We start from the raw sequence: 137,268 nt of genomic DNA, 5'->3' as shown, positions 1-137,268 counted from the left end.
TGGAATGGAAAACTACAAACCTCAACAACAAAATACTAGTCTTTTCACATCTTTTGAATCATTGCTTCCACCCACAAGGTGCAAAACCTACAACAATAATAAGAGTAAAATAAAATAATAGATGTAAATGCTTCAGGACAGTTACCAGAACGACCTTAATGCTCAAAGTACAACAAAAAGCCCTGAATATTTCAACCTTTTTCAGCAGAGAGAAACATGATCTGCACCTGAACATGTTTGTGATAGCTTATGTGTGGTACCAGCCCTGAAATGCAGCAGTAATCCATTCAAGATGAATCCCTGCTGCATACTGAGATACCACAGACACCATAAGAATAAAATATAGCGGATGGACAGGTGCAATCAGACCAGAGAAAATGTTCAAGAAAAACTAGGTGTTCCGGTCGCTGGTGGCTGTGTGTTTGGAACTGTGATGGATTACATCTGGCTGAAGACTAAGCTCCAGATCCCACCTGGTGCTCATCAGGAGTCATTAGCCTGGAGCTCCAGACCTCCTCCCAGCCCTGGTCCTCCACACGTCCCGACCCACCGGATTGGTCCACCACCACAACTCCTCCTCCCAGAAGACCCCAGCAATCACCACACATGAGTATATCTACAACCAAACAGTGGTGTGCGATACTGCAAGATTTGGTGTCCATCTGATACCAAGTAAACAGAGGGCCACTATCACCAATACCGATGCTCCAGACTAACTTTTTCAGTAGTTGGTAGGTGTAGAACAAAGGTTGCTTACTGGGTCTAAGAATCAGACTAATTCCTGGGTAGATTTTCCGTGGGTCAGACGAGGCAGAATCTGGGCTGCCGATGAAATCACAAAGTGAGGGATAACCTCCTTTAACAATGTTCATTTACGACAGTTTGGTCGATATTTGTGCAACACTTCCTTCAGTGAAATAGGAAATGCTCTTTTAAGATGCATTTTTACATTCAATTTTTTGCAGAGTTACTTTTGCAATGATGAAAACTAAAAAAATTCCCCCCAAATACCAACACTGGTATCGATATCATTGATATTTGGATCGATCCACCCACCTCTGCAACCAAAAACTCTCTGTCTTGGCGGCTGGTTTGATGGAACCAGTTCGCCCTGGTCCCTCTTTGTGATTTGTGTGTATTCCTGTGTGGTCCGTCGGTTCTGTCGCCACTGAGGGGCGACTACGTACATTTAGAGCTTCTGTTGGTGGCTGCTAATTCGGTGTGGAGACTGTGGCTCCTGTTACCAGTCCAGCAACTTCTGTGAGAAGCTATTCATAACTTCAGTATATTGTGTAGTAAATGTGTGTGTTCAGAGGTGCCAGTTTTGTTTAGTTAGTTCTGTGCACTATTCACTTATTAGTTAGTTTTATTTGTGCTGGGTGTTGCTACTGTGTTTTAGCTAAGGAGTTTAGTAGTTCTGTTTGTGTTTAGATAGTTTACACACCCTGTTAGCCTTCCTTTGGTTTTATTTGGTTCTTTGACTCAGCAACACCCACCAGCCCTCTTTTCTTTGTATTAATTTGCTACTGAGCAATAACTGGCTTTACCAAACCAGTAACATCTGGTGATTTTTGTTACATCCATCTGACCGTAGAGGTTGGATCATAACATTGGGATATTTTCTTCTCAGAGAGGAAACTGTGTTTGTGTTTATAGTGGCGAATTTTAAAGAAAACAAAGATTATCATAAATTAAACGCACCTGTGGGACTGCTTCCTGCACACACACAGAAGGAACGACGGATCGCTCATACCAATGTATGATTAATCCCACCTTATTGATGTGTCCTATAATGAGCTTTTTCAATCTCCCAACCTCCCCAGGGGCAAGACTAGCATCAGCTAATTAATGAGCACACAAGGGGGAATTTAGGTCACAAGCAGGGGGCTGAGAGATGAAAATGAGAGGGGAATAAGTGGCACCCGCTGCGATCGATGCATCACAGGGAAGAAAGCGGAGGCCCGAAAAATGGGGCGAATGCGTAAAGGCTTCCTGGAAATTAGTCTTTTTTTGACAGGAAAGACAAGGTTGTCAGTGAACAAGAAGAGTCGCAGCGCTGGTGTGTTGGCAGACACTGACCCCATCTACTGACAGGCAGCAGGACGTTTGAGGAACCATTTATGGAGAAATGAGGGGAAGGTGAGACGAAGGGAAGTTGCTGACCTCAAACAGACGAACGGTTTGATTTATAGAAGGTCAAACATCCACATTCGGTATTTCTTTCCTTCTCCATCCATACAGCCCTGCTGCTCTTTATTCCTCCTCTCTCTGGTTTCCATCTCATTCTTCTTCTCCTGCCCAAAGGGTTTCAGGAAAATGGGGACAAAAAGGACTTAAACAGGTAAGTGGGTCACACTTTCTGTTGCTGTAGTAAAGCACTTCTGTGACGTGTGAATACAGAAATAGACAGAATGGTTCCCCACATCCACTAAAGTGTATTTCCACCAGGGTTGGACGATGTAGGGGGAAATATTTAATTCCAATTTCTTTGACAGGTTTTTTTTACAGTCATGGAAAAAAATATTAGACCACCCTTGTTTCCCTCAATTTCTTGTTGATTTTAATGTCTGATACAACTAAAGGTATATTTGTTTGAACAAATATAAAGAGAACAAAAAAAATAACTCATAAGAGTTTCATTTCAGAGCTGATATCTAAACATTTTTCATGGTTTTCTTGATAATTACCAAAGTCACTTCAGTTCTTCCATCAGTAGCTATGGCATTGTTCTGCCAGAAACAACTTTTAGGATTCCATGTTTTCTTTTCTGTCTGTTTTAGTCACATGATCCACACAGGAGTTAGTACTGATTCATAACCATTGTTTCTGATGACTGCAGTCATGCATCTTGGATGTTCTCCACCAGCTTCTGACATTGTTCTGCTGTCACAGCAGCCCATTCCTGTTACACAAATTCTAACTAATATGCTTTGTTTTTGGGCTTGTGGTTCTCCATTTTACATTTGATGATTTCTCACAGGTTTTCAGTTGGATTTAGATCTGGTGATTGAGCAGACCAAGGCATGGTTCCACTGTTCTGCTTCTCCATCCAGGCTTTAACTGACCTTGCTGGGTGGTAAGGGTCATTGTCTTGTTGGAAAATCCAGTCATTGGAGGCAGGAAAGAGTTTCCAGCTGATGGAAGAAGACTGTTTTCTAGAGTAGCCCCAAACATGACCTGGTTCATTTGCAGCTGAAGCATGTCAGATAGGACATAAAGTATGATGGAATCAGCTGCATTTTTTGTCGTGTTCATCGTATTCTTCAGGTAATGTACCTTTAGTTGTACAAGGCATTAAAATGAACAAGAAATTGGAGAAAACAAGGGTGGGCTAATAATTTTTTCCATGACTGTATGTTGAGCTACACATTTTGAAGAAAGCCTAAGAGAGTGATAAAAATTTTAGACATTTCCTTCTTCTTTTTTCCTCATTTCTTTAAAATGATCTTTCTTTTCCCTCTTTGCTCCACTTCCTCCCATCTTCCAACTAAATCTTTTCTCCTGTTTCTACTTCACCTTTAGCTGATGTCCTCTGAGGTCCCCTAGGTGTAATTTATTCCCATCCGTTCCACATAAACGACCCTTCCATCATCCTCATCCGTCTATGTGAGTCACTGAAACATGGACCTGCTGCACAGACACATTACAACACATGGACTGTCACTAATGAAGACAGTTGGTTCTCCAGTCTCCATACTGTGTTTTAGGGCTAAACAATTAGAGGGGAACATCTGATGGGATTTTTTCCTGACGTATTGTGATTTTATTTGCAGTACAAGTCAAACATAAGTCCAGCATTCACTGTCTTGTAGATGTTTTACTTTTAGACATTCCATCGATGACAGTCGGCATTTACAACATAAACCTGGTGGATAGAACTTAAATGAAAACCTAAGGAAGGCCGAATGAAGGTTTTAGTACATTTTGGTTTGCTTTTTACTTTATGTATTTTTAAATACTAGCAGTATTTCCTCAAGTATATTCTTTTAACTCGCCCTGCTTTGTTGTATTAATGCTAGTTATGTTGGGGCTTGTTTTGTATTTTTGTTCTGTTAAAGGGCCAATCTGTAATTGGTAATTGCTAATTATAATTAGCAATCAAAACAAGCAAAGAACTAGGCAGTTTTAAAAAATAAAGGATAAGTTATAAGTTATGAAATAAAATCAAAAAAGTGACAGAATTAAAAAACTAGAGAGACCTCATCACACCAAAGAACCAGGCTGCTAAAAGTAAAATAAAACAAGGGAGAACATCTAAAATAAACAGGACATAATACAGAATAAAACACCAAAACTAAATAAAGCTAAAAGTAAACTTCTCATAAAAGCAAGTCTGTAAGAGTGAGTTTTCAGAAGTGATTTAAAGGAAGTTACCAACTCTACAAGCCAAATAATTTCAATTAATATGGTTTGATTCTTTTTTGTTTGTTTGTTTATTAATAATTTGCAAATGTGCAGATGCTAATGTGATAAAGGAAGATAAAGAAAATTACTGGCTACACATCATCGTGTCAGTATCATCACTGCATTTGGGTCAAAGCAGCATTTGTATTTTTGAGTGAAATTTGGTTATTTTCAGGTCAAATTTTCAATTATTTTGGCTCATGACTTTTTTCTGTTCTTTAATACTAAGTGGATAAACTAAGATAGAAAAATGTTTACTATACCAGCTAACCATCAGTATCTCTACATCATTCTCGCATTTCAAAGCACTGATGAGCCTCTACAGCCTCTCAGAGCCACAAGCATGACTGCAGAATCTTAGCCTAATTCACACTTTATAGACTAAACAATTACTCCACAAAAAGAAAAAACTAATCAGTACATTAATGACAAGTTGCCCACCAAAGAATGCTCCATACACAAAAAGACAGTGATTTCATTACTGATCTCCATCAGTTAATTGCAACCAATTTGATTTTCTTTGTGCCCCACTGCAGCCAGTCAGTTATCAGTCTGATGCAGGGAATCATTAGGAGGCTCACAGGGATCCATAAATCCTTTGCAATCACCAGTTAACAACTACATACAAGATAGATTTCTCTACATGCTGCTCCCTAATTTCTTTAATTTCACGTGGCAACATATTTGCCTGAAAATGCAACTGACCTGAGGAGAAGCACTTTTCATGCATTCGCAGGTCTAAATAATGCAGAATTGGGAACGAGAAAGCTGAGAAACCGATGCAGTCGTAGCAAAAACTGCCTGGCTAAGCTCTTGGATGTGGATTCCAGCTGGACTGCGAAAGCACAGGGAGCATTTCTGCCTGATTTGGAGCCGAGGCCTCGCAGGTGAAATCATTTTGCCGCAGTCACTTCTCCTCACTACCCTCCGCTTCACAGCTCTGTCAGCCTGCAGCTGCCACTTGTGTAAACCTTTCCCTCTCAATATGTCTCTGCCATCCATAACATCAGACCTGTGCTTTGTTCCGGGGAGAGAAGCAGCAGCCGACACGCTCCCTTCACAGAGGAAAGCTCTCGATAGATGTCATTCTCCAAACTGCAGCACCGACACTTTAAAATCATGGAGTCATTTCCTGGACTGTCTGTGTGGATAATACTTTGCTGCACGTTGCCTGCCTTCCATGTGTTTGATGCAAGAATATTTTTTATTTGTGTGCCGTTTGATGTAGTTGTGACACAGAAACACTGTTAGAGGCCACATTTATTAGGAGGAGTTATTTATATACCGTACTGTGTGAAAGCTTTAGGCAATCTACATGCTAAGATTCTTATCCATCATGCAGTCACATTAGCAAACACGCTGGGCCACTATATTATTGCAGGACTTTTTGTATCATAGTTGACATTTTGCTGTTTTCAGACCTAAAATAAACATGGCCACCTATAACCAAACACCACATGGCATTTTTACAGAAAGATTCTTTTAAATATTATATAGACATGCGATAAATCCACACTTGACTCACACACTACTTTATACTAAATAACAAAGAAAACCTCGGAGTCACAGGAGACACAGATACAATTTGTTATTTTGTGTTATAAAATAACACCAATGACCACAGAAAAACACAAAATGACTCAATGAGACACAAAATTATCATAAAAAGAGACAAAACAACCACAAACAGAGTGATAATGACCACAGAGAGACACAGACTGACAAAGAAACACAAAATGACGAAAAAAAACCTCAAAAAGGCACACAATGACCACAGAAAACACAAAATTACTCAATGAGACACATGATTATCATATAAATATGCAAAATGACAAGAGACACACAAAATAGCGGCAAAAAATTGCAAAATGACCACAAAAACACCGGATTACCACAAACAGATTGAAAATGGCCACAAAAATGCATAAAATGACCACAAAAAGACCTAAAATACCCACAAAACGGACTGAAAATGACCCCAAAAAATGAGCAGGTCATGTGATCTGGAATTAACACACTTCCTTGAGAGGTGTTTTTGTAATGGGGAACTTAGTTGATTTTTACTAACTTTTTGAAAATATTTACAAGAATTTTCTTGCCAAATTTGGGAGATTTTTTTTTTTTAAATAACACTTTTAAGGGAAACTTTTCAGGAATTATTGGATTTTTCTTCCTGAAGGTTTTGGGGAATTTTTTGGCTGAATTTTTGAATTGTTTTCAGATAAGGAAACGATATTTCTTGGTGCCCGTAAATGAAGACAACAGGAGGGTTAATTTGTTATCAAAATATTGCTGCAGGTTATATTTCTGTCAATCAGATGATCAGTTATTTGGCTCTCCAGCAAAAACTGCCATGTGTGAGAGATGTAAAATCCCTGCAGGGCTGTACAGGATGAAGCGATAAGAGGAAAATGAGATTGTCTATTGTAGCAGCACAGACCAAATGCTGCTGCTGCTTCTGGAGTCCAGGTCTGTTTACCTGCTTTTCTATGTGGACACACAGAGGGCATGATTAATATTTTACTCAGCTCTCAGCCGTAAATAAGATGCTTAAACATTTACAGTAAATACGACTGTGCTTGTAGACATTACCAGCCGTCTGCCTACGTGACCGTGTACACAACAGAATCATTGTATAGAGTACGGTATACCAACCACTTCACCTCCCGCCTTCTCATCACTGCAGAAAAACTGCTGAAGCACTTAAACACACCCCCAAACACTCACATGTCGTCAACTACCTGATTCCCCGATGACAAAATGCAGAAATATGTGTGAAATTTGCAGCCCACCTATAAGCATTTCACTGCTGTGAGTGAGAGAATATTTCTCAAGTGCTTCTGTCTCATAGGAAATTAGATCATTTGCAACCAAGGAAGCAATATGCACATTTCTGTAGCTCGCAGGTTTGTGCAGTGGCTATGATCACAGGCAAAGAAGAGCGTTTGAAGGAACAAACGCACTGCCTGTGGGGAAATTTAAATAACAATGACTGAACAAAGATAGTCAAAAAATAAACAGGAGTCAAAACCACAACAGAAGCACTTCTTTTATTTACAGACTTCCTTTCAGCTGGTTTATCTAAATTCACTGGTGACATGCACCGAACAACACAGGCTCTTAATCTAAGGCACTGAAGCCTACACTGTTTCTGTCATTGCCTGAAGTTCAATACCACAGACTTGATTAAGAATCTCCGTCACTACAGATAAATGTCCTCCCGCCAGGCAATTCAAATTGAGGATTCACTTCAGTTCAATTGCAAACATAGAAAGTAAGTTGGTGCTAACATCAAAAAACTGTATATTAATGCACCAAAACATCAAAAACCTGGATATTAATGCACCAAAACATCCAAAACCTGGAAATGAATGCACCAAAACATCAAAATCCTGGATATCAATGCACTAAAACATCCAAAAAAGCTGCATAATAACGCACCAAAACATCAAAAAACTGCATATTGATGCACCAAAACATCTAAAACCTGGATATGAATGCACTAAAACATCCAAAACCTGGATATCAATGCAGCAAAACATGCAAATATTGGATATTAATGCACCAAAGCATCTAAAACCTGGGTATTAATATGTAATAGGTCAAATATTATTCTTTATTTGTGCAAAAATGCGTCATTGTTTGTTAATGTGTCCAAATTTCTGCATTCAAAAAAGACACTTTACTTCATTGATACTGTCTGCTAACCTGTCCCACTAGTGTCCAAGAAAAAATACGACTGAAAAAAGGTTATTTTGTGGATTTTTCTGGACACATCAAGACTGAAATTCTGCCATTATTAGGCAGTGAAATCCACAAAAGAGAAGTAGGAATGCACTGATCCAATATGAGATAACAGCATGTAGGGAGCTAACAACAAAGGGTGTTTCACATTTGTTACACCACTGAGTTCTACGTGTGATATCTGTAAAGCTAGAGCTGAGAATGGCGGATGTACACTACAATGTTTGGGGTCACCCAGACAATTTCACGTTGTTCCATGTCTGTACCCCTATGGAGATATTCCATTAAAAATCAGCCGTTTCCAGCTAGAATAGTCATTTATCACATTAACAATGTCTACACTGGATTTATGATTCATTTAATGTTATCTTCATTGAAAAAAAAAGCTTTTCTTTCAAGAATAAGGACATTTCTAAGTGACCCCAAACTTTTGAATGGTGGTGTACGTCTGCAAAATAGAACAAAACCAACTGAATGTGAACTGTGCCAAAAAAACACAAGTGCAACCAAACAAAAAAAGCTGATGATCCCGAGCAGCAGGTGACTTTGACATTTGCATTGGAAATATGCAAGAAAATTCACCGTGATAAAGCAAAAGTGACAAAAATACAGAAAAGGTTCACGGTCCTGATTGAATTCAACCGCCCATCTCAACGTCTAATATCTGCCGTCACAGAGACTTCTTTGCCTGAACTCTACAAGAAAATCTGCACACATTTATCAGATGATGCACCTGTGAAGAGCGACAACAGATATCTGGAGTTCTGACGTACATATTTTACAGATTCTTCACCAAGTTGCTGGAGCATGATAATTTATTCCTGTGATAATAAATAAGCATTCAGTGTGAATTTACAAAGTCAGCAGCAAAATACAAAGTTTAAGCAGTTTATTAATTTAATATTTGTACTGGTTTGGTAGGGGCACTCTCACCAGTGCAAAAAGTTGATTAATTGTTCATCATCATGTCTCTAACTGCACTTTCAAAACTAGCACTGGAAAAATGACAAGATGGACAGTAAACCTGAGACATTAACATTGCTAGCTGAAAATAAAATAACTTTCTCATCTGGTGTATGAGTCTGCAAAACCCCAGTAAGTCCAAGAATACAGCTACAGATTTTCGTGTGGGATTGCGGGTCCTGTGTGTTTTGTGCCATCTCATATGTTAGCAGACAAACAGCATCGGAGGTCAGGAGGAAAACAAAGATGGAGTCACAGCTGCCGGGTGATCCAGCAGAAGGTCTGAGCAGAGCCGCCGCTTCTCTCAGCTCGCTGCCGCTCTAATAACAGCTGCTGATTGGGAACACGAGGTGAGAGTACCTCACTGTCCAAACACGTCAGCAGGGTTTGCAGCCGCTAAAAGAAGTTTCCTCCCGACAGAAACATAGCCCCGGGTTTTGAATATTGGCAGTTCAAGAGTGATACTCCCAGGTATAGAACTTGCTAGAGCATAAAAAGAGGAAATGCAGAATACAGTGACTTGAATAATGTATTTTTACACCAGGCTGTATTTCTGAGTTGGTTTTTAGTAAAATGAAAGATATATTTAAAAGGAGATCTGATGACTAGTGTAGTTGCTCACGGCTGTAGAGGTGGAAATGCACTTTAGCCTCATGTCCAGCTTGGATGGGCGACTACAAGCTTTAAAGTGGTGTTATGTACTTTTACTGGTGCTATTTTTAACACATTTTCTGTACTGAAGGCAAAGCAAAACCATAAACAGATCTCCAGGTCATAACTTGACAACGTCTAAGTCTCTAATTCATCCAGCATTTAAAATAAACCAACGGAAATATGGGGAGGTTTCCTAAAGTTGCCAACATAGCACCTATTTATGAAAACAGTATATAAAGAAAGAATATAAAACCTAAGAATCTATTGAAATAGAGATACAAGGAAACAGATGATTGTGAATTTAACAAGTGGGTCAATATATAATTGAGGGACTTTTGAAGTTAATGGGTTATATCTTGCATACATTTTCATTAAAAGTACATAAACTAATGTTTTCATGTTCATTATGATCATGTCTTTACAAAATCCATAATTATTTATTATGGAAACAATCACTTATTAATAAAAAAATGACTGGATATCACTAAAATGTCAACTAAATATACGCAATTATATATTGACACCTCACTTAAGGTAGAGAAATGTGTTAAATTTGGATGAGAGGTGTAAAGTTATTGATGCAAATTGATGGTGTTTGAAAAGAAGTAGTAGCTCACTGGTGCAGAAACAGCTCCTCATGAAGCTCAACTAGATCAAATCAGCAGGAAAACCAAGCAGCTTCTCACAACAAAACATTTTCCATTCATTTTTATAGTTTCACTTCTTTAAGTTGAACTTTTGCACTTGGAAATTGCAGCTTAGATACAGACGGATTATTGGCCTGGCTGATTATCATGGCTGATAGTTGGTATTTTTCCCATTATCTGTGTTTTTTATTGACCGATTATTAGTAAATTAAATGTGCAACTTCAGGTGTGATGCAGCCTGGTCTCTCTGTGGTTTCAGAAATGTCTCTCAAGCAGAAACTAAATAAGAAACACAAGCTATTGCCACCAACTAGGCAATTAGGATAAGTCAGGCTGACCTGAAACAGAGTCTGGAAAACAATAATGATTTAAGATCTGAACCTTAGTAGGCAATAAAAGTGATAAAACAGTGAGAGATTAAGAAAATAGCTAAGAACAACAAATGTAACTGCAGGAGACAAACTGATTAATCTCAGTCGATCCCATGTAAACAGAGGAAAGTGTCCTGATTGTCTCTCCTGTTTCTATTTTACATATTCAGTTATAGTCACCCTTATTAACGAAGAAGCCTAATTATGAATGATAGGTTGACATGCATTAACATTAAACTTATTATTAAGCATCCCTTTGTGGTATTTTGTGTCATTTTAGTCTTTTTGTGTTATTTTAGCATTGTTTTATGTTATTTTTGTGTCTTATTGTGTTACTTTAGCATCCATTTATTATGAATGTTATGAATGACAGGTTCTCTGCTATTACATGCTGTTAAAACATTACACACAACGCATATCGACTCCAAATATCGGACTTTCTTGACTTCCAGTAAACCCCACATCGATCAATCCCTACTACCGAGGATAAAAACACGAATGCAGACTTCTAGGTGATGATATGAACTTTCAGATGGGTCTTTCTGCATCTTTATTGTTCTCCAAAATTTTGTAGTTTGTGGTTCCAACAAGTATGGCTGAATTACTCCAATATTATATATTGTAGGTGAGTTACATCTAAGTCATTTTAAGACAAAAAAGGAAATAATTTCGCATAAAAAAATTGGAAATATGTAACTTTGACACAGAAAGACTAATTTTTAGGGGTGAAATCAACACCTAGAGAGGAACTTTGATCCATGTGTACTCACACTGTGCTTACTATGTTTCAGTGTTAATGAGTCCGGCTACACTGTCCTCCTCTTTAAAACTGGAGTGTGTATCAGTGTCAGGGTCTAAGCCAACCTGTCAGCATCAGGGTTTGCCATAGCTCAAACACCCAGCATCCCAACAACCCGCTCATTTATCACTTTCCTCTTTCTGTCTTCACTCACTTGTCCGTTGAGTTCTGCCTCGGATAGACAGCGACCATGAGCTCCCTCCATCTTTCATTTCCCGCTGGATTTCTCCTCACCTTTCATTGGTCCATCACTCCTTTCCCACCAGCTCCTCCCTTTTTTTATTATATCCATCTCTCACTAATCAGGCCTTCCTCTCTTTTTTACTTTCACTGCAGGAAATCCCCGCGTCCCACAGTAAATCGTCTCTCTCTCATTGTTTGCCAACTCGCAGAGGTCTCAGGCTTTTTGGCTCGGCTGCCCTCGGAGGCATTAGGCCACAGTGAGTGAGAAACCCAGGCAGAAACAAATGACCTTTTCTCGGCCAAGCAGCGAGAAAGAGCACCAGAGCTGGGAAGCAAAGGGGTTTAATCAGATCAATGTGCCCTTTGTCATCTGGCTGTCTGCCCTGTCAGTCTGCGTATCTGTCTACCTGTTTGCTGGCTGCCCAAAAAATCTATTTTCTGTTTGCCGACCTGTCAACCGCCTTTCTGCCCATCATTCAATTTGCTTGATCGGCTTTACTTATGAAACCGCAAGTGTCATAGCAGCATCTTTTCTACCTTAAATGATCTTATCAACCAACATATGGCGCTGTGCAAATGTTTTAGACTCTTTAAATCCTTAGATGTGGGGAGACATTGATCCCAAGAAAGAAGAAAAGGTGGCCTCACTGAATATCGATGAGATTTAGGTTTTTCTCTGTTTACTGGACTTTGTATGAAGCATCTGCAGCCACGCTAGCAGCTTTAAAATCAGGTGGAACGAGCTACATGCTAATTAAGACCTTAAACTTTTGCCTTGAGTTTCTCATTTGGCCGTCACCATGTTGGTGTTTTTGAAGCCGGTGGAGTGTAGGGTGGCTCTAAATGTGAACTAGAGGAGACTTGTTAATGACAGGGTAGCCGGTGTTCTAGCTAAATGTTTGTTTAACCCTCCTGCTGTCCTCATTTACAGGCAACAAAAAATATTGTTTCCTTGTCTGAAAAAAATCCCAAAATTCAGCAAAAAAAATTCCCCAAATTTCTGAAAATTTGCAAAACCTTCAGGAAGAAAATTCCAATTATTCCTTAAAAGATTCCCTAAAAGGTTTTAGTTTTAAAAAAAATCCCCCAAATTTGGCAAGAAAATTTGTGTAAATATTTTCAAAAAATGAGTAAAAATCTTCCAAAAAAATCCTAAAAATATCTAAAGTGATTACATATATATCAGTAAAACTTCTAATATTTTCTTTAAGAACATTCATATAAAAATCATTCATAACAGATCTGTTGCTTTAGTTTAAATGCACTTCTCAGAATTACCAGAATGTGAACGCTGACTTCATATTTTATCTATTAGAAATAAATCTAATTATATAAGAAATGTGTTTCTGGCTGCCAAAAGGGCTGCAGAGTCAAACAGCACAACCGCTGCACGTTTTTGTTTTTTTTTTTTTTTTTGTGTGTGTTGACTGTTTCTCCATATTTTTCTGTATCTCTGCCTGTCAGCTGTTCTGTGTCATTTCAAATTCCTTCATATGTGCTCATCTCCCCAGCTGTCTCTCCCTCTGCCTGCCTGCTAGTGGCTGTGAAGGAGGGGAGGCTGCAGCTCAGGACAGACAGATGCTGTCTGGCACTCTGGCTTCACATTCAGCTTCATCATGATGTCCCTGAGCTGCCGTAAATCACCGCAGCCTGCCTGCAAAGGACACGTTGCTCCGGATGCTTCTGCTACGCACCAACAGAGTTCACAGAGTGAGAGGGCAGCAGGTTTGAGAATGTGAGGGGGATTTCTGCTCTCGTTCGATGTGTGGTTTTTCAGTTTTACAACCTTGGCTTTCCTTCTGCTTCTCTTCCAAATACGTGCTGGAAGTGAACGCATTCTGCAAGGGCACATTTGTCTGCGTAAACAGAGACAAACGGGCCTTCATAATTCATCATTCAGCCTCCAGGAGGACGGCCAACACTGACCGAGTCGCTCATTCATCTGCAGTGTGACACCGCTGTAGTGGAGCTCCATTCACTCCGAGCAAAGCTTAAACATTCCCAGTGGATGCTGCCTGAGGTCTTACTCAAATCTGTTTGCACTATAAAACCTGCTAACTCTGCAGGACTTACAGCAGGGTGAGCTCCACCGGGGCGGATAGTGGATGTGAAAGCAGCGAATAAGGCGGTCATGCTGTTGTAATCGTAAATATTGACCAAATAATAAGCCAGTTTATGGTGCCTTAGATTGTTCTCAGTTTTATACGATGCACATACACATCCAGAACATTACAGTCCTGTCAAAGGTTTACGATTTCCTTTCTTTATAGCTTTGTGAAGTACCTTCTTGAGGCATGCAGCTTCTTTTGTTAAAAATTAGGGTTGCATTTAGTAAGAAGCAGCCAAGTCACAGTTTTTTCCCCCCACAAAAAACATAGTTTGGCACTCTCAAATGTCAGATATTCAAGGTTCCCCTTCAAAGGATGGTTTTCCAAATTAAACTTAATTCCCAAAAATTAAAGCTTACGAATAAAAATAAAACTAAATTTAACTGTGGTGGCTTATCTGGCAAATTTCAAGCCTCTGTGAAGTGAATCTCATTCAGAACCTGCATGAAATGCAGCTGCCCAGAAGGTGTGAAAAATCTAGAGCTGAAATGATTAGTTTTTTATTTGTTTAGTCATTTGTCAACAATTTCAGTAATGAATAAAGTCACTCATCAAGCAAAAATAGAACATTTGCTGGTTCCAGCTGCTCAAATGTGAGTATTTGTGGCTTTTCTTTAGCATAAATGATGGTCAAAAAGAAAAAAACAACAACCAGAAAGCCATTTTAGTAGAACTTTATAATATTAATGATGGAAATACTAGTTAGAGGCAGCTTTAAGACACATACTTCAGCACCCCATAAATGAGTTATCGGCATGTAAGTGCAACAACACCTGTCAGTTCACCGAGTTAGCTCAGACTAAAATATCTTACTGTACAATTTAATCCAGACATCTGCGGACTGTATTATAAAAGGGGGTCCATCTCTGAAGACATGTTTAAGAATAAAAGGACAAGTCATGAAACATTTCTATTAGCTATTCATTGCCTATTGTTTGCAAATGATTGATATGTCTGTAGGGATGGCAACGCCAGAAGGTCAGTGTAATGTGCTATACTTCATTTTTCAGAGGCAACATTTCAGTTTCATGTGGAATATTTCATCACTTATTAGGTCAGTATTATTGAAGGCATTACTTTTTACTTTTCTGTTCTGGTCTCATCATAATCAGAAATACTTAACTGATGCCAGAGGGGAAATTGTTTACATTACAGTCGCTCCCATTCTAAGTCTTAGAAATATAAAGAGTACAAAAATATATAAAAACGTAAGTAGAAAAAGTATTAGCATAAAATGTAAAATGTGCATTTTCTAGGAAAATAAATGTAAGTCTACAATGTATTAAATAGTGCATTATTGCATATTGTTGAGTGTTTGCACTGAAACATGAGTGCAATCTGACTGTTTACTTGTTTTATTTCCATTAATGTATCCTACCTACATATTATTGGTACTTTACTACCATAACAATTTCCTTCAAGTTTAGTTAAATTTTAGTTTGTCCTATCCAACCACTAAATCCTAAATAAATGCCACATATTGGATGGAATGTTGGGAGAAATTCGTGTTCCCCAGAGAATGAATCCTTAAGACTTCGTTGATCGTCTGACTCGAACCTTTTGTTTCAACTTGAGGTAAACAGTGAAATCTATTTACAACTTGGAAATATCTCTACCACTGCTGGATGGGTTATCGAGAAACAGTCAGTCGCTACCCCAAGAAGATGATTCATCACTTTACAGGTCATCTTACTTTTCATTTGGCGCCATCATCAGGTTAAATTAATTTAAGATTATAATTAGTAAGACTGGCTTCATTTTCCTGCCTTTTGTGTCTGAAGGCAGTCTGAGTCAGCACAGAGATGACAGACTAACACATCAGTCCTACCTGTTCCTACAGATGAGACGCCAACCGCTGCATCTTTTTTTTAGTATTTTCCACATTACCACCCCACATTTCAGCACTTTTATCTTCCTCCCTCCATCCCCTCCATCCTCATCTCACACCCTCTCCTTCCTTACGGCAGCTCCGTCTCCTTTACCTCTCGACTGAATCAAACGACTGTTCCTTTAGCCAACCGGGGAGCGCAGGAATCTATTAGGCTCCATAGTGGAAATATGTCACCTGGGAACCGATGTTACGAGCGATTTAGTGGGGAGGGAAGTATGGAGAGCAGGAAGAATGGAAGAGAGGAGGTGTGCTGCAGCACCAAGGTGAGACAAGGTGGGGATAGGCATGGGTGTCACGTAGGAAGAAGGCCTTCCCACTTCTATCTCTTTTATTCACACCTCTCTCTCTCACACACACACACACACACACACACACACACACACACACACACACACACACACACACACACACACACACACACACACACACACACACACACACACACACACACACACACACACACACACACACACACACACACACACACACACACACACACACACACACTCCTCGGGTGAATCTTAAGGGGCCGACACGAATGCCATTATTCTCAGAGGTGATTCTGGACCAGTAATGAGATTGGAGGACTGCCCTGTTAGACTTAGATCACCCTTTACAAGGCCATAAATCCGCCTGCTGTACACCGCAGTCGGCAGACTTACATGAAAACTCATCTGCCGCCATGCATGAAAAAGAGCGACTGGCATTTACAATTTACTTCGACTTCATTTTTTCGTTTTGTACTCGATGATTACATGTGATCTACAGCTAGCCAATCCATCATTTGGTGTAGAGGAGAAAAAGGCCTGGCAACACTTTGAACAACAACTAAAATACTATTTGATTAAGATACGTTTCTATTTTGTGAATGTCCGCTGTAGACAGTTCCCATTTTGCAGATTTCTTTCACACAGAGGTAATAAAATTTTAACTAAAACTATGCTGAACACAAGTTTTAATTTTGACAAAGTTTTCCAGAAGGTCTTTTGGGTTAATATAACATTAGCAGTCTGAGCCTTTTCTTCCCTTAAATGTTCATTTGTAATTGATTTACAACAATTATTTCATCATGACTCGACTGGTTCACTTTGGGCTCCGTAGGGAAAAGTGTGTGCCATGTCTCTTGTTCAATACGCTGCGAGTGAAAGCAATTACTTCTAGCATAACCTCTCTTTCAAGGGATTTGGGGCATAACATAGTGAAAGGAGTCATTTACAGTACATTAGATATCAATTTTTCCAATAAATGTATTGTTCATTTGCTTTCTTTAACAGTTTTTACCTTTAAAAAGGTCCTAAAACAATTTATTTTCAATCAGCGTCCATCAGCAGTGAGGTTGTACATTTACAGTTTTCTGCCAAACAGATAAAAAGTTGGCTTGCTTCATCTTTTCACAGCTCTTACATGCTGGCAGACGTACAGCGAGACAAGGTGATGAAAAATGTGTTACATTGGTTTTATATGTGTGGTGTTTTGTTTAAATTATCTCCAGTTGAGACAAGCAGTCACTGTACTGTTCAGGTTTTGGATTTGGTCTCTTGAGTTCTTGGATTCCTCAAGAAACAAAGAAGAACTCGAGAGACATTGTGAGAAAGACCCTCAGTGGGATTTTTATCGATCGGGTAATAAGTGAAGTCAACTGCAGATTGAGGAAGGAACTGGGAGGTTATAGGGAAGGGGCTGGCGGACAACAGAGCAGGTCTTCATCCTGCAGAGCATCATCAAATGGGTCAATGAGTGGCAAGCAGTGTGATGCCTGAGCTTAATAGGTTTCAAAAAGGCTTTTGACTCCATCCACTGTGAAAACCAGCGGGAGATTACAGAGTCTTGGGTTGGGAAAATGGTGAAAACATGGTGGTGGTGAAGACTTTGGGTGTGCAGCATTAGGCTGAGGAGAAATATACAAGCAGTTGGACTTAAAAAAATGAAATCAAGCAAAGATGCAATGTGTCAGGATGTTGAAAAAAGTTGACCATGACAAGAATGGTATAAGATGGAATCCTTTGTTGTGGATGATGTAGAAAATGACAACTGGATGAAGACAGGTGGGACTCAAGATCAACTGGGAATAGATAAAAGTGATGAGGATTAATGCAACAAAAGATGAAGATTAGTGGACAAATCACTGGAGATGAGTTCTGTGGAAGCCACAGTTGGTATGAAGGACCTGAAGAACAGACTGAAAAGCATCTATTTGTCTTACAGCTGGAGCTCCAACAGCATCTCAAGAAGAACAAAAGCTGAGACTGTATGAAATGCTGGTGGAGCTGGTCCAGACATGCGAGTTTCCACGATAGATTCCTACAAAGAATCCTCCAAATTCAAATACAAGACCAAGTTGGTGCTGAAGCCGCTGAGGGGGAAGGTGAAGCGTTGTAGTGTTGGATTACTGCAGCACAGCAATAACCTGGTTGGCGAGAGGAAAAAGAAAAAGAGGAAGAACTGCCTGGAGGCAAACAGCTGGGAACGAAAGAGCTGCAAATCATGGAAGGAGGTGTAGATTATAGCAGCTGACCGGGAAATGATCTGTGAAGGCCTTTATGTGCCGCGAGGCGTGAAGCAGATAGAAAACGTGATGTCTTACACTTCCATACAATGTTTGAATCCAAATCTAGTGAGAGCTATTCAGTGTTGAGAAAAAATATAAACTGTAGCTTATCTTCTCATGCCTATTTAATGTTGTAGAGGACCTAAGTTGACTAATTAATCTCATTTAAACAAGCTAATAAAAAGTTCAACAGTGCATACAGTCAGACACTTAGTCATGAAACTGTTGCTGCTTCTACCTGTTACAGGACGGTTTTACCAGCTCTGTCAGTTTCTGAGATGATCTGTCTCCTCACACCCTCAGCTCCTCCTATTTTAATTACATCTTCCTGCATTTGCTGTGCTGAACTCTTTGGAGTGCTAAAGTCAGCAGGGAGCTCCAATAAGAGCAGAGATGATAATCACTTTTGCATAAATTGTATTAAGTCTAATGATGTAAGCATCTCAATTAGAACTGTGTGAAAAGAGACAATGAACCTTTTACATACTGCACATGTTCAGCAGATGCAATGCTAGTTACATCACTAAGAGTGCAAATCTCACAAACTAAATAGTGATCATTTATCAAATATGGCATATATATGTTCAGTGTTGTATCAATTTTGTCCCTTTCAACCAATGCTAAATAAGTAATTCTGTAATTATCCTAAAATTACAGTCCTTGAACTATTTATGAAAGTAATTTGGTCGGGAAACTTGACCAAACCTAACCCTTAATTGTGTTGTTTTATTTAAATGACATTATTCTACATGTTTCATTTAAAACAACCATTCAAAAATAAAGTGTTCAGTCCAACCAGTAACACCTGAATTGCAGCCTTTAATCCTCTGAAGTCCAAAATCGCTCTGTGGGTTTGAAACATATGGGTTTTTTTGTTTTTGTTTTTTTAAATTACACCTTTCATCTCAGCCAGAATCAGTAAAACTGAAAGACTCATCAGACTTTCCGACAGTCTTTGAATAATTTGTCAAGAATGAAAGAAACATTCAGGAAACTTAACCAAATCTGAGCTCAAAATGACTTACAATTTGCAAAATTCTACATATTTCATGAGAAAAAAAATTGAAAAAAAACCCAAAACTGCTTGCTCAAACCAGTTTCTCTAAAAATATACAGAATTCTGCACTCAGGGCAACTGAACAGTCTTGACGCATGCCAAAATGCAGCTTAACTGGGCTGAACTGCAGGCTGTGTTTACACAGACCAGATAGCAGACAACAAAAAAAGTGACATCTGGTATCTTTCTCTTTAAAAAAAATTTTAAAAAGCCAAAAATAAAGTGTTTCCTCTAACTAGATCAGCAAAACTGAAAAGTCATGGCTGATCAAAAGTCACATGAGAAAAATTCAGGAACTTTTAAGACTGAACTGTGTTGATTAGCAGGCTGTGTTTACACACAGCAGATAGGAGGCAAGTATGGATACAAATTAAAATTGTAAGTAGTAAAATATTGCTAACACGTGTAGAAAAAAGTGATTTGAATTTTTTGTTTTCAATTCTGGCAAAATAAATAATCACAGAAATGTCACTTTTGTGTTTTCTGTTTTACAATTCGTGGCATTATATGTTTGTTACACTGCACCAAAGACATGTTGGAGTTCTTCCTACTTCTAGCCATATTTGTGCTGTTTCCATAAAGGGTCAGGACTTTCTATTACAGTGAAAACTGAGGAGGACTGTGTGGAGGACTTGGTGACATGGTTCAGGTCAAACCAGCTGCAGCCGAACACCTCCAAAAGACAGCATCACATCTATTTTGTCCCAATTCAACCACTGAGAAATAAGTAATTCTGCCTCATGAGCAAAGCTTGTCGCTGGTCAAACTCGAGCATTATGCTTAAAGAATCACCCACACGTTCACACATGAAACATTTTTCTGTTCCAACTCTGTTTATGTGTGTGGATTCACAAGCTGTCGGAGAGCAGCATAGAGGAAGATGCAACCATTTGACCTTCCGGCTGAGGGAGCTTCGGCCCGGCTCTCCTCTGCCTCGCTGTCAGAGAGGAAGGCTGCTTTTGTTCAGGAGCGCACAGATCACAGAGCTGACAGTAATCGCTGCCTTTGTAGAGCAAAGGGCCATCTCATCACTATCAACACCGCTCAGAGCTGCAGCATGGAGCACTTGCCCCACTGCTGAAGCAACTCACTGTACGCACAAGGGAGGAAATCTATGTATGCAGCTAGCGTTGACTCGCTGGCACCCACAACTTCCCTCAAATGCTTCAAAAAATTAAAGTTCTTCCTTTTTTTTTCCACTGGAATGGAAGATAATTGGCGTAAAACTCTTGGTCCCGATAATGGGTCCAAGTGTTTGATGTGGAGGCCAGAGGAGTAGGAGATGAAACAGCGAGTGAAGAACTGAGGGAAACTGAGCCAAGCAAATGACTTTTTTTTCCTCCATTGTGTCATTCTCCGTGTGGTGATCTCCTTCGCCCTGCAGATGAATTAAGACATTTAATTCTCCACATCATCTACGGGATTCCACCTCTCATTTACCACAGCTGCTTGAATGCCAAAGGGCCGTGGGTGGACGTACGTGACCGCGGGATTCCCGTTAACCGAGGAGAATGACAATTACCGCCCTGCCACCTTTGCCCGGTAGGGAAAGAAACAGACGTGGAGCGATGGCGGTGGATGACTCACGAGGACGGAAACCACAGCTTAGTGGTCTAATGAATCTCATGTCCACTGGGCTGGTGGTAAATAATGAGAGCTGCCCTGCATCTCTGGGGAGGAAGTGGAGGAGGGCACCGAGTGTGACGCAGGTTCAGACACGGTACACATGTGAGCACCGGACATGGACATCCCCCCTTTTGTCGAGGACTGTTATGTTCTCTATCTCTCTTTGTCTAACATCTTATTTCATTAGTCGATTTCATTTCCCCCCGGCCTACTCTACCTCTGTCTATTAAATTCTTGTCTCCCATCTGCCCACTTACTGTCCTCTATTTTGAAGTCTCTGTTCCCTTTCTGGTTTCTCCTTGGGCTCATTTAGGGTCAGCCATCTTTTTCCAAGACTGTGCCAAACGCTCTGTCTAGGTCATTCCCGACATTAGTATTCATGGCGGTCATTTAGCTCAGGAGTTCTCCTCCCAGTCCTGGAAAGTGTCTGGTTTCAGCACCATGTAGTGTGGCACAACCTGTTTTCTGACTTCAGCACCACGGACAGAGAAAATAATCCTCTATTTGGGATTTTTACTGTCTTGTTGCAGTTTGGGTGAGCTTTGATTATATTTCAGTCACTGATTGACTCTCTGAGATATGGTGACATTGTAACATTGCTACATGGCACAAATGGAAGGGGTTCAATATATAATTGCAGGACTTTTTAATGACATAGTTGACAGGTATCATAGTTGACATTTTTCCTGTTTTCAGGTCTAAAATCAACATGGCTGCCTATAACCAAACACCACACGGCATTTTTACAGAAAGATTCTTCTAAATATTATATATACAATTGAGTAAAATTGAAATTGAAAGTTATTTCTAAAGATATTGTAGTAAACCTGTTGACTACTTTCTATTAAATAAGTCAGAAAGCCTTGGAGTCTGGCCAGTCTTTTCTTCAGGAGGAAATGACATCATGTGGAGCAGGTCATGTGATCTGGAATTAACACACTTCCTTGAGAGGTGTTTTTGTAATGGGGAACTTAGTGGAAAGTGATTTCTGGGACACAGATACAATTTGTTATTTTCCATATAAAATTTGATATATTGCCAAAAAAGAAATATCTGTCATGGTTATCTGAACTTGATAAAAAGAACACAAAACAGTTTTTGATTAAGCTCGTTTTGTTATTGTCTAGGTAATTAGAAGGTGGTTGTTAAATTCAGACGATTATTTAGTTGGCATTTTAGTGATATCCAGTCATTTTTTATTAATAAATGATTGTTTCCATAATAAATAATTATGGAATTTGTAAAGACATGATCATAATGAACATAAAAAGCATTAACTTTTTACTTTTAATAAAAATGTATGCAAGATATATCCCATGGACTTCAAAAGTCCCTCAATTGTATATTGATCCAAGGATACCAGGGATAGACCGATTATCAGCCTGGCCAATTATCCTGGCCAATATTTGAAATTTTCTCAATTATCAGTATTGTTATTTTTATTGGCTGATTATTTGTAAATGAAATGCTCTACTTCAGGTCTGCTTCAGCATTCCTGTCTCTGTCTGTCGTCACTCTGTGGTCTCTTAAATGTCTCTCAAGCAGAAACTGCAAAAACTGAACCAGAAACAAGTTGTTGCCACAAATCAGGAGATTAGCTTCTCTCACAGTGGCTAAAGCTATGCTAACGGCTAGTGGCTAAGTTAGAAGGAAGTCAGCTTACTGTGAAACAGAATCTGGAAAATAATACTCAATAATACTTTAGGATGTGGACCTTAGTGGGCCATAAAAGTGATAAAACAGTGAAAGACTAAGAAAACAGAAGAACAGCAGATGTAACTGCAGGAGACAAACTGATCAAACCACATAAACCACATAAACATAGGAGTGTGTCCTAATTTAATCACTCCTGTTTCTATTTTACATGTTCAGTTATAGTCACCCTTATTATAGAAGAAGTCTGGTTATGAATGAGAGGTTCCTTGCCATCACATGCTGTTAAACCATTACTCAAAATGCACATCGGCTCCAAGTATCCAGCATCGTCCTGTCTTTATCACCAATAACTACTCCTTTGAGTATTGTGTAGTTTCTCAAAAGATTAAATGAAAGTAAAGAGGTCTGGTGACACCACTTTTAACAGCAAACAGAGCAAAGCCACAAAGAGGCCAAATCCTCCAGCACAGGTGCACGAGTCAAACCAAAGTCAGCCATTAAGTATCTAAAAAGAGACAGCCTCACATCGGGCAAACAGATAAACTCTGTCAACAAAGATGGACAGCAGTCAGTGAGGATAAGCTGGGTGATATTTTTCTTATTGTCAGTGAATTCCATGAAGACAAAACAAACCTAATATTGATTCCTCAGTCTGTGCAGCCAATTCCTCTGGCGATCCTTCATTCTTATCTGAAATGATTTAAAGCACATCAGTGAGAGGCACACTTGTACTGACTGACATGTTCCTGCATGAGGGTGCTCTAGTTAATTTTGAGTCAATCCAATGTAATCCATGTTGTAACTATACAGCTTACTCACACCTGTGAGAATCTAGTTTTGGGATCGTTTCAGTGCCTTCAGCATCATCCAGCCTCTTAAACTGAGAGAAAAACATGACGGTGGACTCACATCTGATGGCCTGTATCATGGACCACCCCACAGAAAGACAACGGTATGACAGGCCGAGGGAATTTACTTAAATGTGATGGAACATTACAACATGAGACACCATCAGAAGCTTCACACAAGGAGGTCGGCGTGAGTTTGTAAAACCACTGACACACAGTCAGATGTGAAATGTACAAACCACAGTGCATGCCTGAATCATATAGTACACCATGATAAACGGACAGGCATAAACAACACCTGGAAGTTTCAATTTGCTTGAATTTTATAAACTGGAAAGATCAAAAACCTCCATTTTCTAACTTTTGGTTGAAAGATCTAATGTCCTTCATTCATTTAGAGAAAATCAAGTTCAGTATTAGAGGTTGTTCAGACAATTTTAGAAAGACTTGGGGCCCTTTCTGTCCTTAGTCAATACTATGTCATCTTTGGAACATTATATATTTGACAGTTTCATAGAGCAGGATGTTAATAGGTTATACAGACCAACTTGGAACACACTGTAATCCTTTTTGATACTAAGGTTTACATATTATCAGTATGATTTATTTGTTGTGTTTTCACTGGTTTGACTTTGTTGTAGAGGCAGCATTAGTGAGAGATGCGGTTGGACAGTCTGGTGAGAAGATCTGGTTCTGTGTTTGGCACAGAGCTGGATTCCCTTATGTTAGTGGTACAGAGGAGGACCTGTGGTTGATTGCAAACATCACCTGCCATCCTATAAACAGCACATTCACTAAGCAGGCGAGTCTGTTCAGCGGCAGACTGCAGCTCAACAGACAGACTGAAGAAGTCTTTGGTCCCTGAGGCTGGACGGAGATTCAACAACTTCCAGCGATGACGGACGGAAACTGACCGAATGCTCTCCTGCAATCTGTCACTAGACTGCTGGTCTGTCAGTTCCTGGCTATGTTAGTGTGAAAGTAGAAACAATTTTAAGCTCTTAGCTTATCATTTATTTATACGTGAATCGTGTTATTCTTCTATTACTGATCAGTTGTGTTTATGTTTAGTCATTTTCAGAAAAACTGAACCCTTTTGTGTTCGGTGTTACAGGTGGACTTCAGCTTATAGTCATGTATCTGTTGTACAACAAGAGGGAAATAGAGAACTTAGGTTCTGTCAGGTTTAGAGTTTAAAGCTAGAGAGGCTCCTCGATCAGCTTAGAATAATTATCCTGGGTCCACCAAGACATAAATGGAAAATGTAAAAGAAAATAACAGTTTGTATGCAAACTGTTGTTTTCTTTTGCATTTTCCATTGAAATTGTTCATTAAACAACAAAAAGGAGTGATATTCTGTGTAATATTTGCTTATGTTTTAAAAACCTTCTTAACTGTATCTTTATATCTCTTAACATTAGTATTTTGTGTGTGATGGTGCTTAGAAATATTTTCAGTTTTCATCTCATCTTCAGTAAACATCACCTTTACACAGCAATCTACTATTTGGTTTAAATTCTGTAATTTGTTGGATTTGTTATTGTTGGATCAACTGAGAAACCCTCATCAGTGTTTTAAATGAGCACAACAGCTGACTCTAATGGTCTCGAATTCATCATGTAATCTAAACCATGTCATCCGTTATTTGTTTTAGCAACAAAACTCTTTGAACTACCTGTAAGCTGGTGGGTTTTAAAACAAAAACTAAAATTTTGCATTTTGATTTCAATATTTAGGTGTATTCATTTTTGATTCATAGCTTTAATAAGTTCAAGCACAGTTTTCCTCTGTTATTACTTTCCATTTCCTTATAAAGACTTGGATAATATTTCAATAAATGTTTAGTGAGTTTTGGTTCTTCAGTGTAGTAGGCAAAGCTTTGCCCCGTTATTTTAAAGATTATGGCTCACTTCTTTGAAGTTAATGGTGTTTTTGTCTTATAGAAAGAAGAGTTATGTTCTGTTTCTTTGTCAGTGTTTCCCTCTCCTGTATCCTCAGACATCCTTTGCAGACTTTCTGCACTCTATGCAGTAATTCATGGAACCTGTTCCCATCATGAAATGCATGGTTGCAATATAAAAATCTAACCGGCTGATTTAGTCTTTGAGGTTGCAAACATCATTTGATGGTGTTGATTTACATCATAATGTTAGTAATTGCATCAACTTACTATTGTGTGTAATTTAAACTCAAATGTCTGCATTTAGTTGATTTAAAGCTAAATTCAGGTTGAGTTAAGTTAATAAAACTGCCTTAATAGCGAAATTTTTGAGTTCAGGATTTGACTGGAGCAACATATATTTTTTAAAATTTGCTAACCTAACAACTTCCATTCATTATTAAGGTAATTTAGATGAATTAGAATTAAAAATCCTTCTGAAACCATTGAAAGGTTTGTTGGAAAAACAAGCATTTTTTATGGAAGTTTATGAATAATTAACTTAAAAACTCGTGTTTATGTTCATAAAAATACTTTAGATTGTAGCAGAAAAACTAGTTTTGCTAACTCACTGTTAGCAAAATTTGTTGAACATAATATTATTAGAGATTATCATAACCACAAAAAAATGTATTTATTTCTTTTGTTATTGAGAACAAACATTTATTTGCATTTATTTAATTTTGGTTTCTTGTCCAGGTCCATGATATTATGTCTCCATGTATCGCCGCTTTCACTTAATCCCATAATACAGTAGGTGTTAATTCTCCACTGTGATTGTTCTGGACGTAGCTTTCAAAAGCCTGTTAAATTAAATCCTTGAACGGGGAACGATTTAATCTCACGTTAGCCCTCTTTCTACTTCCAAATCTATTGTTTATATTTTGAAACATAGTCTGCCTAAATTGCCCATTTCCTGTCTGTTATGATATCCTATGTGACTTTTTTATCAACATCTTCACCAGGAATAAATGGATTTGGATCTGAGTGCTGAAGACAGTGTAAAACCTAAATTTTTTGAAAAAAATAAAACATTAACAGCCCTATCCTTTCAAACTGAGATATTAGAGATTTAGTATGCAGCCACCTTCTTAGCAGTGTTTGAAATGAGTTTAAGTTTCCATCCTTTTCATGAAGCATTTACTTTTTTTTTATTCACCTCATGAAAACAGACTAAAAATCTAACATTCACATTCAAATAAACAGTATCCCTCCTCCGCCTGATGATTAATATAAAGTAATTTTCAACTGTTATTGTCATTGTAAATTGATCAATTTGTCAAATGCTGCATTAACATAATTCACAATTAGTTATTTAGACAGACCACAGGCTCGTTTAACCTGCAGCTGGCGGCTTGTCTGTTTTGTTTAACACACAATATGAGGCGGCAAAGTACAAATTTGGGTTCTCGCTACAGTCACGGAGCTCGATAGGGATCTGCTCGTATGGCAGCTTATAGCATGCAAAGCCTGCCTGCCTGTGAAACGGTTCTTTATCAGCTGTGTGCCACTGTAATGTATTCACACACGCTTCTTAGGGCGAGACTGATGTGGTGGCGAGTTGGTGAGCGTATGCAGAGGGGGATAAATGTCTCTTGGCTGACCTTGTTTGGTAGTTTATTTGTCACCGGCTCCGTTGGCTCTGACATGCTGCGGCGAGTGCAGAGGAGCAGAAAAAACGGCTGGAAAGAGATTCACTGTACTTGACAAAATGTGCTGCTCAGATTTTTCCAGAAATATGGGAATGATGAATGGCGATCACTGACTTGGTTGGGACGACCTGTGTTTTCTGAAGTTGCAGTAACCGGATATGCTTTCATTTTGTGATGCTACAGTATTTTGACAGTCAATTTAAACTTAAGCCTCTCAGTGTCCCTGTTACCACCTGGTTAAAACTGACACACACACATGCACACACAAACATACACTCAACACACTTTCTCTCTCTCCTTGGCTGTGGATTGCACTATCCATCATCTGCCCGAGAAAATCTCTCCTCCTCCACCAGCACACTTCATTCTGTACCTCGCTTTTTGTCACTTTACTGCTGCCATCCATCTCCCTTCACTCCTCCCTGCTGCGTCAGGTGAGCAGCGTCCTCACTGACACTGAGCAGCTTTTTGAAATTATCCGGCACACTGTAATAATGGAAAGTAATAGCAGTGAAACATCATTTTCCCTCTTTATTTGCTCTCCAAGCGTTCCTCTTTACTTTTCATCCCATCACTATCTTTATTTGCCCTCAGCCTGCCTGCCTCGAGAGACACCGTTTAAATCCTCACGAAGGGAGATATAAAGTTTGTTTAACAAAAACGCTACTAAGCACCGTGGGCCAGATTTATGCACAAGTCGGTAGTCTATTTGCTGAGAGGGTTTGAAAGGCATCTGTTTTGTTTTTTTAATACATTCAAGAGCTGCAAGCTGCACCATAAACTGAGTGGTAGCAGTGCTAATGAGGAACTAGCAGAGCAATCATTCACTAACTTCCATTTCCTCTCCTCAGTAGTTTACTGGTTATTCTTTAAATAGGACAAACAGTCTACAGCCATACTAGCAGCACTTATTTACTGTGGTGCTTTGAGCTAAATGCTAACATCAGCATGCCAACATGCTTACAATAAGAATATGAACATGCTGCTGTTTAGCAGGTGTAACATTGTGTTATTTAGATCATTTTAGATTAGCATGCTGTCATATTAACAGTCATGACTAGCACTGGTTTATGTCCAAATATCTACAAAGTATTTGAGCTGATGATTGTGCTAGATGAAAAATTAAATTGTCACAGTTACTGAATGCCCTTTTGTGTGAAACATGAATTCCAGCACCAAATTCACAGCAATCAATCCAAGATATTTCATCTAAAATTAAATGTCAACCTCAAGGTGCAAGAGGAAAGGTCAGGAGATCACCTAAGTCATTAGGTCCTGGTAATCATTCTGGGTAATTGGAGATTTTGATCTACTGGTGGAGCAAGATGAGAAGTCACAGAATGAACAAAATCCTCACCATTCATCATGTGGTGGCCATCCATCCATCCATCCATCCATCCATCCAGGCAACAGGCTAAGCAGGTCCCTTCTAGACACCCATCTACCCAACAACATTTTCCAGTTTTTCCTGGGGGACTTCATGATGTTCCCAGGCCAGATGAGACATATAATCCCACCAGTGAGTTCTGTGTCTACCCTGGGGTCTCCTCTCAGTTGGATGTTACTGGAAATCCTCCACAGGAAATCCGTCCTCATCCTATCTAGAGGGTTGAGCCAAGCTACCCTACAGAGAAAGCTCAGTTTGGCTGCTTTGATCTCCAACCTCATTGTTTCAGTCACTGTCCAGGCCTCATGACCATAGGTAATGCTTGGAAGGTACATCAACTGGTAAATCAAGACCTTTCCTGCTAAGATCTCTCTTTACCGCGGCAGTCCAGTTGCAGTACTGTTGACAGAGTGGTTTGTGATCCTTAAGTTGAATGGTCCTAGGGGAGGGACCAGACTCAGGGTGATTCACATACCTCAATGAATCTATACTCAAAAAGTGGCAGAACCTCGCCCAGGATAAGCGAGACCAGGGCCTCCTTCTGGAACCAGAACCAGGAAGTTGTCTGTGTGCATTTGGTGGCTGAGCCCTAATGCATGTGAGGGTATTAATCAACACTGTTTACCTCATGTTGGCACAAGAGGAAGAAAACAGAATCATTCAGCTGTCTGTTTAAAAAAAAAAAAAAAAACAGACAGCTGAAAAATTAAAGGAAGACTTTGACCACTAGAGTGAGTGGATCTTGTGACTCCGTTAAGCTGTGGGGGACATTTTCCTGGCATGGTTTGGGTCCACTTGTCCCCTTCAAGGGAAGGATCACAGCAAACCAATACTGTATAGTTCTGAAAGATCACATTTATCCTACGATGAAACATTTCTATCGTGATGGGAGTGGACTCTTTTAGGGTGTTGATACCCATCTATAGGAAACAAGGTGCCACTGAAAAAATTGATGAGTGTGCAAATGATTTTAAAAAAAAAAAATCTGCTATGATTTTTACATTTACCAGATCTGAATACAACTGAACACATAGGGGAGATTTTGGACCAATGTATTAGAAAGAACTCTTCACCACCATCATCAAAACACCAAAAGAGGGAAAATCTTTTGATAGAATGGCGTTCCCTGCCTCCTGCAGATCTCCAGAGACTTGGAGAATCCATGCCAAAGATGGGTAGGTAACACATGGTGGTACAAACACCTGACCATTACCATTTTATGTGTTTTTTCCCTATAATTTGTCACCCATCTGTATGTTCTTTATATAGAAATGGATAGTTCAGTCTGGATGAAAGCAGTGAACTGACTGGCACTGAAATTCTTACAGCTACATCAATAATTTACCAACAATGGGCAATGAATAGCCAATATAAAAAGCTTTTACTTATGAATAAATCTTCAGAGATGTAGATTTTTTTTTAGTAGACTCCATGAATGTCTGTTTTAAATTGCCTGGTAATCTCTCCAGTGTTTGCTGAGATATTTCAGCTTGGATCAACATTAATCTGATGATTGGTACACAGACTCACAGACAGACCAAAGTGGCATCCTTAGATGTGCTACTGTAGTGAAAAACAACACAGAGTGAGTTAATAACTAATCCAAACATGATAAACTTCATTGGAATATAGTTTATTTTGATGAGAGCAGTCTTAAATAAAAAATGAATTTAAAGAAATACTGGTATAAAACTATCAATGTAAAGTGTATCTAAAGCATCCCTTGCCAGGTGAATTTTAAGAAAACCTAATAATAGATAATTGACATCATAAACTATAAATGGCCTGGTGTCACAGGACTAAAATGTAAGAAGCAGAAAAACAACAGCATCACAGTGAGTTTAATAAGTGTTCTCTGATGAAGATGATGACTCAGTGTTCGCTCCTCAGCTGCTGATAAACTCTCTTCACACTAATGTAAGAAACAATCTGTGATATGTTTGGTCCCAGTCAAGCAGAAACACGCTCAATTTAAATCATTAGTGCATCCAAAGATACAAGCACGAGCTGAAATTGGTGAGATGAAGTGAGAATAAAAAGTCTAAATATAATCTTACAGCTGCATCCTACTGCCGGCAGAGCAACACTGCAGCACAATGCGTTCTTAAAATCCAACAAAGGCTCGTCCTTCTTACAAACTGACCTGTTTTTGTGTTAATGAAAAAAGGTTGTGAACTATGACAATGAAGCTTTGTGCAACTGTCCTCTCTAATGGTCATGAGCATGTGACTTCATTAAGCGGTCAAATATAGCAAATGAGATTATAATGCACTATCAAAGTTCATTACCATTGGGAAGTATCATTCTTTAATAGGGGTTGGACCCTCTACATCATCCTTCTTAAATTAAACAGTATATTTAAAGAAACAAGAGTTCAGCGTTATTAACATTCCCTCGGGTGGGTATGAAAGTTTAAAATTGTCTCACTTAAGGCCTTTCTTTGCTTTTAGTCTTAATCCACTCTTAAGCTTCACTACTTCCTACTATATCAACTACACATTCATTCATCTTTCCCATCCCCTGAACTTCATCATTCATTTCCTCAAAGTCTCCAAAAATAGTTCATCCTTCACAATTCTGATCTGAAATCTGCCCTCATGTGTACAGATTAGATATCTGGACTTCCAGAAGCTAAAGCCATAATTCATTATCACGATATCTCCCTTCTTCTTTAGCCGTAACTCAAGTTCTCGCTTTGATGATGTTTTTATCAGTTGTTCTACACACATTTCCTCACTGTCAGATGGATTGATTAAGCTCCAGATAAAGGACTGATAGCGGGCGACAAGCTGAATGTGTTTGGACTCTACACATTTGATAATGCTGAAATAAAGCAAAACTGAACTCTACTACTTTTGAAAGCCTCTAAGATCTACCAAAATCAAACAACGCTCAGAGTGTACAACCATGCTGGCAGCTCCGTGAGGCCGAACAGCAGCGATTTGTGCTAAATGATAACAAGTACAGTTGAGGCTGATGTCCAAAGAAGATGTTTACTTCTACTATACTTCAAATTCACCCACAACTAGATAGCCTTACCACTTTGAAGGCCAGTGAGAATTTTACTGAATTACCACCTTCAAACTAAGAAAGCAATACAGTAAACTAGCTCAGACTTTACATAGTCATACCCTATCACTGCCTGGTGCTTCCAGGGGAGTTTTTGCATGCAAAGTTCACTAAATGTTCTGCTGTTGGCTGCAAGCGTGAACACAAGGGTCTTCATGCACTCCCAGCATCTGAGGGACTGAACACCCAGTGGACTACTTTTATTATCAATGGCATTATCACCATAGCAATAGAAGATAAGATCAATTTTATTCATCCTGGAGGAAATTTTCTAGAATCCTTAGTGTTAGCACATTACCATTAAGTATGATTGTATGAGTACTGGTCAGAGCTGTGTGGAAATTGTAATGCTGTGGGACATTCAGAGAGGCTAGAAATTTAAAGATCAATCTGAAACTAATAAACAAGGACTGGGTGGGTGACTGTTTTCATGTAGTCTGTTGTGCCTCAGTGGAACCTAAACTTAGCCAGTGTTGGCTATTAACATCAATTTGCTTCTCTTCTGCTCTCTGTGCTCACATATACTGCATTTTAAAACTGCCAAATCCCCAATAAAGCTCTTCTCAGTTACATATTCTCCTGCTTCTGTGGTCAGACAACAGAACAAGTAGGAAACAGCAAATGAAACACAGCCCAACGCAATAGAAAGTCCAGGTCTTACACACTCAATCACATGTGTGGACTGCCAAGTGATTAATTGTTTGACTCTCTGCTATCAATTACAGACACAGAGAGGGTCTTCTTCCTGAAGGGGGCATGGACAGCAGCAGTTTAACTGCATTCAAAGCTGCAGATACTGAAACAGCTTACTTAGAACACAACTAATATCACAGGTTATATAGTTTTCATAAGATGAACTATCCTGCTCATAAGATGCTGGACATGCCAAAAAGGAGCACAATGTGGGACCTTAAAATTGTGATCTGATGAGCAACCTGACAGCTGAATGGTCAGGGCATATTCCTCATGGACGCCAAAGTCCTCAGCTTCTGGTCCCTGGTTCAATTGCCATCTGCTACATGTCATCCCCCTACTCTCCCATCATTAAAATCCCAAAAATAAATCTTCAAAAAGTTGTCCTGATAGTGGCACTAGACCAAAAGCAAAGGAACCAGTGCATTAATGCCAATTCATGGTTCATATAAATGTGGTAGCTACATTTCATGGCAATCCACCCATGAGATATTTCACTCCATATCAATGTTTTAGAGGTGTTGAAGGAAATAACCAAAATCATGCTTTGGAAATCATAAAACCTGTATGAAAATGAACAACAATCCATCCTGTAGTTGCTGAGATATTTCACCAAAGTGTGAATTACTGGCATCACCATACCTCTAGCCATGCCACTAGCACAACTACAATACTGGAATGAAGGAAAGGCACTTTTTTTGTATTCTGCAGTGGGACAATTATTCAGAGGGTGCTTTAAGTTAAATTGCACTCCATATATAGAATTCGATACACTGTATATCATCTTGCTTCATCCTTTAATGAAAATTGTTTTTCCCTTACTAACTGTGCACTCGTGAAAAATCTAAATTGAGACTGGAGTGTGAGTTCAGTCCCCATATCGGACCACTTGGCTGCTGGTGTAAGTGTTGCAGACTCAAATATCGATCTGCTTTGCAATCAATCAAATGGTGAGTGCTTGTCAGGGTCAGAGGAGACACTAATATCTTGGGCAGATGTGGATTTATGGTTGCATGTGTCGTTCCTCTCCTCCCATTTTCACTGCCTTTCATCTATTTTGTCACCCCTTTCCTCCCCTTTTTTGAGCATGCTTGAGCACAGCGGTATCCCACTGGGTTCGCTGATAGTAGCCGCACTTTTTTTTTTTTTTTAAATAGTAGATCCCAGCTATCCATTCATGCCTCCATTCATGCTCCTCTTTACATTGTCTTTCTCTCTTTTCTGGCTTGCGTTAGGAACTCATTCATCCCTCCTTCCCCGGTGCTCATCTACAGTCCATCCACACAAGCTCCCTCATTCTCGTCAGAGCTGCCTGGAATTATTTACTGCTTAATGGCCTACAGCAGCTCACACCAGCCCAGCGGTGCTTTGCTTTATTTATTGATTTTCATTCCTTTTGTCTTAGTGCGTGTGCACAGGACAAGCACACACTAAAAAGATAAAAAGCCCAAGGACGTCCTGCACATTCGAGCTGCTGATGAAATGACCTGTGGATTGAAAGATTGATGGACTTGATGTTTGAAGGCTAATCGGCCATTACTGGGCGACTCGGCTGCTGTCTGTGCTTCTGTCTGTTTGTATGATATATGCATGCACTCGTGTGTGTTTGTGTGTGTATTCACAATGACCAACACGCACCATCTTCCATCACGGACTACAGTGATTATCTGTCTCTGAACAGTGTGATTCTTTGCTTCTGGGATCTTAGCCAACGACGACTTCTTCAAATAAAAGGGAAAATCAAACTGCACAGCATAGCATTGCATAAACAAACAGGACGTCCACATGCAGCATTAATCTGTGCTATTAATTACAGTTCAGAGTTTAAGGTGGTATCCTCACACTGGATTTCTGGCTATCTGTCATAGGTCTTTTGTTTCAGTTTTATCAATGAAAAGCTAAATTTGCACATTTCTATTTTATGCTCTTCTTAAAACTACATAAAAATAAAAGACACATTCATGATCCTACTATTTTCGATGCTACAAATTACGTCTTTAAACTCTTCCTGCACGGACCCACAATTGCTTGAAGACACTTCCAGGTAGGTATAATTTGCTGTTAAACAGAAATGTAAGCAAGTTTAATTAAGGACCTATGCAACTGCAATTTATTTGTGTGTGTTATCTAAATTGAGTTTAAGAGTTAATGGGTTATTTTACATAACATTTGTGATTCAGTGCTTTCTTCAGATTAGGGCCCCGTCTCCTGAAAAATACACTCCCATACAGCTAAACTGCTTTCTCTACTATATTTTCAAGGAAATGCATTTTCTTCTGGATTACATTTGTTTGTGGTGTTTCACAAATACATTTCTAATAAACAGATCTTTAACCAATATTGCACTGTTTTCAAACTGCTTCCTTTCAGCTAATCAATCATATATTATTAAATAGACAAGAGGAGGAACTCAGAAAAAAGGGAAGAGAGGTTTCAAACACATTGTTAAAGGGCTGCATTTTAGCTATGGGAGTTTCCTAAAGCAAACTAAGTAGTACTGGTGCTTAAACCTAATTAAACAAGGAGCGAAAACCAAAGTAGGAACCTCTGGGTGTGAAAAATAAATCCAACATGGAAGTGCCAAAATTTAAAAAAAAATAAATAAATAAAAATAATGCAGTTCCTCAAATGGCCACTTGAGGCTCTAAAGGTCAGTTGACCCTCATAGACATCCATGTTAAAATGCCCAACTTTACAGCAGAAATAAACGTGTTTACAGAATGATACAAAGAATGCTTTGGTCTCTATAGCTGATTTCCCTAATCATAACAACTGTATGGATGGTGATCTTGTACGTACATTGTAAAAAAACTGCTATTATTACTGAAAAATTCCAGCGGCTGTGGTTGCCAGAATGCTACCACAAAATCATGGTAAAAATTTTTCTTCATTTCCAGGAAAGAAATATCTTCATACTGTTGATTTTATGGTTAAAAAATGTGTTTCATTCCGAATTTTGCTGGATTTTTTTAATGAATGTTCTTAGAGAAAATATTAGAAGTTTTACTGATATATATATGTAGCCATTTTAGATATTTTTAGGGTTTTTTTGAAGATTTTTACTCATTTTTTGAAATTATTTACAATATTTTTTGGTGCTCGTATATGAAGACAACAGGAGGATTAAAGGTGGAACTGTACATTTTGTTCTTGAATAAACTGAGGCATTTCTGCCAATACAGCTGCATTTTTTCTTTTTCCAAAATCTTAAGCAAAATATAGAAAACTGGATTCACTGTGGATGTATGACTGAAGAAAGAAAACTCTCATTGGGGTGTTAATTAGTAGCCATACCGTAATTTTAGAATCTCAGAAGGACCTGGCCTTTAGGATCTCTCAGTCATTTGAATACTGATAACATTGAGAGTCCTGGAGAAAAACATTAACCAGCAGAGAAACCAGCAAAAGCTCCTGTTATCATGTTATTGTTTGAAGAAATGCTCTGCAGCGCCTCAACCTCAACCCTCCCTCCGTCTTTGGCTGTGGATAAGCAACCTTTGCCTTGAGCTGGTCTCGGATTAGAGTCCATTTTAGGGGTGCTTTCAACCAAAAATGACCGATTATGTAACAGAGGGTAATAAATAAAGACACAGCCTAAAAATGGATGAGATGAATGGCACAGGTGGATGGCACCAGTGTCCCCCCGTTCAGCGCCTCCACGCTCCCCTCCTCTCCGTGAGCCTGATGATGATGATGATGGTGATATCGCCACCAATCCGCCCATTGCATTTTTAGATCAATGAGAAAGAGAGAGAGGAGAGGAGGGGGGGTGCTGTGTATTTTCAGCCTCCCTGACAGCTGTGCAGACACCCCACGTACGTGCTCACATCAGACACTCAGACAGAGAGCGAGCAGAGGCTGGCGTCCTTCTTTTTCGCTCTGCGTGATCCAGCTTCCCGGATTTCCCTTCTTCAACTTTTTTTTTTTCGTATTTTTTTTTTATACCATTTTCCTCATCCCTCCATCCATCCATCCGAAGCTTTGGAATGAACTGTCTCCCTGCCTGCGTCGTTTCCATGTCAGCATGGGAACTGCCGTGTCCAAGAGGAAGAATTTGAGAAACGATGCGATATCTTCTGTGGCAGCAAAAGTTAGGTGAGTGACGCTCGGAGCTCTGCGCCTTTTTACGCGTTTTTTTTATGGCACCACCTGGAAGTCGTAATCATAAGTCTATGTTCTAACCCTCGATGAAGTTACCAGGTGTGACAGTTGTGTGTTTTGATGAATTGCCACTGCGCTATCTTGGATCCAGCCCGCATGTCTTGCATTGCGCAGAGAAGGGCTCTTTGCGCCTTTTCTTGTCTGCCGACTGTCCCGTCTGGCCCGGGGCGTGCGTCTGAGCAAATATGTGCTTAAAATTTCCATTTACTCTCTCCAAACTGCACCTGTAATCAGAAGGTGTAGCCCTCTACAGGGGAGGTCTTCCTAATCCTGGGTTTTTGGGGTCTAAATGAGCTGTTGGATGATGCGCCTCTGGCACGTCGCTGCTTTTACTGATGTTGTGAATGGAGCATCATTGTATAACCAAAGTCATGCAGAGGCAGAGCGGGACTGCCGTGACTCACACTCACCCTGGTGCATTTCCTCACTTTACCACCACCTAAACATTCCATCTTCTGCCGTAAAAGTGAATGACATTTGATTGTTTTTGCAAATTTAACCCCCCCAAAAAACGTCTTTTCCGCCTGGCCGCATCGACCCAAGCGAGCAGCGCAGCCATGAGGCGGCTGCCTTCACACCCCAGCGGGCAAATAACCCCGCTGTCAATTAATCAATCACGGCAATCGATTGTGTCTCTCGCTGATCACCTATCACGGTCACTTAGGCTACTGGGTCAGGCGCAGAGGGCAGCCGCTGGTAATTTATTCAGCAGACTGTTTGGCCGGAATACAACCCGTCCAAAGCTGTTTAGTCTTAAGACAAGAACCGCATCCAGCTGTTTGTAGCAGGAGGTGTTTGATGGCACCCATTCATCCCGGGCTGTTAGTGAGATTCTGCAGGTTGGTCGTAGAGCACGTGTGAGTGTGTGTTCACATGTCACATGAAGCGCAGACAGTGAGCCTCAATCAGGAGTGAGATCAGAATACAAATCCAGCATCTCCCGGCTCCACCGGTGCGTGATTCTAATTCAGTCAATGAATGACCTTGACTTGTGCAGACTCCAACAATCCACAGATGTGGGCTGATGTGCTATTACGTCATTCTCTCGGTGTGCGTCCTCCTTACATTACACAGTGGAGCCCTAGTGCAGTTTGTGTGCCACCTTGAAAGGAAAATGTGATGTTGGTATGCAGAGGATGTCCTGAGTAGGCAGCTACTGTATACAGATGTGTAGATGTGTGTGTGTGTGTGTGAGAGAGAGAGAGAGAGTCCATCTCCAGGCATACAGTAATTATTTCATGTCAACAGTGGATCCAGAGAAATACTTTCACACATGTGATTCAGCTGGCAGCTACAGAGGATGAACACACACATGCTTCCTCCGTTTCTCCCCCCTCTCTCTCCTTCACACACGATTCAGAGTTTAATTTTTCGGACCTAATGGCAGAATGAACCTCGGCTCCATCAGAGGAGAAATGCAGCTGAATCACATCCAATATTTATCAGCCTTTCACCAGCACATGACCTCCATGAATGTGGAAGCGAGCACTCAGAAACTGGTTTCTTTCCATCTGTTCACCTCACATGCTCAAGCACATCTGCATGCACACAGCGAGGCGTTTGTGCCTTTACTCTCTTCATTTAATCTACATATGTTTGTTTCAGCCTCCATTCTGTCTGAAGGAGAGGCTGGACTTTGTCTCTCTTCGATTTTTCAGTTTTTCTTCATATTACAGTCATTTATGTAGCAATTTCTTACATTTAATACACAATTTCATGTTCAGGTTTTTTCCCCCAAAGATCTCTTTTGTACATTTTGTACTGCTCTTGCCAGAACACTAAAAGTAGAGTGGCGAAATGCACAACTGTGTCCTCGAGTGAAACATTTGGAAACTGAAATTGTCTGCTAAGTAATTATTGGGATTTAAGATTTTCTACCACTGATATGAGACCAGACAATTCATTTTTTCTCATTATGTTTTGATGAGGCTGTAAAAGGTCTGTTTATTGCTAATTGGTTGTAACACTTGAGAAAAACAGACCAGATAAATCAACGAATTTTGGATTATAGCAGGTCAGAAGGGTTATTGTGAACCTCTGTGCACTTCCAGTCTTAGCTGAGCATATGGCCTATCTCCATGTTCCTGCATTCTGGGAATTACATGAGTTGTGAAGCTAGCAGCACACACACAAACACACATTTATGCTTCTGTTACTTCAGAGGACACTACATCGACTTACATGCACTCACCTTAACCCTCATCCTAATTTAATTTAATAATTTACGTTATGTTCACTTGCTTTCTGTCCCTAAAAGCACACAGTGTGAAGCTCACAGGCAAATGCAGCAGGTCCACGTATCTCTGTGAAAGTTGGAGTCATCATTCTTTGTCAAAGGATCTGTAAACAGTGGAACAAGCCACAGTAAATACAATTCTTTTATCCGACACACACACACATACACACACACACCTGTTAACCTGCACAGCACATAAACTCCCTTATCATTCCTCACAGCGGCTGTTGTCTGATTCTCTTGCATAGAACATTAGTTGAACAAAGGAACATGAAAGATTCATTCAAAAGCTAACTTGTTTGTGGAGGCTATGGATTGTATTTTTTTTACATTCAAAGTTTTTGGGAACAACCGACCAACCAGAACATGCTCTGCAAACTGAGAACTGTCTTCATGACCTAGAACAACTTCATAAATGTGGTTTCCTACCAAAGGACAGACAAGGCTAAACTTTACAGATGAAAACAGTGATGCTAGCAGTGCTGTGATGGTGGTGCTTTGAGCTGAATGTTAATTCCAACAAACTCACAGTTACAATATCAACAGAATAACATTTGGAAGGTGTAAACTTTACCATTTGTTTTACATTTCTTCATAAGCACAAAATGAAGCTGAGGCTGTTGGAAATATCATTGGCTTTGAATGTATTTGGCCAAAAACTGGACAACTGGACAAATCCAAACTGTCACGTGATCATGGCTCTAGGATCACCACAGTGAATAAGTTCATCCATGGGACTGATTTCTAGACTAATTCATACAGCAGTTAGTCACGTTTCACTCAAAACTTACAAATGTCAACATCATTTTGGCACTAAAAAAGCTAGAGATTCACGAAAATCAGTACTCTACATCCTCTGGGGGCCATGAATATCTGAGCAAGCAAAGTTTAATACCAACCCACCCAATAGTTGGTGAGATATTTCCTTCTGGACCAAAGCAAAAGACAAACCTCTGCCATCCCTAAAATGACTTCTGCTGTGTCTTTGTCCTCCTGATAGGTGTGCCAAATTGGAAAACACTCATAAGGGTCATTTTGACAAGCACTGACAATCGACCTGCTTTGTCTTCCATTGTGACGACTTGTTAGAGGACACTAGGCCGGTGTGAATGACCAAATTCAAAGGAATACAAACAATGCAACATGGAACACTCGGGCGATGCCGGCGTCTTGCACCATGGTCGAGCGTGCCTGTCTGCATGTTTATGTATTGCTGATTATGAAACAGGTCACAATCTCCCCTCCAGCAGCTCATGAGAAGAAGCTAGCGACTGAAAGCAAAGGGGTAAAAAGAAACAGAGAGAGAAAGAGAGAAAAGGGGGAGAGATTAGCTCTAATTTACATAGCAGAATTCTGCAACACTGAGTGAGAAAGCAAATGCTTTGATCCGTCGATCAGCCGGTGCTGCGGTTCGGCTGAAGGGCAGCGGACAACAGCGTTCATGAAGCTGTGAGGCTGTGAAAAATGGCATGAAAGATGAAAGGCTCGGTTTTTACACACGAATGCAAATGAAATATTGTCTTGGTTTATTCAGGACAGTCAGGTGTGACTTTGTTGTTGGTCTGCAGGCACTCTGCTGGTGGGGTCTAATGATCTTATGTGGCCATTTTTTATTCTGATTTACTCAAGCTCAGACAGACACCATCTTTCTTTTACATTCTGAGAATCTGATCATTCTTTACTAAAATCTGCGTTTATTTTGCTTTTTGTTTCCTTTTTAGTCATTCAGTTATTCATGTATGTTTGTGCACAATCACTCAAGTCAAACAAATCTCCTTCTATTATGTCTATCTCCCTCTTCATCTCTTTCTCTGCTCCTTTGTTCATTTAAACAGCGTTTTTCTTGGCTCTAAACATGCTGAATGAGGCAGATTTTATTGATTGCAGTCTGAACAATGATTAGGACTCCAGCAGTGCTGTGGGATTGTTTGTCTGTGTCTGTGTGCTATTGTGCATCTTTACTCTATTTATTATTTATTCACTGACAAAACAACCTGAACATGTTGCGGCAGAAACATAGAGGTTCCAAATTTCCATTATTCAGAGCAATTTTTGCAGATTGTTGGCAAAGTTTAAGTATTCTAGTGTGAAATACAGCTTGACTGTGGCTGTTACCTTCTAGAGACCACAGTGCTCCACCAAGGCCAGCGCTTCATCTTGCAATTTTAAAGAACATAAATCTGATCCGCACCAAAATTCATTCGACCATGCTTCATCTCTCCACTAAGTTTTGTGGACTTTGGCCCAGTGGGTTGTGCGTAATCTTGCTTACAGACAAACCTAAAACATGCCTCCAATTTGGCAAGAATAATTCCCTAAATCTTGATGCACAGTTGCAGCGACAAGACATAAAGCAGTGTTCGTTGTTTTGCTGATCCAAAAAATAATCAGATCACTGACTTGAGCAGTTAAATAGTTTAATATTGACTATTGTAGCTTAATTTGCTGATCAGGAAGACCATGTGATTCAAAACAAAAGCATCAGAGTAAGTGGACCTTGACAACTGCTGTTGTTTTCATGGTCACAAATGGATGGGGATACTCATTTTTGTTTTTTTACTCCAAAATATACTGTAAAAACATTTTTGTCCTGTGATTTAACACATTTTAAATACTTATTTAAGCATTTTCATTTTACTTTACTTGGCTAACAGTGGACTTCATTTGAGTAGGGAAACAACAAAGTGTAAATAAATGCTAATAAAATCAGTTAACTGTCAAACTAGCCAGGTTTCAGTTCCAGTGTAGTGCAAATTTTAAAAGACTTTCCAAAATATCAGCAAAAGAAAATGCAAATGAATGCATGTTTTCAGTCCACTGCTTGTGCTGTTGGTGGCACTGATTCAATCTGGGTGTTAATAGACATGGCAAAAGAAGAACAAGGTGACATAATTAAAAGCACCAAACCTCAAATAATTGGAATAATGTACTGAAATGTAACAGGATTATATACTTATTACATTTCGAAGAAAGTTTGTCTTTGCTACAATTTTGTCTGTCCAATCAAGCAAAAGATTTAATTGATCTTGAATTTATATACTTAATGTACATAATGATTAATTTGCCGTTTCCATTATACTCTGGTACATTTTGCCGTAATCAAGCTCTCCACCTATTATTACTACTCAATGTCAAGGCTTAGTGTGAAATAGAAACAGACCACTAATGTCATTATTCCCACCTGTGTTTTCTTACCTTGACAAGTCAAAATTATCTGCTGGGAAACAACCCTATTGTTCACAGAAATTGTGAAAATCCTTATTTTTTTGACTACTGCAGTGAAACAGAGGAGTGTTGTGGGTGAACCAGCCTGCAGCACTGTATGTGTCTGGGTGATTGTGTTCAGCCATTAGTGTACTAACATTTTAATCAGCTCCTCCATCAGATGCTTTGGTCCTACATGTCCCATAATGCACTGCACTGTCAAGACTGCAATTAACATTACTAAGTCCCTTTGGCCCTTAGCACGTGCAACAAGCCTCTCAACAGGTTCTCATCACCTCGGCTGTACACATTTGTCTGTGTGTGCTCCTTTGCATGTGTGTGTGTTTGTAGAAAACCCAATTTAATTAGTGGATCCAAGAGGAGGATTCGATTAAGGAGCATAAAGAGTGAGGAATTTCTTTTCTTGGCAGCCTGTTATTTACAGCGGAGAGACACCCAGAGGAGACATAAGCTCTGATGATATTCAGACCAGTGGGAACACTGCCAGGGGAGTGATGACCCGTTTTCAGTCATGAGTCGCTTCACCTCTGAAGATACAGTATACAGTCACTGTGTTACACAGCAGCAGAATCCACAGGGAATGAAGCCTGGAATGATTAGAAATTGGTCAATAATGGAAATGAATACTCTATGGGGAGCCTCTATAGGTAGTTGAAAGTCAATTCTTTAATCCTGTAGGTCTTTAGAGTTCATTTTGCAGTCTTGGAGATAAATGTCAAATGTGTAGATTAAATATGGAGAGTTTTAGTTAAAAATCTGAGATTTCTTTCGCTTCTTTTGTTGTTTTTAATCATACAACCAGTAATTGAGAATTTGAGAGACATGTAATTAGAGATGTCCCAAACCCAAGATCAGAGATGATCTCTGGAACTCAGAAGTGACTGGAACAAACCAACACCTATGCCTCATACTTTGTTTGATCCATTTTCTTGCTGAATATAAAAATCTGCTGTTGGAAGAGCAGTCAAATTTGTTTGCTGGTCTGACATCAATAGGCCTTACAAATGTCTTGGTCATGATGCTCCTTTACTAGCATCTCCCATAATGTTCTCTGCTTCCCAACACGGAACTGCTCACCTCCTCTGTTTGTAACAGCATTAAACAGTAAGAGCATCCATCTGGTGGCGCAATCAGGTACTACAGCTAAACTACAATACTTTAAGTGGTATTGTCTAAGAAAATGGTATCAGATATCAGCAGATAATAAAAATATAATGACCTGGAGCGGATCAAGAGCCAAAAACAGCTAACTGGGACATTCCTAAATGTAATCAAAAGCATGTTCAAACATAGTAGCATGTTACAAAAACTTTACAAAAACAGTCGTCAGGAGGTTTCTTTCACTTTTGTTAACTGGATTTTTGATGACTGGAATTTGTACTCTAACTTGTAACGGTTACTTTGAGGTAAACTGACCTGACATCAATACGATGAAATTAATATTTGAACGTTTAAAAAACTCTTAAACTTCTGCCACTCAGAACCTTCCAGGTGTCATTAGATGGGGATCCTACATTGGAGCAGGCTGCTGGGAGTGCACCTCTTAAGGTCAAGTCATGCTTTCTACAGCACAAGAGTATGCATGGTGTAAGATTTGTAGTCCATCCAAATCTGTGAAAGTTCACACAGACTGCCTGCATGCAGACAAAGTTTGTGTCACTGTTTGGACTGAAAGTGCCTGGAAAACAAGTGCTCCTAAAAGCAAATGTTTGTCATAAAGAGAGCCCGAATGAGGAGATTCTCTGTCAACCACATGCTGAGAATTCATCATTTAAAGAGCTGCGATTGAAGCAGTCACTTTGGATGAGCTTTGACTTGTACATGATTTCCATCAACGGACGCAAACACTTAGGAAGTGCTAATTTTTAGGGAGATCCTGTGTGAACAATTGCCGACACACTGCTGTGATGTAATCTGTAACCAGCTGCTGTTTCATATGTTTGTATGTCTGTGTGTTTGATATGAAGGGAAATGCAACATACCACAAGACAGATCAGCGCAGCACTACTGTAGTTTGAACAGTGTCATTGGTGTAGGCCGATAAGCAGACTGCAGGAAGCATGAATTGACCATTAGGTGGAAGTGGTAAGGGACAAGGTGTCTTCTAGTGAGGAGGATGGGGAAGGGAATCAGAAAGTAATCACATTTAGAGGTGGCAATCATAGAATTTGGACTTTCCTTTTCGTGTAAGGTGGCTTAAGCAGATTGTTGTAGTGGTTGGCGATTGGGTTGGTAGTTGTCAACTAATCGATTATTCCTTGAAACTTTAATGTGATTCTCATTGTACGGTTATCGCCTTAACCTTCTTACACTAAGGACCTAATGTTGCTTATGGGTTCAGTATTGGTACTAATGAGATTCAAGATACTTTCCCAGACTAGGGAGTGTTTTCAGACCATCAAGTCCATCTAGCAAAGGCAACCACTTGTCTCCGTCAGCCACAGCCTCCACCAGGGGAGGCCTGGTCTGGTGTGCAGATGGGGGTGACGAGAGAACAGGTGGTGGCAGAGCCTGGAGACCTGCACTGAAGCCATTGGGGAGGCCGATGGAGGGCAAAGGGTTGAACCAGCGAAAAGTGTATTTTATGTGTCATTTTGCCACTCATTTGCAACCAAACGACCCTGCAATCAAAAGACTGGCTGTTTGCATGTCACTCCATATTAAGTGATATGATAGACTATTTATGAGCCACGGAGGAAGCATACTTGGAGTTTGTTTGTGCAACCAACCTTTGCATCTAATGCATTTAGGAGAAACTAACTATTTATCATTGCTACTGATGAAGTATCACTGGTAGACATCCCTATTGTTTTATTGCCCAGGCTTAGTTCTACCATCTGGTTTGTGCATCCATTAGTATGCAAAAACCAGAGGCGAATGAAGAAAAGGGCATGTTTAGAGTTTTGTAACACTCCCATCTGTTGAGTATCTAGTTCTGCATTGTTCCGTGTACATCCATTAAAGAGCTGAAGTGCTGAGCTGTACTTTCTTGTTGTTGTGGGTCCTTTTATGTGTCTGTGAAGTGGTTAGCGGAGTTTGCGGCAAAATGTATTCAAGAAGTGGAGTGTCTGTAATTGTGTGTAACTCATTTAGCATGTGAAATGCAAGTGCACCACACTATCTGCTGAACTGAACACCCAGACAAAAGAAAAAGATGCTCATATTCACTTTCACTCACTCACTCAGACGGAACAGAAAAGGTGACCACACAATAAAGCTGGGGCTTCAGGTTTCATGATGTACCCACAGAAGTTTACATAATAGTATTAGGTGTACTCTTAAAGTTGAGTTCTCTCTGTTATTTCAGCAAATGGCCAAAGATTATATGCTTAAGTTAAAATGAGAAAGCCCTCCAGCCGCCTTAGTAATTATGACTCTCGTCTGCAGGGAGAAAAAGAAGAAAGTCAGGTTATTTTTTGAGTGACAAAGTCTGCATATGGATGAGATCAGGGTGAATGGACGGGTCAAGAAAATGTCAGACAAACACAGAAGACCTGTTTTTTTTTTTTTTGTTTTTTTTTTTAAAACATAGAGTTATGGTTGGTTTCTTTTAACCAAGAATACAAATTTTATAGAAATAGTTTTAATATTTTTTTTTCCCAAGCTAAGGCTTTACAAAACCTCAACCAAAACAAGGTGTTTTGCCATTTAATTTGAGGACCTGTGTTGCTGAGAGAAGGAATTAGTGTAGTATTCAATGATGCTGGGACTCCAGAACAGCTTCAACAAGGACTTCAGACACTGTTGCTTCCAACATAAAGAACACAATTTGGTCCTCATCTTGGAAGCAACACGGGCTCTTACAGTGCTGAGGAAAATAATGATACGAACATCTGTAATTCAATTTCAACTCCATCTGCTGAGGAAGGTCATATGATATAATAGAAAGCTCTAAATGGTCCTCCAAACTAAATGGATCACATGATGAGATTGTTATCTTTAACGTAGTTTCCAATGAACTGTGAATGTTGGTAAAATTGTCATTTACATAACGTATAATATGTGAAATATACAGTATATTTGCAAAATCATTGTGTAGGTTGTCCTCATGTTGTCCAAACAGTTCTGACCCATTGAGGCATGAACTCTAAGGGCTTTGAAAGTGTCCTGTGGTGTCAGATACCAAGACGTAAGCAGCAGATCCTTTAAGTACTGGAGGCTGTGAGGTGGGGAGTTCCAACTTGTTCTCCTAGCACCTCCTACAGAAGCTGGATCAGATTGAGACCTTTCAAATTTGGAGGCCAAGTCAGCACTATGTTCCTAAAACCATTTCTGAACATTTTTTTTGGCAATGTAGCAGGGTGCATTGTCCTGATGAAGGAGGCTATCAGAGAATACTGTTGCCTTAAAGGGCCGTACGTGGTCGGCAACAAAGTTTAGGTAGGTGGTACATGTCAAAGTAACATTCGCATAAATGCAGGACTCAAGGTTTCCCAGCAAAGCGTTGCCCAGAGCACCAGACTGCCTCCGCCTGCTTCTCATAGTGCACCCCACTGCTATCTCCTTCCTAGATTAACAACACACACACACCCAGTTGTCCACATGATGGAAAAGAAAACATGATTCATCAGAGCAGGTCACCTTTTCCTATTGCTTCACTGTCTATTTCTGACACTCACATGTCCATTGTGGGCGCTTTTAGTGGTGGACCGGGGTCAGCGTGGGCTCTCAGAACACACAGTACATCACAGCTTCCTGTGGTCAGACACCTTCTATCACAACTAGCATTAAGGGTTTCTGCAATTTGTGCTACAGTTTTTCTTCTGTCAGATCAGATCACATTGGCCAATCTTCACCTTCTATGCACATTAATGAGCCTTGGATGGCCATGAGCCTGCTGCTGCTTCACCAGTTGTCCTTCCATGTATCATGTGGGTAGGTACTAACCACTACATAGCAAAAACACCCAACAAGGCCTGCTGTTTTGGAGACACTTTGGCCTTTAACTTTTTTCTTGTCTCTCACAAATCAACTTGAACAACAGGCTGTCAGTGTAACAAAGATAATCAGTGTCAATAACTTCACTTCTCAGTGATTTAATGTTGTAGCTGGTTGGCATTATAGGATCAGACATGCTCAATTGCAGATATGGTCCTCTAAGACCTAAAATTCTTCCCTACCTTTAAAGCTTCCGTGTTGAAAATACATTTTTATTGCATTTTGTGGTTGTTAAAAACTACAGGGTCTAAAGTAAAAGCTGTTAAGATATGAAGACGTTCACTTTTGCTGTTCCTCAAGCCTCCCCACAACTACCTAGCTGGTAAGTAAGAATTTAACCCAGGTGCTATGCAACACTTAACTAAACAGTCAGCTCCAACTGTCAATCACAGACACAGCAGCCCATAACCAGGGGTTATACAGTCATGGTGAAAGGAACCATCTTTGCAGTATTTTGAGCTGAAAAGAGGCATAATATTTTACCTTTAAGACAAAAAGGTTTCACTCTCTCACAGTGAGTCACCTCAAGTAAGTCCATCACTGTCAGAATATCTAATCTGATCTCATCTGGATTCAAGACAGTGAACTTGAACCTCCGCTATCCTTGTCACTTCTGTTCGACTCACTTTCATACACTCGACATTTCTAAAAATAATATATAAAATTTATATAAATCAGAGACAGTAAGCTGCATATTTCATAGATATGGGCCCAAAGACGTCTCATAAGGGGTTAAACGACACAAAGGATTCCACGTTTAGGATTCAGTTGGTTTTTAAAGTTGCCCTAAGGTGGAAACTGAGCCTGTTGTCATTTTTTATCTTTTACTTCTTCACTGTCCACACTGTGCTCTCTGTCTGCTTCCATTTCCTCAAGTTTACTCTACCTTTCATTTTTAATATGCCCCAGTTTTTCCACCTCTCTCTGTACACTCCTCTTCCTCTCTGCTGTAATCATTCCTCTCCTCCCTAAATCATTTCTTTCCCTCCAAACCCCTGTCACATGTCCGCGAGCATGCAGGACGAATTTTATATCCGTCTGTCAAGCTCTTTCCTCTCCTCCTCCTTCATTTTTTACTTGTACAAGCACACCTGTGCCCCTCATGTGACCTGCTCACGTATCATATATGAAGTGAGTGTAGGAGAGCAATATGTGACGACACAGTAGAAAGAGAGAGGTTTTTGTTTAATGGATGGATTGAGAGGCGTTTTGCTCTCTCTCCGTCTCCGAACTCAGTTTCCTCTCATGTATAATGGATGATTTGAGTCTCTTGCACCATTGTTTGCTGATTCTCGACTGTGAGCCCAGTCTGTTGAATAATAAAACAGGAATGAAAATGTCTCCGAGCTTCTGAGGGACACCTGCTGATTAGAGCGCAGACTACATTCATCTCAACTATCCTTAACAGGGATTGTTGCTTGTTTCATCACCACATGCAGACACACAAACACACTTTTATCCTGCTGTTTTTTCCATCTTTTCTTCTCCCGTTGCCTTTAAATATAAATAGAGACTCACATGCACATAGCAAATGTACACACACACTGACGCCGACCAGTACAACAGAAGAAGTAGAGAATTTCAGAGATGATGATGCAGTAGACCAGAATTGCAGCGGCATGGCGAGCTATTTTTAGAAGTGTAGTGAAGGGAGTTGGATGGTGTCGCAGCACGTGCACAGCCTCTCGTTCCTCAGTAACACCCCCAAACTCTCAGGGAGTCTGATTTACTTTGGCTTCAGCCACTGACAGTAAACAATGGGAGAAGCCAAATTGACTCTGCGGGCAAAGAAAAACATTTTCATTTCTAAATGTTGCACGGCAGCAAAATATAAAAACTTGATGAATGTAGAAGCTCCAGTAGGCTGCAATTTAGTGCTGTAAGTTCTCAATTTTACCCAGGGAGGTCCTGTAATGGAAAGTTTTGCTCATTATGTTTGTAAAATAAGTAAAAGAAACCCTGCTGAACCGAGGCACAAAATGTTCCAGGCAAGGGTTTGACGTCAAATAGCACAAGCGTTAATGTTGGGTCATTTCTCTAGTATGCATAAGGCTGACAGCTAACACGTGAATGGTTTCTCTGGTGACCAAAACCTTAAGGAGCACTAAATGCTCCTCTGTATTTATATTTCTTTGTTTCGATGAATGTTTAATATTAATTTAAGTGATCAGGAGCTGAGGAAGTTTGTGCGCTTGTCGGACTATCAAACAGCGTCTGAAACATCGTTGTGTCTTTGTGAAGACAGCACTGAGGATTGGTGCATCTGAACATTTCTGTAATTCAACAAAAACACAACAAGCGCACCACTTCAGGGAGCGGCTGGCCTCATGTGTAGAGGTGAGGATGAACGCAGGATCTGAGCTTCTCTCTGAAGCTGCTGTTGTATTCTTCGGTTCAAACTGCTACTTCTGTCACTTTTCATGTGAACAAACGAGCACAACACTGTGAATGGCGAGGAGAGACTGTCCCGAAGTGTTAGCGTTATCCCCGTCAGAGTTATTATCCCATCTCTCTATGACAGCAGGCTGAACTTCAAGTGTGGCCAGTTGGAACTGCTATAAACAGAGATGTAGTCAGACACAAGCTGCACCAAATTAGTTTGTTTCAAGCGGCTGATTATTGTTATCACAGTGTTTTTAATCTTTCTAAAGCGGTATGACCACAGTTCCAATAGGATGTCCTTCGGTCAAATATGACTGATTACAGAAGCTGTTCTTAGAAGAATTTGCAGGTAAAATTAGCTTTTTGGTGCATTACAACAAATTAATTTAGGTTTCTAAGATGTGTATTTCACTTTAATTGAGGTAATTTGCTCTCAGGATGTTACTTTAAACATGTAGGGCAGCTTTGTTCTCTAAAAATGTCTCTGGAGGAACCTCACTACAAAGCAGTGAAAGAGGAGGAAGGGGGTTAGAAACGTGTTTAAATAAGTTTAAATAAGAAACTGTGTAGGAAAGCATGAAAATAAGTGTTTGAAAAGTCTGATTTAACAGCACTCATGCGCTTTATGTGAGCATATGTGAGTGAGCGAGCATTTGTCTGTATACTTGCTGCGCTGGATGGGCTTTAATAATTGACGGAGCTGCCAGGGAGGAGGTGAACACCCACAGATTCGCCTGTTTACGGAGGATTCTTCAGTACAAATGTGTGTGTTTATATGTGTGTCAGCAGTCACCTCTGACATTAGCAGCATTAGAGAAAATCTGAAGAAACACCAAGAACATCCATGCTGTGTTTTGGGGTGAAGTCAAGGAGTAAACAGTAAATTAGCTCTGGGTATTGAATATTTTTTAAGATCAGACATGGATATAAACTTCATACAGGATTTATAACACCAAATATAATAACTTTTCTGACTCTGAATAGGTCCTTTAGGGATAAACATTCTTAAAAGCCACTTTGTGTTATCATTAAACATAAGTCAGCTGTGAATATTCAGGTTTTTTTTTTTTTTTTAAAAATGCTTAAAAGTATAGGTGATGGACACACTGTAAGCATAATTTTAAAAAGTAGTCATTCATTCTGAATAACACTAAAGCGTGCTGAAATATACAGGGTGGACCATAAGTTTCCATACATAGGAAAAAGAAACATTTTCTGTTGGACAACCATTTCTATTTATATAATGTGCTCTATGTGATAACCGTTGTTTCGAAAACACACATTAATAAGTGTTTTCCACTGTTGATGAACTTGCATTAGCGCAGCTGAAGTTCTGCTTGTAATGGTGTTGGTGATACGTTCCCTGAGATGATTTATGTCTCGTATCTTCACCTGATACACCATGGCATTCAAGTGCCCCCAAAGATAGCATCAAACGCATCTTCTAGGGTATCTGAAACATAAAAATATATACATTATACATTTTCCTACGTATGGAAACTCATGGCCCACCCTGTAGATGTCTTAATATGTATTTTATTGCTATAGGTGGTTTCTGTTCCCTGGATTTACTTCTGTAAATGCTGATGTTAAACAGTAGATTTTATGAGATTAATGTATGCTTTGCTCGCTAAATATAATAATAATAATACTAATACTAATACTAATAATAATAATAATAATAATAATAATAATAATAATAATAATAATAATAATAATAATAATAATAATAATAGTTATCAGCAAAAATACCTAAGTCTGTTGTTCAACATTTAAATGACAAGCAGTTTCTAGGTTTTTTTTCACTCCTGTCACATTTTTCTTCACTGTGGGCTCATTTTTTTCCTTCCTGTGCCTCTATGGAAACTGTACAACCATGACAAGTAGCAGAAGGGACTCGAAAAGGTCTTCTATGCTGTATGACTCAGTTATAATGTAATATAAACAAATGCTGAATTAATTTACCGATTCATTTTACAAAAGATAAAAAAATTAAATCTGAAATAAACACCTACAACATTTTACCAATATTTATTCTTAAAAAAAGTCTACATACCGTCTGCTTCCATTTTTAATTTTTTTTGTGCAAATGTATTTTTTGGGTGGATTTTAAAAATGTAACATGTAGACTTTTAAGCAATTTTCAGCTTAGATTTTCTTTATTTTTCTGATGGAAGGGGGTGTCACATGACTAGTTTAAGGTTGAAAATCCATTGATTCTTTTTCCAGTTTCTGGCTCTGGTGTCATTTTGGCAGTTTTGGAGTTGAGAGGGTTAAAAAACTTAAAGAACAAATTAATACAGGATAGCAATATAGTCGCACATTTTCTCCTTTCCTCTCCTCTCGTTCTTAACTACAATCCCGAATCATTTTTCCTAATAGTTATTGCTGCGGTACATTTCCCCTCAGTCAGAACCCAGACTGACACAGAAAGAACATCTTTAGAGTTATTCATCTTTTGTTCCCTCTTTCACGTCTTTGTCTCGTTCCTGCTCTACTCCTGTCACATACACACTCACCAGGGGAACATTAAGAGGTCAGTTTCATTCATCTGCAGACCTGGGGCCATTATATTAAAAGAAGAAGCCCTCTATGATATTAGGTTTTAACTGTATGTGGTTGAATGAATGCCTGTAGAGTATTTCCATCTATTTCTGTGTGTTAGTAAAAGAAAAAACAAGTGTAAAAAAGGCACCTGATGCAGTACTGTAGCTGTGGAGCTCACAGAATCTATTCTCAGCACATCTCTAACCAATCTTGCTGTCAAGGTTAAGTATTTCTCTTGACACAATGATACAGCACATACAGCCACACATGCATTCTGTGTGTGAAACAAGGATGCAAACACACAGGCTGCAAATTACATCCACCGACGCAAAGTGAGGTCACACTGAGAAATTAACTCTACCTAAAACAATCCGTCACTCTATCTCCTCCTGCTGTCTCACACTGGGTCTGAGGCTGCCTGAAGTGTGGAGATAAAACAGCGGCATCTTAATCTGTGGGTGGCGCAAGCCAACAAAGAAGGCAATTAGGATTATAATTTACAGTTCCCTTGCCCTTCTCTCCTCTTTCTCCCCCTTGTCTTTTCTATATTCTCTCCACTCATCCCTCCTTTCCACCCATGAATTAATGTCTTTATGTGTGTCATGTGTGTGTCCCCACAGAGCAGCACGAGCATTTGGAGAGTACCTGTCCCACACACACCCTGAAAACCGAAACGGATCAGGTCAGCGTCTCTGCCATCCTGCCATTTGTTCATCCCTCTATTGTGTTCTGCATATTCCACTGTGGACTTAATCCTTCCTCCACCTGGTGCACCTCATCTTCTATTGAAATGCCACGACGTGTTCATTAGCGTGTCACGACAACAGCTGATAGCCGAAGAAAGATGATGATATTATCCTCTGTGCCATCCACTTCTTTCCTCCCCTTTCTCAGTTTTCTTTAGCACCTTGGTGCTTTCTTCAACAGTAATATATGTCTTTATTTCCGTCTCCTTGTTTCACGTTCTAGCTCATCTCCTGTGTGAAACGTTGGTGGGTCCTGACCCGGAGTTGCAAAGTGACACGATTGGCCCCGACAACAACAATCACCTCCATTCGTGCTCCAACACAAAGGGCTGTAAAGACAAACCGGAGCCCAGTCTAGTGAAGCAGCCGCTGGGCTTACTCCAGCCCCCTCTCCCTTCCATCACCATTTCTACCAAGCCACCGCGGCTGTCGCTGGAACGCAGCTTCTCAGCGGAGGAAGACCAGCAGAAGTTTGTGGAGTGCGCCCTGCAGCCGGCCCGCGTGTACACCATCACCACCCAGCACGGTATGCTGATGAGCAGCGGCCGGGGCAGCAAGGAGAGCTTAGAACTGGACGTCCTCAAGGAGAAGTCGGGGAGTGGCGGGGTGGGATCTAGAGGTGGCTCGGTCCAGCCCTCCACTTCCCCATCCTCCGCCTCATCATCTCCAACGCAATACTACCGCGCCAGCAGCGGCCGTGGCACCAGCAGCAGCGGCAGCGGCCACCATCACAGCAACCATCACCACCACGGCAACCACCACTCGAATGCACCGTCCGGCAGCGGAGGAGGCGGCAGCGGGGCCAGCGGAAGCAACCAGCAGCAGCTAACTGTCGCGGGGCCCCACTCCCATCATGCAGCGCACCACCACGCCCACCACCACCATCACCTGTCCCAACCTCCGCTGCAGACCTCAGTCAGCGCCCACAACATCCGCAGCTGGGGCGAGGGCGGGAAAGGGGAGGCGGAGTGCAGCGGTTTGGCTTGCGACTCGTGCAGCGGCGCTCCGTCGCGCAGCCAGGGCTCGCTGGACCTGGAGAGCGCGTCCAGAGAGGCAGGCAAGCAGCACCGACGCCTAGAGCGGATGTGGAGTGTGGACCGGGTGACTGGGCTGGAGAGAGGTGAGAGGGCGGAGGACACAGAGGAAGGGAGAGGCGCTGAAATCCAAACTAAGGGTGGGAAGGGTGGCGGCCAGGTTGCCGAGGACGCCGTGTGGCAGGGACTGGCGGGACGTGGGACCAGAGATGAAATAGCATTTGACTACTTCGAGTACAATACACAGTAAACACGAGAGCTTAGCTATTTCTGTGGCTGCCTTTTTAATGTTGCATGAAAGTAGTCACTGAAAAAGGAACACCAAAAAGCATATTTGCCCTGTGAAGACAAAAATGTTGTTTTGCAGGGCGCTATAGTGGACTATGGTTGCAACAACAGCTGAAAATGACAAAATGTAGAAAAACTCAAAACCGCTCAACAAGCATTATAACTTGTTAAATAATAAAAAAGTTAACAAGATGAAAAATACCATGAACTCTGGTTCAAAAATGACCAGAAAGTCAACACAGCATCATTTCTTGAGTGGTAATTATATTAGATTGCATTGCTATTTCTACCATTGCCTGAAGGCGCTTTAGTTTAAAATTAGTATCAATTTAAACTGTTGTCATTTGTGACAGTTTAATTATAGTTGTTTATAAGGAGCAGCACTTTCCACTTGAGTGTCAAACAAGTAAGAAAATCACACTTTAGTAATAAATACCTTCTAAATATTTGAGTTGAGTTTCATTTTAAGCTCATTAAAAGCTCAAAAACACATTCTTTCCCAAATTTGGACAAGTTAAAGACAAAATATCCATTACTATGAGCTAATATTACACTTCAATGCACTTCCTTCAAATCTATTTCCTCTCAGGTCTGCTGGGGTTGAGGGTTTGATGTTGGATGTGACGTGGTGGTCTGTATTTCTGACTCTTCGTCTCCCCGTCCCTCTCCTCTGCTGTCTCTCCCCTTGTGTCTCCCTCTCTCCATTTGTGGAGTGGTGGACTGTGAAGTGCTGGTGCTGCTTTTTGTGCCTTCATTTTTCTAATATATTTATGACCACATTTGCCCAACACGGCACGTAGATTCTTCGTTGTCCGCTTAACCTTGGAATCCTCATTTTTTTTCCTCCCCCTCCTCTCTGATTTGCAGAAGACACTAACTGGTTCCCAAAGGAAAACATGTTCAGCTTTCAAACTGCCACGACAACCATGCAGGCGTGAGTGTCCAACGTTTATCTACACCTAACATGTACATAAACATGCATACATGAGCACGCAGTCACAGTCACGGTACCTGGAAGGTCAGAGTAAACTGACCATGCTGCTGTCGTTGCTTGTTTTAGTTCATTAACCTCAAAAAGTCCATTAACTGCATACTTAACATCACCACCAACCATTTTCCAAAGCATGCCATTGGTTCTTAGATTGATTTCCTATGTAGGCAGCCATTGACCTTCATCGGAGCAAGCTATAAAAATCACCTTGCAGACTCCCTTAAAAGTTGCTCAAGGAGGACCGTCCATCACAGCGAATACTTTGTCAGTGCTTCAGAGTTAGAGTTAAATAATTGATGCAGTTGCAAGCTGGGTTTGTTGAAAGATCATTTGACATTCAAGGCAGAAAAAAAGCAATCATTTATTGCTTAGATTGAATTAATTAAACGTGTTATTGGAATGGAAGTGATAAGATGTTGACAAGCAACAACTTTATTATTGTCTAACTGCCTAATTATAGCACAAGTGCACTGAATGAACCCAAACATGTGTATTTTAGTAGCAGTAAGATTCGGTTTATGCAGTTTGGGCCAAAATATGCTTAACAAAGGTAAGTAAAATAGAAAAATTATCATGCATATATGAGTCTATGGGTCAATATATAATTGCAGAACTCTTTGCAACATAGCTGACAGGTGTCATAGTTGACATTTTTTGCTGTTTTCAGGCCTAAAATCAGCATTTCTATTATTCTAACAGAACACAACATGGTATTTTTAGACAAAGATTCCTCTAAATATCATATATTCAATTGAGCAAAATTGAAATTGAAAGTTATTTCTGAAGATATTGTAGTAAACCTGTTGACTACTTTATATTAAATAAGTCAGAAAGCCTTGGAGTCTGGCCAGTCTTTTCTTCAGGAGGAAATGACATCATGTGGAGCAGGTCATGTGATCTGGAATTAACACACTTCCTTGAGAGGTGTTTTTGTAATGGAGAAGTTGAAAGTGATTTCTCAGACACGGATACAATTTGTTATTTTCCATATAAAATTTGATATATTGCCAAAAAAAGAAATATCTGTCACGATTATCTCAACTTAAACAATTACAACAATTTTTGAATAAGCTCATTTTATTATTGTTTAGCTATTTAGAAGGTGGCTGTTGTTAAATTTGGATGGTTATTTAGTTGACATTTTAATGATATCCAGTAATTTTTTATTAATAAGTGATTGTTTCCATAATAAATAATTATGAAATTTGTAGACATGATCATAATGAACATAAAAAACATTTTTTTTACTTTAAATAAAAATGTATGCAAGATATATCCCATGGACTTCAAAAGTCCCTCTATTCTGTATCGACCCCTATGCTTTAGTGTAAGTTTATCCATGTGTGATATCAGCTTGTCTCAGGAGCATCACAGCTGTAAAAGATATCTCAACTGTCACAACCAGTTCGCATCAAAATGCCGAATCTCCCACAGTTTCCAGCAATCTGTTTCTGTCTGTCATCCTCATGTTTATCTCTTTTAAAACCATATCTCTCTCACTCTCACCTTTCATCTCGTATTAGGTGCTCGTTAGATCATGTTCTGAGCGCACAGTCGGCCGGCACGCTGCATAAGTGGCCATTCATTTGGCCCATTAAACGAGCACAGACCAGCAGCAATTACGTGGCCTTACCAGTTAACTTTTTTTATTCATGGAGGTCAAACAATAACTTTTTGTCTCATTATGTTTCTCCCAGTTCTTTCCCCTCACTGTGTGTTATTTGAACTCATTGCTCACTGGTGCCTAAACTGCTTTTTTCCCCCTTCTCTCTGTGCTTCTTTCCCTGCCTGCTAATTAATCTCTGGACGCTCAAACAGGATATCGTGAGTATTCTTCCCTGCCTGCTTTTTTTCCTTCTCGGTTTACTTACCTCTTAACCTTAAATGCTGTCTGCTTAACTTTAATATTTACCATTTAACCTTCATCCTTGGGCTGCGTTTGCTGAGTTAGAGGAAACTAATCGCTACAAAGCAGAATGATGGAGTATAGAGGTATACGTGATACATGTGCAAGTATGTGGGATTGGACAGCTGGTGATAGGAAGCGGTTGGAATCGGTTTAAAAAACCTCTTAATAATATGGAAAAACCTGCATTTAACATTTTTTTCTTTAAGGATTGATTTTCTGACAGTTATAAACAGTCATGTAGAAGACTAGTCAGCACAAATAACGTCTTTTAATTCACGTAAAAAGGGGGAAATTGAGCTACAGGGTTTAAATGCAACAGCAGGGATAACTTCCAGTGTAATCCATCGCAGCTGAGTAAGTCAAGAAACTGTCTCTGCGTGTTGGATGACCTAAACCCTGCCAGCTCACATCCACCTTGCAGCTTTTTCAATTGCTCAGACACACGCACACACACACAGTCACTTAGCAATAGAGTTTGGCCATTTAAAATTTTTGTGGCAGTCGTGTTAGTGCTCTAATTCTGCTCCACAGCCGGCCTAATTATCGCCGAGTCTGTGCTGGCTGACTTTAGCTTGGAGCCGAGTGTGGAACTTGGCTTCGGAGAGGTTTGATGAGAACAAGTATTTATGGTGTGAAAGTGTGAATCCTGGGTGTCTTCTGTTCAGTCGTAGTTTAGCAAGAAGTCAGATATCAGTCAGTCAGTTAGAGCTGTCTGTATAATAGGAGATCATTAGCTTCTATCAAGTGGTACCAAAGTGTAAAAAGCAGCTTGAGCAATTAGATACCCGCTAACAGTATTAACGCTGATGATCTATTAACAAGAAGAACCTTGACATTTCATTGTGCAAACCCCCCTGCTCCAACACACCACCTCCCTAAACCCAACTAACCTGAGCCGCTACTCAACGCAAACATTTGCTGAGTTTTCTTTGTTCTGTTGATCAAACTGATCTCCGGCTGCTGGCTCAAAGCAAACGTATCATTGCTTCCAGGTCTAGTGATATTCTCTTTTTCTATTATTGTCATGAAAAGACCAAAACCAACAATGAATGGCTTCTAATAGAAAGTGTTTCCTGGATAGCTAAAGATGTGCTGTGACACTGACCTAAATTGTTTATTACCAACACGTCATTGAGACACTCCGTTACAATAAATGGAGGCACAGAAGTTTATTCTCATAAATCAACAACACAAATAAGTTCAATTTCAGCAATATTATGCCTCAGTTTATCATTTCCACATTGCAACTTCCAGATCACAGAGTGTCTACAAAGGAACACAACATTTAGTCACAGCTATCTGGAACTGAATGATATAGTATTTTACTTTATGATTAAAAGAACAAAAGTCAAACAAAAAAGACAAAAAACAAAAAAAGACAAAATATTACAAAAATTAGACACAAAACGACAAAAAAAATCAACAAACGACACGCAATAAAACAAAAAATTCGATAAAAAAGTTACAAATGTGACGAAAAATTACACAAATGACACAAACAAGACCAAAAATGACAAAAGCGAGAAACAAAACAACAAAAAAATAGCAAGACAAAAAAAAAACCACAAAGTGACACAAATGATACACAAAATGAATGGAGCACAAAACACAAAATGATAAAAATAAGACAAAAAAAGACAAGTATTCCAAAAATGAGACACAAAATGAACAATGAGCGAAACAGTATTTTACTTTAAGATCAAAACAACTTGTCAGGGTGTAGAAATTATTTTAAATTTATAGTTTAAAAAAATTTACAATTTACAGTTAATGTCTTCTCTCTGTAATTTTTACACTTTCCGAAGTCATCCCGTTGGCCAGATTGGACCCTCTGGAGGGCCAGTTTTGGCCCACGGGCTGCATGTTTGACACCCGTGCTTTAGAATGTGCAGCTCTACTCGCTGCAGCTTCAGCACATCAGCTCATCGATGGTTAAACACTGTAGAACTACTCTTGGCAACACATTGGCAAGTTGTAATACTGGAAACACTTCAGCCAAACATCAACTGATTGTGAAATAAAATAATGATCCAGAAAGTCTCACGCAGTGAATTGACAGCACTGGTTTCTCAGATTTACAAAACTTGAGACGTCTGAATCTGTAATTTTAAAACTCATCAGTACACTGCAGCTTCAAGGAGGAAATGCTCAGCCATGGTGATAGCTTATTGAGCCCATGATGTGTCTTCTAGCATATAAAAGACACCATATGTGCATGATAACAAGCTAAAAAAACAAGTGTATTTTCACCGAATAGGGCCTATTTTTGAGGTACCTCTGTCAAATTTTTTAAAACTTCATGGCCACTCATTTATGACTGCCCCAATCAAGGCAGAAAAGTTTAGAGAGAAGAACCCACGCATTCCTGGTTTTGGTCTTTTCATGCAAGTTTTTTCAAACTAAAATAAGAAAGATGAAGGCCAGCCTTTTTCATCGAAGTGACAAGTTGTTTGGTGGGAGTTTTACTACCCAGTTTCCTCTACTTTCCCAGAATCTAAGTAGCCACAGTGGAGTACCATTAAACGCACAGACCATTATGTTCAGCAGGGTTGGAGATACTCTTTCTCCATCTCTGATTGGAACAAATGTTAACAAGTTTCACAGAATTGTTCCTTAAGTTTGCTGAAACGATAATCGCACTTAGAGAGTGATACATTTCACACAGTGTTTGTACCTTGACAAGTCCAGAGCGAGCTCAGTGCTATCACCTTCTGCCGGTCAGAACATGTTCCACTTTCACACTGGCTTGAGTAAATGAATGGCAGTCTTCCACAATAACTTTGCTGCTAGCTGGGGGACGATGGGTTTAACGTAGAAGAATGCATCCGTGAAAAATGGCTGCACACCAGGCTGTGAAAAAGAAGAAGTATGAAAGAAACTGCAGTGAAGAATGTGCACTTTTTAAAGTGTTGCTTCTTCTTCTTCCAGCCTCCAGCAGCTGAATTAAGCCAATGTAAGCTCCAAACTCAACATAACTTTAAAATTCACATGAGGATATAAAACAAACAAGCTTGACTGATTCTGGGAAAGTGTCAAAAAGTGTAAAATCCCCCCCAAAAGCTCACTATTTTTTTTTTTTTTAAGAAGAGCAAACAGAACAAAGTCACATAAGGTCACGAGATTAGCGTTTCTATTGGATGACGGATTATATCACATACAGGCTGGTGCGTTTGTTTCAAGGGTGAATAGAATGTAAAATTTGAGCTGGGTGATGTGATTTGACTCTCTGGTCTTTATAGTCAAAGCTATCTGCTGCCTACCTAAAACGGCATCCCCTTCACAGCCAAATAAACCCCTGCAGCTAAAAAAACCCCTGCACTGTTCTACCCCCCCTCGCTATGCCAGCATTCACCCTCTCTCATCCCTTTAATACTGTGCCACGTCCTGGCAGGGCTTTCCGGGGATTTATGCAGAGAAAGAGGAGAGAGAGGGAGCAGAATTCGGCAGAAGTCATCCAGAGGTATGAAGCGTCACCCCCCAGTCAGCCTTTGCTTTGCTTCGTTTCTGGCGACGTAGTGCTGCTGTTGGTTATTTACAACCGTATCTAATCTGACTAAGCTAAAGAGTCAGAACGTGGCACTCGAAGGTGTGAGAAAGTCAGCAGCTCTCAAAAGCACCGGGATCTGCTTACAGTGCTGCAATTTCTAGGTCAGAGTTGTACCGCCAACCTCATTGAATCACACTTTTATTCCCTAATATAACTGAAAAGATCAAAACGGGCACATACTGTATAGGCAGTTTAAGCTTTTTTAAAACTATACATCAGCTGCAGAAGCTTCAACAGTTACACCCACAGTACAATAAAAGCAGCTGCATGTTGCAACGCTTCAATCTTTGTGTGCTTTTCCCAAAAATAAATCTTGCATTATGAGGAAGGACTGACATCTTAAAGCTAATTGTGAGGCTCTGTAACGCTTGGAGGAGCAATGACTCCAGTAACAAGTTCAGAAGCCGTCCCACTCAGGCCCAAATGCTGCGACACAAAGGGGCAGATGGCAAATGTGACACCAGGCAGTACATCTCAATCCCTTTGACATCTCCGTGTCATCCATCTGCAGTGTCAACATCATTAACCGTATGCGTTATTTCTTCAAAATGAGCGATTTGAACACAAAAAAAATAGCAGAACAAACTTTTAGGAACACTTGACTGACCGCTTTAAACCACTAATTAAAGTAATATATCGTTATCTTCCACATGAGGCAGTTACATTCCAAAGTGCACCTTCATTTTTCCCCACTGTGGCCTTTTATCAATGCTAAGCTTCATATTCGACCACCAAAATCAGAAAAAGCAGCACAAAGTGAATCAATGAGAAAACATCAGCTTTGTGTCTCAGCATGAAACGGAGTAAATTTCACATGGGAGCTGAGATCTCTTGATGCAATAGTCAGACTTGGTGAAACGCTTTGTTCCTCGGCCCTGTTTCTCTCTGTGTTGCTAACAAACAACACTTTGAAAACAACAGAAAGCCTCTTTGCGGAATGCTGTAAAGCTGCTCGCTCAAGATTGAAGCAAGAACTAGTGTGGATTAGAAAGTTTTGACACAAACGGAATTTTAAAATGTGCCTGAATTAGTTTAAACATGGGCTAAGCTACAGAGCAGGGGAGGAATTGGTTTCATTAGAGCCCAACAAACATTGGAGCTGATGATACTATCGATTTTAGGGAGCAAAAAACCTTCATGATCAGTTTAATTTGTATTTTTTCATAGAAATTTACAAAAAAAAGACTCCATGTCAAAGCAAAAACAGATTTCTAGAAAGTAATGTCAATCAGTTAAAAGTATACAACTTAAAATAAGCGACTACATTCATGTTCACCCCCTTCACATCAGTATTTACGAGATGCACCTTTGCACCTCAAACAACTGACTGTGCTTACTCTTTTTAAATCATAATGACAACAGAAACTACCCAAACGAAGATGGTTCTTAATACCGTGTTTTGCCTCCTTTAACATCAATGACAGCTTGAAGTCTTTTGTGGAAGCTGTGGATGAAGCTCTTTATTTTCCCAGATGGTAAAGCTGCCCTTTCTTCTAGAAAAAAAGCCTCCAGTTCTTGTAAATTCCTGGACTGTCTTGCATGAACTACATGTTTTAGATCTCCCCAGAGTGTCTCAATGATACTGAGGTCAGGCAACTGAGATGGCCACTCCAGAACCTTCCCTTTATTCTGCTGTAGCGAATGTTAGGTCGACTTGGCCTTGTGTTTTGGATCATTGTCATGTTGGAACGTCTAAGTACGTCTCATGTGCAGCTTCTCGGCTGATGAGTTCAAATTTTCCTCCAGTATTTTCTGATAACATGCTGCTTTCATCTTGCCATCAATTTTGACCAGGTTTCCTGTGCCTTTGTAGTTCACACATCCCAAAAGAATGCCCAGAAAATCACAAATTCTGCCAGGGCATGTAAACTTATGGGCACAACTGAATTACATTTTTGTTTTGTGATAATCTTAAGTACTCCCTTACATTCGAATCCTTGGATCTTTGGAAACTTTTACACTGAATTGAGCAGGACTCTGCTGCAGTCACCTTTTTCTAAAACTGTTCCTGCAGCTTAACAATGACTGGAGCCAAAAACAAAAGACAGAGAAATTTAAAAAAAAAAAAAAAAAAAAAAAAAAAAAACACGTCAATTTAAAATACTGACATTGACTCATTATTGGCATCAGTGTCATTGATTATTACTGACTTGCAGGTGACAAATAGGATGTGTGAAGCAAATTTAAGAGCAAAACAATGATAAGATTGGAAGACCTAACATGTCAACTGAAGGTATGAATACACTAAATAATCCTGTGGAAAACAGCAACACAACGGAAGCTCCTGAAGCCCATATAGGGCATAAGACAGGAAGTACATGCCCTCTCTTTGTCTGCACTTGTGAGTTGAAATAATGGCAACATAGAAGTAAAAAAGAAGAGGGGGTCTAACTTTTGACATAATTACATCATATAAATCCTGATTGGGTCTTAAGACGATGAGTTGTGGCTTTCCAGAATGGAATAGGAGTGTTTAGAAGAAGTTTATATCGGTATAAAAGACAATGCAACGCTTTGTGTAGTCAGTCAAAATCTCAAGATTTTTCTCACGTTTGTTCTTACAGCCTCTGTATTGTTAATCATTATTTGCATCAGACTCTGAAGACTGCTTGAAGACTCTTTCTTGAGAACTTTTTGAAGACGTCAACTTTTGATCCAGACTAGATTTTTGACCACGTTTGACAAAGCTGCCTGACCATCACTGGCCTTTAGCAGCCAGACTGAGTCACAACAAAGGCAGAGCTTGAAGCCAGAGGATGGTCCTCATTTGATCCCTAGATCCTGCTGTTTGTACTGATCCACTGTTCTCTGTAAATCCAACATAATAATGAAGATAAATTTAACTGCAATTAAAAATAAGCAATGTACAAAGCAAAAGTGAAAGAGCCATTTCAGCATTGCTCTTAATCACTGTTATTTCAAGAGTTCTCGATTTTTTTTCTACACTCTTCAATGTGAGATGTTTCCCCTTTTATCATGCAGAGCTGATCTCCGAGAAACAATGCACTCTGAATTATGTGAGGCCGGGCTCCAAATCGCAGGCTTTGTCTTTTACTTTAAGTACGTACTACAGCTGCCCTCACAAAGGCCATTTTTATTTTTGGCAGGCTAAATTTTTCTCTGGCATTCCACATTGTGTGGCAGTATGGAAGCTGGGAAGCACCCAGAGTAGGAGTTCTTATAGGAAGTGCTGCCTCTTCCTTTGTTTAATCGGTCATTCTAGCTGTTGCCGCATACGAAAATAAATTCTCCACGCTGTGTTTATCAAGCAGGAGATGTTCTCTAATAGCTGTACTTTCACTTTTTAGAAACCGACTACTGACTGCGTAATTATCACATGTTCACGATCAACACAAGAGTGTCTAAACAACCACTTATTACTTCTTCTACCACAAAAGTTAAGTAGATCTCTGTTCAGTAAGTATACAACAACCCGAGGCACGATGTACATTATAACCAACTACATTATATACCAAATATAGATGTTCAAAACAGATGGTCAGTTCTGTTGTTCTGCACACTTATTCTGCTTCACGTCCACCCACAGGTGTGTTCACACGTTACTGCCTGTCCAATTAAAAACGCAGTCTGTCAGTATTACAATTACATTTTACACAATAACCCCTATCTTATTTTAAAATCTACTATTTCAGATTATTTCCTACTGATAAGGTCACAGCCGAAACGTGCAAATGAAACAGGAGTGAGCTGTAGACAATCGAAAATGGGTAAAATGTGCATATACCTTTAAAAAAAAGATAGAAAGAAACCAACTCTATATATAGGTAAGATAAATTGAAATGAGTTCAGCGAAGAAGTGAGTTAGTGGGAGGACCTGCCAGATTGTCATTAGCTGGAGGTGGATGTGGTTTCTCTCACTTTTCTTTCCCTTTCAGGCTAAATCTCATTAACAGACTCTATACGTTTCCTTTGGGGGCAGCAGGTTTAAGGACGAGACATTCAGGGTGAAAGGTTCTGTCAGACTCACTGCATTAGTGTGTTAAGGAGCTGCGTAATTAGTGCAACATTTGCACCTTTTTGGACCTTGTTTTGGCACAATGCAATTAGTTTAGGTGATAAAGTCGGCGGTGAGATTCATTGTTTGCTGTTGCAAGGTAACTGTTGTTCTGCTGACATGACTACGGAGGTAAATCAAGGACAAAAAGACTCCTTTCCTGTTTATGCTGCTTCTATTTATGTGCCTCTCTATCACCAGATAAACATGGATATACTTCCCACTCTCACATAGCCACATGCAGAGACCAGTAATAATGAGTGTTGACTGGTAGCTTGGTGTCCTGATAGATAGTGCATGTAGAGGCGACATGGGAGGGGCTCGGGAAGATAAAAGGATGTTTATCTGGGGCTCTTGCATAGAACATTATGTCAGGATGAGACACAGAGTCACAAGGAAAAAAAACCTACCCGAACCTTAATACTTTGTTGGTGTTAAAGACACTAAATGAATGTGAAGTGGTGACGCAAAACCTGAGTGTTTAATTACACAGACATATAGTTTCACTGGCTGGTTTAGTGTTGCTAGGTGACATAAAAACCATTTTCAACTTTCAAGAGGTTAAAAAATTGGCCAAAGCTACCAAAAACAAAACTTACATCTGCAGTTTTGCAGCTGCTAATTGGTAGCAAGTGTGTTCCACTGTTTGAGCTGCTTTCCTCTCAGACGAGCAACAACAAAAAAGAACGTTTCTAATTCATTTGGTTAAACCTGACTACACATTCAATGTATATTTTTCTTATTTTAAAAACTGACTGTATGTTAATGGTTTCCAATATATTAAAGGCTAGAATTCACAACATTGAGCGATCACACTCCAGTATCTCCAATTACTCCTCCAATAATTGCTTTTTTTCTCCCTTCTGTTCAAATCCTGTTACATATCAGTCAATTAGACTTTATTTCTAGAGCACTTTTCATACAAACAGAAATTCAACATGAAGCGCTTTACAGATAACAAATAAAATGCAATAAAACAATACAAACAATTCCCACCTCTACCCTCCATAAAGGACTCTAAAACAAGAACTACAGAAACGCTACGCTGTATAACACATGCAATGAGGGAACACCAGATGAGATAAGCTGAAATAAAATGAGCTAGAAAAATAAATTAAATAAAATATCCATACCATCAAAATAGAAATCAGAATTATTGTTTTTTAAAAGTTAAATAGAAATAAATAAATACAATAAAAAATAAAAAAAATATAGTAATATATAGTGGGAAATGACTGGCTCACTTCCCAAAAATAATTATTTTGTAGCCTTTATTAGCAAGAAAATACAAATATTCTGAATTGAAGCCTGACTAACCTTTCCATTACTACACTGAGTAAGTCATTCTGTACGATTGGAGCAGCAGCTTGTACATCAGGAGGTTCACTTTTCAGACTTTAACTGGCAATAAGGCAGAAAAGACGTTGCCATAGAGGTTTCTATAGGAGCCATGGCGAACATGCAGTGTATTACTAAGGTGTGTGACAGTTTGTATTTGGAAATTGTTAGTGTTCATGGTGATAATTTCAAAAGTGGTTTTACAGGGATAAGGATGATAAAAGTCACACCTATTGGCTTATATGTGGGGAAAAGGAAAGGGTTAACAGCCACGCCAAGCCAGTTTCTGACAGTGCCATCATTCTGCAATGTCATTTGTGCACGTTATGATGAAGCTGGTTCTTTTGTCATTAATAAAAGTTATTTCGAATAGATTTCTGGATCTCATAAACCAAACTCGACTTCAGCCTCTCAGCGACTTTTGGTTTGTTTCCCGAAGTCGCCACAGTCCTCAGGTTCTCAGTTTGCCCTGCAGTTTGACTAGTGGGACAGACATTTGAGACAACTTGCTAATATGTTGGGCTGTCTCTTAATCCTGAGAGCGCAAACCATCCGGCTTTGCGGTAAGACTTTAATTAGAGGACTATCTTGATCTGTTAGAGCAGGAGTTTCCTACAGATTCTAATAAAGGCCTGAGCAGCCGCTGGGACGTAATCAGGAGCTTCATTAACAAACACACTGAAATGTGTGTTAGTCTTTATTCCATTAATTGTTCTGCACTTCAGCTTGCTAAAAGAGAATCCTAGCGATGCTCTGACGTCTTCCTCTGATGAGGAGTCTACCTACTCAGTGCTTAAGCAGGGTTTCCCTTTGGCTGTTGTTACATGAATGACTCTCTTGCGTTTCATAAATCTACTCCATAAAAGATGAGAAGCGGTATTGTTGCAGTGTGGTACATTGCACCCACACCGCTCCCTGTGACCACTATTTTCCACTCAGACTGACAAGGAAATGTGTATATTTAACCAATTATGTCTTTTTATAACAGAAGCTCGGCACTAAAAGCCTGCTCCTCTCTGTCTTACCTGGCTTTATTTCCCGCCCACCCCTTCCTCCTTCTCTCCTTTACATTCCGGTCCTTCCTCTGTCCTCCGTTATTCCTCCTCCGCTTTGATTTCGCTACCCACAGGAACTTCCGGAAGCATCTTCGGATGGTGGGCAGCAGAAGGATTAAAGCACAGAGTGAGTCAGATGTGTGTGTGTGTGGTTGATATGTTTGCTCAGATTGACTGTGATGTTTCTTCACCCCGCCATCATCAGTGGGTTTTTGTGTATTTTTTTTTCCTGTCTGTTTGGTGTGTTTTTGCATGCGTGTGCTACCAAGCGCTGCTGCTTTGTGGGGATTTTTTTCCAATCGCTCTATTGTCGTTCCTTGAGAATTCTACATATATTTATGGATGTGCGTTTGATAAACCAGTGATCCGAGTCCGTGCATGTGTGTATACAGACGTATGAGTGTGAGATGTACAGTAGGTGGCCTTTTCCTGTTGTATCGCTTTGAATGTTTGTTTTTCTGGGGGTTTTTTTGGTTGTAAATTTTGAAGAAATGGACATTAAATGCATTTAAAAAGACAAAAAGCAAGGTTGGCAATGATGGAAGCGTGTCTCTGTGTATTTGTGCAAAGAGTGTCTCTGAAGGTAAAGGACAAGGGTGTAAATCTAAAATTTATAGGACCTTTATCAGCAGCCAGGCAGTTTTTCTGAAGCAGAAATCAGACGTTTTTGTCGAGACATTACTTTTGAGGTCAAAATGGGATTAAATGTGAAAAGTTGCTGTAATTACATCAAGAAGAGTTCCACATTTGATCGAATACGAGTTAAAATCACAATTTTGATCACATTAAATGAACACTATTGTCAGACATAGAAATAATAATCAAATGAAGTCCTTATTTTACTTTTTTAAAGTAACTTTTGGTCACACACCTGTCTGAGTCACTGAGTTTGGAGACTAGAGGCTTCTCTGTGTACAAACTTCTACTATAGCCTGCATGTGGTGCGTTCAGTGACCATCTTTAAATTGTAATGTCTATTGATAAGCAGATGTTCAGCAGCTGAGATGTTTTGGTACGTTTTAGTTTTATTCTCTGGGAGATGCACGGCATTCAGGTGAAGAAGAACTTTATTTTAAGTCGTATTATGATGCCAAGATTTTTACGTTAGCAGGAATGTAGCGCAACACGGAAGTGAAACAGTGCTCTGTTTATGTAAATGTCAAAGTACAGTAAAAATATTTTGTTGTACACTCTTTACACAGATTTACAAATATTTTCAAAACATTTTGGGATGTCATCTGCCACATTATTAGTTGTTGTCATCAGAAAACAAAGGATGTTTGGCTCAAGATGAGAGCCAGAGCCAACAGAAGCAGGTTTTGTTTAAAGACTGACAAGCCTGAGCCCAATTAAAACTCAAATGTGACACCAACTCCCCAAATATTGCACATTGGCAGACTTTCACGCTGTAGAGATTTCCTAAATCCTCAAGTCATATCAAAGTTGTTCCTCACCTCAGACACCCCTGCTGTGAGGAGAAAATTATTCTGCTGGAGCTAATTTCTAATTTCTTCTCACATCTTCTGCATAGCTTTGGGTGAAATAATGTTCCCCTTATGGTCACAGAATCTGGTGGCATGGCATATAAATGACAGAAAATTTAATGACAGAAAATTATACTGGGCCCAAGATAGCCTGAGGGAATTAAGACAAAATCTGACTATAAAAAAGCAAAAATTAAAGCTCTTAAAGCTTTCAAAGATCGCCGTATTAGTGATGCTGAGATCATAGAATACAGCAAAAGGCTGACATGATTACACAAACTGTTTCCCAAAGGAAACCTTTTGACATCAGTTTTACAGAAAATGTCTTCTTGATCACAAGATAACAATAAAAAGTTGACCTTAAGAATGCTTCAGCTACAGATGACAAAAAAGTACTTGAAAAGAGCAGCGAAATGCATTAAAAAAAAAAAGAAAAAAAGGGTTAGCGAGGATCCATCAGGCTAAAAACCACAGACAGATTTGATTAACCGCATCAAACACTTTCAAGCATTCTAAAAATACTCCAAGAGCGCTGTGATTACAGTTCAAAGCAGAGCTGATTTTATCGCTCAGCAAATGTGAGAAACAAGAATCCATGCGGACGATTATACGAAGAGCAACAGGGTGATTGTTTGTCTACTGTATGTTTGTTTGTTGATTTGCACATGTAGGTAGCTTGTGCGTTTGTGCAGAGGAGGCAGGGTGTTGTATGTACACTCTGTTTGTGCACTTGTAGCTGCATCCGCCTTTGCACTCTCATGCGTTTTAGGTGGCGAGTGTGTAGAAGTGACGGCCAGTTTGCAGGCTTTGTTAGTGTGTGTGCGTGACTATCTCTCCCCGCCTGCACTAGCGTTCGCTGAGCGTAGATCGAAGAGTTTCAGCCGTTCCTGGAGCGATCCCACCCCCGTCAAGACTGACTCTCCTCATGACCCCAAAGACAGTGAGTTAACACAGACTCACACATGTGCACGAAACACGCACAAAGACACACGCAGCCACAGATGCTGACACACGGTTTCTAACAGCTGCAGACAAAAACAGGATTTAGCTTAGAGGTAACTAAAGTAACACAAAAACGAATTCTTGACATGTATGTGCTTCAGAATTTGCATTTGGGTCAATGTATAAATGAGGGACTTTTGAAGTCCATGGGATATATCTTGCATTAATTTTTATTAAAAGTTAAAAAAAAAAGTTTTTTATGTTCATTAATATCATGTCTTTGCAAATTCCATAATTAGTTATGATGGAAACAATCACTTCTTAATAAAAAAAATGACTGGATATCACTAAAATAACTAAATAACTGTCCAAATTTTTCAAAAATTGTTTTGATTGTGTTCTTTTTGTTAAGCTGAGATAATCATAACAGATATTTCTTTTTTGGCAATTTATCATATTTTATCTGGAAAATAACAAATTGTATCTGTGTCCCAGAAATCACTTTCCACTAAGTTATCCATTACAAAACACCTCTCAAGGAAGTGTGTTAATTCCAGATCACATGACCTGCTCCATATGATGTCATTTCCTCCTGAAGAAAAGACTGGCCAGACTCCAAGGCTTTCTGACTTATTTAATATAAGGTAGTGTGTGAGTCAAGTGTGTATTTATGGCATGTCAACAGGTTTACTACAATATTTTTATAAATAACTTACAATTTTCGTTTTACTCAGTTGTATATATAATATTTTAGAAGAATCTTTCACTAAAAATGCCATGTGGTGTTTGGTTATAGGCGGCCATGTTTATTGTAGGCCTGAAAACAGCAAAAAATGTCAACTATGATACAAAAAGTCCCGCAATTATATATTGACCCACTTGTGAATGCTGGATGATGCACAAAAAAGGTGTAAATTTGGCAGATTTGTAAGCACACGACAAGCAACATGGACAATCTTGTGAATGTAATTGGGGCTTTAAACCTGCAAGAGGAATTTTATTAGTACATGAGTGCAAGCAGTGTTATTTGTGTGATAACTTGTACATCCAGCATGCACACTTAAACACAGAGAAGTAAAAACGGACCTGGACCAGTAAGATGCAAATGTGTCCTTTTACAGATGTTAATCATAAATTCTTAATTGTTTACAATCAGACAAAACAACAGCAGTGCAAACTGTGATAACATATAAGGCTCAATATGTGCAGTCATAAATTAGGCCTTTGTGCCGCCACATTTTGACTGGCAGATCGATTACAGCTTGAGTTGGCTTTGTGCTCACTCAGTACTTTTGTCATTAATTAATTTCCATGCACAGGTGGCTCATAAGAAGTTGGACGCCATTTAGCAGCATTTGTCAGCTCCAAAAAAAGTGTCTGGTAATCAACGCTTTGATATATGAGCCCGAGCCGTCTTACAGTGCTGCTGCAATGAGAGTAAATTATCACTAGCCCAAAAGGTGTGCGTCATTCAGAACCACTGAGCGTCACTACAGCAACATCTCACTGCAAAATAAACAGGCGTATCGACCAAACCTTCCCCTCCCTCAGCGTCAAAAAGACTTTCCAAACAAGAGCCAACAAAAAAAAAAAAATAGTCCAGTCACAACCATTAGCCAGATCAATATATAATTGCGGGACTTTTTGTAACATAGTTGAAATTTTTGCTTTTTTTTGGCATTTTTACAGAAAGATTCTTCTAAATATTAGATATACAATTGAGTAAAATTGAAATTGAAAGTTATTTCTAAAGATATTGTAGTAAACCTGTTGACTACTTTATATTAAATAAGTCAGAAAGCCTTGGAGTCTGGCCAGTCTTTTCTTCAGGAGGAAATGACATCATGTGGAGCAGGTCATGTGATCTGGAATTAACACACTTCCTTGAGAGGTGTTTTTGTAATGAGGAACTTAGATGAAAGTGATTTCTGGGACACAGATACTATTAGTTATTTTCCATATAAAATTTGATATATTGGCAATAAAGAAATATGTGTCATGATTATCTCAACTTAATAAAAAGAACACAATCAAAATCATTTTTGAATAAGCTCATTTTATTATTGTTTAGCTAATTAGAAGGCGGTTGTTAAATTTGGACAGTTAATTAGTTGACATTTTAGTGATATCCGGTCATTTTTTATTGATAAGTGACTGTTTCCAGAATAAATAATTATGGAATTTGTAAAGACATGATCATAAAAAGCCTGAGTTTGTTTTTTTACTTTTAATAAAAATGTATACAAGATATATCTCATGGATTTCAAAAGTCCCTCAGTTATATATTGACCCAGCCCAGGCTAGCATTGTAAAATCCATTGAATGGCTGTAGTTGCCCTTGACTGTCTGATCTGTCGCTACGCTTGTGTCTTTTTCGTGCCGTTTCATGTGTCTGTGTGTCCCACATTTGTTACCACACATTAGCGGAATAGGTGCCCAACATATAGATACACAAACTGGAGCAGACACAAATAGAAACAGACAAACAGAGCGGAGTAGGACTGACCCAGCAGAGCAGAGTTTCACACTGAGCTGAAATGAAAGGAGTATGCAAAAATTAGGTAGATAACATAAATGAAATAGTTTGTTTCTAAATTATTTTAATTTGGGGCATTGGCTGAACACTCCCATTTGCACTTTTGTGTTCATGTAGGGGGTCACTCTAGGTTTGTTAATGAATGTGGACAGGACTGACAGTTTCAACGGGAGGGACTCACATGCACCAATGTGACTAAAGCTCAGATTACAACAAAAACAACGAGAATGTGACTTCTGTCTTTGCCATTACTCCACCATATCTTTGCATAGTAGATAGTTAGTGGTATATTAATGCTATATTTCTCTTCAAAACCTCAATTATTACTCGTTTAAATTAAGGCCATCCATAAAGTATCTCTTTAGTATGTTCATCGTTTCTCCCTCAGCTGATCTGAGATTATATAAATCCCAAAATGAGGGTAAATTTGACTTTTAACTCAGATTTTGAACAAATTATCGAGTAATTTGTCAGATCCACCTTGTCATCAGTATTATCAGTGGTGACTCATACTTGAGTTAAAGCCACTTCTTACAGAGATTTTCGAATTCATCTACAACCTGTAGAAACACATGACAAACAGGACTTGTGCTATGACAGTTTTTTTGTACAGTCTGTGCTGTAGATTCTCGTTCTTGCAATAAGGTGACATTTTGTCAATGCAGTTGTGCAGCTCAGTTCCTCATTTTGGCACATCAAGGCCAAAAAACACACAAAAAAGCAGAATGTGGACGGCTGCACATAAATTACACGATCACGCGTACAAAGTGACCGTCTCTGATGTTGACTCTGACCCTGTCCATCTGTCTCCTTTTGAACGTGGGTCTTTCTTCAACTTTGTGATGCTCTCTCTCTCTGTGAGTATGTCTTCCAAAACGGAGTGTGTGTCAGCTGGTCCGAATGTTTACGCCCAGAACGTTTGTGTGTTTGTCAGTGTCGCTATATAGTTTTAAATATGTGAACCAATGCACTGTTTGCATGCCGTTTGTCTACGCTGATGTCTGAGTTTGTGGTTATGTGTTTTTTTTTCTCCACCTCCATCAGTGTTTCTGTTTTTCACAGTGTGATGAAAGAAAAATGAATTGTTGATGACGGTCTACTGGTGTGGGTGACGCCTCATTCCTCCTCTTTCCTGGGGGAGAGGTATTGTTCTGTGGCATTAACCTCTGCAGGATCTCTGGCGACATTAAATATCAGTCCTGCTTGTCATTCGTCGGTTTTTCACACTCATCTTCTTCTTCAACTCCCTTTTCAAATGGCCTCCCACCCGTGAGTTGCTTTATTTTATGGTTTGCAGAACAATCACTCCAAAAAGTAATGGCTCTAAAGTCTTTGAAGCTGACCTGGCAGATAACTGGATTTTTGAGGCCAACATCATAATTAGAAATACAATAATTAAAAAAAAAAATAATTATGAAATGTAAATATAAAATAGAAATATTTTAGCCCAAATACTCACTATTCTTTTCAAATTAAATTTGAAAAATTACTGTGTCATTGCTCTGGTGGATAAAATTTGTAATGGAAACATATTATATGTCATTGGTAAGCTAAAGGGAAATTAAAAAGTTTATGTGATACTGTAGTGATTCATTGTGGCAGCAGACAGACATGACTCCTGCATAGCTCCATATAAAAGCCTCTTTATTTATGAAATTATATGGGTCTTTTTCAAACATGTTTGCCATGAGCCCTCTGTTCAATTTCTGCTAAGAAGAAGGCCTTTTTTGCTGGAGGATTAAGTTTATAGTCTGAAAAGCTCAAAACGTGAACAAATGCAGATATATTAATAACCGAGACTGTAATCTATAGCAACAATACAGACTTATCGGCAGCCTGTGATCCAGATCTAGTTCATTATCAACCTCAGTTCATCCCTTTCATCATTTATAAGTATAAAAATAGCATAAAACTAATCATTTTGCACAATAAGAGACTTTTTTTTAAATGTATTCCTCACACTATTGACACAGCCACACAAAGCTAATATCAGTTCACGCTGCAGTTACAGCCAAGAATCCTACAGCAACTTAATTAATGTTGTTAGCAGTTTTGATTTTCCTCTCAATTTTAAAAAGAAAAAAGAAAAGTTTGCATTTCAACCGTGAAAACTAAAAAAGTGGGGGGGGAAAAACAAAGATGTGCAGTGTTTTTACTGTATACATTTACATTCCTAGCTCTACAGGTCAGACTTAGGAATTGCAAAAGCCCTAAAAACTGGCATTTCATCTTTCTTAAAAAAAAGTGATGTAGAGAGAAATCAAACAAAAACACACATATAAAGCAACAATGAAAGTTGACATTATCCTGCACCTTCAGCTGAGACTGTAGTTCATCGATACTTAGGCCAGAAATAAAAGAACAATTTTCTATGAAAGTACCTCACAAGGTTAAAACTGTCCATAGACTTGTACTAGTGAAGAAGAAAAAAAAAACAGTCAGACATCAAAGACATGCAGAGGGCTCAGGAGCACCTGCCTCTCATTAGTGCAATCAATCTAGTGGTCAAATTGACTTCAAGACGTGTCAAGAAAACAACTAAAAGGCACGTCTAATATGGTAGAAACAAGAAACATCAACGAGCTGACATTTAAATTCACACCTACAAACCCATCAATCTGATGACTGAGCCTTCAAAACCAAGTCTCAGTTCAACTACACAATGGTCCAACAGGTTGTTTGATGCAAAAATTAATTAATGTACACCAAGATAAATAAAGGGCACTCACTGAAATACTTTGAAACTCAACATTTCAACCCTAGAGTGTTATGTGGACTTTTTTTTACTTTTGTAACATTTTTCAAAATTTTGAATTTTCATGTTGAAATTCAAGGTCAGTGAAGTTACCATATATGGTTCTTTGCCTGTTAGTGGTTAAAAAAAACAAAAAAACATTCCAAGAAATGTATATATCATCACTTTGCACAACTACTCAACCATAAAATATGTGAGTTTCGTCAACTAACCGTGGTTAGTTTTGACCGCAGAATCATCTTTTTCCAATTCCAGAGAAAAGAGAAAGTTTGATACGTTCCAGTCCTCTGCTGATTGGTCAAATGCCACGATGTAGTGTGATGTAAGGTAGAGTGATCTTCACTGATTGGCTGGGTGGAAACCACATGCTTCTCAACCTCACTGAGGGGCGGAGCAACACCATATTTAATGTGTGCAGAAGTTTCCAAATATGATCACTTGCCCAATGAAAGGTCAAGGTTTACTTTGAGCCACAAAATTGGTACTTCTGGTGTCAACCTACATTTGCATTAACATATTTAGAATATTCAGATTTGTCATAGTGGAAGAACCAAAGAATTATTATTAATATTAAAATGATAAGGTTACAATCCCTTGTCTTCCTTTAAAACGTCTCAGTTGCCATGTTAAAGTTACATTATTAGCTACAACTTCAATTTCCTTCTACAAATCAAAACCTTGATCTTAAATTCTATTTTCTCCTCATGCTGAAGTAATAGATCACTGATGATGATATATTCCTGCCAAAACTGACATCACATTAATAAATACCCCTCCAGGAGCAAACAGGTGGGAAGCTGATGGGCAGATATTTATAGATGTTCAATCACTGAAATAGAATTTTACCAAAACAAAAATGAAAAATTCAGTCGACTTTCCATCCTGTTGAGCTCCCAAGTCTTTGAACCAAACAGGGAAAAACCAAACATTCAGACATGAGAACACAATACTGCTTTCACCAGTTATCAAGGAGATAATTTAATAAACATACTGAAATATAACTATAGTGTGTGTGGATCTATTTCAAGCCAAAGGACCTGATGCTACATAAAACGTTCTCATTTTACAATAGTAAAATACACTCTGGGTTTTCTTCGCTCTTCTCGTTAGTTGACATCTGCAAACCTGTTCCCACTCTCGCTATCACTCATTCTTTTTTCTGTTCCTGCCAGCTGTCCCAGCTTTTTCCTTCTCCATCTGTCGTTTTCTTAAATCACTGCCATCATTAACAACTCCATCCTTTCCCCCTCTCCTCCACCTTTCTTCACTCTCTGGACACTTTCCTCCCATCACGCCGAGATTTTTCCCTTTTAGAGTCACCTTTCTTAGCCTCCCGTCCCACTCTTTACACCTCTGCCTGCACCTTATTATCTCAAATCTTGTTCTTCACCCGTGTCATATATTTTTCTCTTCTAGGTGGAGACCTGCAGACGTCCTGTGGCACTTTGGATGAAGGAGGCCTGGATGACAACATTGACTGGGAGGAGGAAAGAGAGATGGAGCGGCTGGCCTGTGAGGGGGATGACTTTGTACCTCCTAAAATCATGGTAAGAGCTAAATGTTGGGCAGATCTGCAGATTATTTAATCAGATGTGAATATCTATAAATGGAGCGTTGGATTCTTGAATCAGCAGGAAGCCCATAATATGATTCTATACTATTTTTTATTGTTATTTACGAACAGAATTTTACAGTAAAACCATGCTGGTGCAAAGATAATCATAAAATATGTCAAATTTACCCCCAAAAAATCACAACTTTTTTCACATATTTTGTAAATGAGGGATGAAAAATGACTTTCTAAGCTGAAAAAGCCTTCTTTGTTCACTGTAAGATGATTCACCACCTGAAATATATCTAAGGTATTCTCTACCATAGTGCTGGGATTATTATATAGAGCTGTATGTGCCAATGAAAGCCTGAGAAGTTTCAATTTAAACTTCTAAATCATCTTTCTCTGCTCTACTTTCTGTCATCTCCCTCTTTTTTTCCGACCCCTTTTTCACATCCGCCCTAACAAATATTTCCTCTTCTGCTTCACCTTTAGCTGATCTCCTCGAAGGTCCCCAAGGCGGAGTACGTTCCCACCATAATCCGCAGGGATGACCCTTCCATCATCCCCATCCTCTATGTGAGTCACTGAAACATGCTGCACAGGCGGAAGCATTAAAAGACACAAACGTACCAAGCTGTAGTCGGAAAAATACCAAATTTCCTGTCTTCATACTGTATTTGCTGAAATGTTTTACTATATTTGTGAACGTGTTTTTCCTCAGGACCACGAGCATGCGACTTTTGATGATATTTTGGGTGAGTATATGCGTCGTATAGTTTTTTTTTTTCATGTGACTTTTTACTATCCATATTCAGCATTACAATGAGAATAACATAATAAATTACAGTTAAGAGTATAAATACGATGTGTGAATATGGGACTACCAAAAACATGTGATGGAAAAAGCAAATCTCATGAAGAAAACGTGAAAACCAAGTTAAAAAAAAGATCAGTAATTTCACAGCTATAAAAATCAAGATGTACTAGCAGATACACCATTTACATGCCATTAAAATGATTAAAAGATGGCATCAGTTGTTTCTTCTTTAATGAAACTTTGTCACCTCTTCAACTGTGCAGCAGGAGAGTCTGAACTCTGACACTGTGGGAGTTAAAAGTCATAAAAACAGCCTCAGGATAAATCTCACCAGCAGCAAATATATATTTACACACTACCGGTCAAAAGTTTTTCAAGCACAGCTTCATAGTGGTCATATTAAGAAGTCTCAGTTTCAACTTGAAAATCTGCCCAAAACAACTTGAATTGTGGCCAGAATTATATGCAGCCGTAGTAAGAAGTCTCAGGTGAAGAGAAAACTTGGAGTTGCAGGTTTGACAGGTGGAGTTGCTGCAGAAAGCCGTTGCTAAGACGTCAGAATAAGAAGGTAATATTGAGGTAATATTGTCTGTTCATTTGCAGTCAGTTAACATCCTGCAAAATGATTAATTACGGTTTTAAAAATTAGATTCTGCATTCTGAAAATGTTGCTCATAATAGAGACATTTAGAGTAAATAGTCTCCTGGGATTTCGACATAATAATGAACTCTGGAAGGAAAAAAAGGCTTCACAGGGAAGCTCAAAGGAAGCCAGTGATTATATTTACAGGCACAGATTTCAGATTTCTATTCTATTTTACTGTGACTCGTCCTGCTGAGTCCAATTGAAATTATAACTCCCACTGGTGTCTCTGCTCTCATAATATCACACCTGGACATGAACTCAGCCTCCAGAGGTTTCCTTTTGTGTTCACATTCCTTTTTCTCTCTCAGTATTGTTACTCGTCTCTTGACTTTTTTTTCTCTTCTCTCGGCGCCTGTCGCTCACATCAATCCCGCCCTTCGTTTTCTTTCCGTCACAGAGGAAATCGAGAAGAAGCTCACAGCTTACAGGAGAGGAAGCAAGTTCTGGAGGATGCTCATCTTTTGTCAGGTAAGGAACAAGAAGGAGATGAAGAATGAAAAGTAACACCGAGTTCCTCATAGAACTGTTTATTTTACTGGTTAACCTTCATACTCCATTGCACTGCTGTACATGTACTGAAATGGCATCGCACACAAAAGGTGATACATAAAAGGAAGGAAAGAACAACATGTATTTTACTCTATGGTGTGTTTGTTAGGGAGGCCCTGGTCATCTGTATCTACTGAAGAATAAAGTGGCGACCTTCGCTAAGGTGGAGAAGGAGGAGGACATGAGCCAGTAAGTTGCTTCCGGACTTCTGGGTTCATCTCTGTTTAATAAATATTACTTTATGCCACCTATTGCCACACTTATTTTTAACATCTTAGAATGCACAGACATTTGTTTGCACAGACGTTTCTTTACATTTACATCTTTTGATGTTATTTTTTGCCATATTGACATACTGAAATGGAAGAGCTAAAAACAGAAGATATACAGGGCCAAAATGGCTGTATAACGCTACCATCTTCTACTTTATAAAAATGTGCTTGTTTAGCATGCACTGTAAAAAAAAAAAAAAAAAAAAAAAAGTAACTTAACAGATTTTTTTTTCCATTTCTTTTACGGATTTTTTTTCTCCTTTATTTTTGACATATATGAAACAAGAAAAGCACTCAGAGAGTGCAGTCCTCCTCCAGGGCTGTTCATTCCCCCTTATGGCATTGTCAGAAATGCAGCATATTTTTGTTAGTTATTGATGATCAGAAATCACGGCAACATAGAATGTGGCCATTTAATATAGATGCACCCACAAAGAAAATGACCTTGCGCTCAGCACAGGTGTGTGTTCTGCATGTGTATGTTATGTATGGATACCGAATCATGTGACCTAAATATGTAGCAGATGGCAGGAATTGATGGGACTCGGAAACACCCCCACAATTTAATCAAGCGTTCCTTGTAACATTTCCAACGGATACATCCTGATAAGTCCGCAGCGGTGGATTTGTAGTAGGATCACAAAAATGAACTGACATATCTAAAGTGAAAAAAAACATGAAAAATCTCCAACTGTGAATAACAATAAAATGTTAATTTTTTTAAAAGAAAAATGTTTATATATAAAAACTGTTAAAATACATTTAAAAATTTAGCATAACTTCACTTTTTTGCAATTGATGAAACTGTTAAATTAAAGTTTAACAATGTAAATATGCATTACCTTCTCATTCAGTGCTTTTTATTTATTTGTATTATTTTCTACTTTGTAGATTAATACGATTAAAACTTTTTTGTTTACAACATAATTCCATATGTATTCTTTTATAGTTTTGAGGACTTAATCTACAATGTAGAAAACAATTAAATTAAAACCTTTGAATGAGAAGATGTGTCTAAATGTTTGACTGGTAGTATATTTTTAAAATTAAATACCATTAATAACAACAGAAAAGGTATCAGTTCGAAATTTGATGTTGATTAGTATGAAAGATGTCTTATTAAATATAGAAGCTTTCACAACAAACATCTTGAAATGAGATTTAGTCATCTGTCGAAACGAAGTCTTTATCTTTATGTACATGTTGCATCTATTATAGGTGAATTCATTGCTTTCAACTTGAAAATATCCTTCACCAAATCTTGAAATGTCACTTTGAATGAGTTTAAATCGGCTGCCAGTGTCCTAGCGGCTGTTGGAAAAAATGTGAAAACAACCACAAACTTAATCTCTAGACAGCTAACCCTCATCATAACTCCTGGAAGCCATGACAGTGAAAAATAAATGACCAAATCAAATTAAATTTTCTCGTGTGACATTCCCAAATAAATGTTGATTTCACTTTAAAGTGCCAGGTTTACCCTTTTCATCATGCGTTCAAAGGATCACAGTCCCTGACCATAATTTGTCCTGTAAATGCTCTTTGCTGTGTTTACAGGATATTAATAGGCTAGTCTTTCTTTGAACGCTCTTCCGTTTGATTAAATCAGAGATGCTCCACTGGGAACATGCACCACTCTCTGGGAATTTGTCCTTTATGATTGCAATCTACGGCTGCTCTGACCGATGCACATCTCCAGGGGGGGACCATGTTTGAATAGGTGACATTTACCGACACAAGGCTCACTCTCAGTTTCATACGGCTGCTAGAAAGTGGATTGTGTTGCTGCGGTGCCGGTCGCAGCAGGAAACCAATGAAAAGAGATGTGTATGTGCGTTCAGAGTTGACTCAACTGTTCTGAATGCCTAATGTGGTGCATGTAAACAGAAGGGGTCGTTTTACTTTCTTCGGGTGTATTTAATTTCATGGAAACATTTAATCCTGCTGATCACACTCTGCAGGAAAAACGTTGCCCCGTGTAACTGTAGCCTTTGTCTTTGTTCAGATTCTGGAAGAGACTCAGTCGCTTCATGAGCAAAGTCAACCCGGAACCAAACCTGATCCACATAATGGGATGCTATGTCCTGGGCAACCCCAACGGAGAGAAGGTACGGACACTAATGCTCACAAGAACAAAAAAGCAATGCTTCCCTTACTTCTTATTCACAGATTTCACCAGACAAAAAACACAAAAGCTCAACTTGAAAACAAACTATTTCAAAGCATCATAAAAGTGGTCTCAGCAGCAGTTGACACAGCTTAATGGAAAAAAATGAATTCATGTCAGTAGATTAGTACATGTGCCTGTAGGGGTGAGTGGAATGTGAGAAAATCTTTCACAAAAAGGTGAACATGCAAATTTGTACTATTGAACAATGGTCTCAACTGCGCTAAGAGAACAGGGCGCTACAAAGTGGTGAAAGCTATTGTACCTCATTAGCTCTGTGACACCGCCCACTTAAATTTAACCTTCCTGTTAGAATATGAACCACTTTAAATGTTGGTATGCAGACAGTTGCAAATAAACCGTTAAAAACTTGCTAATCATCAGTACGTTAGTCACCTCAGAGGACTTTGTTTCCTGCTTTTCAGTTTTACAAACTCGGGCTCCTCTCCTTCTGAACACATAACAGAAGAGCATAAGGCAGGGAACATTCAATGGACATACAGTAAATGTACAGCACAAGATGGAACACATACCTTTACAGTAGATATATATAAAAAAAAAACACACGCACAAAATCGTCCATCTTATAAACTTGGGCTCCTATGGAACGCATAAGAGGAATTACATAACATTAAAACACACAAATCACAACTGCACAATCTCACTTACCTCTCTTTCTGAACAGATAACAAAAGGGGAGAGGTAAGGCAGGAAAAACACATTTATGGGGCGCTGTGTGGAGCCCAAAAGTACACATAGGGGTACAGGAGCCCCCAGCAAAGGTTCGCACAACATCTGGGAGGCAGAACAAACGTTGTGTAATTACAATAAAAGAACAATTAAATAAAATATATATAGTATTTTATATATTACTAATACCAGAATTAATAATTATACCACTGCTGCACTACTGACCCTGTTACACAGACACCACAGATGCAAAGTTGTTATGAAGCTACTTTCTAGTCGACTTTGAGGACCTGTTCTATACATTAGCAATAGAGTGTCGTCTGCTTATGTCATGCATGCACACTACTGCCATGATGCTAATTTTTGGCTGCACACAGACACCTGCAGTGAGTTTGAATGGACTCTCGTGGACTTGGGTAGATGCATAGTTAGTCGTTATTAAACTACTTTATAGTCCACTTGGAGGACTCATAAGATAGCTGTTGTTGCCACACTAGATGGTAAATTTGGGGAGTTTTGTAGGCTTTGGAAGATGACAAAATTTACATTACACAGACCCCAGCAGACTTTTGTTGGGTTTGTGGTGCTCAAAAATGTGATCACGTCAAGTCAGGACTATACAGAATTTACAAAAACAATGTGGAGACTGCAAGAACTTTGCCATTTGAGTTTATACTACAAGATTTCCATAGCATAGGATATTATTTCTGACACAATGAAAGCTGAGGAATGGTCAAAAAAAAAAGCCTAGCATGCACTTGTAAAGATGAGCAGCAAATACAGTGTCTTTATTTGGTTTATGAAGACTGCCTGCAGTCCCTTAATGCTCCTAACCAGTATATGAAATATATCATAGATAAATACACTGTACCCTCTATATGATGATGCATAGTTTCACCTTCATGCGTGTAAAATCTGCTTTATGCGCCACATAGACTGATTTGATAGAGTTCTGGTTCCTTGTCTCTTCTCCTGCCCAGTTTCGTCTCCATTTCATGTCTCTGTTTGCTGCCCTTTGCTTTCATGTTTATGTCTGTTCCCATCCCTGATAATCACCATGCTGGCTTTCTTGTTTTTTCCCCTCATGTCTTCCTCCACCTGTGTAACGATCATCTCTTTCTGAGTAATGTTACTGGATATAGCTGAATGACGCTGCACTTCTGTCTACCTGAACAAATACAAAAGCACACAGCCACATACACACCGACATAAAAGCAGAGGAAAATCAAAAGCACACAAACAAGCTGGCACTCGATGCTGCCACAGACACCGTAGCCAGTGGTGTTTGTTTGACCCAACTGTCTGTTCCAGTCATGTCTGCCAAAAAAGCTTTGTTACATAAAGTGGATCTCTCTGGGGTTGATGGACAGTCTGCAGAACAGACTGCACATCAGTGATATCTCCACCCCGACAGACAAACACAGGCACAAGAGTGTGTGAATCTGAATCCAGCACGACAAAAGTGCCGCATTTCTCTTCTTTCGAGGGTTTGGTTCAGTTCCAAGATCTCAAAATGATATTCTTTACAAGAGCATCATCCACTGAAGTCTCTATAACAGCACAGTCACACAACTGAACGGATGAATTTTGCTTGAAATTGCACAGGAGACAGTTTTTAGAGGATACTTTATCTGCATTGACCTTGCTGTTCGATTCTGAACAATAAAAACCTCTCCTTTACTGCAGCTACCACTGCAAAAAGTGTCTGGACACTTCAGCCGTTGATGAAATATGGTCTAAACTGCAGGGATTGGCTCTCACATGCTGATGATGGCCGATAGAGAGATGGTCTGATTTATCCTAAAGGTGTTTATCCGAGTTCATTTTAGGCCTCTGTGTAGGACAGTAAAGATTTTCCAGACAAAACTCAGAAAAGCATTTCTTTATGAAGGTCGGTATACATTTAGCCGCTGGGTGTATGACTAATCTTTCACTTGTTGTTTTTGTAGCTTCCTTAACCCATCATATCACAAATAAAACAGCACATCATAAACAGTAGACATCACTCCCATCTACCCAGGTTTTACAAAGTTTACCTCCGATCATGCTTAGGGATGGAAATTATTTAAGTATTTCCTTAGCTAATGGTCAGCCACGTTAACAAACAATTGCTAATCATAAAATGACATGATTCTATATTCTGATATAGTCATTTGCAACCACAGATAAACAATTACTGTTTGAAGATAGACTGCATTAGGAGTTTGAGGAATGGGTAAAGCAGGTAACAGTTTTTTTTCCATAAGTGTTATATAGCAATTAATAATCACTTCATCTTACACATCTAATGAATGATTCAAGAATAGTAAACAGTAAACGAACTGTGTCAATATATAATTGCGGGACTTTTTGTAACATAGTTGACAGGTATCATAGTTGACATTTTTGCTGTTTTCAGGCCTAAAATCAACATAACTGCCTATAACCAAACACCACATGACATTTTTACAGAAAGATTCTTCTAAATATTAGATATACACAATTGAGTAAAATTGAAATTAAAAGTTATTTCTAAAGATATTGTAGTAAACCTGTTGACATGCAATAAATCCACACTTGACTCACACACTACTTTATATTAAATAACTCAGAAAGCCTTGGAGTCTATTATTGTTTAGCTAATTAGAAAGTGTTTAGTAAATTCAGACGGTTATTTAGTTGGCATTTTAGTGATATCCAGTCATTTTTGCTTAATAAGTGATTGTTTCCATAATAATTAATTATAGAATTTGTAAAAACATGATCATAGTGAACATAAACTTTTTTTTTTTTTTTTTTTTTTTACTTTTAAGAAAAATGTATGCAAGATATATCCCATGGACTTCAAAAGTTCCTCAATTATATATTGATCCAACTGCAGTCTTCCACAGTAAAGGACCTGTAATGTTATTAATCTCTTCACAGTGGTTTGACATCCACATAATCCTCATACCTGATTTAGATGCTGGACTGACTTGTAGTTAATGTTAGTCCAGCTGCTGGAAACAGCTGCTCAGTTTGAACAGATGTCCACAGAAACTGTTGCAGGAACTGCCTGTTTACAGTCATGTCCTGCTCCTCCTAAATGTTAGCAGATACAGCTGCAGACAGACGCTAAGAATCCATCCTGTGGTAAAACTTGAAAATCCTAGTTTAGCGCTAACATGAGTCTCAGGTAGCTAGCTATACTGGACAACTGCCAGACATATTTTCATACCTTTATGCTGCAGAGTTCATCAACATGACTGCTACAGCTAGCAGTTAGTCAGCAGGGAGTTCACTGGCATCAAACACACCTGTAACTCCTTTTCACAAAACAGCGAGGTTCCACAGGTTCTACACCTAATGTGCATTATATTTTCTGACATGCATGTTCCTTGCCTTCTCCGTCACCCTTCATCAACATCCCCAATCAACAACACACAACAACTTCTAAAAAATATTAACATATACATATATTATAACAAGAATACGATTTGAACAACCAAAGCACACATTCACACATTAAGTTTAGGAATTGTAAATTTGAAAAGAAACCACAAATAACAAGCATCTGAACTCACACATTGCAACTCCAAAGACCCACTTACTCACTAATGTACGTTTATATGCTGCATATGAATATGTGCAGTTATGACAGAGAGTACCTACATTCTGGTAGATATTTAGAAATGCAGTCATCATCAAATGGATCTGAAAAAAACAACAAAGGCTGATCCATCTCCCTAATGCTGCCTTTGGTTCTGAGCCAGATTTATTATGATAAATGCATTTTGCTGTTGAAGGTTATATTTGGGATTTTGGAAAGTGTAATGGTTGTTTGAGAACAGTAGGTGAGCAGGTCAGAGAGGCGCTGCGACCCAGTTTTCAAACGACGTCAGCCATCCAGAGATCCCCGACGTGTTTTGGATTTGTCAGCACAAAATCTGCATCTTGTAATATCTTGGCAACAACAGCCATTGACAGCTTGTAAGGAGGCACCCAGGACAGGCAGAAAACTACTCGACATGCAGCACATTATTTAGGTTTCGTGATTTGCCTCCAGCGCTCCCTGTACTACAGACGAGTGGCAACGTTCTCGTCTCCACGTCTGTCATGGAGCCATCTTCTTTAATCTTTTTCAAAGGGCCGCAAACACAAGTAATGAAAGTTGCTTTTTCCTCTACCGTCTTCATTTTGACATCTTAAAGTGAAAAACGAGGGCATTATTTTTGCCTTTGATTCCTTTGGCATGGGAGATTCTTCTTATTTCAAGTGAGAAAACAGTGAACTTCACTTGTTATGTGTGGGCAGCAGTGCGTCAGTGGAGCAAGAAGCTGCATAAAGAGCCTGAAAAACCCAAAACCTCTCTGCCTTTCACATTAAATTGTCATGAGATCATTAAAGCAGCAGCCAATGATTGTGTTTGCTGTTGATTACTTCATTAATTATTTCTCATGATTGATGGAATAATCATTTAGTCTGGGGGAAAAAGGGGGCATAAAGTGATAAACTAACATTAAATAATGCTGAAATGATCAAATTCTGTTATTGGCCCATCAATTAGCTTTGAAGAAAAAGCAAATTCCTTCTAATCTACTGCTCAGTTCACATTTCTTTTTTACTTTTTCCGAAGCTGAGACTCTTAAAAAGGCATATGAGGGCCTTTTATGAGCGATGTTGACTCATAAAAATAAAAGGAGGTCATATAAAAAAGGAAACCAGCAGGAAAAATGCACACCTTTGCATCATGTCCTGACCCCCTCGTCACCTGCACAGGAAAAATTTGCATTCGTCTCTTCTGCAGTAACTGGCTGGATTCATTACCATCCTTTTGTGGCGTTTCAAAATTTGTGTGTGTTTTGTGTCCGATGACGCCGGCTCCCCTGCTGGGAGTGCATCCAAGTGAAGTAGGATTAATTGGGTGTTTGCTTTCTTATCTCGGCCCAACAGCTGTTCCAGAAACTGAAGAATCTGATGAGGCCTTATTCTGTCGAGTTCGAGTCACCGCTGGAGCTGTCTGCGCAAGGTGGGTCCAAACAAACAGGCAAACGCACTGGAACATGCAGATCACAGCGACTCGAACATGCATAACGATTCCCACAAACACACAGATTACATGCAGTACATATGACATGATGCAGACACACGCCAGCTGTGAAGAGGAACAAACAGCTCCTCACTTATTTGAAAATTCGATTTATTATCAATCTTACCATTTTCTTCACAGTGCAGATGTGTTTAATGCTGCACTATTTAAATGTTTTGTTTTTTTTTAACATATTGATGTAAATCTGTTTTTTTAATGCAACTGTTCACATTTTTTAGATATCAACCCTTAGGTTTTGTACCGGTGTGACTCCACTTTGCACTTCCTCACACTTCTTCTTTCTAGCCACAGGTGGGAGAAAGAATGTGCAATATTTTCGGTATAGTCGGTATTGTTAAAGCCTATTCTCAGTTCAGAAACAAGTTGAACTCTTCTGCTACACAAAGATCATGGCTTCCTTTTCTTCAGCATTTCAGACCTCTCTCTCAAGTCCTTTGTGAACCAGTAACTGCACCTCCTTCCAAAAGGCAGCAACCTCTGCACCCCTGATTATTCTCAAATCACACAAGAAGTAGTCATTCACAGTAAAATAAATGAAAAAATCCATTTGCACAGGTCAAATAGGTGCAGTAACATACTCAAACACAAATAACACAGATCCACAGTGTTAAACGAGAACACTGACATTAGAAGGATTCTGCAAAACGCTGAAAAACAAGAAAATTCTCGCTTTCCGCTATATTTACACCAAGCAACAAGGGTGGAAGACTCACAGGAGACAGATCATAAAAATAATGTCCAAAATTGAAGCCGCAGAGGCTGAGATATTGCGAGTCTTTGTTTATATGAGTCAAGCTCCAAAAAAAAACATTGATAGCATCTTTCATTAGACCTCTCCTGCCTCCTAAAAGCCCACTTCTCTGACAGCCCACACCTCAGGTTTGTTAAACAGGATTTCTATTAAATACATAAAGTCTCAAGCCAAGATAAACCCGATGTTGTCGTCAGGGTTATGTTTTTCAAACCCTGGAAAGCTACTCCAGACACCACAGACATTAAAAAGCTGTTTTCAAAGGCAACAAATGCTGAACTATGAAATAAATGGAGTAGCCTTGGGGTTCATGGATGAAATTTTATGGTAAATAAACTCTGATTCAAGTATACCGTTAGTAACAGGTAACAAAACCACTTGGGGAGAGATCATGGTTGGGCTTAAAAAAAAAGAAGAACTGGAAGTCTGAAAGTAGACCTGCTACATGGCAGTTCAACTATATGTAAGGCCCATTTATAATATCTATCCATCTATCTATCCATCCATCCATGGCCACTGGACAGAAATCCTGTAAGGTGAACAATCATCATGTGTGACTGGGCTGAATTTAAGGAAGCGAATACTATTAGACTAAACTAAATTCAATCTAAAGCCTTGATCAGATTCAAAAGAAGCAGAAAAGCCACCTACTAAAGGACAGAACATTAGCTTTCTCACCTTTAAACGACTAAAAAAATAGCCCTCATTGTCGGTCAGCTATACTTTTCTTCTACAGTTTTTGCATAAAGCACAAATCTTTTATAGAATATAGAGAATAGATGGTTTTCTGTTGAGGCCAAAGGACAATCACCAGGGTTTCACTGAGGACATATTTGTTCATCAAATGTCAGAAATAACAAAAAAAATGCTTAGACTCCTATCAAATAAGGGAACACACTCAGTGAATTTACTGTAAATGGATAAACCATGCTTATTGTGGTGCATACTCACGTCCCAAAAGTCCTGATTCATCTATTGCTAATCAGAAAACCCCCTACTACAGTGTACCATCACCATCATATGTTTTCTTATGTGTTTTTATGCTTCCTTAATGTAGAATTCAAACTCTTGCCATCTCTTTTACCCTTGCAGGTAAAGAGATGATTGAGATGTACTTCGACTTCCGCCTGTACCGCCTTTGGAAAACACGCCAACACTCCAAACTCTTGGACTATGAGGACTTTTTGTGACAAAAGACGCCGGGATGACGGACGCAGCGGAGCCCTCCAGTGCCACGAGGAAACCTGTTAACGCTGATCCAGTGACTGAACATTGCTCAACTGTAGTGCTCGGCCCTTCAACCCAATATAAACAGTCACACCTGCTTTCATCCTGGAGGAAAGGCAATGGCAGAACCAAGAGGCTGAAGAGAAAGTTAAATGACGCTGTGCCTCTGCTCTTCCTCGTTTCCAGAGTGAAGGTCACGGACTAACGACAAAAAAACGGCCAAAACAGTACAAAAAAAATGGGGGAAAAAGCTGAAGACAGATGGACTATCTACATCATAGTCGCCATATCTGTCCGCTTGTCGAGTCTGAAAGCAAAATCCAAATTTTAAATGTGTAAAGAAAAAAAAAAAGATCTTAGTCACACCTCTGTTTGCGGGGTCGTACTTTCTGAAGCGCTTCAGGAAAAAAAAAATTGCTCATCCTGTCATAATGTGGTTCTGTGTCTCGACCGGATCCTCTCAGATAATCTCAGACCCCAGAGACATCCATGAATAACCCATACGTCGATGTGTGTATATATCCCATGAATATATTAGCATAGCTTTAGTCATGCAAATAATACTCTGTATGAGATTAATGATGCATTCCTTTATTTTTGATGTGCATTGTTGTGCAGTTTCATATGGAAATACTTTGGAATAACTCAGGTTTTAGCCATGAAGTAATTAATCTGTTTGTCTATTCTATCAAGATATTGTAATCTTCAGCACCATCGCTTGGGACGAATGTATTCTCTCTCCCTGAGGAACTGGAAAAAAAAAGTACAATGTGCTGACTTTGTGCGAGCGTGTGCGTGCGTTTTCCATGTTTAAAAAAAAAAGAAGTAGAAAACATTCAGATGTGTGTATTTTCTCCTACAGAAAGCAAAAAGAATTATCGCCATCATCCCCCGCAATTATCCTCCCGTCACATATGTCTGCACACAAAGACAGTCTAGTGTGATTCATGATGTCAACAGGGATGTAACAGCCATCCAAATGCTCCTGGCGTGTAGGAGTTGCCCCTATTGAGCCCTCCTGCTCTTTTTATTTGATTTGATTTTTTTTTTTTGCAGAACTTTCAGACCACTTAGCTGGTCCCCGTCAACAGCGCTGCCGGCTCTCGCTCGCTGCCAAACACTCTTGGCTTCGCTCAATGGCAGCCAAACGAGCTTCCACCTCCCTCCACCACCACCACCACCACCACCTCTCACGTCGCTGGGCTGTGATCCAGTCTGAAGACGGGAGCTCTCTGAATTAAACAGATCTGCCAGGAGTTTAAGCTGTTAACGGCTATCTGCTCCTCCTGCCAGGAGTCAGCTAGTTAAACAACAGGCCAGAAATATGCAGTGAGTGTGTCCCAGACTGGTGGCACCGCTGGGTGACCCGAGCAAACGGATTAAAGATGATGAGGTGCCCACACACACATGAATGCTATAGGGCTGGGATAAAAATACATTTTACAAAATCCATAAATCAGGACTAGGTTAAAGGGCGACTCCACAGATACCACATATCTAGGTCAGTATGTGAGTTTTTTTTTTTCGTATTTGTGGCTCCGGGGGAAGATTTTTGCAGGAAATAACTTGTGTTTTTTTAACCAGAGAACTTGTGTAGCGTTGACTTTGAATGATGCATACTGTTTATATAGACAGTGAGTGAAAGATGCCATCAAGTTGCATTATGGGAAGTGTAGGATTTAGTGTTTTGGGGGGCTAGACAGGATATTTTCACTTCCGCTGCTTCAATTTTTACCATTTTTAGAAACTTTCAAGTATCTCAACTTTTTCAAAGTGCAACACTACATCACAGAGTACCCCTTTAATGCCAGTTTTCATCCTCGAGAAAACATTTTAGTCACCAAAATGGTCTACTTTCATCCCACAAGCAGCTAAAGTCTCCGTTTTTGTGTTAATTTTCTCGGTGTTTTCCCACAAAAGGTTCCACTGAAAGCAGCTCTGATGAAAAATGTCAACCTAAGGAATAAGCCGAGACCTCAGTATTGAGCGTTTGTGCTTCTTGAGTGCCGTATCAGGGGAGAGAAATTATTGGAAAATGCGTTTGTGATTTACTTGATGAAGGGATTATGAGCGGCGCAGGGCGTCAGTCACGCCACACGTCGCTGCTCAGTCGATCAGACTGAATGTCAGCAGCACTGCAGAGTGTAATATCACATCAGTTGCTGAGTGTTCGCGTTAAGGGTGCCGAGAGTTCACAGTTTGCATGGGGAGAGCTTTTAGATTAGTGTGGGCAAGCGGTCCCTGCCCTGCAGGACACACACAAACACACACCAGGCAAACATCTACATCTGCGTACGGTAAATACTTCTCCAGCTGTTATTTATTTGTGTGGATGTGTTAATATTTGAGCATTTATGTGCAGAACACTTTTTTTGTGTTAAAGTCCACCAATCTCACTGGAGTGCTCTCTATCTCTCTACAAGCAGGACTTAGTTTTTGGCCTACACTGGCCTACAGTGTGTCTGGCACAGACAAGTGCTCTCTCAGCCCGAGTCACGCAGTACATGTTTTCACTACAGATTTAAAAACCCAACAGTTACGCAACCCGCCATTTCACTGAGCCGTTTTAATTCCAGCAAAAAGCATTAAGCTGCCAAATTCTCAAAGAAGTCGCCTGAAACAGCTGCTGGGTTTAATAGAACATTTTTTTTTTTTTTGTCTGAACTTCACCCCTGGTATCAGAATCATGGACAAAGCTGCAAAGTTTGAATTCAGTCCAAAAGGTACCACAGGACAAAAAAGAAATGTCACATCTGTTCTATGAAGGAAGCACTGATTGATTTATCATCCTGTTTGAATTTATTGGGCTGAACTGACCATGATGTGAAGAGCACTCTGACTCAGGAGTTTGAGAGCTTTCTTCTGTTTTCTTCTTCAGCAAAAAGGAAAAAAAATAAAAAAAATCACCGGGAATCTAATTAAAGATGCAAATGTGTCTATTTGTCTGTGTTGCATTGTTTGCCTTTTTATTTCATTTGACATATGAGGAGACTCAAACAGGAAGGAGCACAGCATAGTTTGACATTTCTCTGAACATACAAGCAGCATAATCAGCAAGAGCTCTGAAATCTGTGGATCAACCACTTATTGACCTGATCACTGCTGAGCATTTTTACAGTTATTGGGACCACTTTTTATTTTAATGAATTCCAGATAAAGCAAATGAATTTAAAGACTATGTTTGTTATGATACAGTCACTTCTCTTTACCTGCAGTCATCACTCTGTGGTCTTGAGCAACATCCCACCTCTAGAATGATCCGATTGGTTACACTTCAAGCACAACAGCCACCTTTATTTTATTTATGTAATTTTTATGTAAAACAAATTAAGAGTTATTTCAACAAAGCACTGTATCGTAGTTTATGCTCTTGTAAATTTTGACACTAACTTTTAAGTTTTTCTTTTTTTACATTGCAAATCTACCAAATATTCAATATTGGTCTTCTTGATTACCAATAATGGGTGTCAGCTCTGCTAATGCCTCACCAGTTTCTGATTGTTACAGTGAATTTCACTCCTCAGTTATTCAAATCAAATGTACAAAGGTGAAACTTCACCATCACTCCCTCGTCATGCTGTGTTCCACAGAACTGAAGATGAAACTGAAAAGGTTTAACACTCCAAGACTTTTCTCTCCAAACAGGACAGCTGTGAGGCCATTTTAGCTGCAACAACCTAAAAACAAAATGAGGAGAGTACCCACATACAAGATGTTTGACTTGCATCACCTTGTGTTGAACACTCAAAATGTGTTTTGCACAAGGTGATGCAAGTCTTAGATGACAACAGTAGGGCTGCACTGAAAAAGGAGGGCTGCTGGGCCTACTTAAATGTGCAACAAGCAACTAAATTCCGTTTTTCCAAGTTAACAAGTGATGTTAATGCAACTGGTTTAAGTGAAATGCATTTAAATCATTTGATTCCTCTCACATGAGCATTGCTGTAAATTAATTTTAAGGAAAGTCACCTTTAAGTTTCCAATTTAAGCACTTGCTTTATGCAAACACAAAACATGATTTCCTTGTTACCATTCTTCCAGTTTCTTTACTCTGTAATGTTATTTGAAGAAAATGGTGGAGTAGCAGCAGAAAAGAATGTGAAGGAAACAGACACACAAAGCTAAAAGGAGCACATTTCTGCTTCGCATTTTAGAATTAGAAACTACAACAAAATTATAAAATCAGTATAAAGGAATAAACTGGAAGTCAAACACAATTTTGCAGTGTATACGAGGAAATCTGAGTTGATGTACTGTGTTAAGAATTCTATTGTACTCCTGCCTGTGGCCAGCATAAGTCAATACACGTGTCAAATGAATGGCTTAGAAACATACAACACACTCAGTGCACTCTCTGGACTGTGGACTTGCTCCTGCAAAGCTTCGATGTAGTCGAGAAAGATGGATACAAGAGGATGTTCTGACATGAAAAGGGGAGAAAGAGCCAATAACAGATTTATTTCTCAGTTCAGCTTCGGTGACAGATACGAACTGGAAGCACAGAAAGAGCAACATGTGGACCAAAACAACACAAATGCTGAATTATTGTGTCTTAGGTGCCACTTATTATGCAAAAAAAATGCAGATAAGGCAGCTCTGATGCTGGTAAAGTAGTTTTAAGGCGCTCTATCTCGCTGTCCCAGAAACGCCTGGGATCCCTAATCTCCATGCACTCTGCCTTCTGTGCAACGCTTTTCCACCTCCAGCTCTCTTTTTCTTTCCTCCGTTAGAACCAGAATGGACAAATAGTACTGAGTCTGATATGCAAAGCAGAGTTTTCAAACATCAGACAGTCAATATGGAGCTGCACAATCTAGAGGCTTTACACACATCTACACACATCTACACACACCTACACAAACCTACACAAACCTACACACACACACACACACACACACACACACACACACACAGGAAAGCATGACAAACAGCAACAAACGCTGAGTTAAACCTCGAGCTGTCCTGTGGGTCGACCTGTTTTAAAGTTTGAAAATGTGGGAAAAAATTGATTTTCAAAGTGAAACTTCTGATGTCCACATTTTCAACATTTTTGGGAAATCTTTGAACATTTTTTGGTGGAAAAAAAGAAATATTAAAAATGTTTCTTAAGAACATTCACAAAAAAAATCAACCACAATCCAGCAAATTTCGCTGGATTTTGGTTGATTTTTATGTGAATGTTCTTAAGAAAATATTAGAAGTTTTACTGATATATATGTAATCACTTTATATATTTTTAGGATTTTTTGGAAGATTTTTACTCATTTTTTGAAAATATTTACAAGAATTTTCTTGCCAAATTTGGGGGATTTTTTAAAAAAAAATAAATCTTTTAAGGGAAACTTTTAAGGAATTATTGGAATTTTCTTCCTGAAGGTTTTGCAAATTTTCAGAAATTTGGGGGATTTTTTTGCTGAATTTTTGGATTTTTTTTCAGACAAGGAAACAATATTTTTTTGGTGGCCATAAATGAGGACAACAGGAGGGTTAAAAAGCGTAAAAACATCATGCACTATGCTACAACCATTTCAGACTTAGCAGTTCGTCTTTAAAGGTTAAAAAAACCAACACTGCGTCACACATACAAGCTGCAGAGTGCATAAGGAGGACGTATCTGTTGAAAGATATTTTAAAAATTCACAAAAAAACATGTCTGGGAGCAGAATAATAGGTGATCAGTACACACATAAGCTGTAAATGCAGAACCCAGATCTGCAGTTTAGATATTCTGTCATGAAAAGCAGAGAAGTGACAAAACGGGTTGATTTTGAATCAAACATTTGCATGAAATTTCCCCTCTGACGTCTGAGCCAACGACCATGCAGAGCTTCCACTGAGGCAACATCACAGAGAAACAACAGGATGTGGAGCTTCTCCCAAATCAGATTATCAAAGTGCAAACATGCCATTAAACCTCTTCAGCAAACACTCATCGGTGATTATACTCAAGCATGAAAATTCAATATTTACACAGTGGAAATCAGCAACATGAAAGCATCAAACAAACAACAACCAAAAACGAGCTCAGCAGCAACTCGGGATGTGAATCTCCTGCAAGGACGCACATGAAAGCAGGGAAAGTGCAGACTTCTCAACGTTTACAGGCATTAATGTGAACAAAATAAACATGCAGCTCCACTTATCTCGGCTGGGTTTAAGCTCTGGTGGTCAGGAGGAGTCCCAGATGTCAGCAGCAGGAAGAAGCTCCACCAGAAGTAACAGCTGATCCGCACAGATTCAACAGGATTCCTCCATAAACACGTCCCAAAATTTCAGAAACGGCTTCACGCAGGTGAGTCTGTTGCTATTTATCAATCTGAAGCGGAAATGTTGGCACTAATGTACCCAGGAGAATCCCGACACACCTGCAGGAAGATTTAAACAATCCGCCCGGTCCCGGAGGGTGCGTTTGATTTGTTCACCGCTGAAACTGTCTAGTCACAAGAAGGGCCGCGACTATTAATAGGTTTGTTATCTTTATCGATTAAACAATTACTTCTTTGGTGTATAAATAGTGAAAAATTTCGGTTAGTGTTCCACAAAACCGAACCAGACAGTCCAGCTAGAACTGTTTTGTTCTTAAAACGTTCTGAGAAAGTTTTCTGCAGGAAGTTTTCTTCATAAAGTTCCTCATAAAGACAGACTAAAGTGTTCCTAAAATGTTCTTAAAGCATTTTCCTAATGTTGCATTAGAGTCCCTTCCTCTGTTATTATGTAACCCTGTAAATCCTGACCCATTAAAAAATAGCCAGAAAATTCTCATTGTTTCTGGAACTGAGATGTTTATTACCCCTTTTAATAAAATCCTAAAGATAAATTTTGTCATATCATTTTGTTGGTGATATTTTTTTTGTACAAATTTGATCCATTGGGTGTTTTTTGCAACTTTTTGTGAACAACAATCTAAAGCAAAACTCCCTTTGCTCCAGTCTAATAATGAGCACTGAGTGAGCTGCACTGAGCACACTTCATAACAGAAAGATAATATAATAATGAATTAAATTAAAAGAAAGAACACAACAACAAACTGCAGGGAGATTTGTCTTCATCTCCCAGTCTGCTCTCATACTGAACATCTGGAATAATCCCTCTAAACCTGCTCTGTCTCCTCCTCATCCTCATCTTCTAACTGCTCCATGTCACTTGTGTTGCCATCCAGTATCTCACTGATGACATTTTCAATGTACTTTCTATTTCTCTCTTCTTCCTCTAGTCTTTTTGACATCTAAAAATTGGCCAATATAATACAGTGATGATGATTTCAGAGGAATTGTTGTTGTAAAAATCCTCAAAATGCATTTGAAGATGGCATTTCATTCATTAATTAAGCTAGTTAAGTCATCAAAATAGTGTGTATTTGTATTTTCATAGGTATAATGTAGATTACATTACAAAAATGTTACATGATATTCAGGAAAAAGCACATTATAAAAACCTGAAAAACATGAGTTTTTAAAAACTTTTAATAAAAATGTATGCAAGATATAATCCCATGGACTTCAAAAGTCCCTCAGCTATATATTGACCCTCTAGTCAAATAAGGTGGAGTTAATTTCACTGCTTTACATATTAGTAGTTTAAACATCATCTGTTCTACATACGGATCAATTTTGTTATTGATTAACCACAATTAATCAATAGCAAAATAGCAGTAAAACTGATCAGTGTGAATAAAATGTCAGTTTTAAAAACAAGCATGAAGTGCAACTGTTACAGAAAATGTATTGTGATTATTTTCCTCCTAAATGTAGTGACTTACATTAAAGTACACATGTAAATTGCTCAAATTGTACTGAAGTACAGCATTTGAGTAAATGTACTTAGTTACTTATTTCTAAATACAATTGTAAAGTTTTCTGCTTGAAACAGCCCAAAGGTTTCATTCAGCCTCCGACAGTAACGTCTTCTAAACCTTCAGAAGATAAAATGCTTAATATGCACCGACACTGAATTCCACATGGAAAACTCCACATGGTCTGAATTTAAAAACAATCTGACATTTGGACACAAAGGGCAGCGAACACAGAGGAAGCTCTGGGGCCTTTTCACTCATGCAGGTCATGATAAACAAGATGTCCACGATTACATCCCATCCTCATATAGCAGCTCTGATCCCACAGTAAAAAAAAGAAAAAAAAAAAAAAAAATCTGTCATGTCATGGAATTTTTCTGTCTTCATTTGGATTTTTCTGTATAAATATTACAAGAACAGGCAGAATTTGCATGTTTAAAATAAAAACATTTAAAATCTGCAACTTTTAATCACCATAAAATGACCATGTTGTGAATAAAAAAGATATTTTTGATGTTAAAGATTGTTAAAATACATTTGCAAATTTATCAGAATTTCACAAATATTTTCTTTTTGTTTGACAAATGAAACTGAAAATGTCATTAAATTTCAAAAACAGACTGTAAACTTACATGTCTACAGTAAAATCACACTAAATTATTTAAAACTTAAAGAAAGTAGTTTTTTTTTACATCAAAAGACAATTAAAGTACATCGATACATTTTACATGGTTCCAGAAATATGAAATATTTATTTAATAGATGAAAATGTAATATATATTAGTGTAATTTCATTGGGTTTACACATGTAAATATGTTCCATTAAAGATTTAAAAAGTCCAAAAAATGCACATAATTTCAAGTCTAGAATAAAAGTCTAGTCAATGCTAGAAAATGTATTTTAATTACAGAAAATTACAGCACTAGGTAGCAGGCAAACTCTGTAAAGAATCTGCTGTAAGATATAAATATTTAAAATGGGTGCATTTCTACAGTTTGCAGCTTTGTGCAAGTTATTCCTCTTCTTCTGTTTTAATTTTTATTGGAAGAATAACTATTTTCCATCTTTTTAATACTGTCAGTATAAAAATGTACTTTCCAATGGTCTAAATAAGGCAGATTAGTTTTTGCCACTGAAACCATAACGCACATGTAAGTCGTTACTGAAACGAGCCTCAGAAAGTGGCTCAATATCCTGCAAAATTTGAACATTTCTCCACAAATTGAGCATTTTACATAATTAATGTGAGATGAACAACCCTAAGAGATGCCACTTTGCAGGTCTCATTTTTATTTAATGGCTGCTTCCACACTGAGATTCCTTCTGCAAAAATCCGTCTTTAAATTTCACAACTGATGTCTGAGAAGCCCCATTGAAGGTTTTTCTCACTTTAAAGATGTTTTGAAGCATGTAGTCCTTTAATCTTTCCAAGTGCAGCACTGGCAGCAAGTTCATTTCAATGTTAGGAGATATTATGAGTGGAAGACAGAGATTCAGAGATTTTAACCAGCTTTCATAAACATACTGAAGAAAGAGAACTTGGTGTGTTGATGGAAGAAACATCTCACCTGCAGAAGTAGGTCTGAGTGTGTTATTTTACAGAACGCTGATCAAGGCTTTTGCTGTTTTGTTTGAGCTCTTTCCTTTTTCTTCTTCTTACCTCCAGCAGGTAAACAATTAACCGAGCATGACGACTGAAGGCCACGATTGTGTGACGATCAGCACTTCTCGTGTGCTGATGTGGAGGTTTCAGGCTCCTTATGTGGCCCATCAGGGATCATAACACACCAACCGGTTCAGGACCTGAATCAGCCTCTGAACTACATTTACGCTCCGTCTTATACCACCAACGTTACTTTGTGCTGCAGTGAGCAGTTTGAAATCAGCCCAGGAGACCTGAAACACTGCAAACCTGCCCTCCGGTTGTTTATGCTGATGTTGGATGTTCATGGATGCATGTGTGGCTGATGTTTAAACACATTCTTTGTTGTATGGTGGCACAGTTTGTCTCTCTGACTTATAGTGCATCAAAATACATGAATCAAAATATAATTGAAGTCCATGGGATATATCTTGCATACATTTTTATTAAAAGTAAAAAAGAAAACAATGTTTTTTATGTTCATTATTAGGGATGTCCAATATTTTCGACCCGATATTGGCATAAGAATGTAATATTGGTATTTTTGCCTATCATGAAAACTGATATAATAATGCCTGGATTTCGCCGGCATTTACTGGCATCATGGAGGGAGAGAGGGAGAGTTTGAATTGTTTTTTGAGACAATTAAAAAAAAAAAGTCATAAATATGGCATTTTTTCCATAACTTAAGTTGAAGTAGTTTTCTTATTTTGCACAGACAATGTTTACATTTGAGAGCCTTGTTGCATGAGAATGCATGCAGTGGAGCATCACAATAAAATCAGGCATGATGTGTTAATTCCACGACAGGAGATCTGTGATGTTACCTGAAATTAGTTAAATAGCCCACATATATCAGTTGATATCGGAATCAGAAATTGAGAGTTGGACAATATCGGCATATTGGTTATTGGCAAAAAAGCTAATATCGGGCATCGCTATTCATTATGATCATGTCTTTATAAATTCCAGAATTATTTATTATGGAAACAGTCACTTATTAATTAAAAATGACAAGATATCACTAAAATATCAACTAAATAACCATCAAATTTAAAAACAACCACCTTCTAATTAGCGAAACAATAATAAAATGAGCTGATCCAGAAATAGTTTTGATTGTGTTCTTTTTATTAAGTTGAGATAATCATGACAGATATTTCTTTTTTGGCAATATATCAAATTTTATATGGAAAATAATAAATTGTATCCCTGTCATTTCCTCCTGAAGAAAAGACTGGCCAGACTCCAAGGCTTTCTGAGTTATTTAATATAAAGTAGTGTGTGAGTCAAGTGTGGATTTATGGCATGTCAACAGGTTTACTACAATATCTTTAGAAATAACTTTCAATTTTACTCAGTTGTATATATAATATTTAGAAGAATCTTTCTGTAAAAATGCCATGTGGTGTTTGGTTATAGGCAGCCATGTTGATTTTAGGCCTGAAAACAGCAAAAACGTCAAGTATGATACAAAAAGTCCCGCGATTATATATTGACCCACATATATTTGCTAGTAACAAAACTTAAATTAAAGCTAGAAAATGTACTTTAAATGACTTGACACTACTCTAACATTCATCTGAGCACAAACCTCAGTAGAACCAGAGAAGAGCATTAAACCAAAGCCACACACTCACTTCCTAATTTAATTTTCTCGACTCATGCAGGAGCATTTCGAATTCGATTTAAAGTTGAAAGTTACAAATGAACTGCAATACAATTAAATTTGCACAAGAGGTCAGTGTGACACCTTATTTCCCAAGATGGAGTGCAGAGACTGAGGGTCACATTCTTGCATGGCAGATTTTAAACATAAAAGCTCTGAGGGACAAAAATATATTCATAAGTTTTCCTGCAAAAAATAATGTACATTGGGTGCATTTAAGATAAGAAAACCCCAACAAAAACTACAGATTTGGGTACTGCATAGTTGATAGGAGTTTTAAAACCAGCTGTTTATTATTGGTATAAAAATTATGGATTTATCTATAACTATTTGACCATTTCTACCTTTTAACAGACACGAAATTATTAAGATTCACCTTTCATTGTGTTCTTATGTTGTCTAAATATGTTGCATCACAGTGTCTTTGACAGTTTCAAGCCCAAAAGCACACAACACATGAATGAGGAAGTGCCATTTTATCAGCATTTAGCTTTTCTGTTTTACAGTGAAAGCCATATAATAGTCAAACTTTCCATTTTTTTTAACAGAACAAAACTTTTCTCGTTGAAGGAAATCTGAAAGTCACATTAAAATTGTTCATGTTTTGGACTCCAGGATGGTGTGATTGTTTCTATCACTCAAATAATTCAACAATTAACTGTAAAAATAACCAGCTGATAAAGGACAGGATGAGATTCTGCCCAAACAAGTGACAGTAAGTTGATAAAAGCTGTTGTGCAAATGTTGTGTTTCTATCCAAATCAAGACAGAAAGGAAAAAAAATCTGAAAACTCGTCCGACTCGTGGCAACATCTCTGTAGACTCCAAGAATCTAAGGCACAGACTGCGACAATATGCAGATGCCAATCATGTTTTTTTTTCTTTTGTTCATGTAAAGATTCAGTTCTCTTTAAGGTTCCCACTCGAGCAGATATCAAAGGATTATCTGTAACTGGAGGTTTGGCTGCTTCCACCTTTCCTTTTTTGGGTTTCTTGGCTTTTTTATTGGGAGTCTGAGATGTTCCTCGGCCCATTCATCTTTACTTTGTGGAATAACTCTGCTGCCCGTGACTGCCTTGTGTTTTCTGTCATATCTTTTCAGCTAAAATCCGGATTTTATGTTTATTTGGACTTTTTTAGTCAGTTTGCTCAAAGTCAGCATCTAGTGGCAAATAGGTCAGCTACAGATAAAGTCACTAAGAGATCACATTTAGCAGTTAACTGCTGAGCTTTCCTCTTGAGTAAACACATTTTAAAGAAAGGTAGGCAAATATCTGGGCACATGAAATATAATGTGTCTAAATAATGATTTATAAATGTAAATGCAATCTAGTAAAACATGCCCCAGTTAATGCACAGTTTGAATGAAAAAGCGCATTAAATTTTAATAATATGGCAGATGTAGAAAAATTGCTTTGCTGTATATATGTGTATAAAAGGAACGCAATGATTTATTCAGGCCCTCAAGAGGAATCATAGACTGTATGAGAGGAACCCACAGCTGCAGAAATGAGACGGTGCACAGCGCACACTAGTGGTCAACATCTGGAACTGCAACACACCGAACGCGTCAATATATAATTGAAGGACTTTTGAAGTCCATGGGATATATCTTGCATACATTTTTATTAAAAGTAAAAAACTAATATTTTTTATGTTCATTATGATCATGTCTTTACAAAGTCCATTATTATTTATCATGGAAACAATCACTTATTAATAAAAAAATGACTGGATATCACTAAAATGTCAACTAAATAACCGTCTGAATTTAATAATAACCACCTTATAATGAGCTAAACAATAAGGAAATGAGCTTATTCAAAAATTGTTTCGATTGTGCTCGTTTTATTAAGTTGAGATAATCATGACAGATATTTGTTTTGGGTTTTTTTTTTTGGCAATATATAAAATTTTATATGGAAAATAACAAATGGTATCTGTGTCCCAGAAATCACTTTCCACTAAGTTCCCAATTACAAAAACACCTCTCAAGGAAGTGTGTTAATTCCAGATCACATGACCTGCTCCACATGATGTCATTGTCAACAGGTTTACTACAATATCTTTAGAGATAACTTTCAATTTTACTCAATTGTATATATAATATTTAGAAGAATCTTTGTGTAAAAATGCCATGTGGTGTTTGGTTATAGGCGGCCATGTTGATTTTAGGCCTGAAAACAGCAAAAATGTCAACGATGATACAAAAAGTCCCACCATTCTATATTGACCCACATTGTTATCAATGATAGGACCAAAACCATGACAGAAAGGCAATAATATTTTATTCAAATGATGAACAAGGTACAGTATGTATAGAATAACTAATCAGAAGGTCCTGTTGTGTTATCAGGAACCTCTCATGCTATGACGATACAGCGGTATGTGTTCAGTATGTTGGCATGCATTTAGGGGAAAAGAGCTCCCACAGCTCTTAATATAATGAACGACCCTACAGAATGCAAAACCAAGTGAACAAGAAAGGTCAATCACTTAGCCTGGCCATTGTCACAACAATGGACAGGCGTATTGAAACAGACTACCAAGTTTTAATATTGTGTGTATAAAATATTCATCGTACAGTTTTGTTGTGGCTTGCATCGTCACCCAGCATTCAACACTCAAACCGTCCTTCGGTTCATTCTTGTTGGTCATGGAGGGCAAAATATTCACACCGAAGGGGACGCAACTGATCACAGTTAAATTTTATCAGTCATGCGTGACAACATTTCACAAGACAAAACAAAACAAAAGGAGGCATTTGTCACTAACTTTGACTAAACTGTGGATTTTAACCCTCCTGTTGTCTTCATTTACAGGCACCAAAAAAATATTGTTTCCTTTTCTGAAAAAAATCCCAAAATTCAGCAAAAAAAATTCCCGAAATTTCTGAAAATTTGCAAAATCTTCAGGAAGAAAATTCCAATAATTCCTGAAAAGTTTTATTTAAAAAAAATCCCCCAAAAAATGGCAAGAAAATTCTTGTAAATATTTTTTTTTTAGAATTAGTAAAAATCTTCCAAAACAATCCTAAAAATATCTAAAGTGATTCCATATATATCAGTAAAACGTCTAATATTTTAAGAACATTCACAAAAAAAAAATCAACCAAAATCCAGCGAAATTCGCTGGATTTTGGTTGATTTTTTTGTGAATGTTCTTAAGAAACATTTCTAACATTTCTTTTTTTGTCCACCAAAAAATTTTCAAAAATTTCCCAAAAATGTTGAAAATGTGGACATCAGAAGTTTCACTGTGACAATATTTTTCCCCCCACATTTTCAAACTTTAAAACTGGTCAATTTTGACCCGCAGGACGACACGAGGGTTAATAAACTGCCAGGTATCACCACTGCAACTACACTTCAAAAGCAATTTTAAGAAGAAACTAAAACCAGTGTTTTGCCCCACAATGGAGAGCAGAACTTAATCAGGAAAAAAACTAAACAAATTAGCATCAATCGACCACATAAAGCTCTCTTCATCCAACCACTGGGTGTACACACCGTACGCGACAATCTGACAGGATGTACCGTTGCACCATAAAGACACATGTGCATAGTACTAGTCTTAAAAACAGACATTTAGTAGGTACAGTTCAGTGACATGCAAATAGTAAGTACAAAATGAAAATTCCAGTCCCTTTCTGATACATTCAACACTTAAGTGCTGAAATAATTAGTGTGTGGAAGCATTAAATGGTGTAATCAATATCGTGTTGATATTCTAAGTTAGCTAGAGACACATTAATTGATGTTATCTATACTGACACTAACAACTGTGGGACAACAAATGAACGGTAAACAAAGAACAAAAAAATGAAGGGTGGAAATTACTGCTTTGGGATCTGAAATGAAGCACATCAACAAATAAGAACTTAAAGTACTTTAAAAGTCAAAATACTTGCAGGTTGGCCTCCGCCTCCGACCAAAGATGACAACAGTTTTTTTTAAGTTAAACACCTCTACAGATATGTCATGCATAGATTTGTACAAAAAGTATGCATCTGCACTATGCGTCCATCTCAACCTTAAATCAGTAGCCAGTTCTAACGGTTCAACAATGAACAGTAAATGTAAAGTTAGCAAACTTTACAAAATCATACATAATTAAACATTTTTGGTGTCCTGAAATGTGCGCTTTGCTAATACCAGTAATTTAGAACAAATAAAACAAGTACAAACATTCAGGATTTTAACTTGAGGTTCATTTGTTAGAATTTTCTGTTTCTAGACATCCACTTGGAAAAGTGTAATTAAAGCATGATGCAATTGAGACGTGAAATTCACTGAACAGTCTGACAAAAAAACAAGATTATCAACCTGCAGAATTATTTTGCACCAAGACCTTCTGTTTATATGCATTAGGTAGAGCAGTAGCTTCAATACTTCATTTGTTTCAGCTCCAATAATTTAAAAATTCATATTAAACACCTAAAAATCATGTACTGATTCACTTAAAAAAAGATTCACTAGAAGCACTCGATCTGCAAATGAAGAAAATCCCAATTCTGCTATGCTGTCTTTTTGCACTAATGATGAAAGTGAATGTTCACGTAGCACTACATCGACTGTTTTAAAGCTTTCTATTGATTGTGGTAAATGAAAAACCTAAAAACAATGGTCAAACAGGGATGTCTGTGAGCGCGAGGACGTTCATAAATAGCTTATACAGTGTTTGCATTGGGAAAATAAACACATGCATTCAATGAAGTAAACATTTTTTCACTCCCCTTTTTCATTTCACATAAACTGTACAGAAGCTTCACTCTGAAATATGTTACAAAACTGGGCAGTGCTACTCTGAAGCAGAGTGAACCAGACAATCGTTGTGAAGAAACCCGCTCTACTCAAAGAGAGTGTCAGTGGCGAAGACAACCATCCCTCCCCGTAAACCGTCACCACGTCTTGTTCCCGTGTCCCGTATACCTGAAAGTATTGTCAAGTAGAGACGAGGAGAAACACAAGCGGCTAAACTACGATAAACCTGTACAGTTGAAGCCTGAGACAAAGCATGCTGGGACTATAAACGCATGCAGGATAAGAGGAGGACAGCAGGCTGGGGAAAAGGTGTGAAGGTTCAAAATGCAGGAGGATTCTCTCCTGGAAGGGTCCCACAACCTCAAACTAAGTTGTATAAGAAGAGAAAGCAGAACAAAAAGCTTAGGAAATGCTTGTCAAAGTGCCTTAAGATCATTAAATCCTCCTCTTTAAGTGTCCGTCACACTCGTCCACCTCCCAGGAAACGTACGTAGGTGTAGGCTACCAGTAGAAAACTGTGAGTAAAGGGGTGTCGTGCTGTGTGGCTGCAGGCAGGCGGATACATAATAAACCCTCTGCATCAGGAAAGAGCCTCATCCTCTCCCACGTAGGGCAGGTCCATACTCCTCACACCGTCACCACTCTCCTGTTTCCTAAGTAACACACCACAGACAGGCGCAGAGTTAGTTCTAGCAACGCTGTGAGCCGACTGTCAATCCTGCACTATTTAGCCCTGTTTAGGAAATGAAAGCGAGCATTAAATTATGTAACGCAAAGCAGAGGCACACTGAGGAGTTCATTTCTAGACCACATACGGCTAACCAGGGGAAGCTCAGTAAATATAGGAACACTGAGAAAAGGTCAAAAATTGGGGAAAATGTTGCAATAAAGAGGTTAATCATTACTGTTAAGACACATGATGACAAGACTTTACAGACAAATCTTAAGAGTGCTTCATGCAAGGGATGAGTAACACCTTATCAAGATAAATGGATGCTCTTGGCTCATGATGAACTGACTGTAGACAAAAGTGCATCTTTTGTTTTCTTTATGTTTTTAAGGGTAACAGCTCTATAAGTTTGGTGTTGCTGCGTTACAGAATAATGCTAATCAACACAACACCACAAATTGCAGTCTCCAGTGTTTCTGGAAAGCGTGAGAGTCGACTATGACTGGATTACTTAAGGTTGTGTCAGTGTCTCAAATATTTACACCAATGCTTTATGAGTCATTCCAGAATTGGAGAACATTTGGGCTCCAAAAGTTCTGAAAAATAAACCTTTTACAGTTTTCTGCTCCATATTCATCAATAACAGGTAATAAACTATGGAAAGCTTGATTGGCTCAGCTTACACATCAATGGTACCATTTCTATTCCCTGTTTTATTTGTTGTTTATTAACCCTACTCTAATCACAGTAACAGGGAAGCTAATCCATGCTAATGTTAGCTGTTTCTCAGCAGTAGAAGCTAGATATTTAGCTGCTGTTACTGCTGACCAAGAGGACAAACTGACTGATGGAAAACAGTCAAAGAATTAGTCTGATCCTGATAATCTGAGGTAGAGTGAGACATTCAATGAAGGCTGACAATGGGATGAAAATATAAAAAATAGAAGAGAGGACATAGCTTTACTCTACCCATTCTTTTAGAAAACAGTTTGATGAGGTTAATTCCAGCGTATCGTGTTTCACTGTTTCCTTCTTCTTCTACCAGCTAAAAAGGTTATGCTAACATGTTGTGGGACACACATTTCATGTATGATAATTATTATTTAAAATACTATGTTGATTAAAAAATTTCCCCACAATTACAAGAGACTTCAAAGAAAAAAATAATACCAAAAAAATGAGGTTTAAATTTTATTTTAATTGTTTTATTTGAGATTCAAATTGGTCATCAGGAGGGTGGGACAAGAGAAAAACGGCATTTTAAGGAGAACTCCAGATTTATTTGGTATTTTAAAAAATAGTTTCAAACATTCATTTCTCCTAATTTTTTAGATTTGGTCTCAGGACAAGAACATTTACACAACAAATGCATGTTTTAGTATTTTGTACGTGGATTATTTAAAATTTAATGGCTCCAATTCTGGAATGACCCATATATAAAGGATATTATCCCACAAATGACATTGGCACAGTAAGAATCTGTATGTATTTAGGAGCTACGCTTGGCTTAAGTGAGTCTAATGTACAGCTGACTATTTGAAAAACTTCATTCAACACAATTTACAATATAATTAAATGGGGGTATTTTGTGCCCTAAACGTCACATGCTACACCAAAAGCACCCTTCCACATAAAATACACAGCATTGCAGTTACTATAGACTCTTGAGCGAGGCGCAACGTTCCCAGAGATGGCTTGTCCAAACACCCCTAAACTAGCACAGGCTAGTTTACAAACTTGATGCACAAGAGTATTTGGTCATCACAGCCATATTGGAAAGCACAGCTGCTTATATCATGCCAGAGGTCTTAAAGTATGTTCTCTACTACTTAAACAGGGCTACGGCAGGCAAGAGTTGTCCTAACATTAGTTACCTTTTTTGGCTACAGTGAATGTAGCAGTATCTCACATTGCCTGCTCTGCCTTTCCTACAGGGCAGCAGAGGGGGGAGAGAAATAATAACAGCCTACTGACAGTCTCTAAGAAAAAACTATTTGACAAGCGTTGGCGGATTGATGCCATCAGAGGACCCAGGAGTGAGAATATGGTTGCTGACAGCACACCGCTCTGAGTACTGTGACTCCAAATATTATTGCAAAACTTCAGCTGTAGTGAGGCGTGTGAACTCACGTGAGCGTTTGGCCTGCAGCACACAAACTGCTGCGCTCCTCCTTCCGGCCCCAATCAAAGGGGTTCCCAAAGGAGCGCTTCCTCAACATAGTTCTCACCAGAATCTACAAGAAAAAAAGCAAAACAATAATACACAAATCTGAAAATCATGCTCAGTCTTCAACATTTCAAAATATGTTCTAAACTTTTGACCCGTGTAGAGTTAAGTTTTTCACACACTGAAAGACACATCTAGCATGAAATAAGCAGTTGATACCATGGCTGAGCGTTTCCACCTTGCAACTGTAGTGCACTGATTCAGATTTTCTAGGTTTCATACTCAACAAATGTCAGGAAATAATCCTGCCAATGTGTGGGGTTGTCCTTTTCACATCCTTATTTTTCTTTCGATTCACTACATGCGTGTATAGAGTTACATCTTCAGCAGTTTCAGGACATAAATAGATCATTTTAATGGGAAAAACTTCTGAATATGTCACTTTGATGATCAGACACAAGTCTTTGGAGGTTAAACCAATAATCAGAGAGGAACTTTTATAATGAAGATACTTTACTGAGAGGTCTGCTGTATGATCTTTTTACTATTTGCCACCATTTATCATCTTACAAAACAACAAGCAGAATTCATCATACACCATCTAGAAATCGCAGTACATGTAATTATTTACTTGTAATGTACAGCATCTAAACAGAGGTCTGCACTGTGACAGCAAATGCTAACATGATCGCACATCTAGTGAATCTTGAGGTTTTAATGGATTTTATATTTGTACAATTTGATCTTGTCAAGACAGGTTTCACTAAAATATGAAACGTAAAAACAAATTCAGATAGAGATAAGTTCATCTGAAAACTTTCATATTTCTCACCACACTTAGCTACAGTTAATGTAACCAATGAAAATAAACTAGAAAGACTATGTGAGTCATACATGTGCTGTATGTGCAAAGTGTCGAGAGGGCAATTAAGCAGGCATGGTGAGGGATAATGTGGGGTGGTGCAAATATAAATACTCACCACTGTTGCCAGGCTTGGTATGTGTTTGACAGAATTCTCCACTTCCTCCTCGGTCACCTCGATCAGCATACAACAGTTGTCGTCTTCTGGAGGAAGAGGCTCAGCACCATGCCTCGTCACCCATGGGTGCACCTGGACACAAGTGCAGAGAATAGAAAAGAGTTCTTTGTGTATTTCATTTTGATTCTCCTGTCATATATACAAACTCAGACATAGCAACTTTGAAGGCCAACCAGTATGAATTTAATAGGACTGATGCAAGAGCAAAGTTCTATTTTAGTAGCTCAACATAAGCTAATCATGTCGCCCACTGGTGTATAATCTAACAACTATGAGATAAGAGCAGTAGTAGTTACAGCTATGAGTAAATTAATACAAACTGAAGGTAACAGTTAATTGATGGATTTACAAAATGACATTAAAGCCCTATTCGCACAGGATTACTATGACCTCGGGAGTCGGGACCAATGGTGATTTGTAATAACTGGATGTCTGTGATCTTAATCCCACGCAAATGCACCATGTCTGTAATTTGTAAAGTAAAAATTCCACCGCAAATTACCTACGATATTTTGCCAAAGACTGATGTCCTGTTATAATACTAGTCCTGTGCGAATCTGCATCTCAGTGACTGGGGGGTATTTTAGTTATTGTTTTTTTTATTGCGTGATTTTGTGTACCTCTTTCCTGATTGAATTGTGGAGGCTGTGGTGGAAATTACTGACAGCATTTTAGGTGCAAATGCAGGAGTAGGCCTATACATAACAGGCCTATGGGCCATTCGCAGAAACGGCAAAACCAGATCAGCAAGAAGAGGGAAATCTGGGAGGATATAGCGATGGATGACAGGCGTAGCAGCATGCAGTAACAAACATTGTTCTAGACCTATCTTTCATTAGGCTTAATATAAACGCCATGACGGCCCGTTATCCCGACAACCTGCCCACTGTCACGTTGCTGCTTTGACATATTTACTGTTGCCATGACAACTACATAAAACATTAAAAGTGATCATTTTAACCAGAACCGCAAGCTTTCCATAAACCTAACCAAGTGGTTTTTGTGCCTAAACCTAACGAGACCCTAACAGTAGGGATACACCATAGGCTTTTAACAGTGATGTAGAGGCCTAAGGGTTTTGGAAAGCACAAATTATGCTGTCATGGCAACCCTGTCGGTTCCACGTGTTGGACAGAGCAGGCATCACACCGTATTCTGTGACCCATCAGAGGTGCACAGATTTGACATCATATCCGGGTTGTAATGTCAGTAAATTCAAGTAAAATACAGACTTCGCTTATCCCGTACGAATGCACTGCAAGAAACGCAGATGTGATGGTAATTCACAAATTACCAGAGATCGCCGTACGAATAGTACAATAAACACAAAAATATGCAATATAGAACATCATTAATTGCTTCCATCAGTGTTTACCTTAATCTGTTGGACTGATATCCTGGTCTCTGGATTCTTGTCAAGCATTTTCAACAGCAAATCTTTGAGATCATCTGATATGTCAGCGCTGTTGTTACAGAAAAAAAACAAATAAACAAATATGTGGTCAAAATGTGCATTTAGTTAAAAAAGCAACAGCCAAATGACAGGAGAAGCAGAACTTACTGTTCAGGTAATACCACAGGTTGAGTCTTGATTTTTTGATGAAGACTGAGAATGCGCTCATCCATAAATGGACACTGTGAACATATGAAGGGGTTTTAATGTAGGATTAACAAATCATTTTAGAGAAACTGTTTTAATAAAAGCAAGCAGTATTTACTCTCTGTGTTTTTGCCATTGTACACACTCACCACTCCAAAGACGAAGCAATAAAGGGTCACTCCCATGGCCCAAACATCCAAAGCCTTTGTAAAAAAACACAACAAACATCTTATTAGATTTTTTTGCTCAGCAAATAATAGCTGAATTTTGCCATTGTAAACAAAAATATATACTTGTGCCTGAGATAAATATCAAAAGTAGAGCAGTGTTGGCAGTGTTTATGCTGAGTGGATGAAAAAAAAGGCTCTTGCATTTCTAAGAATCATCTCCAGATGGCACTAGTGAGCTAACTGTTGCTTCACCTTTCCAGAGAAGTTCTTTCTGGTCTCAGAGACCGCTTCAGGGGCAAGAAAAGCAGGTGTTCCCACAGTGCTGGTCAGGAGGGCGTCAGCTCCCTCAAACTGGTTACTAACCCCAAAGTCAGCTATCTTGATGTGCCCATCTTCTCCTACCAGCAGGTTCGAGGGTTTGACGTCTCTGTGGATGATCCTCTGATAATGCACTGTTAAGACAAAAAATAACAAAACATTACTACAGCAACAAATTGACATTTTAGAATTCTGCCAATAGGAACAATGATTAATCTTCCATTTTGTTCTATATAGATACAAACAAGTCTGTACTGCAAGAACACCTTTGCACTTGACAGACTGCAAAAAGCAAAAAATTTTTTAAAATATCCTATTCCCTCCCGCACTGCCTGTAGGCACCATGGTCCTATTATCACACATGAATTTGTTTTATGGCTGTTATGCAGGTTGTTTTCTCCTAACTAGATCCTTGCTTGTGTTGCATCTACTCTGGGTAAAAGTGTCTGCTAAATGAAATTGCAGTCCACCTGGATAAGTAGTTGGATAAACAGTTCCTCAATTACTCGCATCAACAGAAAGAATTACACTCACGAGTGCTGCTTCAGATGTCAAAACAAGAATAAAATGAAGTGCGTCATGTTTATCTGTCTGAACTGTGTCTTTTAACAGACTACCTGCGCTGTAATGAGCACTTACTGAGTCCTGACTATTTTTGTGCCCCTGGTGCAGAGCCCTCCCTTTCCTCTCCTCAGTACTAGTCTCCTAGACGACACTTTGTGCAAAAGCTCTTCTCCTGTGCTGAAACGCATTAAGAGCTGCTGAGATGATGTGAAATGAGCCTTGTGGGTGGCTGGAGTCGAGAACTGCACAGATGAAGGACTTGTGTAAATGGCAGGGGAGAATTATCGGACGAGGGCAGATCTCGGTAATACAGAAAGAGCTTTGTCTTGTTACTGCTATCATATAATTAGAATTTAGGTATCCACAGCCATTTAAAATAGACTCTTGTCGCTACAGCGGAACAGAACATTTTTACGAAAATATTACAGGCTTATTTGCCTAGCTGTTGTCACGTGACAATATATCTGTATGGCAAAACAAGTACATGTTTCCCCAAGAATGTTAATCCTCATGTTGTCCTGTGGGTCAAAATTGACCCGTTTTAAAGTTTGAAAATATGAAAAAAATATATTTTCACAGTGAAACTTCTGATGTCCACATTTTCAACATTTTCAGAAATCTTTGAACATTTTTTGGTGGAAAAAAAGTAATGTTAAAAATATTTCTTAAAAACATTCACAAAAAAATACCAAAATCCTGCCAATTTCACTGGATTTTGGTTGATTGTTTTGTGAATGTTCTTAAAGAAAATATTACAAGTTTTACTGATATATATGTAATCACTTTAGATATTTTAAGGATTTTTTTGGAAGATTTTTAATAATTTTTTGAAAATATTTACAAGAATTTTTTTTGCCAAATTTGGAGGATTTTTTTAAAAATAAACTTTTGAGGGAAATTTTTAAGGAATTATTGGAATTTTCTCCCTCATGGTTTTGCAAATTTTCAGAAATCTGGGGAATGTTTTTGCTGAATTTTTGGAAAGAAAAGGAAAACAATATTTTTTGGTGCCCGTAAATGAGGACAACAGGAGGGTTAAGGTGAAACTGAAGACATTACACACAATTACAAAAGCATTGAGTAAATTCATTTACGTTGCAAGCCTGAACACATCTGAACAGATTCTATATTAAACTGCAACTTAATAACCAATACTGAATCAGCTGTGAAGCCAAACCTCATGTAGATGTGTGACAAATCATCTGAGAGAGATGAGATAAACAACCCCAATAAACCCACACTTAACACATAATGTAGTCACATCGTGACTGGAAGAGTAACAGGAGACTCACAGTACTCGATTCCCCTGAGCAGATCCTGGAAGTAAAAACGCGCCTGGTCCTCGCTGAAAGGTTTATCTGACGGCACTTCCATCACAGCCCTGAACACACACGTGAGGACGCATAAACAGGTACACACACACACACACACACACCCAATTAGCAATCATAACTAATGAGACTGAGCTCATTCCAGTGTCACAAGCATTAGCATAAAAGAGGCTTAGCTTACCCCTGCTTCACCAGCTCAAACACTGTGACAGAAACACAGATGAGGTTAGTGAGGGAAAGCTTTTTTAGGTAATGGGACACAAACAGACTTTAAGATGAGCTTTAAATGACCTTCTTTTATGTTTGCTTTATCTATAACTCTATGAGTGTGTGCTGTTTGTGTTTTTCTGAAGGCTGACTGTCTGAACACAACATACCCATGTACAGATGGTCCTCGCTGGGGTCGTCCAAAACCTGGCACCAAATCACAAGGGAATGGAAATTAGTGTAAACACACAAACACACACACAGGCAGACAATAGATCATGTTTTGTACACGATGAAATTAAATGCATCTTCACTGGAGCTGCTAATAACTGCACGAAGTTTGCTTTCAGGGGTGCTAAAATTAATAAACATGTGCAAGGCAGTGTCGATGAGACACACAGCCATGTTAAAATACAACACAATTTTGGTGTATTTGAGGGTTTTTTTTTTTAATTCAGCTCATTTCTTGCTTTGTAACTGTTTTGCTACCTCTTTGCGTTCAGAAAGAGGTTAACACTCTCCATAATTTGAAATAATCCTTCAAGAATATTGTTTTGACCTTTATCCATCCTTCCCTTTGCCACATTCTGATGTAGAGAAGAGGGGCACAATTTTGTAAAAATAACTGTATAACAGTTGTATTATCTGCATTTGTTCACCCTGGGATTAAAGGCAGTGCAGATTGAAAAACGGTAGATTTTTTAAACAAAATCAGCTTTATTGGTCAAGCAGGTGAACACACAGAATGAATGTGACTCCATTGTTTACTTTGCTCTCAAAGTACTTTCACAAAAACACACACATTTAAACCAGGACAACAGACTACAGAAGGAACAAGTATTTCGCTACTATGGACAACTATAAATATGTGTACGTAAAAGAGCATGTTTAAAGTGAACCAGAGTTCTAGTGCAAAATTAAAGTGAAACAAAAAAGACGTCTTAAATTAAAGTTACATTAAAATAGTCGACTCCATGTTCTAACATTACTCACCTCTACCAGTTTGACTACATTAGGATGGTCCAGCTTTTTAAGGATAGCAATCTCTTGGTAGACTCTCTCCAGTGGTCCTTTAGGCTGAGCAGGACCCTCGGGAGCAGCTCTGGCTCCACGAGGAGGAGGTCTCCCTAATGGAGGAGAATGTTGACAGGTATGGGTGACAAGTGAGGGAGGACAGGAGAAGAACAAAGACAGGCTGGACTTCAGTACCAGCACGCAATGTTCATATATCAGTGGTGCATCACAGACTGTGCTTTCTGCTGTTAACCATCTGTCCTCGTCTCCAGACTTACGTGGGAAACCTGCCTGCCTCATCAGCCTTCTCTTGGACAGCACCTTCATCGCCTACAGGAGAGAGAGAGGGAAATGGATTTGGATTGGAGGAGGATGAGAGGAAAATGGAGAGGGGGTGGGAGAGTCCAGCGGGCAAGAGATCCAAAGAAAAGATGAACAGAAAGGCAGACAAAAAAGATGAGTAAGAAACAGCATGGTGATATGCCTCTTATTTGACAGTGCACCCACTCACACACCTACAGATGAGTATCTCAGCATCTATAAATTTCTCTCTACCTTGAATATCCTTTGTGTGTTTGCGACTACAAACACTGAGCAGTGTCATCAGTACAAGAGATTATGAAAGGAAGAATTACAAAAGAAACACTGGCTGTTCTTGCCGTCAGCCATCGTGTATGCAAGTTCTGACTGACACATACTCAGTATTAGCACAACATGTCTTTCCTCCACGCTGCTTGGTCTGTGAGGTTTGTTATTTTAGTGACAGTAGTTGCTAAATAAAACATTTTTTTCACAGCTTTCCCAAGGGAAACGGAAAAACTGTGATGAATGTAGAAAAGAATGTTTTCAAACATCCACTCCAGCTATGTTTTCTTAGCTGCCAGATCACAAACTATAAGCATTTACTTTATTGGCTGAATGTTTATCGTGGCTAGCTCAACGGCTTGCTGTCAAATCATCAAAATGATTTAACCTGCAAATACTGTGACAGCTTATATTCATGCACTGCAAATGTCTATCTCGTCAGTGATGTCTGGGAACATTTTTTCCACAATAACTATAGCTGACAACCATCCAGTCAGTGTTTAGCAGAGCACAGCGTGTGACAGCTACACTGTTCAGTCGATATTTCCCCTGTACCAGGGAAACAGATTCTTCCCTAATAGCCTCAACGCCCTCTGTTATTATGACAATGATACAATCACTAAATGTGACATGCGGGCTTTGTCACTTGGGAGAAATAATAAAATAATCCCTGTGTCATTGTTAGTCACAATCATGCAGCTTAATGAAAATTGCAACAATAATCGTGAACAGGAAACATAAAAGCTCAAGCTGATGTGTTATTACATTAGTCAGTGAGCTCAATTATCTCGAGACATTTTCACATGTGGAGGTTTCACATAAAATCACACCAGTAAATGTGACAAGTTGGTTTGATTTTTGTGAGGTTTGCCTGTGGGTGTGGGGCGCGTGATGAGGAACTGGAGAGAAGGGAGGCAATATTAATAGCTAGAAAGAAATCACATCTGTATTCGCGTGTGCTTTAAAAACTTACATAGTATGTGTTGTCATCCTCATTGTAAGCCAACTTGACAACACCATAGGAGCCCTGTTCCAGGAAGAAGTAAGAGAATATAAGGCCAATAGCCAAAAGTGAGACTGAGCAGCTGTCAGTTCTTCGAGTGACAAGAAAAAACACATTACGTGCAAAGCAAACATTCAAAATGTATAAAAATACATGCAGGAACAAATACACAAATATATATACACACAAGGGAAGTGAGTGGGCTGACAGTGTACACTGAGAGAGTACCAGCTGCTTCAAAGTGAGAACAGAGAAATTCAAATCGTCTCTCCCTCTCTCTTTCATTTTTGATTTCAGGCTAATTAAGGAAACTGGATCCGGATTGTGTTAGCAAGCTTCCCTGCCCACACACAGGAAATTCAGGATAAAAAGTAGGGCCCAATTAGTAGCCTGTGTGCACAAATTCATGCACAAAAAACAAACAGGGAGGTAGGGGAGGGAGGAGAGGGCAGTATCAGTTCCTGCTGGGGGAGCAGATTGGAGATTGAACAGGCAGCAACAGAGCTCATCCTCCAGTCCCAGAGATGATCTGATAACAGGAGGCTGTCCAGCATTCTTTAAAAGGCTTTAATTGTCTCTGCTAGGCTCAAAAACACACTCATTATCAGGTCTATATAAATGCAGAAATACACAGACATGCAAATTCTGCCTGCAAAATCCACAATCTAAAACATGCGTACATGTACACACATAAACACACACACACACAAACAGTCTCACTCGCACACACTTGTATCCACTAAGCGTTGCACAACCCTTAGAGAGCGCTATTTATACCAGCCTCTCATCCATCTTCCAACTCTCCCATGGCCTGATAGTTTACACAGTTTGGGAAATGAGGACAGCCGGGAGAGAGGATATCAGAGACTGTTACTGCATGTCCTTGATGATGTGTGCTACTTGACAGACATGCAGTAGGCGGAAGGAAGAAGAAGAAAATGGAGGAATCAGTGAAAGGGAGCAATCAGTGACTTGTCTCTGATGGTACCTTTCCAATCTCGTCTTTCAGCTTGTACTGGTTGAGTTGAACACAGTCCTTGAAGTGAGGAAAGGAAAAAGAAAAGAGGAGAAAATGGTTTCTTTTCAAAAAGCAATCACGTTTCCTATTTTAGCAGTTACATACCCCAGATAGATCAAATTTTTTGCAAGTCACTGTGACTCGGCAAACACTTCTGCCCTTATAAATCCATGTGTGCAGTTAATGGAAGTTCAGATATGTTGCCTTTGTGAGCTACAACATGGGAATCACATACCGGAAAACCTCTGCAGCCTGTTGCCCTAGTGAGGTTCTATCTACGTGTAACAGGGATTACAGCTATCATCTACTGAGACTCACCTTTGCCTCCACAAAGCTTGGTCTTTATCAGTGTTTTGCTGCATGTGAGACAAATTCACATGCAGTTCTGCTTACTTTGTGTGTGATGTTTATTATTATACTAACACATGCTCAAGAGGAGTACCACTGAAGCAGCTCGGCTCTGTGTGAACATTAGTTAGTTTGTTCATTCATGTGGAAAGCTTTGGGTAATACACAAACCCTAAGGGAATACACTGGGTCAGATGGTGCAGAGATGCTAAATTATATAATCACAATTATTACTACACTGCCAGAAACCTCACGTTAGCTCATTTCCTGTTATTTTGTGATCAGTAACAGACAAAACTGGCATGGCTCTACCAAGTGTTGATATTACTATAACTACTATCAGCAGTGTAGCAAACAGAAGCATTATTCTGTGTTAGCAGTATGAATTTTGTTCCAGCTGCAAAATCAACTTTAAAGACAGCGTTATAGTCAAATACTTTTCACTGGAATCATGTTCACTTGAAGGCTTGACCATACCTGGAGGTCTGTGATGGAAACACTGTGGGACTCCACAGTGGGCCGGCGGGGCAAGCGTGGAGAGGAGTGGGGTGATGTGATGGGAGAGTACGGTAATGACGGGTAAATATAGCGCCCGTTGAGTCCAGGGGAGCTGCAGGGTGATGCTGCAGATTGTGAGCGCTCTTGCAGAGATAGTTTCCTGTCAGACAGGTTTAATCTTCCCCTTTGCTCTTGGCCTTCGGGAAGGAGAGCCTCTGGCCGACCAACTGTATGGGACAGCAGGTCGCAGGATGGAGTCCGGAAAGGTGCCGCTGTAGAGGAAGCTGGCTCGGGCGTCTCTGAGCTGTCCATTTCTTCTACCTGAGACATGATGCATTCAGATTGTTTTAATTTCACCCACTGCATGATCACGTAAGTCATGTCGTCTTTCTAATACAGGGGGTCCTTGACTTACGTCGGAGTTCCGTTCCTACGGTGTGACGTAAGTTGGTTTTTGCCATAAGTCGGAATTCCGGTGAAAATGTACAGAAAGCCGTTACATACATCACCATATCGATCAGTTTACATATTTGTACAACTACAGTAACAAAAACAGTTATTAACTCAAAGTGACACACAACTCGGTAGGAAAATACCGGCGAAAACGTAAACTGTAAGTCTGACTTGTGCTTGGGAGCCATAATGAAGTTAGCGAATGTAGCATAATCCAATATGGCGGCAAATGTAAACAAAGCTGTCTTATAGTGTCGCATGACTACTGTACATACAATATTCATCCGCTCTGATCGCTGCATGACGACTTCTTCGTCCGTTCCGCTCTGCTCACCAACTAGTTCCACTGAATCAGTTCCGACAAAACACCGTACGTTAAACTGAGGGCCAGCCCGTAATGAGTTCCGATGTAACAGTGAAACGTCGTAAACCGAGGACCTCCTGTATATGATGGCTAATATGATCTAACTGCCTGTTTACAACTTAGTAGGAGACAATGTAGTTTTTGCTTATTGTCCTGCTGACATTTTACATTTCGATTCAAAGCAATACTAATATTTCATACAATTTCTGCCTTTTATTTCTGTATTTACAAGGTAGACAGAATCATAGCAACATTTGTGCAATCCAATCAATATAACAGACAAGAAAAAACAGCCTTTACCAATTCTACCAAACACACACATCATCGCACTGGATATCATATTGAAGTAAGATGTGTGAGAAGACCTAAATGGCCACTTAAGCTCTATGTCTTGTACATACAGTGTTACCCGAGGATGTTTCATCTCACCTCCTCCTCCTCTCCAGCCTCTCCAGGTGGTCTGCTGGGTTCATACTCCGTAACCACGATGAGGGACTCCATCGGGTCTGGGGAAGGCGTCTCAGAGTGGGTGTTCAAAGGCGGAGCAGGACAGCTGCACAGCAGATCAGGCAGGGGCTGTGAGGGTTGCGCTGGGGGGGCATGACTACCGCAGGAGGCCGGGGGCTCAGCAGAGGGCCAGGGGCTTACATGACAAGGAAACATAGTGCGTCTTCACAAAGCCTGACAACCACTGCTCCATCAGATGGAAACCTCACGGGGAATGGTGCCTAAGATACAACAGCAAATGGCAGAATAAGAAAAGACACATAGAGAACAGAGAACATCTGCTTTTCTGTAAACAACTATCTTATATTGTGATTTACATAAATATTGTCCTCCTGGAGAGGCTACTCGAAAGAAAATGTCAAATTAAAACCACATGCTCCCTTCTGCAGCATCTGTCTTGCCTGATAAGATGACTACTATCAATGGATAATTCCCTAAACCACCCTTAATGAGGACGATGTCTGAATGTTCATTAGCTATCCACTTACCCTCAGAGCTCTTTCAGACCATCTTATCTACACTTATGCAACATGCAAATGGTTTATTTTGCTGGCTTCGTGTACATTTTTGCAATGATGTTGAAGCAGACCAAGGTTACTCCTTTACTCGAAACATCCAGTTCAGAACTTCATGTGGGTCTCATTAATATCTTTCTTATCCAAATTTTAAATATATGCAGTTTTCACCCAAACCTCTGATTTCTTCTCAAGATTTAAATGTGTCTGGTTTCAAGAGATCTACAATGGCTTGAACTGAATCTTACTTGCAGTAGCATGGCTGCATCTAACAATTATTTTCATTATTTTCTCAACTGATCAATGAGTTGTTTCATCTATAAAATGTCAGAAAATGGTTGAAAAAAATGTCTGTCAGTGTTTCCCAAAGCCCAAAATGACATCCTAAAATGTCTTGTCTTGCTTACTATCACAGAGGAGTAAAGGCACCAGAAAATATTAAACTTTAAGAAAAGACGTTCGATATTTCTGTTTAAAAAAAAAAAAAAAAAAAAAATCATGAAACAATCAAAATTGTTGGCGGTTAATTTAATTCTTGAAAACTAATCAAATAATCATTGGAGCCCTAATCTGTAGATGGCTTTGGACAGAGGTCAAATTAATTAATATGACCGAAATAATTGCGAATGTATAGAAACTAATAGCACATAAAATCTAATTATCTTGTTAATCCTGACTGAGCAGCAGGATGATAAATCTGCACATGCTGCAAAAACAAACATCTGTTAAAAGCACACAAATTACCAACAGCTTCAATACTACATTTTAAAATAGCTGCACTTTGCTATTAACACCTCGTGTACTGACATCGCACATGGTTATTGCATGTTACATTCATTCTAACAGCTGTGTTGCTGATGCTGACACATTTATCTTGTATTTTTGCCAAAATTAAATAGTACGGCATGAACAGGATCACAAAAAAGATCATATTTAACCAATATCAACATCCTGCTTCAGTATTAATGTTTTAATTCAACACATAATACCACAACTTTATTGAGGGATGCCTTAACACGGAGTACATATCAGTCATGAAGGAAGAATAAATCTGGATGCTCAGTTTTCTATCTCTGTTTTAGAACGGAGGCCATGCAGAAACTGACTTAAAGCAACTGTGGAGTACTTTAAAAACAGAGAGTATCTGTATCTTATTAGCCAAAAAATACTTTAGAGTTGACATAAATCATGTGACAAAGGATGAAGAGGTTTATATGCTCATCTAAGGTTTCATTACTTACAGAGCTGGATCAGCACCAACCAACTTGCAAGTGTAAGAAAAAGGTGTGGAAAAAATTATCGCAAAACCAAAACGCAGCCATGAGGTAAACAAGACAGTGGGAGCTCCAGCCAAGTTCAGAAGGAGGACCATGTGTGGGATGAGACGCCCACTCCAGGTGGCCTCTCTACCTCCACTGCTTGCCTATATAAAGTGATACAAACCAACAAAAAGGAAAGAATCCCTGTATGCATACAGAGACCGAAAGAGAATAACTGCTTCACGGGCAGGAACCTACATCTTTGTTGTTTTTTTACTACCTGATGCCTTTTGCCACTAACACACTTGGGCTAACACACTTGTAATAACTGCTGTTACATGAAGTATTAGTGGTCGAACAATATGAGTTATTCAATGTCCGATATCTTGCTGTTGGGGATGTCCGATATCGTCCAACTCTCAATTTCCAATTCCGATATCAACTGATAGAGATATATGTGGGCTATTTAACCAATTTTAGGTAACATCACATATTTCCTGTCGTGGAATTAACACATCATGTCTAATTTTACTGTGATGCACCATAGGATGCATTCAATAATGCAACAAGGCTTTCAAATGTAAACACTGTCTGTACAAAAGAAGAAAACTACTTCAACTTAAGCTATGGAAAAAAAACACCTTTTTTGAAAAAAAAAAATTCTCAAACAACAGTTCACACTCTCCCTCCCTCCCTTTATGAATAAATGCCGGTGAAATCTAGGCATTATTTTATTGTTTTTCATGATAGGCAAAAAAAACCCGCTAACGATACTAGCCGATATTACATTTTTATGCCAATATCGTAATATACCTACTTGTTGTTGTTGTCAGCCACATATCAATGAAGGTCCAATTTTGCTTGTTAAAAACTGTGGTGTTGGGTATAACACCATTAAGGAATTAAATTCCAATCTGAAGTTTTATGTTATCTAAAGCTAACCGTTACACTTGCCCACAACTAGGGCTGAACAAAATTTTTTTGAACAATCTAACTGCTATTTTCTAAAAGATTTGCAATATTAATTATTCTATTGATTTGTGATGGATTTTTTTTAAAGCTTCAGTTCAGTATTTGTTGCATACAAGATTTAAAATGTTACAGATAAGTACCACGAGACACAATCAAAAAATTAACAGCTCTGTATTCTAATGCAAAAAACATAACTTGTAGTTGTTATATTTTTTTAAACGTCATAAGAGATAGAAAAAATTGCACAAAAGCTGTGATTGTGTCACGTTCAATAAATATAGTAATAGTAAAAAATCTGATAGGACTGTTGTATAAACAATCTCTGACATTGAAGCAAGGAGGTCACTTTGCATTCTGCAACCAAGTTAAACTACTACAAATAATAAAAAAGGCAATAATAATGAAAAATAAACTCTGGGTCAGATGCTCTGCATATTGAAAATGAATAACCTGATAAATGTTTTGCAACCACAGCCCTTTAAAGCAATAGTAGGAAATGGATGCTGGATGTCCATACAACAGGTTTTCAAGAGCTGCAAGCTTGTTTAGCTTGTTTAGCTACAGGAAAGACTGTATGTGTTATCAAGAAATGGCATTTAATTCACATGATTATTCAGACAACCAATTAATTGGTCAATCACTAATCATTATTTTGAGATGTTACGACTCTCTTAAATGGTCTATATCTCTAATTATTCTTCACTCTGCTGGCATTTACTGCCCATGTAAAATGGACCTTTCAGTTGAAAAGAAAGCTCTTGACATGAAGTTTGACTTTTAACACAGAATATCGATGCCACTAAATTAGCACAATGTTCCCAGATGAGAGTATTCATCCTCTTTAGAGTACAGAAAAATTCAGACTTGACCCTTGATGAAACTCGCAGCTACAGTCGGCTTTTTATATCAGAGGAGGCCACTTACCAGGCTTGACCTACTTTGATCTCAGATAAATAGTATGATAGACATCAAGGCCTGTTTCCATTCACATGGCAAAGTGTTTGTGCAGTTTCTAAATTGATGGTAGTAAAAGATCTTTACAAGCCATTACCACGTATAATACAACACATAATATGACTCTAAGTCTCAATTGCTGTGTGGAAGATTTTGAAAATTTGCCCTAAGTATCAGTCAAACAGTGGCTTGTGTTATCTTTAGTAGCTTAATGTCAGTAATTGTTATGTGGCCTGCAGGATTTACAGTAGGATGGTGAGCTGGTTTATGTCAACATTTGACTAGCAAGGCCGCATATTTCATTATTTGAAAAGGGAGTTTCTGAAAACTATAACTACTATTACCCTAGTCCTAAAAGGACACATAATACATCCTTTATCCAAGCTTTCAGCAGAGCATAAGAAAAAACAGATTCAAACTAGACATCCTCTCCTAACTAGGCTAACTAGCACTAGAGAAAAAGAAGCTATGACCTTGGTGGACTGAAACAGCACAGCCCTGAATCTCTACATAAAAATACTGTATATGATAAACAAGTGAACTGCTGGCTAAAGCCCTAAACTTCCCTGATCCCTGGTGATCTCAGCAGCGAGATGAAGAACAAGGAGTCAGATTTGAGCCCCGTGAAACACCAACAGATGCTGCTGAGCTCCAGATGCCATACTGCGCCTCTTATCATAACAAAAGTCACATGACCTGACTTTCGCTAACTGGGCAGGAGGGGAGTGGAAGAGAGGACTTATCGGAGCCTGCAGGGGGTCCAGGCCATGTACAGCATTAATAACAACACCGACACGGTCCTACAGACATTCCAGGACAACACAGGGCCATCTGGAGCAGAGGAGGATCCCCAGCTTCATTAAAAGATCAACAGGGCAACACTGTCAGCGATCTGCGGAGCCGCGCAAGAGATAAGCTCCCGTAAATGGAGGGATGAATGTCCTCGATCAACTTAACTGCAGCTTTATCACACAATCAAAGCTGAATATTGCTGAGAATCTAATAGGTAGCCCGGATATTCACCTCAGCAATGCACCACGATCAGGCAGCATTGTGAAACGTTCTTTGGGGTTGTGCATCCATTATCCACTCTGAATCAACCCCAAACCAAAATACAGCTGATATTAAAGCTAAGAACAATGATTATATTCTCAGTTAATCATCAGAGTGTAGTTAAAAATGTGTATTTCACAGAAACATACTGATTTCTGGTCCTATTTCTGTTGAACAACTATAACAATATAATGATAATAAACATTTTTCAATACAAAGAGCTTCACAATAAACTACATTTGGATATCAAAGTATTTATTACTTCAGCTCTAGTTGATGCATTTTTTTTTAGCTAGAAAATTTTAACTGTATCAAGGTATCTAGTGTAAACCCAGTGAACAGAGTGAGACTCATCCACAGAATACCTAAAAGACATACATGTGTCAGCAAAGACTATATGGATGAAGTGCTTTCAGTTCTCCGACTCAAATCCTGCAGTAAATTAGATCAGCATCAAAAACAGAAGACATGTATTTACCATGACAAGGCACACCACGTTATCCTCATAATGTGGGCATTCATTTTAAATGTTTCTTCTCTTATGAATTTAATAGTTGTCTTAAAACACTCCAAAGGACCAAAAATACTGGATAAAACAACAAATAACACCAGACGGGTCTCTATGGGTTGATAATAGCCCTATTTGGTGCAACTTTTCATTCTTAAAAATCAATAACATTCCATAACAACATCAGAAACCAAAATCTTCCTATTACAATCTTATGCAGGAAATACTTTGATCAGATATATTAAACAGCTGACGGATTCAAACACACAAATTAGAGTTACACTTCAATTTGCAATCTGACATGACAATGTTTAGCTTTTTTCTAGTACAGTAACTAACAACTTACACGTATAACTTTTGTACATAAAAAATAATGGTTCAGCGGCTTTGTTGACAAAGCAAAGTAGCAAGAAAAACGAGTGTACCGTCGTTGGAGGACCCACTAAGCTAACTTAAAGCAGCTCAGCTAACGTTAGCAGCTGCCTCATCTGTCAAGATACAGATGTTGTAGATGCAGGAGTCAAGGATGCTAGTACGACTCAGGTAGAGGCGATAACACAGCCACGAAACACGACAAAGGCACAGCTACTGTCTAGATTTTACCAAACGCTTACCTCAACGTGTTATTTGGGCCTACAAGTCAGAATTATGAGGCTTCTTCCCCCCTCTTCGGTGTGGGTAGCTTCTGCCCTCCGACAGCTAGCAGTAGCCGTTAGAGAAATGCAGCAGACCGATAACCGACGGACCAATCCAGCAGAGCTCGCAGGTCCCGTGTTTCATATGAAGGAAGTGTCGAGAGCAGGCACTGAACGAAACGTTACTTGAGGCGAAATGCTTCTAAAAAAGCCAGTGTCAGATCCGCGGAGGAGCTGCCTTTCTGTCCCCCCTTTTTTCCGTTTAACTCACGACTTCAACATGAAACACTTTGTGGTTCTCTTGGGGGCTGCGAACACTAACCGAGGGGCTCCCCCTAGTGGCGAGCGGGAGAGTTGCACCCTGGAATTAATAAAACTTGGCCACACCAAAACACATTTATTTATTTTTGCCTGTTTTGTACATTTGACCGCAAAATAAATAAATCAATAAATAAAATAAATAAATTCTATCATCTCTCTCTCTAGATAGATAGATAGATAGATAGATAGATAGATAGATAGATAGATAGATAGATAGATAGATAGATAGATAGATAGATAGATAGATAGATAGATAGATCGTAATAAAAAAAAAGCTATTTTTACAGTAAATTTCCGGCAGCTGTGGTTGCCAGAACGCTCCCGTAAAATTACAGTAAAACATTTTCTTCATTTACAGTAAAGAAATGCATTGTTACTGTTGATTTTAGTTTTAAAAATGTTCATTTCATATTTTACTTTAAAAAAAGGTTTAACCTTTAAAGACATTTTTTAACTTGAAAATTTACATGGAAATACCTATAAAATAAAGTTTGTGTGACCTATTATAAATATTACAGAATTTTTCCATCATCAGCATAACAGTGTATTTGACATTTAATATGTGTATTTTTAGCATGACATGCAAAAATTGCGGTTATAGCTGTCATAAATATTAAAGCATATATCCAGTATCAACACAAGACTATATCAATTGGACAGGTTCAATTGGTAGTTTTTACATGAAATAAATACAAAAATCGCCATTTTACTTGTTAAAAATATTATGGCATGTTTCCATTATCAGCATAACTGAAAAATGGTATTCTTTCGAGAAATAAATGCAAAAATTACAGTACTGATGTTATACATATGAGGGCATTTTCCCATTAAATAACTGTGCAAGAGTTGGTCAATGTATTTTTCAAGAGAAAAAAATTTGAAAAATACAATTTTCTCCTGATTAACTTATAAACCCGAGGGAAATTCCAGTGTTCAGCAGCGTACATACAACATAAATAACAGACAAGAGGCAGGGCAGATAAGTATTTTACAATCACATTGGTCCTACTGTGATCATTATTATATCATATCATCTCAAATAATAATGAAATTCGCACAGCCATTTTTGCACTGATGCATCTTGCACTTTTACATTTATTCCACAAGCCACTCTGTATTGCTGTTGTTCACAATGTACTGGTGCTGTATTTATTATCATTATAATATGTATGTTTATTGCTGTAAGAGTTGTTGCTGCTGTACCTACGTGAATTTCCCCTAGCGTTGGGAGCGATAAAAGATTACCTGCAGACACCAAGGTTCTATCATCACACTTGAACTTGTTTTGTGGCACATATCCAGGTTGTTTTCTCCTGACTAAATCCTTGCTTGTGTTGTCTCTACTCCCACATGTACGTCACTCCGGATAAAAATGTCTGCTAAATGAAACTAGAATTTGTTGGGGGTTTTTTTCACAGCAGACCTGCTGAAATGTCACAGGTGTGTTAATGATGGCTGCATTCACTTTATCCATTTATATATCCAGTCTCTGACATGCTGCTCTTTCTTCCACAGGACTCAGCCTGTAAGGTGTCAATAATCTTATATAGAACTATATTTGCACTAAATTTTGGTTCACTTTAATTTACTTTGTGTACTAAAACTCAACTTCACTTCAAGCACGCTTTCACACATCTGTAGTTGTACATAGTAATTTAAGTCATTTTCTTTCAATAACCTGCTCCTGTTCTTTTTAAAATACATGCTGAAGCCTATGATGCATTGTCTGTCTAGTTCATGTTAAATACTGAGAACTGAGGTGATGAAAGGTAGATGTAAGTAAACCTTGTTCAAGCATGTCAAACTTGAGTCAAGCAATGAACACAACACATCAAACTGAAATATGTTTATTTTCATAAAAAAGTGAAATTACAGCAATAAACTGCAGAGCAAAAAGATTGCAAACCACATCTACATATTCCAATTCAAAGAGGAAAAAATTAAAAAAAAAAAAAAAAAAAAAGACACTATACAATGTGACAATCTTCATCAAAGTGGAGCGAGTTATCGCCTTTTCTGGAAGATGTTTCCTCTTCCCATTCCACCACGGCCTCGTCCTCTTGCAGCCACTGCAGGAAAAAGTAAAGAGAAAGACAACATATTTTAGAATAATGAGACCATGATCTAGGGCATCTTATGAGTCAGGAGAAACTGTCACTTAGAAATCCATATTTAACATCATATGATATTGCCATAAGATGGTCTAAAAAGAGCATAAAAAAGGAAGATAGCACAATAATATGTACAATTCAATGCAGTACAATACCAATGAAACACAGGTTAAATAATCAATCTGGCTGATAATTTTCTATTTTTGCAATCGTCTTGTCTTGTTTTTATTTTTATTTAACTGATTGCAGATAACACAAATGTATCGAAAAATGCACCACACTAATAACAATGCGCCTCTGTCCCAACCACAGGACAGTTGGCTACATGTCATATGTGCCAAGATTACAATAATCTGTCTTAATTAATCATATGTAAAACAAAAAGGCACATAAAGTATTGGATTATTTTGGTTTTTGACACTGTTTTATTTTTACTGCATTTACTGTCTATTTGATTAACAGTAATGGGTATCACTTCTGAAAAAACTATCGACTGACATCTACTTCTGTGAAGCTAACATTTTTTTGTTGTAACACTATAGTTGAGGTTCAGACAAGTGTAATTCTCAATCCTTAATACCCAGGGGACAAAATATTGGGTACAGCTTAAAATAGAAGGTGATACACAAAATGGAAGCTGAGAAAGAATTGAATCAATGCCCCTCTGACAGGATTATATTTAATACACCGGAAATAAAGCTACACTTGTGAACTGGATTGCAGCTTGTATTTATTTCCTTGTAAGTTGTGTTTCTACTGCAGACACACAAAAAAGGCCCATCCACAGACAAAGCGTACGTATGCTTTGTCTGTGGATTGGCCTTTAGAACAAATTTCTGTTAAACTGAACAATCAGAATGTGTGGAAAATGATCCCTTCATCGTCTCTAATTGTTCTGACCAACCACCTATCACACATGCCGATATGAGCCTTGAAAGTTTACCCAGAATGCATATTTCTCCCTAAACCTATCCAGAATGACTCAAAAATTGTGCAAAATAAGTCAAAAGATGTCCAAAATAACCCTAGAACTTACCCAAAATGATCAGAAATGTCTCCTAAATTACTACATTTTTTGCCAAAAATGACAAAAACTTCTCCTAAATGACCCAAAATTGTCAAAAATGTTCATCTTGAACCAATTTTGAAAGAATTTAAAAATAATTTGACATTTTTCAAGTTGTTTTTGAGTAAGTCTGGACTATTTCTGTGTCATTCTGGACAAATACTGGACAAGTTTTATTGCATTAGAAAAAGTTTTCCTGAACAATTTTTTGTGACAGACACATTTTCAGTCATTCAGAACTATTTTTGTCATTTAGGACTATTTTTGCACCATTTTGAACAAGTTTCTGTTAAACTTAATGCTCTTTAGCATTCAGATCCAAGCCCTGTTCACTATCATTTTGAAGTGCATTATTCCAGCCAAAGCCATCTTCTCATAAGACTCCATATTCAAACCTACATTAAAGAAATGACAAACTTCTTCTGACAAAGTTCTGTATGTGTGCACCGATTTCACCACCCTTAAGTACAACTATTTTGACCCTCTGCATACGCCACTTGAACATCTTATTTAACATACTGACATACATTATCCAATGTATCCATTCACATCAATTACAAGACAAATGCATTAGACACGTGTCACCATGGAATCAATTTCTGGCAAATTTATTGAAGAATAATGTGTTGTGAATGTTGCTCATATCTCCCCATTAAATGTGGATTAAACTAAACTTCTGCGTCAGGAGTGATGATGTTAACAAAACCCCAGTGTCCTCTGGGGAAACATTGCTCTAAAAGATTCCTACTCACCTTGTGCTTTAAGAATAGCTGCCTTTCCTCTTCCAGCTCCTGATCCCTGGTTCTTGTTCTTCATACTCTTTAACATAGGAGCATTCTTTAACATATCAGGTAAGATCAGAAAGCGGATCTTGCTGCCACGGATGTAGACTTGCTCCAACTGCGCCACGCGGCCGTCGCGGTAAGTCACTGTGATATTGGACATCTGTCGGAACAGAAAATGAATGATGTTAGCTACCAACAAATTAAATCACACTCCTGAAACCTCATCCCTACAAGAATGTAACTTATAAAGGTGCAAAACTGAACTTTTAAAACAAATTTAGACTACAGCTAAGCTTGGAAAGATAAACTGTACAAACACAAAATCTGTTTTAAAAAAAAAAAAAAAAAAGTACAGTTTTGACCTGCTGATGCCCAATTCATGAAAGTCTGAGGCTTTATCTCTCTCTCTTTTTTAGAAACCACTTGACCTGGAACTGACTTACAATTTGGAACACAATCTAATACAAGTCATTAGCTGGCAGGATCAAAATTGTGCTGACATCTCGTATGTGGGAAAAAAAACTCACCACCAGATGGGGGGAACTTGGAAATTTTGGATTCATTACATATAAAATAACACCATTGTCACTACTTGTGTGGATAATCCTGGTCACAAAACCTATTTAACTAGTCTAAGCTGGAAATAAGTAGATAAGTAAAAGATTGACCCAAGTTCAAAATGTAGGCTACTCAATCTGTAGAACACTTCAATATGAAAGCGTTACTTCACCAACAACACTATGCACACAATATAGTGTTGTGTAAAGCAAGTGAAAGCCACTTGATTTAAATCTAAAACTGATTTCTACACAACAATGTCAGTGTCTGGAAAGTTACATGCCTCAAGATAATCCAGAATCCTATTTAAATGTCAGTGTCTTGTCCAGTGACACAAATTCTCATACTTACGGGCTTTTACAAACTAAAACGGATCGAAATGTGATAAAATAATCAACCACACCAGTCTAATAAACACTTGATCCGTTAAACACACTGCCAAAAATATACACATGCATGTGCAGAAATCCGGTTGCAAGGAGGCGCTTGGTCAACATTTATTATTTATCCTTTCTTATGAACCAACCTGGCAGTTCATGTTGTCCTCTGCTTCGATCAGCTTGCCCCTGTACACCTCTCCAGTGTTAGTCTCGCAGGTCACAATGTGTCCCTCTGCTTCATGCAGGACCTTGATTGGTACACCGATGGACATTTTTCACCCGTATTTCCTTGAACACAATGAAGAAATGTCAATAAATCATGCAAAACTAGGCTGCTGACTCCTGCCAGTCTATTATCTTCTATCCACTACCATTACATATTCAAATACTTTGAGTAATAAATTTCGGTTTATGTTTTTTCCCATCATACCCAGGTAATTTGCTGTGTGATGCACAACTGGTACATTATGGTAATGAAACAGCACAGAAACTACCAAATGTGTCTTTTATTGTTTATTTCAGATATGAATGAAAATCTAAGTTCGCATATAGCGCAATGTGAAATGCCATTAATTGTGTTAGCCATCCCCTCACAGCTATATTTCCTGCATTTTCTGTGTTAATGAACTTCCGACGGTGATAAGTTATATTAAAAATGCAGCTAATTTATATGAAGTAATGATTGCTCTTATCTGTGACTAAATGTGAAAGAAGATGCCGCTCATGTTTATAAACAGAGTAAAAACAGACAACCTTAGCCGCTACCAATATTAGCAACATTAGCTAAGTAGGCTAATAGACAATAACATATTGTTACCTAACAAAAATAAGAGCCTTTACAAAGTATTCTAAAAACACTTAATGATACGCGATGCAAACAAAAAACTAACGTAATTTGACACATATCTTAGCCTTAATATCTGATTCTTTACGGAATTAGAAACTTTGCGTTCGGCAAACAGACGGGAGCCATGTCGGTACCTGACTGAATAAGCTTTAATATCTACACAAGCACACATCAATTTCGGCGACTAAACAATAATGCTATTGTGTCCAATCGAATAATAGCATTTACTTACCTCCAATTTGTCTTGAAAACTGCCTTCTTTGTTGGTTTTTCGTCTGCAGCTACTTCACAACGTGCGCTTAACGCTTTCGAGTAGCTTTTTGAGCCTTTTTCCGCCTACCCACAATGCCGCGCCGGTTCAACGGAGTATTTCCTGTAAGGTGCCGCAGTGCATTGTGGGATTTGCAGTAAAATTGTATTTTTAAAATGGATTTCTCGTACTGGTTCACAGTAAAATATAAACAAAGTTTTATCCACCTCAAATGCAGCCTACTGAGTCAAATCACAGTGCCTCGAAATGTGTAAATACTGTATATTGACCTTTAATACATTTAATATTTCTATAGATTTTAAAATTATAAGTGTTTTTACACTTGAATTTCCCTTGGGATTAATAAAGCATCTATCTATCTATCTATCTATCTATCTATCTATCTATCTATCTATCTATCTATCTATCTATCTATCTATCTATCTATCTATCTATCTATCTATCTATCTATCTATCTATCTATCTACTGAAGTCTGCTCAGTGTCTCATCTAGTGCTGAAGTTCTGTTTACCATTAGGGCCTGCATACATTTTTGATAGGGTTGACCAGATGGGGTCACTGAAAATCTTGGACTGACATACAAAAACCTCAAGTCATAACAGAAATTTGGTAGCTCTGTTATTCTGTTGGAGAAGCCTATATATAGTGATGGCTGATGGAGGCTTTGTTGAAGCTTCGACACTTCATTCAAAACATGGTTCATTACTCGAGGCCTCAATGACACACAGTGCTCGAGTAGGACATCTAGTGGGCAATAATATGAAGTGCAATCAAGACGTGGTCGTTGGTTCATGGATTGTTTTGGATTCGATTCGCCATGCACACATTCCTGTTTGACTACACTAGATGATTGTATGGGTTGTAGTGGACACAAAAATAATATTACTAGTAATAATAATGACAATAACTATTGAAGAGCACGTTTCTTATTTCCCATGTTTGTCTGTATCCCTATATACTCTTTGCTTATATTCTGTGTTATGAAACATTTAAACGGTGCTGCTACATTCATGAGATGCTCTACAAATACAGACTGATGTCATTTTCACATGGGGCTGGTGCAAATAAAGATTTTATGGATTATTATGGATTTTGGCAAAGTATGTCTTGGGGTTTATTGGTAAAGAGGTCAGTAAAGAGGGTGTGCTTATGTAACTGGTTATGAGGTTTTATTGAGAAATAATTTATCAACAGTTTTGGGACCACTGTTCCCTCTAAGCTGCGCGCGATACTTTTTTTTTTTTTGCGCATTTATCATCTATTTTTTTGCCATTTTCGAGTTTTTTTTAACTTGAGTCTCGACTCGATCGTTTTTCTCGGGAGGTTGGACTTTAGCCTTTGTGCTGGAGGGTTGAACCCTCAGTTCCAAGACTTTCAAAGCCTCCAGACCTCCCGAGTCCTCAGGACCTGAGCTTTCACACTGTCTGAGGGCTGAAATTTTCTAAGTCCCACAGTAGTTCTCTGTTAGTTTGAACTTCCAGACAGTCCAAGGACTGATATCTTCTAAGTTCCTGAGTACTTCTCTGTTAGTTTGAACCTTCACACAGTCTGAGGACTGAAATCTTAAAAGTTCTTGAGTAGTTCTCTGTTAGTTTGAACCTTCAGACAGTCTGTTAATGTTTCGATTAAATCTTTAAGGTTTTTCTTTTTAAATGTTTTACCACCTTTTAATGTTTAATTTTCTTTTTAAATCCTTCATTGTATTTTCAGTGTAATTCCTATTTGAACTTTTATTGTCTTTAAGATATAATTTTCTAATTAAACATTTAATTTTTTAATTAAATGTTTCATCTTTTTATTGGAAAGGTGCAGTGAGAGACAGACAGGAAACGGGGAAAGACTTGCAGCAAAGGGCCACTAGCGGGACTCGAACCCGGGACGCTGCGTCGGGGACCAGCCCCTGTACATGGGTCACCCGCTTAACCCGTTGAGCTATATGGGCACCCATGTTTTGTCTTTTCAGAGATTTAATAGTGTGATTAAATGTTTTGCATTTTTAAAAATGTTTAACATTCTTCTTGTTTAATTGTATTTTTTAAATGTTTAATGATGGAAAATACTTTATCTGTAATTTCTAATATTTGTATTTTAAAAATTTTGTTTAATTTCATAATGACATGTATTGTATCTTGTTGAATTATCTCATTCCATATTTTGTATGTTTAATATAATTTAATGTAATTTAATGTTTAACTCTATTAAACAGACAAAATATGGAATGAGATAATTCAACAAGATACAATACATGTCATTTTGAAATTAAACAAAATTTTTAAAATACAAATATTAGAAATTACAGATAAAGTATTAGGGAAATTTAGTTTAAAGTTGAAGCAGAAAGTTAACAAAGAAAGTTGAAAACCACCTTCTGATACCTGAAATCTCTGAGTTTTCACACAAAGAACACCTGAACATGTCAAACTGGTTCCATAGTAGAACCATCATTGTAAAAACGTCATAGTATGGTGTGTTGCTCAAAAAACATTAGGATCCGGCTGTCAGGGGACAAACATGTAAGAAACATGAGAACAGAGAGAACCCAACCAGTAGGTCACAGTTTATCATCCCCCAGTCATCTCCTGAAGTCCATATGGTGAGAGACATCAGTATCTGGTTGTTCATTTACCAGAGGATGCTTACAATCATGCTGATGTGGTCTGTACTCTACAGTATTTTAGTGACTCAATAAATGCCTAAGTTGTTTTTTTTAAAATGCTTTTTAGTTTTTAATAAACATTTAAGAGCCTATATGTAATCAATAAGTGGCCTTTGCCTATCTTAAGAAAAATTCACTCAGAACTCTGATATGTTAACAGTACTAAATAAATGAATAAATACATGCATACACACAAAAATAAGTTAATGCATTAACTGTGTTAAGATAAGATTTAGATTTAAAAAAAAAAAAGTTGTTTATGTTTTTGCAGAATCCAGTATTGCTCACTGGTTGGTCATTACATTTTGTTAGTTTGATTTCACTGTTAGATAGATAGATAGATAGATAGATAGATAGATAGATAGATAGATAGATAGATAGATAGATAGATAGATAGATAGATAGATAGATAGATAGATAGATAGATAGATAGATAGATAGATAGATAGATAGATAGATAGATAGATAGATAGATAGATGCTTTATTAATCCCAAGGGAAATTCAAGTGTAAAAACACTTATAATTTTAAAATCTATAGAAATATTAAATGTATTAAAGGTCAATATACAGTATTTACACATTTCGAGGCACTGTGATTTGACTCAGTAGGCTGCATTTGAGGTGGATAAAACTTTGTTTATATTTTACTGTGAACCAGTACGAGAAATCCATTTTAAAAATACAATTTTACTGCAAATCCCACAATGCACTGCGGCACCTTACAGGAAATACTCCGTTGAACCGGCGCGGCATTGTGGGTAGGCGGAAAAAGGCTCAAAAAGCTACTCGAAAGCGTTAAGCGCACGTTGTGAAGTAGCTGCAGACGAAAAACCAACAAAGAAGGCAGTTTTCAAGACAAATTGGAGGTAAGTAAATGCTATTATTCGATTGGACACAATAGCATTATTGTTTAGTCGCCGAAATTGATGTGTGCTTGTGTAGATATTAAAGCTTATTCAGTCAGGTACCGACATGGCTCCCGTCTGTTTGCCGAACGCAAAGTTTCTAATTCCGTAAAGAATCAGATATTAAGGCTAAGATATGTGTCAAATTACGTTAGTTTTTTGTTTGCATCGCGTATCATTAAGTGTTTTTAGAATACTTTGTAAAGGCTCTTATTTTTGTTAGGTAACAATATGTTATTGTCTATTAGCCTACTTAGCTAATGTTGCTAATATTGGTAGCGGCTAAGGTTGTCTGTTTTTACTCTGTTTATAAACATGAGCGGCATCTTCTTTCACATTTAGTCACAGATAAGAGCAATCATTACTTCATATAAATTAGCTGCATTTTTAATATAACTTATCACCGTCGGAAGTTCATTAACACAGAAAATGCAGGAAATATAGCTGTGAGGGGATGGCTAACACAATTAATGGCATTTCACATTGCGCTATATGCGAACTTAGATTTTCATTCATATCTGAAATAAACAATAAAAGACACATTTGGTAGTTTCTGTGCTGTTTCATTACCATAATGTACCAGTTGTGCATCACACAGCAAATTACCTGGGTATGATGGGAAAAAAACATAAACCGAAATTTATTACTCAAAGTATTTGAATATGTAATGGTAGTGGATAGAAGATAATAGACTGGCAGGAGTCAGCAGCCTAGTTTTGCATGATTTATTGACATTTCTTCATTGTGTTCAAGGAAATACAGGTGAAAAATGTCCATCGGTGTACCAATCAAGGTCCTGCATGAAGCAGAGGGACACATTGTGACCTGCGAGACTAACACTGGAGAGGTGTACAGGGGCAAGCTGATCGAAGCAGAGGACAACATGAACTGCCAGGTTGGTTCATAAGAAAGGATAAATAATAAACGTTGACCAAGCGCCTCCTTGCAACCGGATTTCTGCACATGCATGTGTATATTTTTGGCAGTGTTTTTAACGGATCAAGTGTTTATTAGACTGGTGTGGTTGATTATTTTATCACATTTCGATCCGTTTTAGTTTGTAAAAGCCCGTAAGTATGAGAATTTGTGTCACTGGACAAGACACTGACATTTAAATAGGATTCTGGATTATCTTGAGGCATGTAACTTTCCAGACACTGACATTGTTGTGTAGAAATCAGTTTTAGATTTAAATCAAGTGGCTTTCACTTGCTTTACACAACACTATATTGTTTGCATAGTGTTGTTGGTGAAATAATGCTTTCATATTGAAGTGTTCTACAGATTGAGTAGCCTACATTTTGAACTTGGGTCAATCTTTTACTTATCTACTTATTTCCAGCTTAGACTAGTTAAATAGGTTTTGTGACCAGGATTATCCACACAAGTAGTGACAATGGTGTTATTTTATATGTAATGAATCCAAAATTTCCAAGTTCCCCCCATCTGGTGGTGAGTTTTTTTTCCCACATACGAGATGTCAGCACAGTTTTGATCCTGCCAGCTAATGACTTGTATTAGATTGTGTTCCAAATTGTAAGTCAGTTCCAGGTCAAGTGGTTTCTAAAAAAGAGAGAGAGATAAAGCCTCAGACTTTCATGAATTGGGCATCAGCAGGTCAAAACTGTACTTTTTTTTTTTAAAACAGATTTTGTGTTTGTACAGTTTATCTTTCCAAGCTTAGCTGTAGTCTAAATTTGTTTTAAAAGTTCAGTTTTGCACCTTTATAAGTTACATTCTTGTAGGGATGAGGTTTCAGGAGTGTGATTTAATTTGTTGGTAGCTAACATCATTCATTTTCTGTTCCGACAGATGTCCAATATCACAGTGACTTACCGCGACGGCCGCGTGGCGCAGTTGGAGCAAGTCTACATCCGTGGCAGCAAGATCCGCTTTCTGATCTTACCTGATATGTTAAAGAATGCTCCTATGTTAAAGAGTATGAAGAACAAGAACCAGGGATCAGGAGCTGGAAGAGGAAAGGCAGCTATTCTTAAAGCACAAGGTGAGTAGGAATCTTTTAGAGCAATGTTTCCCCAGAGGACACTGGGGTTTTGTTAACATCATCACTCCTGACGCAGAAGTTTAGTTTAATCCACATTTAATGGGGAGATATGAGCAACATTCACAACACATTATTCTTCAATAAATTTGCCAGAAATTGATTCCATGGTGACACGTGTCTAATGCATTTGTCTTGTAATTGATGTGAATGGATACATTGGATAATGTATGTCAGTATGTTAAATAAGATGTTCAAGTGGCGTATGCAGAGGGTCAAAATAGTTGTACTTAAGGGTGGTGAAATCGGTGCACACATACAGAACTTTGTCAGAAGAAGTTTGTCATTTCTTTAATGTAGGTTTGAATATGGAGTCTTATGAGAAGATGGCTTTGGCTGGAATAATGCACTTCAAAATGATAGTGAACAGGGCTTGGATCTGAATGCTAAAGAGCATTAAGTTTAACAGAAACTTGTTCAAAATGGTGCAAAAATAGTCCTAAATGACAAAAATAGTTCTGAATGACTGAAAATGTGTCTGTCACAAAAAATTGTTCAGGAAAACTTTTTCTAATGCAATAAAACTTGTCCAGTATTTGTCCAGAATGACACAGAAATAGTCCAGACTTACTCAAAAACAACTTGAAAAATGTCAAATTATTTTTAAATTCTTTCAAAATTGGTTCAAGATGAACATTTTTGACAATTTTGGGTCATTTAGGAGAAGTTTTTGTCATTTTTGGCAAAAAATGTAGTAATTTAGGAGACATTTCTGATCATTTTGGGTAAGTTCTAGGGTTATTTTGGACATCTTTTGACTTATTTTGCACAATTTTTGAGTCATTCTGGATAGGTTTAGGGAGAAATATGCATTCTGGGTAAACTTTCAAGGCTCATATCGGCATGTGTGATAGGTGGTTGGTCAGAACAATTAGAGACGATGAAGGGATCATTTTCCACACATTCTGATTGTTCAGTTTAACAGAAATTTGTTCTAAAGGCCAATCCACAGACAAAGCATACGTACGCTTTGTCTGTGGATGGGCCTTTTTTGTGTGTCTGCAGTAGAAACACAACTTACAAGGAAATAAATACAAGCTGCAATCCAGTTCACAAGTGTAGCTTTATTTCCGGTGTATTAAATATAATCCTGTCAGAGGGGCATTGATTCAATTCTTTCTCAGCTTCCATTTTGTGTATCACCTTCTATTTTAAGCTGTACCCAATATTTTGTCCCCTGGGTATTAAGGATTGAGAATTACACTTGTCTGAACCTCAACTATAGTGTTACAACAAAAAAATGTTAGCTTCACAGAAGTAGATGTCAGTCGATAGTTTTTTCAGAAGTGATACCCATTACTGTTAATCAAATAGACAGTAAATGCAGTAAAAATAAAACAGTGTCAAAAACCAAAATAATCCAGTACTTTATGTGCCTTTTTGTTTTACATATGATTAATTAAGACAGATTATTGTAACCTTGGCACATATGACATGTAGCCAACTGTCCTGTGGTTGGGACAGAGGCGCATTGTTATTAGTGTGGTGCATTTTTAGATACATTTGTGTTATCTGCAATCAGTTAAATAAAAATAAAAACAAGACAAGACGATTGCAAAAATACAAAATTATCAG

The 137,268-nt window shown here is 38.6% G+C and overlaps 4 protein-coding genes across 7 annotated transcripts in view; 2 read left to right on the top strand and 2 right to left on the bottom strand.

Moving 5' to 3' along the window:
- Positions 1-35,945: 35,945 nt before the first annotated feature.
- On the top strand, positions 35,946-91,049 carry nsmfa (NMDA receptor synaptonuclear signaling and neuronal migration factor a). The gene is given in 15 exon segments (XM_055019433.1): positions 35,946-36,334; positions 52,349-52,410; positions 52,698-53,594; positions 54,664-54,736; positions 60,088-60,156; positions 66,726-66,778; positions 68,986-69,075; positions 75,785-75,915; positions 76,416-76,499; positions 76,645-76,678; positions 77,784-77,854; positions 78,045-78,124; positions 80,213-80,315; positions 85,976-86,051; positions 87,976-91,049. Coding segments are annotated over 15 exon segments (2,277 nt in total). The 5' UTR covers positions 35,946-35,978; the 3' UTR covers positions 88,074-91,049.
- Positions 91,050-101,485: 10,436 nt separating this feature from the next.
- LOC111582245 (calcium/calmodulin-dependent protein kinase kinase 2) lies at positions 101,486-124,042 on the bottom strand. Of its 4 annotated transcripts, XM_055019457.1 has the most exons (19): positions 123,710-124,042; positions 117,757-118,055; positions 116,490-116,831; positions 115,635-115,682; positions 114,617-114,670; positions 113,337-113,388; positions 113,038-113,171; positions 112,215-112,251; positions 112,019-112,040; positions 111,799-111,887; positions 109,877-110,076; positions 109,604-109,657; positions 109,416-109,489; positions 109,230-109,317; positions 107,795-107,926; positions 106,778-106,881; positions 106,522-106,575; positions 104,541-104,630; positions 101,486-104,145 (listed from the first exon to the last, which is right to left on the bottom strand). In XM_055019457.1, the coding sequence occupies exons 2-18, from the start codon at positions 117,988-117,990 to the stop codon at positions 104,558-104,560; spliced, it is 1,791 nt and encodes a 596-aa protein (XP_054875432.1). In that variant the 5' UTR covers positions 117,991-118,055; positions 123,710-124,042; the 3' UTR covers positions 101,486-104,145; positions 104,541-104,557. The 4 variants fall into 4 exon arrangements, with proteins under 4 accessions (XP_054875432.1, XP_035813391.1, XP_054875433.1 ...); XM_035957498.2 differs by having other exon boundaries at positions 101,486-104,630; XM_055019458.1 differs by lacking the exon at positions 106,522-106,575 and having other exon boundaries at positions 123,710-124,041.
- A 1,840-nt stretch (positions 124,043-125,882) lies between these two features.
- snrpd3l (small nuclear ribonucleoprotein D3 polypeptide, like) lies at positions 125,883-130,154 on the bottom strand. The gene is made up of 4 exons (XM_023290843.3): positions 130,031-130,154; positions 129,098-129,239; positions 127,981-128,173; positions 125,883-126,120 (listed from the first exon to the last, which is right to left on the bottom strand). The coding sequence occupies exons 2-4, from the start codon at positions 129,221-129,223 to the stop codon at positions 126,056-126,058; spliced, it is 384 nt and encodes a 127-aa protein (XP_023146611.1). The 5' UTR covers positions 129,224-129,239; positions 130,031-130,154; the 3' UTR covers positions 125,883-126,055.
- A 3,298-nt stretch (positions 130,155-133,452) lies between these two features.
- The window catches only part of LOC111568260 (small nuclear ribonucleoprotein Sm D3), a 4,181-nt gene continuing 365 nt past the window's right edge, over positions 133,453-137,268 (top strand). Inside the window, exons 1-3 of the mRNA XM_023269828.3 lie at positions 133,453-133,592; positions 134,385-134,526; positions 135,444-135,636. Coding sequence (XP_023125596.1) covers positions 134,401-134,526; positions 135,444-135,636 — 319 coding nt within the window. The 5' untranslated portion in view covers positions 133,453-133,592; positions 134,385-134,400. The remainder of the gene's footprint in view (positions 133,593-134,384; positions 134,527-135,443; positions 135,637-137,268) is intronic.

Source organism: Amphiprion ocellaris, chromosome 17 (genome assembly GCF_022539595.1).
Source record: "Amphiprion ocellaris isolate individual 3 ecotype Okinawa chromosome 17, ASM2253959v1, whole genome shotgun sequence".
NCBI classification, from domain to species: domain Eukaryota; kingdom Metazoa; phylum Chordata; class Actinopteri; family Pomacentridae; genus Amphiprion; species Amphiprion ocellaris.
This window is presented reverse-complemented; position numbering and strand designations above follow the sequence as displayed.

Coding starts and splice junctions, on each gene's coding strand:
- LOC111582245 (XM_035957498.2), bottom strand. CDS start 117,990: ATGTTTCCTTGTCATGTAAGCCCCTGGCCCTCTGCTGAGCCCCCGGCC. Junction 109,658..109,876: donor GAAAGAACTTCTCTGGAAAG/GTGAAGCAACAG, acceptor TTTTTTACAAAG/GCTTTGGATGTTTGGGCCAT. Junction 106,882..107,794: donor TACCAAGCCTGGCAACAGTG/GTGAGTATTTAT, acceptor TTTTTCTTGTAG/ATTCTGGTGAGAACTATGTT.
- snrpd3l (XM_023290843.3), bottom strand. CDS start 129,223: ATGTCCATCGGTGTACCAATCAAGGTCCTGCATGAAGCAGAGGGACAC. Junction 128,174..129,097: donor AGGACAACATGAACTGCCAG/GTTGGTTCATAA, acceptor CTGTTCCGACAG/ATGTCCAATATCACAGTGAC. Junction 126,121..127,980: donor AGCTATTCTTAAAGCACAAG/GTGAGTAGGAAT, acceptor TTTTTCCTGCAG/TGGCTGCAAGAGGACGAGGC.